Here is a 121896-nt window from a genome sequence, read left to right on the forward strand (position 1 = left end):
AAATTCGATAAAAATCAAAAAAATCTGATTTAAATAAAAGAATCCGATTTAAATCAAAAAAATCCGATTTTTTTGATTTTTTTAAAAAAAATCATTGATTTTTATCCACCCTGGTATAGGTCAAGGCTATGGTTTTCCCAGTTGCAATGTATGGCTGTGAAAGTTGGACCATAAGAAAGGCTAAGCGCCAAAGAATGGAGGCCTTTGAACTATGTTGCTGGAGAAGACTCCTGCCAGTTCCCTTGGACTGCAAGCCATCAAACCGGTCAGTCCTAGAGGAGATCAACCCTGAATGCTCTTTAGAAGGCCAGATCGGGTGAAATGCTCCTGGTTCGGACCGGATCGCCCGATCCGGTAGCGATGGAGGCGTTGGTTTGGAGAACCGGTAGCAAAAATCCCTGCTCCCCCCCCCACCATGCCCAGTTGAGCCGCACAATCATCAGAGGCTTTTTTTTTACTTTTAAAAGCATTTTTTCTACAACCACTTCGGCCGAAAAAATGGTTTTAAACGTAAAAAAAAAAGGCTCTGATGATCGCGCGGCTCAGCTGGGATCATCAAAGGCTTTTAAAAGAAAAAAACCCTTTTTTTTCTTTTAAATGCCTCTGACGATCCAAGCTGAGTTGCCTGATCGTCAGAGGCATTTAAAAGAAAAAAAGTATCTGCCGATCAGGCAACTCAGTTTGGATTGTCAGAGCCTTTTGAAAGCATTTTTTTTACAACCTCTTCTCTGAAGAGGTTGTAGAAAAAATGGTTTTAAAAGTTAAAAAAAAATTGGCCATGCCCACCCAGTCACATTACCCCCCCACCAAGCCACGCCCACAGAACCGGTAGTAACAAATTTTAGATTTCACCCCTGGACCAGATACTGAAGATGAAACTCAAATACTTTGGCCACCTAATGAGAAGGAAGAGCCTAATGCTGGGAAAGATTGAGGGCAAAAGAAGAAGGGGACGACTGAGAATGAGGTGGCTGGATGGAGTCACTGAAGCAGTCATAGTGAGCTTAAATGGACTCCAGAGGATGGTAGAGGACAGGAAGGCCTGGAGGACCGTTGTCCATGGGGTCGCGATGGGTCAGACACGACTTTACAACTAACAACAACAAAAGGAACCGGGGACTTTGCAGCGTGTACTCACCGTTCGCAGGGATGCAGCAGGATAGGTAGTCCTCGACTTGCAGCAGTTCATTCAGTGACGTTCGTTTGGCAGTTGCAAGGGCACTGAAAAAAAAGTGACTTGAGACCGGTTTGTTTTCACGCTTAACAACTGTTGCGGCATCCCCGTGATCACATGATCAAAAGTCAACTGGGTTTGTATTTATGACGGTTGCGGTGTCCCAGGGTGACGTTATCCGCTTTTGCGACCTTCTGACTAACAAAGTCAATGGGGAAGCCAGATTCACTTAGCGACGATGTTACTAGTTTAACAAATGCTACGATTCGCTTAGCAAGTGTGGCAAGAAAAGTCGTAACGTGGGGGGGCAAAACTCGCTTAAGACATGTTGCACTTAGCAACAGAAATGTTGGGCTCAGTTGTGGTCGTAAGTAGAGGTCATAACTATCTGTACTCTCTTCTATAGATGATCCTCAATTTACAACCACAATTGGGAGCAAAGGGGTCGTAATTCGAGAAGCACCTTCTACCTTCGGAATAAGCGAGGCTGCTTTCTCATCCCAGCAAGGAGTTGCAACAATGGGTCTCCATTCCCCAGTGCCCTCTGATGATCAGTAGAAGCGGGTCGGGAGAGAGGCTCCCAGAGGGGTAAGGAAGGGTTAACAAAGCAAATCCTCCCCCCTTCCTTGCAATGTTGGGCCCTGTATCTGCTAGGTCTATGGAACAGGTAGAGGTTCAACAGGTGTGATCACTTCAACACGTGTGAAGTGACCTCTTCAGTTTCCTAGTGAAATAGGACACTTTCAATGTCAACTTCGTCTGATACACCAGTTGCGCCCCTTTCTGGATCGGGACTCCCTACGCACGGTCACTCAAGCACTCGTCACCTCCCACCTGGACTACTGCAATGCTCTCTACATGGGGCTCCCCCTGGGGTGCACCCGGAGGCTCCAGCTGGTTCAGAATGCAGCCACACGGGGGATTATGGGAGCGACGGGGCGCTCCCATGTGACACCTCTCCTGCGCGAGCTGCACTGGCTCCCGATGGTCTTCCGGGTGCGCTTCAAGGTGTTGGTGACCACCTTTAAAGCGCTCCATGGCTAAGGGCCGGGGTATCTACGAGACTGCCTTCTGCCACCAATAGCCTCCCACTGGCCAGTACGCTCGCACAGAGAGGGCCTCCTCAGGGTGCCGTCCGCCAGACAATGTCAGCTGGCGACCCCCAGGGGGAGAGCCTACTCTGTGGCAGCGCCCACCCTCTGAAACAACCTCCCCCCAGAGATACGCACAATACCAGACCTCCGGACTTTTTGTCGGGCCCTGAAAACTTATTTATTTCACCTAGCCAGGCTGGCTTGATCCCACTGTTTCGGTTAAATTGAATTGATTTTAATTGGGTTGTTTTAAATTGTGGCCAAAAATATTTAATTATTTTTTAAACTGTTTTTAAATTTTGTATGTTCTGTTTTATTCTGGCTGTTCACTGCCCTGAATCCTGCTGGAGAAGGGCGGTATACAAATTAAAACAAACAAATAAATAAATAAACTTACTGTGTTTTATTATATTATACATTATATTGTAAGCTGCCCAATTCATTCTAGGATACAGTCAGTTATTATATACATATAGTGTCAGTGCATTTGTCTAGAAGGTGCCACAGAAGGTTACTTTTCTTACATAATATTATCAAGACACTATAGACACTATTCTGTACAGGATCTCATGGTGGTCTTCCATCCCAGTACTAACAACGTCCAATACACAAGTGATCTGCCACTGATGTTCTCTTTGACTTCCCAACATAGTCTATCCTACACAGTAGCCCTAGGTGATCTATTTAAGTACTGTAGCTAGGGTTGATGATATATAGCTTTTCAAGAGCAGCCGAGGCTGCTATGAAAAATAAACTAAGTGCCACCAGTTTTAGTGCGATTTACTCCTAAGTAAGCAGTGTAAGATTGCAGCCTGATTCTAAGCAACAATCGTCTTCTCAGGATAGAAGGCCACGATTTGCAACAAGGTTGGCATGCGGCACTCTGGCGGGATAGTAAGTAAATGGTTTACTCCGCACTACATAAGGAATATTCTAATTCGGAGTTGGGAGAAGCTTAGTAAAAAATATTATACTCAAGTACCCTGTTGGATATCACCTCTAGAAGCATTGACCTATCCTATACTATTTAACATTGTGAAAAAGTCAACAAAAGTCCTCCAGGGGGAGGGCCTTCTCTGTGGGGGCACCCACTATCTGGAACGAGCTCCCACCAGAGATACGGAGGATCCCGGATCTGGGCACTTTCCGCCGTGCTCTTAAGACTCACCTATTCCAGCAAGCCGGCCTGGCCTAATTTTCTCCCCTGTTTTAAAATTCTTTTAAATCGAAATTTTAATCTGTTTTAAATTATTGGGATTTTTAATTGTCTCGGGCTAAATTATTTAATCTGGTTTTAATTATGTTCTTAACTTTTGTATCTATGTATTTTATTTTGTGCCTGTTCACCGCCCTGAGTCCTTCAGGAGTAGGGCGGTATATAAATCTAATAAAGCAAACAAACATAAAACAAACATAAAGATCTGTTGAATGAGTGAGGAGAGCTAAAATCAAGACAGGAGCTAAATTCTCAGGGATCTCAAATTAGATTGGTGGACTTATCTGCAGGTCCAATCAAAATATAAAAGTGATCAAGATGGAAGTGGCATAAATATTGACCTGCAGGAGCTAGATAAAATTTTGATGGGTCAGGAAAAGGGTATGATCTCTAAATGTTAAAATTGTTGATGAGGATAGAGATTGGCGAAGAAGTAGTAAAGGACACGATGATTGCCTGGGGGAAAAATTTTGGCTACCCAATCTACCTTGAAAAATGGCAAGAGATTTGGTGAGGAAACATGAAATTGGTAGTATCTACTACATACAAGCAAAATATTTATAAGATGCTATATAGATGGCATCTCCCGCCAGACAGACTGGCAAAAATGTTTGCTGGACAGTCCTCCAAATGTTGGAAATGTGGATTTGAACGTGGTACTTATTATCATCAATGGTGGACGTGTCCAGAGGCAATTAAATTTTGGGAGAAAATTAAAAAATGGCTAAAAGAAATTTTAAATCAGGAGTTTGAATTGTGACCAGAGACATGCTTGCTCGGCTCTAGATTGGAAAACATTAAAAAAGATTCGTGGTACCTTGCATTACATATCATTACTGCAGTGAGAATAACATTTGCTCAGTTCTGGAAAGACAAGTATATCCCACCAGATGAAGCAATAATAAAAAAGATACTAGATTGTGCGGAAGCAGATAGACTGACGAAAAAATTAAAAGACAGAGACCAAACATCAATATGTCTCTCTTGGGAAAAATGGTATCTTTGGCTATAGAAAAGAAGACAATAATCAGATTAATACAAACAGCTGTTGTATATATTGAAAATACTTTACTGTATATATAGAGTGAGGTTGGATAGATTTGATTGGTTTATAAGTTTAAAATAGGTTGTTCTGTCTCCCCCGGACTGTATTATGAATCTATTGTATAGGTTTATGCTACATATTAGTTTATTAATGTATTGTTTATATTCATTTATGTTTTTCGTTTTGTTCTGTCTTGTTCTTTCTTCTGTTCTTTTTTGTCTTCTTTTTAATTATAAATGTAAATAAAGACTATTTAAAAAAAAAAGATTGCAGCCTGATGATAATGAAACAATTAATACCTGGACAATTTCAGTCATTAGATAAATAGCTGGAATACTGGACTAGAGTCAGTAGCCTTAAAGTCCTGGGCAGGAAGCACAGAATAATAATAACAATAATTGCCCTTCATCCACCCTGCAATGTTGACCGACTCTACTTACCGAGGGAAATAGGTGGGTGTGGAATATTGCAAGTTCACCAGACGGTTGAAAGGTGGGGGGGGGGGGGAAAGGGGAATTGGAAGAATATCTGAAGGACAGATGTACAAAACAGAGGTTGAGACTTTGGGGAAAAAGTGCAAAGAAGAGCAGCTAAGATGATTCAAGGCCTGGAGACTAAAACATATGAAAAAGAGTTTGCAGGTTTTGGGTATGGCCAGTCTAGAGAAAAGGAGAATAGTGTCTAGAGCCGTGATGGCAAACCTATGGCACGGGTGCCACAGGTGGCACATGGAGCCATATTGGTGGGCACGCGAGTGTTGCCCTAGCTCAGCTCCAGCGTGCATGCGCGCACCGGCCAACTGATTTTCAGGCCTTCTGGTCCCACCAGAAGTCGGGAAACTGGCTGTTTCCGGCCTCCGGAAGGCCTCCAGAGGGATGAGGAAGGCTGTTTTTATTTATTTATTTTATTTATTTGTTCCTATTTCTATACCGCCCTTCTCCAAATAGGACTCAGGGCGGTGAACAGCCAAAGTAAAAAACAGAAGATACAAAATTTAAAAGCAGTTTAAAATAATTAAATAATTAAATATTTTGGCCGTAAATTAAAACAACCCAATTTAAAATCAATTTAAAATTTAACTCAAGCCAGCCCAGCTAGTTGAAATAAATGGGTTTTCAGGGCCCGACAAAAAATCCGGAGGTCTGTTATTGTACATATCTCTGGGGGGAGGTTGTTCCAGAGGGTGGGCGCCGCCACAGAGAAGGCTCTCCCCCTGGGAGTCGCCAGCCGACATTGTCTGGCGGACGGCACCCTGAGGAGGCCCACTCTGTGCGAGCGTACTGGCCGGTGGGAGGTTATTGGTGGCAGAAGGCGGTCTCGCCCTAAGCCATGGAGCGCTTTAAAGGTGGTCACCAACACCTTGAAGTGCACCCGAAGACCACAGGAAGCCAGGTTTTACATAAATGTTAAACAGAAGGGGCGAGAGGACCGAACCTTGTGGCACCCCACAAGCAAGGTGTCTCGGGGTCGACCGCTGCCCCCGTCAACACAGATTGCGACCGGTCAGAGAGGTAGGAGGAGAACCACCGCAGAACGGTGCCCCCCACCCCCAACCCCGCCAACCGGTGCAACCGGTGTCCTCCCCAGGCTCCTAGAAAGCCTCTGGGGCCTGGGGAGGGGGGGAAAACGGGCCTACCAGGCCCACCATGCCATCGCGTGCCAAAAGCAGGTTGAAGTGTGGGGGGGTTACATGCGCATGCGTGGGAGGGTGGGGCGCATTGAATTATGGATGTGGGCACACGCACTCGCGACCCCCCACGCTCCCCCCCACTTTTGGCACGGGACGGCAAAAAGGTTAGCCATCACTGGTCTAGAGAATACAGTATTCTAGTATTTTGAGGGGCTGCCAAAAAGAAGAGGGGGGGTCAATCTAGTCTCTAAAGCCCCAAAAGGCAGGAGAAGAAACAATGGATGGAAACTAATGAAGGAGAGAAGCAATCTGGAATTAAGGAGAAACTTCCTAATAGTGGGAACAATTAACCAGTGGAACAGCTTTGCCTTCAGACGTTGTGGGTGCTTCATCACTGGAGGTTTTTAAGAAAAGATTGGGCAACCACCTATCTGAAATGGTATGTGTCTCCTGTTTGAGCAGGGGGTTGGACTAGAAGACCTCCAAGGTCCCTTCCAACTCTATTCTAATTGATTGATTGATTGACAGTGAAGAAGATGCACTGAAGCTAGTATACCAGGAAGCCTTACTGAGTATTGCAGAGACCAAACTGGCCTACAAGGAAAACCAAAAGAACAGAAAGGAGGCATGGAAAGAGAAAAGTGCATTAAAAAAAAAATAGACGTTATTACGGCCTAGCAATAGCCAAGAGCAGGAAAGTTACGGAAAGAGACAGAGGGACTAGTTCTAGCTGCACAAGACCAGGCCTTCGGAACAAATGCATACAAAACCAGAATCGAGAAGACGGCGACGGATAGCAAATGCCGCCTCTGCGAAGGAGCTGAAGAAACAACGGACCTGTGAATGTAATGATGCAACCTATTATCATATATGGTGGACTTGCAAGAAAATCAAGGCATTTTGGATAAAAATTTGGTGGGTGATGCAGAACATTTTGAAAAGAAGGTTGAAATTTACTCCTCAATTGTTTCTATTGGGTATAACTACAGACTGTACAGTTTCAGAGACTAAATTGATTTTGAACTTAATAGCAGCAGCTAGGCTGCTGGTAGCTCAATATTGGAAGAAAGACTCTTTGCCTACTATTGAAGAGTGGACATTGAAAGTAACAAACCTAGCAGAAATGGCGAAAATCTCGGCCTACATGAAGGACCACATGCAAGAAAGATACATATTGGAATGGAGAAGATGGATTGATTATATTCAAAATAAGTACCAGACAAGAAAATATCAAATAGCTTATGAATGACTGTTAGTATTAGAAGTATTTGGTTATCGATAGTGGAGTTAAGGTTTCAGTGGGGGAGATAGTACTTTGAGGATAAGAAGATTAATCTAGTTTATGTTTGACTAAATGAAATACCTTGTATTTTGCTCTGGGAAGTCGGGGGGGGGGAGGGTGGGAGTAAGGGGGGTAAAGGGTAGGGGGAACGGGGGGAATTTTTTTTTCTTTTTTGTAAAACTTTTCAATAAAAAAAAAAAGAAGAAACAACGGACCAACTAGCTAGGTGCTGGTGCAAGAAGATTGCACAGAACGACCACAAACCACGATATGACGAAGTAGCAAGAATGGTGCATCAGAAGATCGATACCGTTGGCCTGCAAAGCAAGAACCAGTGGGACCACAAAATAAAGAAACGGGAAATGAAGCAGCTCTGGGATTTCAGAATTCCTACAGAGAAGCACCTACCACCTCAACACCCCAAATTGAACAACTGTTGATAAGAACCACAAGGAAGTCTGGACAGTGGGCATGGTGGTATCTGGAGGCAGCAGAATAGAAGGGAAAGAACTGGGGCTGGGGGGGTTGGAAATAGCAAAGTGCAAAGACCCGTAAATAGAAGTAGAACGACGGTGGCAAAGGAAAGCAAAAATAGTACTCCACGGTAATAAGTGGGATGGCAGAGAAATTCACGGTTGGATGGAGAGGGGGAGATCTTGAAAAAGAATGGAGATGTTTAAAGCAAAAAAGGCAACATGGATGGACGTGCTGAGAACAGGACACGTTTGGAAGGACTGAAAGACAGGAAGAGGAGAAAGCGAGCGAAGGATGCTGGAGTCGACGATATTGAAGTGGTGTAGGGTTTCCTGCCTAAGCAGGGGGTTGGACTAGAAGACCTCCAAGGTCCCTTCGAACTCGGCCATTCCATTCCGTTCCGTCCCATCCCATCCCATCCCATCCCATCCCATCCCATCCCTTCCCTTCCCTTCCCTTCCCTTCTTTCCTTTCCTTTCCTTTCCTTATTTCATTTCATTTCATTTCATTTCATTTATTAAATTTTTATACCGCCCCTCTCCCGAAGGACTCGGGGCGGTGAACAGCCAGGATTAAAAAACATACAATATAAACATTAAAATACTTTAAAACATAATTAAATCTATATTGGCTTCCCCCAATTTAAAACCCCTTACCCATAAAATTAACCAATTAAAAAAATTTTAAGCCAGCCCGGCTTGCTGAAATAAAAAAGTCTTCAGAGCCCAGCGAAAGGTCTGGAGGTCCGGGATCAGTCGTATCCCTGGGGGTAGCTCATTCCAGAGGGCGGGTGCCCCCACAGAGAAGGCTCTTCCCCTGGGGGTCACCAGCCGACATTGCCTGAGCGACGGCACCCTGAGGAGACCCTCTCTGTGGGAGCAGATTGGCCGGTGGGAGGTTATCGGTGGCAGAAGGTGGTCTCGTAAATAACCGGGCCCTAAGCCATGGAGCGCTTTGAAGATAAGAACCAATACCTTGAAGTGCACCCGGAAGACCACCGGAAGCCAATGCAGCTCGCGCAGGAGAAATGTTACGTGGGAGCGCCATGTCGCCCCCACTCCACTCCATTCCACTCCACTCTATTCTGTTTTTCCTCATTTTCCTCTTGCCTTTGATATTTTTTGCTTATTCTCACATACTCTTTGATTCAGAATCAAAATAGAACTGGAAGGGACCTTGGAGGTCTTCTAGTCTAGCCCCCTGCTCAAGCAAAACCATGTTGTTCCGCCAGGCTGGGCTATCAATATAAAGATTTTAATTGGTTTTAAATTGGGTTTTTAAATTCGGGGTTTTATAAATTGGGCCTACTATTTAATAATTTTAATTATTTTTAAATATTGTCTGTCTTTGTGTTTTTAATTAGGCTGTACACCGCCCTGAGTCCTTCGGGAGAAGGGCGGTATAGAAATAAAATTAATAATAATAAAATAATAAACCAGGAGCCCCTATACCATTTCAGACCAGTCAGTCACACGTCACTTTTTTTCAGTGCCGTCATAACTTTGAATGGTTGCTAAACAAATGGCCATAATTCGAGGACTCCATGTACTGGAATTTAGAGAATGGCTATTTATTATTGAAATCTTTTCCGCACCACAAGGGAAGGATTTTTTCCAGGGGAGGGGAGAATATGGGAACTACAGATAATCCTGAATTTACAACCTTTCTAAAATTATGACGACACTGGAAAAAAGGGACTTATGCACATTTTTCACGCTTATGCCCGTTGTAGCATCCCCATGGTCACGTGATCCAAATTCAAACACTTGGCAACTGACTCATATTTATGACCGTTGCTTTGTCCCGGGGTCATATGATCCCCTTTTGCAACCTCCTGATAAGCCAATTCCACGGGGGAAAGCCAGATTCACTCAGCTAACTTAACTAAGCGTTAACCAAGTTAAAAATAAATAAGTGAATCACTGCAGTTGTGATTTTATTTATTAAATTTATTTGCCACCCATCTTTTATTTTTTTTTAAAAAAAATAATTTTTATTGAGTATAAATATTAAAAAAGACATAACATAACATATACACAACAAACATTTATACAACATATACACAAAAAGATTATGATTTCTTCTTAAGCATTTTTTCAAAAATGGTTGGAACAAATAACAGAAACACAGATAGAAAAAGAACCAGAAACATTTTTATTAGGAATCTAACAAATCATACCCTAAAGATATTAAATATCTCATAATTCACATATTAACTGCTGCAAGAATAACTTACGCAAAAAATTGGAAGCAAGAAAAAACACCAAACGAAACAGAATAGAAAAAATCTTAGAATGTGCTGAAATGGATAGGTTAACCAAGGAAATGCAAGAAAGAGAAGAATCAGAATATTATAAAATATGGAATAATTGGTATAATTGGTTAAAAATGAGAAATAAACAAAAAAATATAGGGGGAAATATTACCGATTTAAATATATATATATATAAATGTTATTAGATTAAGGAGAGGTGAAGGAATATATTATAAGTAGAATTGTAGAATGTCACTTTGAAAAAATTTGCCACCCATCTTTTAACAAAACAACCAGGCGGTTTAACCCTTAACAACCACAAGAAAAGTCATAAAATGGGGCAAAAGTCACTTAATGACTGTCTTGCTTAGCAACAGCAATTTGAGGAATTCGATAGCGGTTGTAAGCTCCCCCCGCATTCACTTCCAAGTCTCACAAAACATTACTGAAGTTTCTCCCTGGGTGAATTTGGTGATGCTGCCACAGCGTCTCTCTCGGTCCAAAATCTTCCTCACCGATTAAACACTGATAAGGTTTCTCTCCCGTGTGGATCCTTCGGTGCTTCAGCAACGTCTCTCTTTGACTGAAACTTTTCGGGCAAGCGGGACAGGCGTACGGTTTCTCCCCGGTGTGGACCCTCTCGTGTCGAATCAGCTTGGCTTTCTCGCTGAAGCTTTTCCCACACTGCAAACAACCATACGGCCTTTCCCCCGTGTGGGTCTTCTGGTGCGCCGTGAGATTACGTTTTCTCCGGAATTCCTTCCGACATAAAGAACACTCGTAAACCTTGTCTCCGTCTCGCCTCGCGGGATGCTGGCTTGGCTGAATCCACTCGCGGAAGCGTCTCCCGAACCCGGTGGGTGCGCCTGGCCTCTCCTGCACAAAGAAGCCTTTTTCGCAGCCGGGACAGCTAAAAAAGGTCTCCTTTGCGTGGACATTATGCTGTTCCGTCGGTTTGACGTCAGTGTGGGTCATACGACGCTTTATCATCAGCGGCTGAGGGTAGAATTGTTCCCCGCATTCGGGACATTGCTCACTTATGTGGGTCAGATGCTGGTTAAGGGTCTGGCCATCTTCCCAAAGCCACTTCCTTGGCAGCGTTGTCCCCTCTGTGTTTTCTAAATTGGCGTCTCCTTTCTGGAGAAGGGGCTTCACAAATCCTTCCTCACAGGAGCTTTCTGTTTGGTGGTCTCCCTTCATTTCAGGACTGCCCGGCTGGAGCGTTTCTTCCTTGATCTCGGTTGCCGTGAGTTGATCTGAGAGAACAGGGAAGAAATTGAAAGCAAGCAGAGAAGGAAAGAAGAGAAAATACAGCTAGGCCTCGACTGAATTAATACAGGCGGTCCTCAGCTTACGATCACAATTGGGCCCAAATTTCTGCCGCTACGAGAGAACAGTTACATGAATTTTGCCCCGTTTTATGACCTTTCTTGCCACAGTTGTTAAGTGAATCATTGCTGTTAAATTCGTAAACCAGTTGTTAAGTGAATCCGGCAACTAAACTTTCTGGTTTTTTTTTCTTCGAAGACAATTTGCTTCTCATCAAGAAGCTTCTTCAGCTCTGTTGAAGTTGTTGTTAAGGCCAGTTGGAGGTTTATCTGTGCCCTCAGGTTATCATGCCCTCGTCACCTCCCGCCTGGACTATTGTAATGCTCTCTACATGGGGCTCCCCTTGAGGAGCACGCGGAGGCTCCAACTGGCGCAGAGTGCGGCCGCGCGGGTGGTTATGGGAGCAACATGGCTCTCCTGCGCGAGCTGCACTGGCTCCCGGTGGTCTTCCATGTGCGCTTCAAGGTTTTGGTTACCACCTTTAAAGCGCTCCATGGCTTAGGACCTGGTTATTTACGGGACTGCCTACTACCACAAATAGCCTCCCACCAGCCGGTACGCTCTCATAGAGAGGGTCTCCTCTGGGTGCCGTCAGCCAAGCAGTGTTGACTGGCGGCCCCCAGGGGGAGGGCCTTCTCTGTGGGGGCACCCACTATCTGGAACGAGCTCCCCCCGGAGATACGGAGGATCCTGGATCTGCGCACCTTCCGCCGTGCTCTTAAGACCCTCTTATTCCAGCAAGCCGGCCTGGCCTAATTTTTCTCCCCTTTCTTTTAAATTTTAAATTGAAATTTTAATTTGTTTTAAATTTATTGGGATTTTAATTGTCGTGGGCCAATATTATTTAATTTGGTTTTAAATTGTTTTTAACTTTTGTATTTCTGTATTTTATCTTGTGCCTGTTCACCGCCCTGAGTCCTTCAGGAGTAGGGCGGTATACAAATTTAATAAAACTAAACTAAACTAACCTGAGTTGTGCAAATGGGTGCGGAGCCTTTTTGGGACTGCTGGAAGGACTGCGTTGTAGACTGGAGAGAGATGATGTCGTCTCCCTCCCCCTCTGTGATTCTGAGGACACAGATAAACCTCTAAGTGGCCTCAATGACTCTCTAAAGAGCATGCAAATGACCAGCTGTCTGCAAGGAGTATAAATCCTTCTATTCCCCACTGTCCAATCAGAGCTGAAGAAGCTTCTTGGATGAGAAGTGAAACGTCTTCAAAGAAAAACAAATAAGCTCTTGAAAAAGAACCTTTGGGACAAATGGTTATAAATTGAGGACTACCCATATATGAAAATTAGAGAAACTGTAGAGAGCAGGGTGGATAAAAATCAATGATTTTTTTTAAATCAAAAAAATTGGATTTTTTTTATTTAAATTGGATTTTTTTTATTTAAATTGGATTTTTTTGATTTTTATCGAATTTATTTTAATAAAAAACTTTTGGGGTAAAAATCTATCGTAAGACAGTTTTCTATTTAAGATACAGAAATAATTTAGTTTATTCAGCATGAAATGGAGCTTAGTTATGTAGCAGGAGGCTGTATATTCTGCAACACTGGGACTATCGGTGAGTCAACAGTGGGTCAAAGGAGTAGCAGAGATGACAGTTGCTCTTTAAAAATTATGATTTAAATCGAGTTGATTTAAATCAAGCCTTTTTACTAGTGACTTAAATCATGATTTAAACTGTGATTTAAATCAACTCGATTTAAATCAAATCCACCCTGGTAGAGAGTAAAGAAGACGACCTTGATAGAGATAGGCAGCGAGGGAAAAACATACCTTAAGTCCAAAACAACCAGAAAATATGCACAAAGAATTTCAGAGAGGCAGGTCCCTAATGCATATGAGTATAAGAAGGAGGAGGAATATTGCACAATTGGGCTTAAAAGATTATAACCACAACTGAGCTAAAAATTTCCATTGCTAAGCAAGGCAGCGAGTATGACCTTATTTTGCTATAGAGTGCAGAAAAGAGCAACAAAGATGATCAGGGGACTGGAGGCTAAAACATTCAAGAAGCCTGGTGGTGCAGCAGACTAATAGCATTGTGATTAACACCAGCTGCCTACAATTACTGCAAGTTCGAATTTCACCAGGCTCGAGGTTGACTCAGCTTTCCATCCTTTCTAAGGTAGGTAAATTGAGGACCCAGTTTGTGGGGGCTTTACAAAATACATTATACATTATATATTTTTACAAAATATACTGACTTTGTATAAATATACAAAAGTATGAAGGCTATTGCTTAGCGCATTGTAAGCCACCCTGAGTCTCCGGAGAAGGGTGGCATATAAATCAAATTAAAAAAAAAAAAAAAAGAACGATTGCAGGCATTAGGGAATGTCTAGTTTAATGAAAAGAAGGACTAGGAGTGACATGATAGCAGTGTCCCAATAGCTCAGGGGTTGCCACAAGAAGGAGGAGGCCAACCTATTTTCCAAAGCACCTGAAGGCAGGACAAAAATCAATGGGTGGAAACTAATCAAGGAGAGAAGCAACCTAGAACTTAAGGAGAAACTTCCTGACAGTGAGAGCAATTAATCAGTGGAACAACCTGCCTCCAGAACTTGTGAATGCTCCAACATTGGAAGTTTTAAGAAGAGATTGGACAACCATTTGTCTGAAATGGTATAGGATTTCCTGCCTAAGCAAGGGGTTGGACTAGAAGACCTCCAAGGTCCCTTCCAACTCTGTTATTCTGATTCTGGCTTCCCGCATTGATTTTCCTTGTCAGAAACCTGCTGGGAAGGTGACAACTGGTGAATGTATTACCCCAGATCCATCATAAATGTACATGCCAGTTGCCAAATGCCTAAATTTTTATTACGTGGCCATGGGGATGCTGCAACAGTGCAGGTAGTCCTCGACTTACGACCACAACAGAGCCCAAAATTAATGTTGCTAAGCGAGACATTTGTTAAGTGAGTTTTGTCCCATTTTGTGACTTTTCCTTCCACTGTTGTTAAGTAAATCATCGCAATTGTAAAAGTCAGTAACTCCCATTGTTAAGCGAATCGGGCTTCTCCATTGACTCTGCTTGTCAGAAAGTCGCAAAAGCTGATCACATGACTCCGGAATACTGCAACCGTCATAAATAGGAACCAGTTGCCAAGCATCTGAATTTTGGTGAGGTGATCATGGAGATGCTGCAATGGTCGTTAAGTGTGAAAAAGTCCCTTTTTTTCAATGCCGTTATGACTTTGAACGGGCACTAAATGAACTGTCATAAGTCGAGGACTACCTGTAGTTAAGTGCGCCAGCTGGTCACAAGTCACTATTCTCTGTGCCATTCTAGTTTTGAACGGTCACTAAACAAGTGGTTGTAAATCAAGGACTTCCTCTATGTTGTTATAGCTACTAACTAGTTTTAGCTTCTGGATTCTCAGTCTGGTCTACTTGGTGGGGCTGACGACAATTTGCAGATTGCATGCAGGTAGTCCTCGGTTTACAACAGTTCATTTAGTGACCGTTCAAACTTACAACGGGACTTGAAAAAAGGGACTTATGACCGTTTTTCACAGTTATGACCTTTGCAGCATCCCCCATGATCCTGTGATCAAGATTTAGATGGTTCGTATTTATGACCGTTGCTGTGTCCCAAGATCACGTCATCCCCTTTTGCGACCTTCTCCCTCAATTGAGGTCAGATTCACTTAACAACCGGGTTGTTAAGTTATCAACTGCAGCGATTCACTTAGCAACCGTGCCAAGGAAGGCCATAGAAAGGGGCAAAACTCAACCAACGTCTCACTTAACAACAGGAATCTTGGGCTCAATTGTGGCGGTAAGCCGAGGCCTACCTGTCCAGTCTTTTAAGAGTGGTTGAACGCTTCACCTTTGTTACTGGCGAGGGCCTCTGGTCCTCGGGCTGTGCCACAAAAACCCTCGCTGCAGCACTGTTGCAACGTCTGCAACAGGTGGATGTAACAAACAACCCCCTTTTCAAAATGCCACAGTGCAACTGCCCCAACGGTTGAGACAGGATTTACACAGCAGCCAGCAGCACATGCATGGTTACTGCGTTCTTAGCGTGTCTGCCAGAGAAGGCGATGAACTTGCTCCAAGAAGGGAAGGGATAGCCAAATGGACGATACCAGCAACCCAGCGGTGAAATCTAAAATTTTTCCCTACCGATTCTGTGGGCGTGGCTTGGTGGTGGTGGTGGTCCTGTGACTGAGTGGGTGTGGCCAACTCGATGTCACTCACAGCCACGCCCACTCAGTCATGAGATCCCCTCCCATCAAGCCACGCCCACAGAACCAGTAGGGAAAAAAAATTTAAATTTCTATTCTGCCGGCATGTCCTTACCTTTCTCCGGCGGCTCCACCCACCCGCCCCATTCCCTGGAGTAGGGGAATGCACCATTCCCTGACTCCGGCCTTGCCGCGGAGCTGCTGCCTGATCGCCCTTCGCCACGTGGCTCCGCCCACCCGCCCCATTCCCTGGAGTCGGGGAATGCACTATTCCCCGACTCCTACTGCTCACCTTTCTTCCACGGCTGGCTGTCAGGGAAGGCAAGTGCCCAAAAGATACCGGAGTCGCTCACTCACCTTCTTGAATGAGGCGCTCTGGTCCATGCGCCGGCTGCGCAAGTGCACACCCAACCTGCCGCTGAATTAAATAAACGGTGTGCGCTTGCGCAGCCGGCGCATGGACCAGAGTGGCTCATTCAAGAAGGAGAGTGAGAGACTCCGGTAACTTTTGGGCGCTTGCCTTCCCTGACAGCCAGCCGCGGGAGAAAGGTGAGCAGTAGGATACAACGCGTGGCGAAGGGCGAGCAGGCAGCGGCTCCGCGGCAAGGCCGGAGTGCATTCCCCGTCTCCGGGGAATGGGGCGGGTAGGGCGGCCCTTTGACACCCCGTGGCAAGAGGTTTTTTTTTTTTAATTTGATTTATATGCCGCCCTTCTCTGGAGACTCAGGGCCGTTTACAATGCGTTAAGCAATAGCCTTCATACTTTTGTATATTTTATACAAAGTCAGCTTATTGCCCCCACAATCTGGGTCCTCATTTTACCTACCTTAAGAAAGGATGGAAGGCTGAGTCAACCTTGAGCCTTGGAGAGATTCGAACCAGCAGAAATTGCAGGCAGCTGTGTTAATAACAGGGTGCGTAGACCACTGTACTATCAAGGCTATCAAGTTTAAACAGTTTTTTTCCCTCTAGCCATCAGCTGGGACTCAGGAGGCAGCAATAGATTGGGAATGGGGCCAAAGAAAAGGTAAGAATAACGCGGCGGGTGGGTGGGAGGGGTGTGGGGGGGCAGAACCAGTTCAGTGACGTCATATCGTCACCGCTACCGGCACGGGAGAACTGGGCCAAACCGGGAGGAACCCACCACTGGTCTAAGTGCTATTGCTATTTTTTCCCCTCTTTTCTTCCAGGTAATAACGGAAAGGGGTTCCTGACTTACCCAAGGATGTTCCCTGTTCACGACCGTCTTGCAGGATCTGTTTGTAAAAAGCTTTCGGGGCTGGGTCCAATGAGGGGCATTCTCCCTCGGTGAAATGCACAGCCAGTTCAAAGTCCACCGATCCCTGAAGCAAGAAGAAGCTCAAATTGTGATTTCTATTTTATTTATTTATTTGCATTCCTCTCCCCCACCGTACTATTTTTTACAACTAATTTAAGGCATATCCGACACACCTCCTTTCTCCTCTTATTTTCCCCACAACAACTCTTGGAGGTGAGTTGGGCTTAAAAGAATATGACTGGCCCAAGGTCACTCAGCTGGCTTTTTATGGCTAAAAGGCAAGACTTGAACTCATGGGCCTCCTGCTTTCTAGCCTGGTGTCTTAACCACTAGGCCAAACTGGCTGTCTGAATTCGGCCATAAAACACTGAACCTCATTAAGGATTGCAAGTTGACCTCCAGAAACACAGTTGGCTTTTGCTGCTTCAGCTGGCAATCCAGAAGGTAGGAAGCCTCCCAGGAGAAAAACAGGGCAGAAGGACCAGCACACAAAGTGTGTACTTCCTGAAGAATTCTAGAGTTGGAAATTATCTCTAAGATCATCTAGTCCAACCCCTGCTCAATGCAGGAGCTTCTAAATCTTTTGGACCGGTAGATATCTGGCTTCTGTTGAAAACGCTCCAGAACTTAATTGAGCATGTAATCCTTCTCTATACAGATAGCACTGTAATTTAACACCAGCTGTCTGCAATTAAAGTAAGTTCGAATCTCGCCAGGCTCAAGGTTGACTCAGCCTTCCATCCTTTCTAAGGTAGGTAAATTGAGGACCCAGTTTGTGGGGGCAATAAGCTGACTTTGTATAAATATACAAAAGTATGAAGGCTATTGCTTAACGCACTGTAAGCCGCCCTGAGTCTCCGGAGAAGGGCGGCATATAAATCAAATTTAAAAAAAAAAAAGTCCTCAATTTACAATCACTTGTTTAGCGACTGTTCAAAGTTACTGAAGCCACTGAAAACAGTGACTTATGACAAGTCTTTGCACTTGTGACTGTTGCAGCATCTGGGCAGTCACATAATCAAAATTACTACCATATACAGTATTGTAGTAACATTCGGAAAACAAATATAATAAGCATTGTTACTCCTTTACTGACTGTTCTATATTAAAATACCTGAGAGCCAATGTCAGTTAATCTATTTTTAGAATACAGACAATCCTCAATTTACGATTGGTTACTTAGCAACCATTCAAAGTTACGACGCACCCACAAAATAGATAGGACCTGGATTCGAAGTTATGATGGCAGCCCCATCCCCACGTGATCGCAGTTTGGGAATTTGGCCATCAGGCCGCATTTACAGCTGTTTGCTATGCCTCAGGGTAATCCGACCACAATTTACAATATTTTTGTCAGGAACCGGCATTTATTCCCAGTTTCTGGCAAAAAACACCCATCGCAATTAATGGGTTCAATTAATGACCATGGCATTCACTTAATGACTGCGATGTTCGCTTTACGACCGCTGCATTGACTTAACCACCATTGCAAAAAGGTCATAAAATCATCAGGTGCAGTCACACTATGACCCGCTTAATGACTGTCATGACTTAAAACCTTAATGAATAGAATGGAAATTAGGAATAGGAATAGGAATAGGAATAGGAATAGGATAGGATAGGATAGGATAGGATAGGATAGGATAGGATAGAATAGAATAGAATAGAATAGAATAGAATAGAATAGAATAGAATAGAATAGAATAGAATAGAATAGAATAGAATAGAATAGAATAGAATTCTTTATTGGCCAAGTGTGATTGGACACACAAGGAATTTGTCTTTGGTACATAAGCTCTCAGTGTACATAAATATATATATATATATTCGTCAAGAATCATAAGATACAACATTTAGTGATAGTCATAGGATACTAATAAGCAATCAAATCATACTAGGAAACAATAAAAACAATATAAGTTGTAAAGATACAAGCAACATGGATATAGCCATAAGTGGGAAGAGATAGGTACTAGTAAGGATGAGAAGAAGAATAGTAATACAGTCTTAGTAGTTAATTTGACAGTGTTGAGGGAATTATTTGTTTAGCAGAGTGATGGCATTCGGGAAAAACTGTTCTTGTGTCTAGTTGTTTTGGTGTGCAGTGCTCTATAGCATTGTTTTGAGGGTAGAAGTCGAAACAATTTATGTCCAGGATGTGAGGGGTCTGTAGATATTTTCTCAGCCCTCTTTTTGACTCGTGCAGTATACAGGTCCTCAATGGAAGGCGGGTTGGTAGCAATTGTTTTTTTCTGCAGTTCTAATTATCCATTGAAGTCTGTGTTTGTCTTGTTTGATTGCAGAGCCAAACCAGACAGTTATGGAGGTGCAGATGACAGACTCAATAATTCCTCTGTAGAACTGGATCAGCAGCTCCTTGGGCAGTTTGAGCTTTCTGAGTTGCCGCAGAAAGAACATTCTTTGTTGTGCTTTTTTGATGATGTTTTTGATGTTAGGCGTCCATTTTAAGTCTCAAGATAGGATAGAACCTAGAAACTTGAAGGACTCTACTGTTGATACTGCGTTGTCTGGTATTGTAAGAGGTGGTAGTATAGGAAGGTTTCTCCTAAAATCTACCACCATTTCTACGGTTTTGAGTGTATTTAGTTCAAGATTTTTCCGGTTGCACCACAAGGCTAGTTGTTCAACCTCCCGTCTGTATGCAGATTCATCATTGTCTCGAATGAGACCAATCACTGTTGTTAATGTTAACTGTTAACTGTTAATGGTGGGTTCAATTACAGTTGTAAATTGAGGATTACCTATCCAAGATTGTTGCTCTTTCAAAAAGCTGGTCACAAGGCCTCCCCCTCCCGCCAGATGTTTACAAACCTCATTTGGACCTGTTTCAACGAAGTCTTGTCCCTCAGGCGGAGGAAAAGATACTGGATGGCTATAAGGGCTGTTTTTATCATCTGTAGAAGACAAGATTGATTTCTTAAACTTTTCTATGAAATATGCCCAAAAGGGCTGACTGCAATAAAATACAATAAAAGATGCGTCTTTCACATGACCTAAGAAAACGTAATAAAACTATAACATTAGATTAAAAATAAATGCATGCTAACTATAACTATCAAGGTGAAGCTAAAGTGTTTTCTTCCTTTTAACCATGGACTCCCCATGACTTAGGGTTTTTATTTATTTATTTATTTATTTTTATTTATTGGTTCAATTTATTTGCCGCCCTTCTCCGGAAATTCAGGGCGGCTTACAATGCGTTAAGCAATAGCCTTCATACTTTTGTATATACCTGCTTAGTAGGGCTTTTGGCCCCTCCTAAGCGGTGTTCTTTTTTTATACAAAGTCAGCTTATTGCCCCCACAATCCAGGTCCTCATTTTACCTACCTCAGAAGGATGGAAGGCTGAGTCAACCTTGTGCCTGGTGAGATTTGAATTTGCAGTAATTGCAGGCAACTGGCAGCTAAGTGCTACTTTAACAGCACTTTAGTCCGCTGCGCCACCAAGGCTCTTATTTTGATTTATTATGTGTCATCAAATCAATTGTAGCATAAGGACTTACTTATGATAATAAACTGTCTCTAATTCTAGTTTTTTTCCCCTAAATCTTATTTATGACAATAAACTGGCTCTAATTCTAGTTTTTTTTAAAAGACTTATTTATAGCAACAAACTGGTTCTAATTGTAGGTTTTCTTCTAAGGCTTATTTATGACAATAAACTGGCTCTAATTCTAGTTTTTTTTAAAAGACTTATTTATAGCAACAAACTGGTTCTAATTGTAGGTTTTCTTCTAAGGCTTATTTATGACAATAAACTGGCTCTAATTCTAATTGTTGTTCTAAGATTTATTTATGGCAATAAACTGGGCTCTAATTCTAGTTTTTGCCTGCTTTTGTTATATGGTGATGATGCAGCCGTCCTTTTCATTACAACTGTGCAGGTAGTCCTCGACTTATAACTAGTTGCTTAGCAACCAAAGTTATGAACTACTTGGAACAAGAGAGTTATAATCTGGTTTGGAAGCTCCAATGGTCGCTCCCCTCCCCGACCCCTGCAATCACATAACCGCATTTCTGGTGCCTGACAAACACAGCCATTTGTAAAATCTTGCAGTCACATGACCACTTTTTCCAACGGTTTTGCCAAAAACTGCAGGTTACTTCCAGTTTTCAGAAAAAAGCACTCCATAGCAAACAATGGCTTTGCTTAATAATTGCCAGTGCGCATGCTGGCTACAGAAATTTCTGGAAGCTGAAGTCCACCCCATCTTAAAGTTGCACAATTTGAAAAATTCTGAGATAAATGTTTAAAAAGTGTCATTGTGCTTGCAGATTCTAACATGGATGTTATTGTCGATGTTGCCAAAATTCTGTTTTAGCCCCTACACTGCAACAAGTTATGAAATCTGGCTTGTTTCGTTTGTCAAGGACAGCACATAGTTTTCTGCTGGGAATTGATTGTGTGTTGCTTAATGTGCTGCTTGTTCTCATAAACCATAATAAAAGTATCAGTGCTAAACTATATGTCAGGGTTCCAAGTAACACCCCCAACCAATGAAGACTTCAAGGCCAGCAGTTCCTCAAAGAAAAGATGGCCTCCAGGGCTGACACTATAATGTAGTCCAAAGGTGGGCAACTGTGGCCCTTTTACAACCTGTGGACTTCAACTCCCAGAATTCCTGAGGATTCTGCTTGGCTGTCTCAGGAATTCTGGGAGTTGAAGTCCACAGGTTGTAAAAGGGCCACAGTTGTCCACCCCTGATGTAGTCCTTACACACAAACCCACTCATGAGCTCCCATGTTCATTCTCTGGAGGACACGTGATGAGCACTTTAAACAAAATACCCAAACAATTCCATCTGGTCATCTCACTCCTGAGACCAAAAGTGCTTTTCCAAGAGGCAACTAGGACTTTCTTGTTTTTCTTTGAAGTCTTATTCAGAGAAAAACCAGAAAGTCCAGCTGCCCCTTGAAAAAGCACCTTTGGGACAACCATGACCTGGATGACTGAGAATCTCCATAGACCCTCATACCTAAGAGTTTCAAAGGGTAGGATTTGGCACACTATTTATTTATTTATTTTTATTTATTTTATTAGATTTTTATACCGCCCTTCTCCTACTGGACTCAGGGCAGTGAACAGCCAAGAATAAAAACATCACATGCAAAATTTAAGATTAATTTTAAAAGAATTAAACAAGTTTTGGCCCAATATAAAATTTAAAACACCCCAATTAAAATCAATTTATAATTAAAAATATCTAAAAATATCTAAGGGGGGGGGTCAAGCCAGCCCAGCTTGATGAAATAAAAAAGTTTTAAGGGCACGGCGAAAAGCACGGAGGTCTGGGATCCTACATATCTCCGGGGGCAGGTTGTTCCAAAGGACAGGTGCTGCCAGAGAAGGCTCTCCCCCTGGGGGTCGCCAGCTGACATTGCCTGGCCGACGGCACCCTGAGGAGTCCCTCTCTGTGGGAGCGTACTGGCCGGTGGGAGGCTATTGGTGGCAGAAGGCGGTCCCATAAGTACCCAGGCCCTAAGCCATGGAGCGCTTTAAAGGTGGTAACCAACACCTTGAAGCGCACCCGGAAGACCACCGGGAGCCAATGTAGCTCGCGCAGGAGAGGTGTCACATGGGAGCATCTCATCGTTCCCATAATCCCTTGCGCGGCCGCATTCTGCACCAGTTGGAGCCTCCGGGTGCTCCTCAAGGGGAGCCCCATGTAGAGAGCATTACAGTAGTCCAGGCGAAATGACGAGTGCCTGAGTGACCGTGCGTAAGGAGTCCCGATCCAGAAAGGGACGCAACTGGCGAATCAGGCGAACCTGATAAAAAGCCCTCCTGGCCACAGCCGTCATATGCTCTTCTAAAGACAGCCGTGCGTCCAGGAGGACGCCCAAGTTGCGAGCCCTCTCCGTGGGGGCCAGTAACTTGCCCCCAATAGCCAGTGATGGCACCAGCTGGCTATATCGGGACGCCGGAAGCCACAGCCACTCGGTCTTGGAAGGGTTGAGTCGGAGCCTATTTCTCCCGATCCAGACCCGCACGGCCTCCAGGCATCGGGACACTAAACACTAAATGTTTTCCTTCCATCAGGCATCAAGTCAACCGTGTTAAATCCACAAACCTGGATGTGTTGATCTCCGATCCCTAAAAATATGCTCTTCATTTTCCACAAACAGCACTTCCTTTACAGGATTGCGTGTATCTCCAATCCTGTCTTTGGAAGATACTGGCACCTGAAACAGACCAGAAAAATCCCAGTGAGTTTTGAAAACTGTTTTACAAAAACTATATTTTCACCCAGGCTTTTGCATGTTCTGCACTGGCTTAAAATGCTTTATTTTCACTGCCTTGGAAATCTCACAATAGGCATTCACAGAGAATGCTCTAATCTCCCAACAATTCTGCGTGGTCTGTTTCACTGAGGAAAATAAAAATATCAGGAAAAGGTTACCTGGCACTTTTCATGCCCAAGTGAGGATTTGAACTCGGATCTTATAATTCTTATCTAACAAAGTCGCTCTGTGAGATGGGCGGTCTCCAAAATTAATTTAAATAAGAATATACAGGTAGTCCTCAATTTACGACCCCAAGGGAGCCAAAAATTTCTGTTGGTAAGCGAGACCATTGTTAAGGGAGTTTTGCCCCATTTTACAACTTTTCTTGCCACAGTGGTTAAGTGAATCACCACAGCTGTCAATTTATTAACATGGCTGTTAAGTGAATCTTTGCTTGTCAGAAGGTTGTGAAAGGGGAATCACATGATCCCGGGACACTGCAACCGTCATAAATATCAACATAAATGCTAAGCCTCAGAATTTTAATCATGTGACCATGGGGATGTTGTTAACAGTCGTAAGTGTGAAAAATGGTCATTGTAACTTCGAATGGTGAATAGAACAGAACAGAACAGAACAGAACTGGAATAAAATAAGAGTTGGAAGGGACCTTGGAGGCCTCCAGTCCAACCCCCTGATCAAGCAGGAAACCTTATACCATTTTTTTTAAAAATTTGATTTATATGCCGCCCTTCTCTGGAGACTCAGGGCGGCTTACAATGCGTTAAACAATAGCCTTCATACTTTTGTATATTTATACAAAGTCAGCTTATTGCCCCTACAATCTGGGTCCTCATTTTACCTACCTTAGAAAGGATGGAAGGCTGAGTCAACCTTGAGCCTGGGGAGATTTGAACTTGCAGTAATTGCAGGCAGCTGATGTTAATAACAGTGCTTTAGTCTGCTGTGCCACCAGGGCTCTTACTTCAGACAAGTGACTGTCCAGTCTCTTCTTAAAAACTTCCAGTGTTGGAGCACTCACAACTTCTGGAGGCAAGTTGTTCCAGTGATTAATTGTTCTAACTGTCAGGAAATTTCTCTAAAACTTCTTAGTTTTAGGTTGCTTCTCTCCTTGATTAGTTTCCACCCATTGCTTCTTGTTCTACACTCAGGTGCTTTGGAGAATAACTTGACTCCCTCTTCTTTGGGGCAACCCCTGAGATCGGAACACTGCTATCATGTCACCCCTGGTCCTTCTTTTCGTTAAACTAGACATACCCAGTTCCTGCAACCGTTCTTTATACGTTTTAGCCTCCAGTCCCCTAATCATCTTTGTTGCTCTTCTCTGTGTTTTTTCCAGAGTCTCCACATCTTTTTGTACATTGTGGTGACCAAAACTGGATGCAGTATTCGAAGTGTGGCCTTACCAAGGCATTATAAAGTGGTATTAACACTTCACGTGATCTTGATTCTATCCCTCTGTTTATGCAGCCTAGAACTGTGTTGGCTTTTTGGGCAGCTAAAGTAAATGAATTGTTGTTAAGTTGGGGGCTTTAACAGCTGTAATAGCTGTTCTTTAGTAACATTCCTTCCATGACTCTCCCAGCCTCCCGGTTATCTCCCACGGAGCTCTTTTTAAAGCAGGAATATAGTAGAAATGTAACATACAAGGTTGACTCAGCCTTCCATCCTTCTGAGGTCGGTAAAATGAGGAGTCAGATTTTTGTGAGAGGCAAGATGCTGATTCTGTAAACCACTTAGAGGGCCATAAAGCACGGAGAAACGGTATATAAGTCTAAGGGCTATTGTTATAAGGGTTTTATAAAGGACTGATGAACTCACCCTTCTCCCATATCTCCAAACCTCACCTGCCGTTTCCATGTCTCTGCCTCCTGTTGGCTCATCAGGAAATCCCCTCTCAGGTCTGTAGTCTGGACCCAATTCTCTGGATCACATTCCCGGACCCAGCTCTGGATCTCTGGGGGCAGGATGGCCAGGAACTGCTCCAGGATCAGCAGCTCCAGGATCTGCTCCTTGGTGTGTCTCTCTGGCTTCAGCCACCGGTGGCAAAGCTCCCGGAGACGTCGGTAAACTCTCTGTGGGTCGTCAATCTCCTGGTAACGGAACCGTCGAAAATGCTGGCGCTGGGCTTCCATTTTGAAGGCTGCCCATCGTAAGATGGCAGCCTTGACTTTCCCATAATCCTCTTGGTCTCTGGTTTCTAGGCCGTTAAAGGCCTCTCTGGCTGATCCGGTCAGTGCCGGCAGAAGCCGGGTCATCCATTCAGCTTTAGGCCACTGGCAAGCTTCAGCCACTTGCTCGAAGGAAATCAGAAACGTCTTGGCATCGTCCCAGGGGTCAGAATTCCTCTGCCCCCCCACTGAATGAGGGAGACGCCTTGCCTTTAAGGATTCCTGTCCCTGGCCTTCCCAATCCTTGGCTTGTCCTCCTTCAGGATCCGGTTTGATCTGTTTCGATGCCAGGCAGCCTGGAAACTCTCCAGGAACAAAAGTCTCATCGGGGCCCTTCTCCAAATTCAGATCCACCAGTGGGTCTAATTGTTTCATCTTTGCATCCAGCCCACAGCCTCCCTTTTCATGTGTCTTCCCTTCCTTGCTTAGAAATCTTTATTTATTTAAAGGATTTATTTATTTAGAGAATTTATATGGCTACCTGCTCACTTTCAGTGACTCTAGAGTCTAGGCAGCTTACAAACGATTTTTTAAAAATCCAATATAAAAAGAGTAAAACAATATAACCTCACCCCCCACCCCCACCCCCACTCCACCGGTGACAAGAAGCGGTCAAATCAATTTTTGCTCTAGGTTCAGACTGTTCTGCAACCCAGCAAGAAAATCCACTTCTTTGCTAAGTCAGCTGAAGTGATTGATTTGAGGAAAGCAGTCGCTCTTTCACTGATGGTGCATTTCATGCAGTACATAGGACAAACTGCAGCACATTCCGGAAATCTCCCAAACAGATTTCACATCTAGTCATGGAGGTATCCTGTAGAGAAAAGAGAAGGATTATTTTTATCTCCTTTGGGTGGATTCCAGGTCCCATTATCCCCTGCTACTATAAATAAGTGCTCAAAGATAATGGGGGGAGGAAGTGTCACTCTACAACACTTGGAGGATCCCATGTTCCTTTCTCCTGGTACAGGTTATTTATTTTTTATTATTTTATTTTTATTATTTATTTTTATATGCCGCCCTTCTCCGGAGACTCAGGGCGGCTTACAATGCGTTAAGCAATAGCCTTCATACTTTTGTATATTTATACAAAGTCAGCTTATTGCCCCCACAAACTGGGTCCTCATTTTACCCACCTTAGAAAGGATGGGTACTTCCTCAACCTTAGGAAGGCTGAGTCGATCTTGAGCCTGGTGAGAATTGAACTCGCAGAAATTGCAGGCAGCTGCATTAGCCTCCTACGCCACTCAGGCTCAATGTTATCACTCAACTCCATCACTAAGCAACGTAGTTGTTAAGCAAACCATCACGTGACTGCGACAGGCTTATGACTTCACTTCTACGCCATTTCAACACGGACAGCTTTCAAGGCCAATACATTTCTGAATTTCTCCCCTGAATTTTAAAGAGTTAATTTTCCAGTGAAGGCAGTACATTAGAAGCTCTGTCATCTCTGAAGGCCCTGAGGAAATTATCTCTGAAACAATCACGGCCACAGGTTGTCTAGCAAATAAATAAACGGCCGGAGCACACTGAAATAAATCAATCAATACCTGCCGCATTATTAAAAAAATAAATCGGATATTTAAAAAATGGCAAATGGCACCAGTGTGTTGGTCCCATCAAAATTAGAATTGGAATTATTAGAATTAATTAGAGCTGGAAGGGACCTTGGAGGTCTTCTAGTCCAACCCCCTGCTCAAGCAGGAGATCCTAGATACCATTTCAGACAAGGGACTGTCCAGTCTCTTCTTCAAAAGCCTCCAGTGATGGAGCAGCCACAACTTCTGAAGGCAAACTCTTCCACTGGTTAATTGTCCTCACTGTTAGGAAGTTTCTCCTTAATTCCAGGTTGCTTCTCTCCTTTTTTTTTTTTAATTGAAAAGTTTTTTAAAGAAAAACAACAATTTTCCCCAACCCCTTTTCCCACCCACCCGCCCCCAACCAACCCCCCCTCCCCCCACTTCCCAGAGCAAAATACAAGGTATTTCAATTAACAATTAAACTAACAAACCCCCCCCCCCTTAACCCTTAACTCCACCATAAGTAACATAACTTTAAGATTTAACATTCACTCATAAGCTATTTGATATTTTCTAGTCTGATACTTATTTTGAATATAATCAATCCATCTGCTCCATTCCAACATATATCTTTCTTGAGTATAGGTTGCTTCTCTCCTTGATTACTTTCCATCCATTGTTTCTTCTCCTGCTTTCAGATACTTTGGAGAATAAGTTGACCTCCTCCTCTTTGCGGCAGCCCCTCAAATATTGGAATACTACTATTATGTTCCCCCCAATAGTCCTTATTTTCTCTCTAGACCAGTGTTTCTCAACCTTGGAAGCTTGAAGATGGGTGGACTTCAACTCCCAGAAACCCCCAGCCAGCGTTGCTGGCTGGGGGATTCTGGGAGTTGAAGTCCACCCATCTTCAAGCTACCAAGGTTGAGAAACACTGCTCTAGACTAACCATACCCAAACCCTGCAACCGTTCATCCTTCAATTAGCCTGGATGGCCTTCAAAACACGCATCGCTTCGCAGAGGGTAAAAAAAAATCTTTGAATACCTGTTTCACCATCGGGTGATGACGAAAGCCTCCTTGGATAGAAGAAGTCTATCTGACCCGCAGCAGAGCCAGGGGAAGGATCTAGCTGCAGCTCCTCTACCCTTTGGAGGAGTAGCAGTAGCGGGTTAAGCTTTTGCTTTTTGCAGGACGCCACCCAGGAATCCCCCCCCCAGGACGACCGACCCCAAAAATAAAAGCCGCTTTCCCTCCGAGATCAGGATGAGCAGGAAATAGCTTTGCCGGCAGATCGAAGAACGGAGCTCAGTGGTTTTAACTCCTTCGTACCGCCCTGTAGCTTGCAAAACAGCGGGGAAGCACGGAGGAGCGTTCAGCCTTTCTGGCTTCTTAAGTGTGTTTAGAAGAAAAGAATGGAATGGAATGGAATGATAAGAGTAGAATACTTGGAAACCCTATAATACCCAGGGCCGGATTTTCCTATAGGCTAACTAGGCTTCAGCCTAGGGCCTCAAGATCAAGAGGGGCCTACATTCAAATTGTTAGCAAAATTAAAATTACACTTTCACTATAGGTGAAAGGGCCTCATAAGTGGAATAGCCTAGGGCCTCTTTCCATCTAAATCCGGCCCTGATAATATCATTCCAGACAAGTGACTGCCCAGTCTTCTCTTCAAAGCTCCAGTGATGAAGCATCCTGATGATGCTGATGGTTTAATTTATTTTTAGTTTTTTTCTTAACTTTTGTACTATATATGTGTTTTAAGTTTGGCTGTTCACCGCCCTGAGTCCCCTTGGGGAGAAGGGCGGTATACAAGTTGAATTGATATTTATTTATTTATTTATTTTTAAATCTGTATCCCGCCCTTCTCTCTGAGGACTCAGGGCGGTGAACAGTGAACAAGTAAAAGCATCAGCTACAAACATTAAAATACAATTAAAAGATATATATATATAAATTTGGCCCCATGATTAAAAACTTGGCTTTTCAAATCCCTTGACCTGGACTGATGATGGGGTTTTAATCGGTTTTAAGGGTTAATTTTAATTTTTTTAGATTTTGGTCTTTATTTTATATTGTGGCTTGTGTTTTATTGTTGTCCATTGTGAGATAGGGCGGCATATAAGCCGAATAAATAAATAAATAAATAAAAACAATAACAAACAATAAATAAATAAATAAATCCTCAACTGCTGAAGGCAAGCCATTCCACAGGTTAGGTTAGGTTAGGTTAGGTTAGGTTAGGTTAGGTTAGGTTAGGTTAGGTTAGGTTAGGTTAGTTAGGAGAGTGGAGTGGAGTGGAGTGGAGTGGAGTGGAGTGGAGTGGAGTGGAGTGGAGTGGAGTGGAGTAGAGTAGAGTAGAGTAGAGTAGAGTAGAGTAGAGTAGAGTAGAGTAGAGTAGAGTAGAATAGAATAGAATAGAATAGAATAGAATAGAATAGAACAGAACAGAACAGAACAGAACAGAACAGAACAGAACAGAATAGTTGTGGCCAGCCAGCGGCCTGCGCGGATCGTGGCTGATCCCGACGAGGAGGAGGCTGGTGTGTCGCGCCAGCAGACGGCGCAGACGGCGCTCGCGTTAGACAGCGAGGAGGCCGAAGAGGATGTGATGCCAGAGGCAGAGACTCAGCCAGGGCCTTCCGAACCTCCAGAGGCTCCTTCCAGTGGAGAGAACGAAGTGGAGGAGCCTCTCCTCAATGCTCGGGCACGCAGGGCTGCCAAAAGGCAGGAGTGGCTACTCAGGAGGAGGTCTACTCGAGAGTAGGGCTTGAGGATAATTGGCCGCTCCCTTAGCCTATTTAAGTCTAGTGCTTTCTTGCTAGAAACAACGTCTCATTACTACAGAGCATCTTGGAGAGAGAGCGACTTCTCATATCTGGTTTTCTGGGCTGATTGCCAACCTTTGTCGGACTTTGTTCTTAATAACTTTGATAAGGACCCTTTGCACAGGAAGCCTGCATTCTTGAAAGGGGTTTGTTTGGAATTAAACAGTGTTTGCGAAGTTTGGTGTGTGTCACATTCTCTGGGAATCCGAAGCTGGGGCAGAACAAGAAAAGAATAACAGAGTTGCAAGGGACCTTGGAGGCAGGGGTGAAATCTACTTACCTTCCTTTTACCGATTCGCGCCATGCGAGCGTGCTTGCTTTGCTTGCATGCGTGTGTGCATCACATGCGCGCACAGACCTTCCGTGCATACGCAAAATGTTCTGCGCATGCACAGAAGGTAAAAAACACGTAACTTCCAGGCTTCGCTCCACCATTGCTACCAGATCGTCAAACCACCGGCTAAGATTGCTACCGGATCGGGTGATCCGGTCTGATCCGGGAGCATTTCATCCCTGCTTGGAGTTCTTCCAGTCCAACCCCCTGCTCAGACCGCAAACCCTATACCGTTTCAGACAAATGGTTGTCTAATCTCGTCTTAAAAACTTCCAGTGTTGGAGCATTCACAGCTTCTGTTTGCTTCCATCCTCCTCCCTCAGGCCTTCTTCATTAACTTTGGTCTGCTCCTCTATTATCAGAAAAACCTGGCTGCTTAAGCCTGAGTGGCGTAGGAGGCTAATGCCTCTGACTAAGGCAGCATTTAACATCCAGCTGCCTGCAATTACTGCGAGTTCAATTCTCACCAGGCTCAAGGTCGACTCAGCCTTCCATCCTTTCTAAGGTGGGTAAAATGAGGACCTGGTTTGTGGGGGCAATAAGCTGACTTTGTATAAAATATACAAAAGTATGAAGGCTATTGCTTAATGCATTGTAAGCTGCCCTGAGTCTCCGGAGAAGGGCGGCATATAAAAATAAATAAAATAAATAAAAAAATAAAAAAATTTCTGTCTGCCCATCTGCCTGAATTGGCCCAAAGTGTATGGGGGTGGTGTGGTGGGAAAGCTATATGTGCCATTAGAAAGTTAAACATGGTTGTTTAAAAATGGATGGGGGGATCCCACATTGTACCTCTACACACACACACACACACACACACACACACACACACACACACAGGAATCTCCCTCCAGAAAACCCTTGTTCTTTTTATGACTTGGCACTGCCCATCCCTACCAGTGGCACTCAGTCTCAAAAAATCCCAACGATGCCCCCATTGGATAGCTAAAGTGTTCCAGCCCAGCCACTGGGTGAGATCATCTGGAGATTCTGCCATCATTCTAAGTCTAAGAAGATTCCCATTTCTCTTCCACCTTGGCACTGAAGCGAGAGAAAAGTCCGTGCTGGATAAGCGACTGGAAGGATTTATAAACTGGATGAGGGCCAAAAACTGATTCCGCTCAAGGAATTCTTAATTCTCAATCAGAATAGAGCTGGAAGGGACCTTGGAGGTCGTCTAGTCCAACCCCCTGCTCAAGCAGGAGTCCCTATACCCATGATGGCGAACCTATGGCACGCGTGCCACAGATGGCACGCGGAGCCATATCGGTGGGCACGCGAGTTCAGCTCCGGTGCACATGTGTGTCATGGCCAGCTGATTTTCGGGCCTTCTGGGCCCACCAGAAGTCTGGAAACACCCTGTTTCCAGCCTCTGGAGGCACTCTGGGCGTGTGGGGAAGGCTGTTTTCGCCCTCCCCAGGCTCCTAGAAAGGCTCTGGAGCCTGGGGAGAGCAAAAAATGGGCCTTCCGGTTCTACTGGAAGTCGGCAAACCAAAAACAGGGGGAGTATGGGGGGGTCATGCATGCAAGTGGGAGGGCGGGGCGCATAGAATTATGGGTGTGGGCACGTGCGCTCATGACCCCCCCTGCTTCCCCCGCTTTTGGCATGTGTTGGCAAAAAGGTTAGCCATCACTGCCCTATCCCATTTCAGATAGGTGCCTGTCCAGTTTTTTCTTCAAAAGCTCCAGTGATGGAGCACCCACAACTTCTGAAGGCAAAGCTGTTCCACTGGTTCATTGTTCTCACTGTTAGGAAGTTTCTCCTTAATTCCAAGTTGCTTCTCTCCTCGATTACTTTCCATCTATTGTTTCTCGTCTTGTCTTCTGGTGCTCTGGAAAATAGGTTGACCCCTTCTTCTTTGTGAATTGAGTGACCTGATAGCAGTGTTCCCATATCCGAGGGGCTGCCACAAAAGAAGAGGGAGTCAAGCTATTCAAGATTTTATTTAAATATATGACCACCCATCTGAAGTAACTTTGGGTATCTGACAATAAATAAATAAATAAAATAAAGTGGAAAATTTGTTAAGTTTTGCTCCATTTTAAAACCTTTCTTGCCACAGTTGTTAATTGAATCTGGCATCGCCCCATTGACTTTGCTTGTCAGAAGTTTGCAAAAGGGATCACATGACCCTGGGAAACAGCAACGGTTTTATGAACCAGTTGCCAAGCATCTGAATTTTGGTCACATGATTGTGGTGATGCTACCAAGGTGGTAACTGAAAAATGATCATAAGACACATTTTTCAGGGCCACTGCAACTTGGAACGGTCACTAAATGAACCGTTGTAAATTGAGGATTACAGGTAGTCCTCAATCTCCGAGAATTGACCCAAAATTTATGTTGCTAAGTGAGAAATTTGTTAAGTGAGTTTTGCCCCATTTTATGACTTTTCTTGCCAGATTTGTTAAGGGAATCAGTGCAGTTGTTAAATTAATAATATGGTTGTTAAGTGAATCAGCTTTCCCCATTGACTTGGCTTGTTAAAATGTCACAAAAAGGTGATCACATGACCCCAGGACACTGCACATCATGTCATTTATTTATTAATTAATAAGTTCAATTTATATGCCGCCCTTCTCCGAAGACTCAGGGTGGCTTACAATGCACTTATAGCAATAGCCTTCATTCTTTTGTATATACCTGCTTATTAGGGCTTTTGGCCCCCTATAAGCGGTGTTTCTACAAAGTCAGCTTATTGCCCCCACAATCCGGGTCCTCAGTTTACCTACCTCGGAAAGATGGAAGGCTGAGTCAACCTTGAGCCTGGTGAGATTTGAACTCGCACTAATTGCAGGCAGCTGGCAGCTAAGTGCTACATAACAGCACTTTAGTCCGCTGCACCACCAAGGCTCTTCATAAATGTGAGTCAGTTGTCAAGTGTCTGAATGTAAGCCATGTGACCAGGGGATGCTGCCACAGTCATTAAGTGTGAAAAATGGTCATTTTTTTAATTGCCGTTGTAACCTTGAACGGTCACTAAGCGAAGTTGAGGACTACCTGTACCTGTACTGTTCTATATGACGGCCTGAAGCCAAGCTGAGAAGCCTGAACCACAGTTTTCTATCCTCCTTAAACTTCCAGTATCAGCTTCCTTACAGACCAGGGGTCTCCAACCTTGGTAACGTTAAGACTTGTGGACTTCAACTCCCAGAATTCCTCAGCCAGCTTTGCCAAGGTTGGAGAGACCCCCTGCTACAGACTACCAAGGAGAAGAGCGGTCATGCAGGAGACGACCGCTAGGGGCGATCGCGCGCTCGAGAACTACCCCATTGGGAAAGGACCAATGAAAAAGCAAGAGTTGGGCCTTCCGGAAATGCCTCTCACTTCCTGTTGTTTGCCTGAGCGGATACTTTCTAGCCGGGAAGGAAATCGCCAAGACAAGTCAGGATTCCCGGCCGTTCTCTCCATCTCCTGTGGGCGTTGTTGAGCAGCCGACAAGAGAGAAAGGCAGCGGCCTAGACTTCCGCCGGCCTTCTGGTTACTTCCGGTACGGTTGGTGGTGGGATGGGGAGGGTGGGTGGGTGCGATGACGACTCCCTTGTCGCCCTGGGTCCCTTCATGGAGCACCTGGTTAGGTAGCTCAGGTGCTTAGACAGTGGCTGAACTTGTTGATCAGAAAGGTCGGCAGTTCAGCGGTTCGAATCCCTAGTATAGGTCTCCTGCGTGAGCGGGGGGGTTGGACTAGATGACCTCTGAGGTCCCTTCCAACTCTGTTAACGTAACTCTGAAGGCGCTGTGCGAAAAAGGGGCGAGGGCCTTTCCTTGGAGACTGAAGGGGTCTCTTTGACAGGCTTGAGAGCCACGCTGGGCGGGTCTGATTCAGCTGAGGTGGGATGGAGCCGGAGGCGTTTTTTCCCCCCGGCTCGTTTAGTGACGGTTCACTAAGTGACGACATGGCTGAAAAAAGTGGCTCGTGACAATTTTTCACACTTAACGACCGTTGTTAGAAAGAGGCGCCTTTCCTTATGCGGGACGTGCGGAGCAGCCACTCAGGGCTTTGAGGGAAATGATTAGGAGAGCCGGACGTCTCCTGGTCCTCCATGGAATACAGGAACTCCTCGACTTACAACAGTTCGTTTAGTGACCGTTCAACGTTATACAACGGCATTGAAAAAAAGTGACTTGTGACCGTTTTTTCCACACTTGCGACCTTGATCACGTGGATCAAAATTCAGCCGCTCGGCAACTGACTCATATTTATGACGGTTGCCATGCCCTGGGAGTCATTTGCGACCTTCTGGCCGGCAAAATCAATGGAGAAGCCAGGGTTGCGTAAAAACAGCTTTTACAACTTTTACGGCCATAGTTGAGCCCCAAATTTCTGTTGCTAAGTGAGACATTCGTTAAGCGAGTTTTGCCCCCATTTTACAACCTTTCTTGCCTCAGTCGTTAAGTGAATCATTGCAGTTGTTAAGTTAGTAACGTGTTGGTGAAGTGAACCTGGCTTCCCCGTTGACTTTGCTTCTCAAAAGGTCTCAAAAGATGATCACATGATCCTGGGACGCTGCAACAGTCGTAAGTATGAATCGGTTGACAAACATCTGAATTTTGATCACGTGACCGTGGGTGATGCTACAGTGGTCGTACGTGTGAAAAATGGTCACAAGTCACTTTTTTCAGTGATGATGTAACTTTAAACGGTCACTAAATGAACTGTTGTAAGTCGAGGACTGCCTGAACTAACTTATCAAGTTGCCCTGTCGGAATCCTGCATACATAATGCTGCAATGGCACCTCACCCATTTTTAAATACATGAGATACAAAAAATGAAAGAGGAGCGGGAATAAAATGGGTACATGTGATAGGACCGGCTGTTAAAAGGATTTAGTGATGACTTCGTTGCTCTGGATTAAATTGTATTGTATCTTCTTTTATGTTTTGGAGAACAAAACATAAGCTTCTATTTACATTTGTGGGAAGATTTTTTCCAGAATCTTCCATGGTTAAGGGTGATTCTTTTAAATCTTTTCTTTCTTTGGATATGCATCATGCAATAAAATGTAATTATTTCCTGATTGGAAAAATGAAAAAAAAAAGTCAAATAAATGACTTTATTTAAACATGAACAATTTTTTTAAAATTTCACAATCATCCCTTTGGAATGAACTGCCCCGAGATACGAAATATCCTTGATCTCCGTGCTTTCCGCCGTGCCCTCAAAACCCTGATGTTCCAACAAGCGGGGCTAAACATATGAACATGTGAATGTTTTTAAAATGTTATCTAATTTTAGGTTCTATTTAATTGGGCCAAACTATGTTATAATAATAATTTTAATTAGCAATTTTATGATGTTTGTGTATCTATATTTTTCTTGACTGTACACCGCCTTGAGTCCTATGGGAGAAAGGCGATATAGAAATATAATAAATAAATAAATAAATAATAGATAGCTTACTAATTGGTACTGCGATCAAAAAGATTGCTGCATTTTATAATTGTATTTATCAATTCCCTCAGATATCTACTTTAAATACGATGTATTGAAAGACAAACCATTGCTGAGGAAGCAATGAATGACCCAAGACCTGCTGGGACAGATTGGCAGCCGGGAGGAACAGAAAAAAACGCTAGTGGAATTCACCGCCAGCATAAGAAGGAGCGCCTGGGATGGGGAGCGTCACAACATTGCCGATGGGAGACCTGTCACGGGATGCAGGAGCGCTGGGAAGCCCAGCTGCAGCAGTTCTTGAAATCTCTGCAGCCCATTTTAGCAGGACGGGGAAGCTCTGGGACGTCCGAGGCTTCTCCCTGGGAGGACACTAAGGAGTTTCTGGTCTCCTTTGAGCAAGTGGCCAAAGCTTGCCGATGGCCTCGGGACCAGTGGGCGGCCCATCTCCTGCCGGCCCTGAGCGGAGAAGCGGAAGAGGCCTTCCGAGGTCTGGAAGCCAGAGACCAGGAAAACTATGAGAAAGTGAAGGCTGCCATCTTACGGGGGGAAGCCCTGAGAACGGAGAGGCAGCGGCAGCACTTTCGGCAATTCTGCTGCCAAGTGGTAGAGGATCCCCGGAGGATCCACAGCCAACTCCAGGAGCTTTGCCGCCAGTGGTTGAAGCCAGAGAGACGCACCAAGGAGCAGATCCTGGAGCTGCTGATCCTGGAGCAGTTCCTGGCCAGCCTCCCACCGGAGCTCCGGAGTTGGATCCAAGCCAGGAGGCCGGAGTCGTGTTCCCAGGCGGTGGCCCTGGTGGAGGACTTCTTGATGAGTCAACAGGAGGCCAAAACCAGGACATCTCAGGTGGGTTTTACTATCCAGATCCTCAGGTTTCTAACAGGTTGAATCACCTTCAGTTATTAATTGAAACCTGAATAATTTGAGATGTTATTTTTTTAAAAGATTATTCTAAATAAAAATATGTCTGCAATGTCTCTTCATACTCATCAGTATGGCGATGATTAGTTACAGCCTGCTCAATTCCATAATATTTTGAATAATGTTGTATGTAAACAATTCATTTCAAGAATGGTTCAGTTACCCTATGAGGAAAAAAATACAGGTATTCCTCGACTTACATCACTTCGCTTAGTGACTGTTCAAAGTTACAACTGTGTTACTAACTGGCTTAACAACTGCAGTGATTCACAACTAATGTGGCAAGAAAAGTCGTAAAATGGGGCAAAATTCACAACAAATTTATCACTTAGCGACATAAATTTGGGGCTCAATTCTGCTTGTAACATACACATACACATGTACATACACACACACACACACTTTTACTATTTTTTGTGTGCCAAAGGCATCGAGGCTTAAATGCTCCCAGGGCTATGCAATGCAGTTCAAGGTTGCCTTTTTTGAATACTGAACAGAGATTGTGGGCAGAAATGGCCAGGGGTATAGCTTTCGTCATTTATATAACCACAGTTTGTGAACAAGCCAAAATTAGTCACGTATCATCCTAAGACCCGGATTTTTCAACTATAGAGGCTGAATTCTTACAGCACAGGTAGTCCTTGATTTACAACCAAAATGGGGAGCAGACCATCCATTGCTAAGAAGTGCAGTTGTTATGTGACTTGCACACAATTTTATGGCTATCTTTGCCTCCACCGTTAAATGACTTACGGTCGATAAGTGAATCTGGCGTCCCCCATTGACTTTATTAGACAGAACTCTCCCCCTGGAAAAGTTGCAAATGGCAATCACATGACCCTGGGACCATCCCAAATACATGGTGGTCGCCAAGCGCCCAGATTTTGATCACATGACTAATAGAACTGCAACGGCTGTAGGTGTAAGGACCAATCGGAGGTCACTGTTTATAACACTGTTGTAGTTTTGAGCAGTCATTAAATGAGTGCTTGTAAATCGAGGACTACCTGTAAACCAGTGAAGCAGAGTAGCTGTGGTGTCTTCCCTGGGACGATTCCTCAGATACCTATTTTAAAGATTTCAGCTGGGGGGTGGATGAACCAGTTCTCCAGGAGCTGAGCTGGAGGATGAACCTGTTCTTCAGGAGCTGAGCTGGAGGATGAACCTGTTCTTCAGGAGCTGAGTTCATTGATGGCTCTGAGCAGCCCTCTGGAAGGGATTTGCCTGAGGCTCCAGCTAGGGAAAGCATGCAGTTGCAGACTTCAATCAATCAATCAATCAATCAGTCTGTCAGCACTTCAAGCTGCATTTACTCTAGTGCTGACATAAGAAGGAGAAGCGGAGGCATCTGGAAAGGGACATTTGACTTTTCACCTACTTATTTTCCCTGGAGATAATATCCCCTAGGAGATGGGATGGGAGGGGGGAAATTCCTTTGAGCTGGAGCAGTAGATTAGGGGTAGAGTGACTTGGAAGATGGCCAATGAGTGCAGAGGAGTGGGGAAAGGAAAGGGAGGGTTTTGGGTCAGGAAGTCAGTGTTGGCTACGATGGAGTCGGAGTTAGAATGTCGTGCTTAATAAATGGGAGTTTTTCATCAAAGACTTTGTTTGAAATGCAATTTATTTGAGACGACCTCGAAACCTGACACAATCAATCAATCAATCAATCAGACTAGAGCTGGAAGGGACCTTGGAGGTTTTCTAGCCCAGCCCCCTGCTCAAGCAGGAGATCCTATATACCAGTGATGGCTAACCTTTTTGCCGTCACGTGCCAAAAACAGGGATACCATGGGGAAGTCATGCGTGCACGTGCCCACACCCATAATTCAATGCGCCCCACCCCCCGCGAATGCTCATATGACCCCCCCACTCCCCCCACTTTTGGCATGTGATGACACGGTGCACAAGGTAGGCCTGTTTTTTCGCCCTCCCCAGGTTCCAGAGGCTTTCTTGGTGTCTGGGGAGGGCGAAAATGGCCTTCCCCACCCCCGTGGTCGCCTTCCGGAGGCCAGAAATGGCCCGTTTCCTGACTTCCGGTGGGACAGAAGGCCTGAAAATCAGCTGGCTGGTGCGCACATGTGCACTGGAGCTGAGCTAGGGCAATGCTCGCGTGCCCACAGATACGGCTCCGTGCGTCACCTGTGGCATGTGTGCCATAGGTTCGCCATCACAGCTATATACCGTTTCAGACAAGTGACTGTCCAGTCTCGTCTTAAAAACCTCCAGTGATGAAGCCCCCACAACGTCTGAAGGCAAAGCTGTTCCACTGGTGAATTGTCTTCAGGGTGGATTTGATTTAAATCGAGTTGATTTAAATCACAATTTAAATCATGATTTAAATCACTAGTAAAAAGGCTTGATTTAAATCAACTCGATTTAAATCATAATTTTTAAAGAGCAACTGCCATCTCTGCTACTCCTTTGACCCACTGTTGACTCACCGATAGTCCCAGTGTTGCAGAATATACAGCCTCGTGCTACATAACTAAGCTCCATTTCATGCTGAATAAACTAAATTATTTATGTATCTTAAATAGAAAACCATCTTACGACAGATTTTTACCCCAAAAGTTTTTTATTAAAATAAATTCGATAAAAAAACAAAAAAATCCGATTTAAATAAAAAAAAATCCGATTTAAATCAAAAAAATCTGATTTTTTTTTTGATTTTTTAAAAAAAATCATTGATTTTTATCCACCCTGATTGTCTTCACTGTTAGGACGTTTCTCTTTCATTCCAGGTTGCTTCCCTCCTGGATTAATTTAATTAATTACATTGTAATTTAATCTGCCTCTTGATTAAACTTGATTAGTTTAATGACCCCCATCACTGTCAGGGAGGGGGAAGAGAAACTGCCTTTTCCACACCTGATCTGAGAACACATAGGACAGAAAAAAGGCAGGAGCAGAGAAGGTCATCCAGACTACTCTTCTTGATTAAAAGCTGTGCTGGCTATTTAGCACCGCAGACAGAGGGAGGTGTTGCTGGAAACAACGTGTTTGTTTCCTAGCTGTGTGTTTTCCGATTGTCGTGATTCCTGCCTCGCTTTGGATTGAAACCATGCCTTAACTTTGATTTGTCTTGGAAACTCCGGACTTTTCTTGACTGGTTGTGGATTTAAATTTGCCTGGTGGATTAATTCTGTTTGAGGAACTTTCAAGGACTCTCTTGCCACTCCTCTGGAGGCTAACGTTGCTCTGCTCGTGGCTGGACTTAATTGGGACAGTTCTGGTTTTTTTCGTGAAGGGAATTGCTGGGGAGTATTAATAAATTCACTACGCCACCGTTATGTGTGTGAGTGAGCAGGGCAGCACAGCAGCTAATAATCACATATTGAATTGGCAAAATTCAGCTGAGGATGTTTTTAAGTTACCCAGGGTTATGGTACATAAGGTGGCTACAACAACCTTCGTTTTATTGCGAAGGTTGTTGAGAGAGTGGTGGCGCGGCAGCTTCCACAGTACATGGATGAAGCTGTCTATCTAGATCCGCTCCAGTCCGGCTTCAGGCCTGGGTACAGCACGGAAACGGCATTGGTCGCGTTGGTGGATGATCTCTGGAGGGCTCGGGATAGGGGATGCTCCTCTATCCTGGTCCTGTTAGATCTCTCAGCGGCTTTTGATACCATCGACCATGGTATGTTGCACCGGTTGGAGGGGTTGGGGGTGGGGGGCACCGTTTTGCGGTGGTTCTCCTCCTACCTCTCTGACCGGTCGCAATCTGTGTTGGCAGGGGGGCAGCGGTCGACCCCGAGGCGCCTTGTTTGTGGGGTGCCGCAAGGGTCGGTCCTCTCACCCCTTCTGTTCTGTTCAACATTTATGTAAAGCCGCTGGGTGAGATCATCCGTGGCTTTGGGGTGGAGTTCCATCAGTACGCTGATGACACTCAACTGTACATCTCCACCCCAGGCCACCCCAACGATGCCCTTGAAGTGATGTCCCGGTGCCTGGAGGCTGTGTGGGCCTGGATGGGGAGAAACAGGCTCCGACTCAACCCTTCCAAGACCGAGTGGCTGTGGCTTCCAGCGTCCCGATATAGCCAGCTGGTGCCATCGCTGGGGGTGAATCATTGGCCCCCATGGAAAGGGCTCGCAACTTGGGCGTCCTCCTGGATACACTGCTGCACTTTGTCCCAAATATATCCTGGCACTGGTTAAAAAGGACTTGGCAATCTTATCCTTATAATGAGACAGCTAATTGACTTTCAAAGAGCCTGGTTTTTTTTTTGTTTTTTTTTTTAAAGCTGCTGTGATCTCCTTTTTTGCTAAAAAATTAGAAACCATGTTACCTTCTGAACTTCTCTCTCCCATTGTACCATTCTGTTTCCTGTTCCAAAGGTGCTTTTTCAGGAGGCAACTGGATTTTCTGGTTTTTCTTTGAAGACGTTTCGCTTCCCATCCGAGAAGCTTCTTCAGCTCTGACTGGATGGTGGGGAACGGAAGGATTGATACTCCTTGCAGAGAGCTGGTCATTTGCATCCTTTTTAGAGAATCACTGAGGCCACGTGGAGGTTTGTCGGTGTCCTCAGGGTCACCTGAGTAGTGCAGATGGGTGTGTTGTGGCTCCGTTACCTGAGTCTGTGTCATCGGCAGGAGAGGACTCCGAGACTGAAGGAGAGGAGTTGGCAAGGCCTCCCTCTCCAGGACCCTCCTCTCTGGCAATGCCTTTGGTGTCCGCCGAAGGGCAAGAGATAGGGCCGGGGCCAAGCACATCCACGCAGCCACAGATGGACAGTGATGAGGGTAATGAGTCTTGGCTGGATCCATGCCAGCGTCACAGAAATAAGCGTGCGCAACAGAAGAAAAGGCGTGCCCGAGATTAGGCTGAGTCACTGGACCACACCCCACAGGATATAAAAGGGAGCGTGGTGGCCAGTCAAACCTTGTGACGAACAAAGCTGAAAGCTTCCACGCCATTCTGCATTGCCGGACTTTTGTTATAGACTTTGCTGGATTATCTTTGGACTTGATTGACTCTGTAATTATTGAGCTGTTTCTTTTGATGTACCAGAAGCGGGGAGACGTTATCTCTCCTCTTCGTAAGTAATAAACTCTTGGCAGGCAGCCACTAGGTTGTTGCCAAGTTCCATTATCATAAGGAAAAGGATTTTGCCGGCTGATTTGGTCTTTAACTCTTGAACGTCTGTTGGTGTGTGTGCGTGTGTGACGGGGACAGAACAGGGTGTGGAGCCTCCATGGAACTGCTGAAAGGACTGTTCCAAAGCTGTGGTTTGTGCAGGATGTTTTCCGCCCTAGGCTTCTTCACTGTTGAAGACAGGCGTAGGCTGTTGGGGATGAGTTTGTATTATTTGCATCTCAAACTGAAGCGCAAATGGTTCCTGGAGTCTGCAATTTTTCTCTGTAAATCCTTACTCCAGCTCCATTTGAGTGCCACCAAGTGGCCTCAACGACTCTCTAAAAGGATGCAAGTGACCAGCTGCCTGCAAGGAATATAAATTCTTCCATACCCCACCATCCAGTTAGAGCTGAAGAAGCTCTTCTTGGATGAGAAGCAAAACATCCTCAAAAGGATGTTTTATCAGGTTTGCCTGATATGCCAGTTGCGCCCCTTTCTGGATCGGGACTCCCTACGCACGGTCACTCAAGCACTCGTCACTTCCCGCCTGAACTACTGCAATGCTCTCTACATGGGGCTCCCCTTGGGGTGCACCCGGAGACTGCAGTTAGTCCAGAATGCGGCCGCGCGGGGGATTATGGGAGCGACGGGGCGCTCACATATGACACCTCTCCTACGCGAGCTGCACTGGCTTCCGGTGGTCTTCCGGGTACGCTTCAAGGTGTTGGTGACCACCTTTAAAGCGCTCCATGGCTTAGGGCCGGGGTATCTGCGAAACCGCCTTCTGCCGCCAATAGCCTCCCACCGACCGGTTCGCTCGCACAGAGAGAGCCTCCTCAGGGTGCCGTCGGCCAGACAGTGCTGGCTGGTGACCCCCAGGGGGAGAGCCTTCTTTGTGGCAGCACCTGCCCTCTGGAATGAGCTACCCCCTGAGATACGCACGATACCAGACCTCCAGACTTTTCGTCGGGCCCTGAAAACACACTTATTCCATCTAGCCAGGCTGGCTTGATCCCATCCTCTCGGTTTTAATTGAATTCGGTTTTAATTGGGTTGTTTTAAATCTTGGGCCGAAATTATTTAACTGTTTTTTAAACTGCTTTTAAATTTTATATGCAATGTTTTATCTTGGCTGTACACCGCCCTGAGTCCCGCAGGAGAAGGGCGGTATAGAAATAAAATAAAATAAAAATAAATAAATAAATAAAAGAAAAACCAGAAAGTCCAATTGCCTCTTGAAAAAAAAGCACCTTTGGGACAGCCCTGACCTGGGATGACTAAGAATCTCCGTGGACATTCTGTTTCCTGTTTCAGGGTCCATTAAAAGAAGAGCCGGTGGACTTCCTAGTAGCCGAGAACGAGCCCCCGAATGCCGCAAAGGGAGCAGTCTGTGATGAACCTGAGCCAGATGTGGATGCCAAATTGCTGGGTCAGAAATCAGAAGCTCTTAACTTTTCTTCTACTTTTCCTTTTGTGAGTTTTTATGGGTGACCCAATTTGGGGTGGGGGGTGGGGGGGGAGGAGCCAGGGGCAAAATTCCTTCAACCTCTTCAGCCTTGTGGGGGAGATAATTTGGGAAATGCTAGTCGAGAGTCGAGGATCAGAAAAGTTGCACCAGCTGAGTTCTACAAGAACTGAATGCCCCCTATGTTCTATCCTCGCATCCGGTCAGACCTGTAAAACTTTGGTAATGAGGTATGTACCGTATTTTTTGGACTATAAGACGCACTTTTTTGTCTGAATATTGCCGAAGCCCCGCCCGCCCACCCGCCAGCCATTTTTTGGCCTTCGCACGCCCTGTTTCCGGGCCTTTTTTGGGGGGGGCCATTTTGGGGGCTTTTTTGGCCCGTTTTCAGGGCTTTTTTCAGCCTGTTTTTGAGGCATTTACGGCCCGTTTTTGAGGTGTTTTTCACCCCATATTTTAGGCTTTTTTTGGCCTGTTTTTGAGGCTTTCTTTGGCCTGTTTTTGAGGCTTTTTTTGGCCTGTTTTTTTTTGGAAAAAAACAGGCCAAAAAAAGCCTCAAAAGTGGGCTGAAAAAAGCCCCAAAACGATCCCAAAAAACCCTTGAAAACGCCCTCAAAAAATGGGCCAAAAAAGACTGGAAAAGGCCCAAAAAAAGGCCCAAAAAAGGGAGGCCAAAAACTTTTTTTTTGTTATTTTCCTCTTCTAAATTTAGGTACGTCTTATAGTCAGGTGCGTCTTATAGTCCGAAAAATACTGTTATGTATTTATCAATCAAATTTTTTAACCTCCCATTTCCTTCATAGAGGGGCTCTCTGTGAAATTTAACAATAGCCAACTCTGTATCTAAGCATGCCTTCATGATCAGAATCTTTCTCAATATTTAATTCTTAGCTGGCCCGGTTCATTTTTCTGAAGGAATTTTTTCAGAGCAATAATCCATGCAAGGCCATTGCTGCAAAGAGGGCAGGATCTAAGTTGATCGGTTAATCTTTGGTATACACATGTGGTCCTCGGATTAACGACCACAGTTGAGCCCAAAATTTCCATTGCTAAGCAAGACAGTTGTTAAGCGAGCTCTGCCCCATTCTACGATCTTCCTTGCCACTATTGTTAAATGAATCACTGCAGTCGTTAGGTTAGCAGCACAGTTGTTAAGTGAATCCGGCGTTCCCCGTTGACTTTGCTTGACAGAAGGTCACAAACGGGAATCACATGACCCCAGGACGCTGCAAAGGTCATAAATATGAACCGGTTGCCAAGCGCCTGGATTTTGATGATGTGAACATGGGGATGCTGCAATGGTGGTGTGAAAATGGTCGTAAGTCACTTTTTCCAGTGCTGTTGTAACTTCGAACGGTCACTAAATGAATAGTTGTAAAATTGAGGATTACCTGTATACTAATGGTACAGGCCAACTGCCCACTGCCATGAGTTCAATCCTAATCAACTCAAGGTTGACTCAAGTCTTCCATCCTTCGACCCATATCGTTGGGGGCAACAGGCTGACTCTCTAAACCAGTGGTCCCCAACCCCCGGTCCGCGGACCGGTGCCGGGCCGTGGAGTACCTGGCACCGGGCCGCGCAGCGGCCGGGGGACATGAACGCTGCAGCGCAAAGGCTCCTGGGCCGTGCGCAATGGGCCGTGCGCAAAAGCTCCTGGGCCGTGCCCCTACCCCTGCGCGCGCTCAGCGGGCCGCGGTGATAAAAAGGTTGGGGACCACTGCTCTAAACCACTTAGGGCTATAAAGCACTGTGAAGTGGTATATAAGTCTAAATGCTATGGCTACCTCACTACAAAGGGGGTTAATTGGTTAATTGGTCAGCTAGTTAAAAGGCTAGTTAAGACTAGAGTGAGGGAAGGTGGGGAGAAGAGAGGAAAGGAGAGAGAGGGATAGAAGAGAGGGAAAAGGAGAAGAAGAAAAGGGAGGGGAAAGAAGAGTAGGAGAGCGGGATAGAAAGGGAGGAAGAAGAGAGGAGTGGGGGAAGGGGAGGGGAAGTAGAAGGGGAGGAGAGGAGGAATGAATAAAGGAGAAAGGGACAGAAGAAGGAAGAGGAGGAAAGAAGAAGAAGAAGAAGAAGAAGAGGAGGGAAGGTTGTGGTAAAACAAAGAAGAGGAAATGGTAAAAGAGTAGCCCCGAACAGATAAAAATGAAAGTTAAAGGATAGGATGAATGATCAATGATTAATGATGGATAAGAGACTGTACACTTAAATATGTTTATGAGAAATAAAAATAAAAAATTTATCAAGGAAAAAAAAAAGGCTAGTTAGGAACAAGAAAAACTAACCAACAAAAGATGGTTTTCGCAAGATTCGTTTTTCTCGCCATGTACATGTATATATCCGAACTGGACTGTGTTGTTTCTCTGTGTCATATAATATATGTGGGTATGGACATAATTTTGTATTTATTTATTATTTATTTTGTCATGTTTAATGTAGTGTATATAGGAGGTGGTAACCCTTTGAGAGCTGTAGGCAATGAAATTTCATTTTAATTTTTGCAGATTAGTGTATGTTCAAAGTGACAATAAAATTATTCTAAATTCTAAGTCTAATAAGTCATATTAATAATAAAATCCTCCTTCAAAAGGGGTCTGTTCTCCCTGCAAGGTAGTCCAGATAAGAAGCAGATAACCATGAGCATCAGCTCTGTCTTTATTGTAAGGTTACGTTAACAAAATATTGCAAAAAGAAAAATATTTCTTCCCTCCTTTCCTTTTGCTCTCTGGAAAACAAGGGAGGGTAGCTTCTGAAATGTTTCTCACCCCCCTTCTCCTTCTGTGGGCCGAGATAATCTTTTACCCATGGCTCTGCGGTTTTTTCTTCTTTCTCCCAAGGCCATTCACACATATAGTAGTGGCCAAAATTGTGGAAACCTTTTGGGAAAAGTGTATTTTCTAAAACTAGCTAATAACACCACTTTTTTTTGCAGTAGTACCATAAAATTATATATCGGTGGAAAGATAATTTAATCAAGAATGTAATGCAATAACTTTTAGGAAGGATTTGCTATTAGAATAGCAGTTAAAAAAAGAAAAGTGAAACGAGATATACAAAAATTATCACCATAGAAAAAACGAGATATACAAAAATTATCACCATATCAGTTAATACTTAGTTGGGTAACCTTTAGCGTGAATTATGGCCTTACAACATCTTCCCATGGAGTGAACCAAGTCTTCTAGTTCTGCAGCTGTTATAATGTGAAACCAAGATTGAATGATGGCTTCTATTAACAGAGTTTTATTACTGGGTTGCTTCTGACTAACAAGTTTCTTTAGTCGGCTGCATAGATTTTCAATTGGGTTAAGGTCTGGGCTATTCCCAGGCCATTCCAGCAGTGGAATAGGATTATCTTGAAACTCCAAAAAAAAAAAAAAAAAAAAAAAAGTGGTGTTATTAGCCATCAAACCTCAAAAATATACTTTTCCCAGAAAGTTTCCACAATTTTGGCCACTACTGTACCTTTATGATTCCTCCTGAATCCTGAGCAACTAGAAGCTCTTCAGCAGAAACGCCTTCTACTGTCACTGATTTAGAAGCTCCTTCTCCTTAGAACTTTCCCCCTATCCTCTTTTATAACATTAAAAAAAATAATAAACAAATAAAAGACTTCCTATTTTGAAATTCTCTATTAAAAAAATCTCTTTTTTCGTTCTGCCTAGTCAATGGATTCAAACCTCCAGGTGTCTCTCTCTTGCTAACTCCTAAAGAAGTGAGCCAGACTGATGGGAAAGAGGTATGTGCCGTGTTTATGGTGTACAGATAGTCCTTGACTTACGACCACATTTGAATCCGAAATTACTGTCTCTAAGCGAGTTAAATGAGTTTTGTCCCATTTTACAACATTTTTGCCGCTATTGTTGAGTAACAAGTGCAGTTGTTAAGTTTGTAACATGGTTAGTAAGTTAGTAATACGGTTGTTAAGTGAATCTGGCTTCCCCTATTGACTTTGCTTGTCAAGAGAGTTGCAAAAGGAGATCACGTGACCCAGGGACACTGCAATCGTCATAAATATGAGTCAGTTAGTAATACGGTTGTTAAGTGAATCTGGCTTCCCCTATTGACTTTGCTTGTCAAGAGAGTCGCAAAAGGAGATCACGTGACCCAGGGACACTGCAACTGTCATAAATATGAGTCAGTTGCCAAGCGGCAACTGTAAGTGTGAAAAATAGTGAAGTCACTTTTTTCAGTGCCCTTGTAATGTCAAACTGTCACTAAATGAACTGTTGCTAAGTCAAGGACTAGCAGTAGCATTTAGACATATTCACTGCTTCCCAGTGCTTTTACAGCCCTCTCTAAGCGGTTTTCAGAGTCAACCTCTTGCCCCCAACAATCTGGCTCCTCATTTTACCAACTTCGGAAGGATGGAAGACTGAGTCAACCTTGAGCCTGGTGAGATTCGAACTGCCAAACTGCAGGCAGCCGGCAGGCAGCAGAAGTAGCCTGCAGTACTGCACTCTAACCACTGTGCCACCGCGGCTCATATATATAGACTACCTACCGTGTTTTGTTTTTTTTAACCCTGAAATAAGCACTTGGCCTTATTGCCATGCGCTCAAAAGCCTGATTGGGCTTATTATCAGGGGATGTCTTATTTTGGGGGAAACAGGACAATTGTTTGTAGACATCACGGCAATTGTATAGAGTAGGGGTATCAAACACAAGATGCTTAGATCTGGCCCGCGAGACTGTCCTGGAAACAGCAAAGGACCGGCCCGCAGTGCCTCTGCCAGCAAAAACAGAGCTTGGGAGCCCGTTTTCGCTGGCAGAGCGCTTGGGCCACCACAGGCGCCCCCGACACGAGTGACATTGAGCTGGCCATGCCCATCCCGGCTCCCCCGACATCAAACATAACCCTGATGCAGCCCTCAATGAAATCGAGTTTGACACCCCTGGTCCAGAGGGAAACAACATGTTCTGAGTAAGCCTGAAGCTTTGCCTTAACGCCATTTTTTTCAGCGGAATCGTAACAGGATGATTAGTTTGTTAGATCCACCATTGGCCTCAGGGAAGCCTGCGCGTTGTTGCTGACAGTCAAAATGAAAAGTATTAAAGGTTTTTTTTTTTGTCTCTGTTGGTGTTTGCAGGACTCCAGGGATTTCAAGGAAACTGGAGGGTCTCTGCAAATCGTCAAGCAGGGCCTGACCCAACCAGGCCTACAACAGACGATGCTCTGGCAAGTCCTGCAGGAGGCCGACGACACCACAAACAGAGATAATTTGGGTAAGACAGTCTTCTTCTTGGATGCAGTGCCCCCACCAACACCACAGGTATTCCTTGACTTGCAACAGATTTGGAAGTGTTGACGAATAAACCTCGGCACCATATTTGTCCTTTAGCACAGTGTTCCCCAAGCTTAGCAGACCGGGGTGGGGTGGGGGAGGGGGAATGGTCCTCCACGAGTGATGGGTGCGCGTGCGCAGCTGCATTTGCACAAGCAGTGGGCATGCACGCTTGTGCAAGTGAAGCTGCGCACGCACACACACATTTTCACCCCCATCCCCACCTCACTTCTGCAGCCCTCTTCCAAACAGGTTGCGGCCTGATACTGTGCTGCGGCCCAGGGGTTGGGGACCTCCTGCTCTAGCAGCATGATTAACATGCCTCTTTGTTTCCCCAGGGAATGAAATGGGAAATTACATCAAAGTTGAGATTTCTCAGGATGGAGAAACTGAAAGAGAAGATGCTTGCAGGATGGAGCCGCAGACCAGCTACAGCCACGTGCCTGTAAAAGGCAAGAGGCTGGGAGGAAGATCTGTGCCACAAGGAGCATCGCCACAAGGAGGAGCAGGAAAGGGATGTAATGAGCTGGCAGAAGTTCATCGGAAGAGATACCAGAGAACTCCCCTTCCGCATTCCTTCCCTAGGGAGGGCAGCCATGGGGTCCCGAAACCTCCCTCGAGCAAACCCCCCTCCCTAAAGAGACCCCGCACCAGTCCGGAGCACAGCGTGGTGTGGAATCACTTTGAGTTGGATTCAGAGGACCCCTGTTACGGCATCTGCACTCACTGCAAGAGACGGATCAGCCGAGGCAAGAACTCAAAACGTTTTTCAACGTCGGGGCTGTTGAAACATCTGCAGCGGCATCACGCCAACTTTGTCCCGGCTGTCATTACCGCACCACGAACTGCGTTGCCGATTAGCAGAAAGGCGAAGGGACCTGTCCTGCCGCAGTGTTGGACGAAGAAGAAGTCAGCTGGGAAAAGGCAGGCTGGTCCAAAGCCTTCGGAAGTGACCCGTGCTGTTGATCAGATGGTGGCTTTGGACGACCAGCCTTTCCGCATGGTGGAGGATGCAGGTTTCCAGCACCTCCTGAAGTTGCTTGCCCCCAAATATAAAATCCCGTCCTGTGCCACCTTCAGCAGACCGATCGTGCCCTCCCTGTATCAGGCCTGCAGGGAGGAGGCCTTGGGGATGCTTCAAACCCCAGGACCCCCTGCCAGTGTGAACGTGAGCTCCGATGAATGAATGAGTGCCAGTTTTCTTCCTTCCTTTGATATACAGTTGCTCCTGTGAGCACCTGTCGGGGACCGGTGTTGGTTGGCGGTAGGGTAAATGATTTTAATTCACGATTTTAATTCACTGATGAAATCCATCACACCCCCAAAATTGAAGTAATAGGCAAACGTGTCAGCAAAATGTAGAAAAGCAATGGAAAATGTGAAATAAATTATGCCTTGTATATATATATGTGTGTGTGTGTGTGTGTGTGTGTGTGTGTTTGTGTGTGTACAGTTAATATCTCGGGTTTCTTCCCATGTAATTGTAAACATATCCTTAAAAGGGTAGTAGCGACGTTTCAACGAAATCGCATTCGTCATCTTCTGGCTGTTCCAGCATAATTTATCCATTGACCCACAACCTAGGAACAGCGCTTCCACCTAATCAAAATACAGCTACGTCATCAGCCAATGAGAATACAACAACACTGTCGACCAATCAGAATACACCTTTGCCTCTTTTCATAGAAAAACGTCGGTTACAATCACACAGTTTGCCCATAAGCACCAAACCGAAAACATCAGCCAGAAAATGACGAATGCGATTTCGTCGAAACGTTGCTACTACCCTTTTAAGGATATGTTTACAACTACACGGGAAGAAACCCGAGATATTAACTGTACACACATATATACCCGTGAAAACTTACATACATACATACATACATATATATATATATATAAAGATTAGACCATAAAAAATGAATCAATTGCAGTGTCAGGACAGAAGAGTATTATTAATAAAAGAGCCGTGGTGGCACGGTGACTAGAATGCAGTATTGCAGGCAAACTCTGCCCACTGCCAGGAGTTCGATCCTGTCTGGCTCAAGGTGGACTCAGCCTTCCGTCCTTCCGAGGTTGGTAAAATGAGGCCCCAGATTGTTGGGGGCGATAGGCTGACTCTGTAAACCCCTTAGAGTGGGTTGTAAAAGCACTGTGAAGCAGTATATAAGTCTAATTGCTATTGTTATTGCTAATATGAATTAACCAATCAGTGGCAAACATAGAAGAAGCTTACAAATCCCTAACTTTCTCCCATTGTTTAACTTCAACATTCCGGGCAAACGGGTAACTAATCCCATTTGCCACTCCAATGGATAGTGCAAGATTTTTACCTCCTGTTTAGCAGAAGGGGGGAAAAAAAGCTGGCATACGTATTAGAGATTCCCACATCACAGTTCAAAGGTAGAAAGGTTTAGCAAATATGGAAAACAGCAAAGCTACAGAAGAAATCACTTCTATAAAGTGGCCAGAAAAGAACAATTGTTGTCCATTTTATTTAAGAGGAAGGAAATGTATGAAATGCAGTAATCTGGTGCCATCAGCTTCCAGCTATCTTAACAATATTTTGCACATCTGCGTTTTCTCACACATAGATCCTTTCTAGAGGTCTCCAAAATACCTGTGTGATGATATTATGAGGTAAACAAATAAAATACATTTGTCCCAATTTATACACATTTTATATTAATTCCGAGATGGGGGAGGTGCAATGGCTCAGCAGTTAAGATGCTTGGTGGCCTTGAAATGAGTACTGCCCCATATAGTCAGCTACGAGTAGCAGAGTAAAATCCGCAAGGAGTCCTTTCCTTACTAGATGAAAAAGTTAATTTCTTGATCTCCCTTCTTAATTATCGCCTCCTTCTCTTGCCTTGAGATTTCTTCCTAGAAAGCGAAGAGTCATGTTCTTGGATCCCCCTCCTCTTCTTGGCTGAGAAGGAAGTGACCTCTCAGCCCCTCGAGAGTTGACATTCAAGCCTTAACCAGAACTTGGAAGTGGCAAGAATGAAAATTAAGATAGTAATATAATCCTGAAGTGTAATATTGCACTAATTAAAAGCATAACACGGATGCTGGTTGAACGGATTGACTAGTAAAATGAATGTTCATTCCCAAAGATATAAAACAAAACATTTATACATCTCTATTTACCCACTATCAAGATAAAAATTTCAGAACAGTTTGGTAAAGAAAGTCCAAGTAACAACTGCCTACTTAAACACAAACTGCTTAAAATCTTTTCTCAACTTTTGTCTACTTGTCTTTTTTTCACACTCCGCACTGTTTCGTAAAGATCAGGACAGGTTAGTGTTCTGTCCCCGTCTCACACACGCACACAAACAGATAGTCAGGGGTTAAATAAAACTGGCAGACAACAAATTCTTTGGATAAGAGGATTGGCAGCAACCCAGTAGCTGCTTGCCAAGAACTTTACTCGGAGGGGTTGTTCCTCCGACAGATAAACCCAAACAAGATACACACAGTTCAAGAATTGTCAAGTCCAGTCCATATTAAATCCAAGGCAGATAACGTTGTTTCAAAGATACAATGTGACTCGCTAGTAGTTTGTTTTGTCCGTCGCAGAGTCTGAATGGCCACCTCACCCCCTTTTATCCCCTGTGGGGTGTGGTCCAGTGACTCAGCTTAATCTCTGGCACGCCTCCTTTTCTGCTGCGTGCGCTTGTCTCTCCGACACTGGCATGGATCCAGGCAAGACTTATCTCCGTCACTGTCCTACTGCGAGGAGATACCTGGCTCCTGGCCAATCTCTTCTCCGGGAGACACCTGAGGCTTTGCCAGAGAGGAGGGTCCTGGAGAGGGAGGCCTGGCCAACTCCTTCATGTTCGGAGCCTTCTCCCTCCGATAAGTCAGCCTCGGGGGTCGGAGTCACAACAGTTAGCTAAACTCTGTTTTCTTTTTAAGTGCTTGCTTTAATTTAATTCCTCCTCCTAAACTTTGATTTATGGGTTCAAGCAGCTCTTAATGAATCCTTCCTGGAGTACGATTGTGAGATTGGTGGGTAAGCACATCTTAACCTTCAGCAATGATCTCTCTTCTGGTCTGCATCTTTAAGATGAAAGGGGGGGGGGAAAGGAACCAACCCCAAATCTTTAAAACAGGAGTTTGGTTCTGGCTTCAACAACCCTTGATTCTTGTATCTTTGTTTTATTTCAATTTGTTTAGATTTTCCTAACGTAAAACAACTTGTAATTGCACACTTGCCAACCTGTTCAAACATGAAGCAAGTACGGTATGTACTGGTATGAAAGTCATCAATATCTCAGAATTTGACTTGCAGGATTTTAAGAGGCATATAAATAAATCAAGGCGTAATACAAATATGCCGATGTCCCTGCATAGAAGAAAAAACAGTGCAATGCTGTAAATTAAGATAGGAAAAAAGGCAATTAAACAGCAGAGTTAGGGCTACAGATAGGAAAAACATTGGAAAATATTGTTTATACACACAGTTGACCCGAAGACCAGCTGGCTGGTGGGAGGAGCGCACGCATGCGCAGCAGAGCTGAAATGGGGCGACTGCTCTGCATGCCATCAGAGAGGGCTGTGCATGCCACCGCTGGCACGCGTGCCATGGGTTCGCCATCACAGACCTAGATCACAAGGGTTTGCAGGGCCCTCTTTTTTGCAGATTCCGATTCATGGATCACTCCAGTTTCATAGCTTGCCATTTTAATCTGGTTGTATTCCCACATATTTTAATTCAGATAAAGACTTTGGATTTGCATAAACATTCAATGGCATTTGTCTGTGGAGATTCTCAGTCATCTCGGTCATGCTTGCCCGAAGGGTGCTTTTTTCAAGAGGCAACTGGACTTTCTTGTTATTCTTTGAAGATGTTTTGCTTCCCATCCAAGAAGCTTCTTCAGCTCTGGCTGGCTGGTGGGGAGTGGAAGGATTTATACTCCTTTGCGGACAACTGGTCATTTCAATCCTTTTAGAGCAGGGGGTCCCAATCGGGGGTGGGAGACGATATTCTAAAGGGTGCGAAAACTTGGGTTTAGAAGTTTCAAAATTATAGTGTATACGCATAATTATATGCATATAATTATTTACTTTTGTAAGAGGTGCTAGAATATATCAGAAGCATTCTAGGGGTGCAGGGCATAGAAAAGATGGGAACCCCTGTTTTAGAGTCATTGAGGCCACCTGGAGGCACTCGAATCGTGCAGGAGTATGAATGATTTTACAGAGAAAAATTGCAGACTACAGGAACCATTTGCGCTTCAGTTTGAGATGCAGACAACACAGACTCATCCTACACCCGTGTTCAACAGTGAAGGTACACAGGGTGGAAACCTCTTGCAAAAGCACAGCTCCACAACACTGTCCTTCCAGCAGTTCCAAGGAAGCTCCACACCCATTTGCACTAAGGTGACCGCGAGGACACAGACAAACCTCCAAGTGGCCTCAATGACACTCTAAAAAGAATGCAAATGACCAGCTGTCCGCAAGGAATAGAAATAAATCCAGTTTGGTTGGATCCGAAGCTGTGCAGAGAGAGTTCATAATAACTGGACTTATGGACACAACTGAGCCAAAATTTTTGTATTGCTAAACGAGGCAGTTGTTGAGAGTTTTGCCCTTTTATGGCCATTCTTGTTAAGTGAATCACTGCAGTTGTTTTAGTCACACGGTTAAGTGAATCTGGCTTCTCTATTGACTTGGCTTGTCAGAAGGTCGCAAAAGGAGATCACATGACCCTGGGACACTGCAACCGTCGTAAATAGAGGAGTGTTGCCAAGCGTCTGAATTTTGACCATGTGACCATGGGGATGCTGCGAGAGTTGTGTGACGTTGGCCAAGTCGCTTTTTTCAGTGCTGCCGTAACTTTGATCAGTCACTAATGAAACTTTGTGGTAAGTCAAGGACTACCTGTAGAGTGCAGATAGGAACTTTGATATGCGAAGTTGAGGCAGGTAAACCGGATTAAAACATCAAGGCCGTAACAGTTACAGTAATAGATTTTTAATAAAATAGCAGAGTTGGAAGGGACCTTGTACGTCATCTAGTCCAACCCTCCTCCACCGCCCAAGCAGGAGACCCTACACCATTTCTGACAGATGGCAGTCCAGTCTCTTCTTGAAAGCCTCCGGTGATGAAGCTCCCACAACTTCTGAAGGCAAAAGCTGTTCCATCGGTTGATTGTTCTCACTGTCACAAAATTTCTCCTTATTTCCAGGTTGAATCTCTCCTTGATCTGTTTCCATCCATTATTCACCAGATCAACGGATCAAATCTCACCGGCTCAAGGTTGACTCAGCCTTCCATCCTTCCGAGGTGGGTAAAATGAGGACCCAGATTGTCGGGGGCAATATGCTATTTAGTATACTGCAGGGTGGATAAAAATCAATGATTTTTTAAAAAAAATCAAAAAAATCAGATTTTTTTGATTTAAATCGGATTTTTTAATTTAAATCGGATTTTTTTGATTTTTATCGAATTTATTTTAATAAAAAACTTTTGGGGTAAAAATCTTATCGTAAGATAGTTTTCTATTTAAGATACATAAATAATTTAGTTTATTCAGCATGAAATGGAGCTTAGTTATGTAGCATGAGGCTGTATATTCTGCAACACTGGGACTATCGGTGAGTCAACAGTGGGTCAAAGGAGGAGCAGAGATGACAGTTGCTCTTTAAAAAATGATGATTTAAATGGAGTTGATTTAAATCAAGTCTTTTTACTAGTGATTTAAATCATGATTTAAATCAAATCCACCCTGGTATACTGTCTTTGCCGCCCAGAGTCCTCGGAGAGTGAGCGGCATAGAAGTAATAGTAATAGTATTATTATTATTATTATTATTATTATTATTATTATTATTATTATTATTATTATTATTATTATTATTCCTTGTCTGGCCTTCAGGTGCTTTGGAAAATAGCTTGACCCCCCTCCTCTCTGTGGCAGCCCCTCAAATACTGGAAGACTGCTACTATGTCTCCCCTGCTCCTTCTCTTCAATAGACCAGCCATGCCCAGTTCCTGCAACCGTCCATCGCATGATTTAGCCTCCAGCCCTCCTTGGGCCGAAAGACGCAAGCAGGGGTCAGGCCCGGTTCAAAGCGGCCGCCGCACAAAGCCGACCCTGCGATTTCCGCGTGGCCTCCCATCCCTCCGCGTGGCCTCCCCGGCTTCTCCTCGGCAAGGGCGGAGCTGCCACGAAGGCGGCGGCGGCGGCAGCGGCCGCGCGAGGCCTCCTCCTCCTCCTCCTCCCTCGTCGCCGCTCCGCCCCTCCGGCCCCCGCAGGGACGAAAGAGGCGGAGGAGGAGGCCGCGGGAAAGCCGCCACGCACGGCCAGAAGCGGCGGCGGCAGCAGCCAGAAGAAGCAGCGACGGGAAAGGCCTCTTCCCTCCTTCCTTCCCTCCCTCCCTCTGAGGCCGGAGGGTCCCCGCGGCCTCGAGGCGTTTCCGGTACGGGGGAGGGGGGGGGTCGCGCGGCAGGAGCGTCACGTGACGCGCGTGGCTGGCGGGCGGGGAGGTGGGCCATGGCCGTTGGTCGGCCTCGCGCGCGGGGAGGAGGAGGAGGAGGGGGGGGAGGAGAAGGAAGGGTGGAGGTGGCGGCGGGACCCCCTTCGCCTCGCTTCTCCTCAGGGTGACTAAAAGCCTGGCGGGAAGCCGGATGGGGAGTCCCCTTGGAGGAGGGCCGCTTCCAATCCCTGGGCGGAGGGGACTTCCCCGAAGTCTCGGCGCAGCTGTCACTGGGTGGGGGGGGGCGGTGGGGGAAGACCCGCGATGCCCGCCTTCGCTGCGACTCTCGGGGCAGAGGCGGATGTGTGTGTGTGGGGGAGGTGGGGAGAGTGATGATGTCCCGACCCGCCTACGGGGCTTTGGCTGGCGGCCTCTCCCAGGCCTTGAGCTGCTGCTCCATGCGGTCCTCGGCTTAGGACCGTTCATTTACTGACGCTTCCAAAGCTAGCATTGAAAAAAAGGAACCTATGAGCTGCTGCTACATGCAGTCCTCAGCTTACGACTGTTCATTTACTGACCTGTCCAAGTTAACTTTGAAAAAAGAGACTTAGGAGCTGCTGCTACATGCAGTTCTCGGCTTAGGACCGTTCATTTACTGACGCTTCCAAAGCTAGCATTGAAAAAAAGGAACCTATGAGCTGCTGCTACATGCAGTCCTCAGCTTACGACTGTTCATTTACTGTCCTCTCCAAGTTAACATTGAAAAAAGAGACTTAGGAGCTGCTGCTACATGCAGTCCTCGCCTTAGGACTGTTCATTTACCGACCCTTCCAAAGCTAGCATTGAAAAAAGGGACCTATGAGCTGCTGCTACATGCAGTCCTTGGCTTATGACCGATCATTTACTGACCCTTCCAAAGCTAGCATTGAAAAAAAGGGACCTATGAGCTGCTGCTACATGCAGTCCTCGGTTTACGACCGTTCATTTACTGACCTCTCCAAGTTAACATTGAAAAAAGTGACTTAGGAGCTGCTGCTACATGCAGTCCTCGGCTTAGGACCGTTCATTTACTGACCCTTCCAAGCTAGCATTGACAAAAGAGACTTAGGAGCTGCTGCTACATGCAGTCCTCGGCTTAGGACTGTTCCTTTACTGACCTCTCCAAGTTAACATTGAAAAAAGAGACTTAGGAGCTGCTGCTACATGCAATTCTCGGTTTAGGACTATTCATTTATTAACCCTTCCAAGCTAGCATTGAAAAAAGAGACTTGGGAGCTGCTGCTGCATGAGTCCTCAGCTTATGACCATTTATTTAGTGACCCTTCCAAGCTAGCATTGAAAAAAGGGACTTGGGACTGTTTTTCGCACTCGCAACCTTTGCAGCATTGCCCACGATCACGTGATCAAAATGCGGACACTTGCCAACTGCTTCACATTTATGACCAGTTGCTATGTCCCAAAGGTCCTTGTGGGACCTCCTGATGAGCAAAGCCAATGGGGAAGTCATATTCACTTAACAACCAGGTTACTAACTTAACAACTGTGGTGATTCACTTAATAACGGGGACAAGGAAAGTGGTAAAACGGGTTAAAATTCACTGTTTGCAATGTCCCGGAGGTCACGTGATCCCCTTGTGCATCCTTCTGACGAGCAAAATCAAGGGGAAAACCAGATTTGCTTAACAAGCGTGTTACTAATTTAACAACTGCAGAGAATCCCTTAAAAATTGAGGCAAGAGAGGTCGTAAAAATGGGGCAAAACTCGCTTAGCAAAGGTCTCACTTAACAACAGGAATGTTGGGCTCGATTGTTGTCATAAGTCAAGGACTATTTATAGTGCCTGAATTGCCTCAGGACAGGGAGCTGTTCCACAGGCAGCTCTTTTCCCTTGGGGTGGCCAGTCCGGTCCTGCCTGGCAAGGGGCTGCAGGGGGGACGGTCCTTCTCTATGAGCCCCCATATCCAGGTTGGCCAGTGAAAAAAGCCTCTGAGGGGATGGATCAACCTCTGGCTGAATGAAATTGAATGTTGTTTCTGCATTTTCTGTGCCTGGAATTCCTGGGGTGAGATGGGCACAGATTTGGCCACTGAAATAAGCAAATAAAAGCATCAGTAAATACAGGTAGTCCTCAACTTACAACAATTCATTTAGTGACCATTTGAAGTTACAACAGCACTGGAAAAAGTGACCTATGCCCATTTTTCACACTTAACGACCGATGCAGCATCCCCCACGGTCGTGCGATTTACGTTCAGATGCTCGACAATTGACTCAACGTTTATGACTGTGGCAGTGTCCCCGGGATCATGCGATCAACTTTTTGCAATCTTCCGACTTAAACAAAATCAATAGGGAAAAAGATTCGCTTAACAATCGTGTTACTAATTTAACAACCACAGTGATTCACTTAATAAATGTGGCGGGCAAAGTTATAAATGGGGCAAAATGGACTTAACAAATTTCTCACTTAGCAACATAAATTTTGGGCTCAGTTGTGGTCATAAGGTGAGGACTACCTGTATATTTGTTCTTTGCTTTTGCAGAGATGGTTTGATTGAAGACTCCTGCCTCAGTTGTGCAAAGATTCGACCCAGAACTTTTTCCGTCAAGGGTGAGTCTTAACAGCCTCCCTTTTTTTGGACCCATATAGAGACCCACAAAAATAGCCATTGAATGGTATGATTGAAAAGCTTTTTTTAAACCTATTTTTAAAAGAATTCCCTTTTTCTGCCTTCACATCTTTAAAAAAAGGTTGTAATATCTGAATAGAAAATGTCATGAATATTTTCTGTTGAAAACCTTTTTAGGCCTTTTACCTATAATGTGATGTGAAAGTCTTAATTCTGAATTTGGAAGGGTACGATCAGCTGTGAAAGCAATGAATGAGCCAAGAGCTGCTGGGACAGATCGGGAGCCAAAAGGAAAAGAAAAAAACCCGGGTGCAATTCATCGCCAGCATAAGAAGGAGCGCCTGGGATGGGGAGCGTCACAACATTGCCGATGGGAGACCTGTCATGGGATGCAGGAGCGCTGGGAAGCCCAGCTGCAGCAGTTCTTGAAATCTCTGCAGCCCATTTTAGCAGGTCGGGGAAGCTCTGGGACGTCCGACGCTTCTCCCTGGGAGGACACTAAGGAGTTTCTGGTCTCCTTTGAGCAAGTGGCCAAAGCTTGCCGATGGCCTCGGGACCAGTGGGCGGCCCACCTCCTGCCAGCCCTGAGCGGAGAAGCGGAAGAGGCCTTCCGAGGTCTGGAAGCCAGAGACCAGGAAAACTATGAGAAAGTGAAGGCTGCCATCTTACGGGGGGAAGCCCTGAGAACGGAGAGGCAGCGGCAGCACTTTCGGCAATTCTGCTGCCAAGTGGTAGAGGATCCCCGGAGGATCCACAGCCAACTCCAGGAGCTTTGCCGCCAGTGGTTGAAGCCAGAGAGACGCACCAAGGAGCAGATCCTGGAGCTGCTGATCCTGGAGCAGTTCTTGGCCAGCCTCCCACCAGAGCTTCGGAGTTGGATCCAAGCCAGGAGGCCGGAGTCGTGTTCCCAGGCGGTGGCCCTGGTGGAGGACTTCTTGATGAGTCAACAAGAGGCCAAAGCCAGGACATCTCAGGTGGGTTTTACTATCCAGATCCTCAAGTTTATTTATTTAGCCAGTGTGATGTAGTGATTAAGGCACTGGCCTAGAAACCAAGAGACTCCTGCCTTAGGCACAAAAGCCAGCTGGATGATATTTGGGCCAGTTACTCTCTCAGCCCAACCCACTTCACAGGGATGTTTTTATGGAGAAAATAAGAGAAAGGAATTGTCTTTAAATTCGCCACCTTGACTTACTTGTAAAGTAACAAAGGTGGGATAAAAATCAAATCAAGTATCAAATTTTTGCACCGCCCATCTCATCTAAGTGGCCAATTTATAAATGGTAATATTATAAAACATGACTGAAAGCAACATGAAAAGCAAGGTTAAAATTTACAAGTGAAAAGTGGCAATCAAGAGTTGAAAAATTCAGAAAGCTCAAAGGTTAATAAGGCAGAGTGCTCTCAAGCCACCAACCATCCCCAGGATTGTGTAACATTTTTAGACACCCCCCCCCCCCACTAGTTGGCAGAGCCAGCTCTTAACACTTCTCCAGAATACCAAAAATGGGGTATCGTCTCTTCTCTGAAGTTTAGATGTTCCAGAGAGCAGAGCAAACTGCAGAGAAAACTGTCTTCCTAGATCCTGGTAGTCAAAATTCGTTACACAACGGGATTTGCAACACACCCTCCCTGATTGCCTGGGTGGGAGGGGTCCTTAGAGACCCTCTTCCTGTGCCCTGAATGGCTTTAAAGGTGATAACCAACACCTTGAATTGGACCTGGAAGCAACCTGGCACAAGTTCCTAACAGGTCACACAGAGCTGGTATTGAATCACCCTCAGCTATTAATTGAAAACCAATGTACAGTGATGAAATGCAGATTTTCTTTTTAAGTTCATGGCCCACTAGAATTTATTCACAGTGTCTGGAGAACCAGATGCTGGTCTAGGGGCAAGAGACCCTGATTTCTAGGCCTGCTTTTAGTATGTGAAAGGGACAGGGTGACTTTAGGCCAGTCACTGTCGCGTAGCCCTCCCAACCTCACAAGGTTTTTGTTGTGGGGAAAATAGGAGGCAGGAGTATTAGGTATGTTCACAGACTTGAGCTGCATATTAAAAAGAGATAAATATAATAATATTCAACTATGCAACCACATGGTTACTATTAGCAGTAGTAAATTGTCTTTTTATATTTAAACTGTTAATTGTTACAAAGCTGATTACTTACTGGAATGCTTTGCACCTTTAATTTCTGCCCAAGGTTTAGATCTGGTAGAGTTTAAATGCTCTAGATCTCAGCAGTAAAGGATTGACATTTGATGAGTCTTCACAAATGTGTTCCCCTTGTAGCTGGGTCAGCCCTACGCAACAGCATTCTTTGTCTGGTCCAGAGAGTCCCGATCCTGCTGAGCCTTGGCAAAACATTAAAACGTAGTTCTTTTAGCATGCCTTGGGGTAAGAGGCAGTGATTCGTTTCATTTAAATGATTCATGTGGCTCCCCATCTAGCAGCAATGACTCCAGGCTGTGTACAAGGATTAAAACCAACCACAAGGAAAATCAACAATCCACATGTCTGAGGTCAAAGAAATCATTCCAATTATAGGGGGAAAAAACCCAAAAACAATTAACCAGCAGAGTTTGCTCCATGGCCCCAACACCGGAGGTGGGTGGGAACAGCCTGGTCCTTCAAGCCTACTAGCAGGGCCATCTGAGCAGTGTTACTCAACCTTGGCAGCTTTAAGACGTGTGGGCTTCAACTCCCAGAAATGTTGCCAAGGCCAGCTGGGGAAGTCTGGGAGTTGAAGTCCACCTGACTTAAAGCTGCCAAGTTAGGAAAAAAACTACTCTACAGAGATGATGATGATGATGATGATGATGATGATGATGATGATGATTTATTAGATTTGTATACCTCCCTACTCCCGAAGGACTCAGGGCGGTGAACAGGCACAAAATAAAACACATAAATACAAAAGTTAAAAAACTTAATTAAAACCAAATTGAATAATTTCACCCGAGACAATTAAAATTCCCAATAATTTAAAAACAAATTAAAATTTCAGTTTAAAAAATTTAAAAGAAAGGGGAGAAAATTAGGCCAGGCCAGCCTGCTGGAATAGGAGGGTCTTAAGAGCATGGCGGAAAGTGCGCAGATCCGGGATCCTCCGTATCTCCGGGGGGAGCTCGTTCCAGATAGTAGGTGCCCCCACAGAGAAGGCCCTCCCCCTGGGGTCTGCCAGTCGACATTGGCTGACGGCACCTGGAGGAGCCTCTCTCTATGAGAGCGTACCGGCCGGTGGGAGGCTGTTTGTGGTAGTAGGCGGTCCCGTAAGTAACCAGGTCCTAAGCCATGGAGCGCTCTAAAGGTGGTAACCAAAACCTTGAAGCTATTTCACAAAGCAGACAGTGGTTCAGTGAAGGGATGTCATTCTTTCAGTTCTATATTAGTCTTTTCAGTTTTTTTATACTGAGATAAAGATGCTATCTTTTCCCAAATAGGTTGATTGTATAGGTAGTCCTTGGCTTATGACCACAATTGAGCCCAAAATTTCTATTGCTAAGTGAGACAGTTGTTAAATTGTCCCATTTTACAACCTTTCTTGCCATGGTGGTTAAGTAGATACTGCATTCAGTTTTGGTTGCCACGATGTAAAAAAGCTGTTGAGACTCTAGAAAGAGTGCAGAGAAGAGCAACAAAGATGATTAGGGGGCTGGAGGCTAAAACATATGAAGAATGGTTGCAGGAACTGGGTTTGTCTAGTTTAATGAAAAGAAGGGCTAGGGGAGACATGATAGCAGTCTTCCAATATCTGAGGGGTTCCCACAAAGAAGAGGGAGTCAAGCTATTCTCCAAAGCACCTGAGGAAGAAGCATTGGGTGGAAGCTAATCAAGGAGAGAAGCAATTTAGAACTAAGGAGAAATTTCCTGACAGTTAGAACAATTAATAAGGGGAATAACTTGCCTGCAGAAGTTGTGAATGCTCCAACACTGGAAGTTTTTAAGATGATGTTGGATAACCATTTGTCAGAAGTGGTGTAGGGTTTCCTGCCTAAGCAGGGGGTTGGACTAGAAGACCTCCAAGGTCCCTTCCAACTCTGTTATTCTAAAAGACTTCTAAAAATATTGCTGCAATTGTTAAATTAGTAACCCGGTTGTTCAGTAGGTCCGCTTCCCCATTGACTTTGCTTGTCAGAATGGGGCCAAAAGGGATCCCATGACCCTGGGACACTGCACTCCTCAGAAATATGAATCAGTTGCCAAGCATCCAAATTTTAATCACATGACTGTGAGGTTGCTGTAACAGTCATCAGTGTGAAAAACAATCACAAGTCACTTTTTCAGTGCTGTTGTAACTTCAAACAATCACTAAACGAGCTATTGTACGTCGAGGACTAGCTGTATTGTTCTTTGATTTTTCTTTCCTGTATTTTTTAATTTTTTGCTGCTTTTTAAAAATCCTAACATACAAACACCTGAAATTACTGTGCCATTTGATGCATCAGACAAACTGATAATGAAGTAAAAATATCGTGTTCTTTTACACGTTTCCCCAATTCGTGACGAAAAGAGCCAGCTAATGCCATTTCTTCCCAAGGCAGCCTATATAATGATGACCTTTATTAAATATATTCTTAGCAGCCATTTTTAAACTGTAAGTCTTCAATCATTTTCTCTCTAGACGTTTTCAGTGTATTAAATGCTTTGAAAGAAAGAACCTCTGCAGTGTAGGTTAAGGCTGCCCCTTTGAATTTTGAGCAGAGCTGGTGGGTCCAAATGGTTAAGTGTAGCTTTTGTCAGTTGCGTAACTGGTTTGTTGAACAGGTCTAATTCACTGGTTCCAAACAACCTGGTACTATTATAATCTTCCAAAGCAAAGTGGCTGAGATCGTTTACCTGAAACCACATTTTCAGTTATTACCGGTACTATGTATAACTCCAGGCCAAGGGCAACATTTTTTATTTATTTATTAAATTTATATGCAGAGATGGTGAGTGTGCTGCAGATCACAGGAAACATTTCTAAGAAATGTGTTAATGCCGGGGTTGGCCTCTCTACTGAGTTTCGCTAACTGATTTTGGAAGAACTTCAAGAAAACAAAGAACTGCTGGGGGCTTTTGGTAGAAAAATCAGAAAAAATTTACCTGCCAAGTCTTTTCCTCTCATTTTGAGATCAAAATTCCTCTCATTTTGAGATTATATTTCCCTGCTACAGGGGCGTTTAAAGGAAAAACCTGTGGATTTCCTACCGGTAGTTGCAGAGAAAGAGCCTCTGAATGCCACGAAGGGACCTGTCTACGGTGAAACTGATCCAAATGTGGAGGCCAATTTGCTGGGTAAGAATTCATGGAATATTTAAATTTTCTTCTACGTTTCCTTCTGTGGGGTTTGGTTTGGTTTGGTTTGGTTTGGTTTGGCTTGGCTTGGCTTGGCTTGGCTTGGCTTGGCTTGGCTTGGCTTGGCTTGGCTTGGCTTGGCTTGGCTTGGCATGAGCCTTGTGGAGGAGATAATTTGGGAAACATAGGTTGATGGTCAAGGATCAGGAAAGCTATAACTGAGTTCTGGAAGAACTATATGCTATTTTTGCATCTGTGTAAAATTGGTTTTTGGTATATCTTAATCACAGCCATCTTTGTATCTCTGTGAAGGAGATGGGTGGTTTCTAAATTTGATGAATACAGGTAGTCCTCAACTTACAACAGTTTGTTTAGTGACCGTTCGAAGTTACAACGGCCCTGAAAAAAGTGACTTACGACCATTTTTCATGCTTATGACCGTTGCAGCATCCCCATGGTGACGTGATTCATATTTGGATGCTTGACAACTGACTCACATTTATGAGTGGTTGCAGTGTCCCAGAGTCATGCGATCCTATTTTGCGACCTTCTTACAAGAAAAGTCAATAGGGAAACCAGATTCACTTAACAACCGTGTTACTAATTTAACAACTGCAGTGATTCACTTAACAAATTTCGCACTCAACAACATAAATTTTGGGCTCAGTTGTGGTCATAAGCTGAGGACTACCTGTAAATAGAAAATCTAAGCATGCCTTTATGATCCGAATCTTTGTGATCATAATCAACGGGGCCCAGCAAAGACTATTAACAAAACGCCTTCTTAGAAATAGGAGAGACAAAATTTCCTATTTTGAAATTCCATACTGAAATCTTTTATGTTCTTTGTAGGCAGTGGACCGAAATACCCAAGTCTCTCTCCTTTGCCATTTCCTCCTGAAGGAGAAGAAGTGGGCCAGGCTGGAGGGAAAGAGGTATGGGTCAAGTTATGTTTAGGGTGTACATGGATGGCTCGTCAAGTCTACTGGTTAAAGAGAAGCAATATGTAAGATCCAATCAGTCCGTCACCGAAACCAGAAGTTTATTCTGAGCTTTCAGACTCGTGTTGGAGCCCATCCTCTGGGAACTCCTCTCTACTGGAATATGTGCTTTGGGCCAACCTTTGTTGCCAACCTTGGCAACTTTTAAGACTTGTGGACTTCAACTCCCAGAATTCCTCAGCCAGCATAGTCCACAAGTCTTAAAGTTGCCAAGGTTGGAGACCCTGCTTTGGAGTATGAGTTGTATTTATGTGGTGCCTTCCTATTGGTTGATTGATGTGTTGATGGCTGGCGATTGGCTGTTGTTTCCTTATACTGCCAGGCCCTAGGCTCCGAAGTATTTGGTAAGCTGGTGGTAAATCAGCACTCCTGTTGACTGACAAGGGGGCCATTTCCCAGGCTTCAATCATTTCCCTGGCTGTTTTTGTACCTGCTCGGCCAACAATCTTAGTAGCTGTAAAATTGAATGCACTTTCCTTGTTCATTGCAATGTGAGGCTACTAATGAAGTTGGGTCTCCTCGTCTGACGGCTCCCTTGTGTTCTTGCAATCTAGTGGTTAATTTCCTCCCTGACTGTCTTATATAGTCAGAGTGCAGTCCATGCAGGAATCCGGTAGATTACATTATAAGTGTCTCCCACCTCCAAGCGATCTTTGAAATGCCTGATTTGTCCTCGTCTAGTAGCCTGTGGGCAGTGTGCCATGCCCACATTGCAAGGCAATGTGCTTTAAGGAAGTTTGCAGTTTTGCTTTAACACCGTTTCTTCTATAGAATCTGATAGGAGAAGAGTTGTTAATTTTGTTTGGTGTTCACTGGACCCAGGGGTGGGCTTCAAAAATTTTAACAAGGGGTTCTCTGCCCGGTTCCTGGGTGGGCGTGGCCATGGTGGCTGTGGCCTAGTTGGCCTCCTGCACCACCGGGGGGGGCGTCTTTGCCCTCCCCAGGCTCCAGAGGCTTTTGTCGAGCCTCCAGGAGGGCAAAAAACGGCCTCCCCAGGCTCCAGGGCCCTCTGAAGGCCGGAAACGGGCCCGTTTCCAGCCTTCCTGAACTTCCGGTAGGCCCGTTATACATCCTCCCCGAGCCCCAGCGCACGCCCTGCACTTATCTGCATCCAAAACGGGCCGCCTGGGGACTCTTGGGAGGGGAGGGGTGGGGTGGGCGGGGCCAGCCACTCCGAACTGCACAGAATCTTAGCTAGAGGTTCTCCCGAACCCCCAGAAGCCCACCCCTGAGTGGATCTCAAGGAAAAGTAAACTATTCCCACAAAATTTACTGAAGGAGTATCAAGGTCTCTTTCTCTTTGCAGGGATCCAAGGATCTCAAGGAACCTGGAGGGTCTTTGCAGATTGTGAAGCAGAACATTACCCAGCCAGGCCAGCAGACTATGCTGTGGCACGTCCTGCAGGAGGACGATGACGCAAATACGGACATTTTGGGTGAGGAAATTGTCTTCCTGGCTCCAGAAACACGAGTTCATCCAAGCTGCTATTTTTAGAATGGAAAGAGTTAATAGAAAATTGGGGTTTACTTTCTAGTGAGAACATTAAAACTGGCAAGATCAAAAGCAAAGGCCCTGATGTTGTTGCTAGTTGTGAAGTCGTGTCCGACCCATCGTGACCCCATTGACAGCTGATGAGACCCTGATGAGATCAAACTAATCTCTTATAGAAGGGGGGGGTGTCAACTCAAGGCCTGCGGGCCAGATCTGGGCCATGGGGCCGGCCTGGAAACAGCAAAGGACCAGCCTGCGGTGCCTCTGCCAGCAGAAATGGAGCTTAGGGGGCCGCATGTGGCCCTCCCGGGCTCAGTTCTCAGCCATGATGGCTTCCTGCAGCTCTCTGCCAGCAAAAACGGAGCTCAGTGCAACCCCCCCCTGGCAGAGGGCTAGCAAAACAAACTAAAAACAAAACAAAAGGAGAAGTGTTTCCCTTTTCCATTTGAGCATGCAAGAAGGGACAGGAAAGGAGAAAGGGAAAGAGGTAAGATGAAGAAAAAGAAGGGAAGATGGGAAGAGAGCAAGGAAGGAAAAATAAGGAAAAAGGGGAAGGAAGAAGAAAGGAGAATGAAGAGGGAAGGAAAAAGAAGGAAGGGAAGGAAGGAAGGAAGGAACATTGAGAGGTGTCGGCTGGTCTTCACAAAATAAATGCCCCCCCCCCCCCCCCCAGTCCATTAAAACACAGATGGGAGAAAAAGATGCCAGATGGCTCGAATCTTGCAGGTTGCCATTGCTGGTTTTCTTCCTTCATATGAATTGCCTTTCTAATGTTTGTATTGCTACCTTATCAAGAAAGTGAATTTTGCCTGCCTAACCTCCTTGTTCCATTACAGGTCAGGATGAAACCTGACACAATAGTGGATTGCCATTCTATCCCAATTTTTCTGTCTGATTTACATATTTCTCTGCTATTCAGCTTGGTAAAACTCTTCACAGCTTAAAAGAATATAAAATGTGAGCAGAGTAACTTTCACTCACTCTCAGAATAGAATAGAATTAGAATTAGAATTAGACTAGACTAGACTAGACTAGACTAGAATAGAATAGAATAGAATAGAATAGAATAGAATAGAATAGAATAGAATAGAATAGAATAGAATAGAATAGAATAGAATAGAATAGAATAGAATAGAATTTTTTTTATTGGCCAAGTGTGATTGTACACACAAGGTATTTATCTTGGTGCATATGCTCCACTTTATGTACACTTACATAAAAGACAAGATACCTTCATCAAGAATCATAAGGTACAACACTTAATGATAGTCATAGGGTACAAATAAGCAATCAGGAAACAATATCAATATAAATCGTAAGGATACAAGCAACATACCTTCTTATCAAAAAGTTGGTGTTGGGAAAATAAGAGGCAGGAACATTATTAGTATGCCACCTTGAGTTGTACAAAATAAAGCAGATTATAAATCTAATGGTGTAATAAATAATTTTTAAAAAGGTACCAATTGGGAGAATAATCAAATGAGTTGGTGCCTAAATTTTGAAGCCCCATCCAAATAACCCTGCCTTGATCACCTTATGGAAAGATAATAGGAAAGCTATGGGATATATAGATAGTCCTCAACTTATGACCCCAATTGAGCCCAAAATTTCTGTTGTTAAGTGAGAAATTTGTTAAGTGAGTTTTGCTCCATTTTATGACTTTTCTTGCCTCAGCTGTTAAGTGAATCACTGCAGTTAGTAATGCAGCTGTTAAGTGAATCTGGTTTCCCCACTGACTTTGCTTGTCAGAAGATCACAAAAGGAGATCACATGACCCCAGGACACTGCAACGGTCATAAATATGAACCAGTTACCAAGATTCAGAATTTTGATCACATGATCATGGGGCTGTTGTAATGGTTGTAACTGGGGAAAACGGTCATACGTCATTTTTTTCAGTTTCGTTGTAACTTTGAAAGGTCACTAAATGAACTGTTGTAAGTTGAGTTCTACCTGTACCTCCAAAAGAGGCATGTGGTGGACGTGAGAGAGAACTTCTACCTTGGCGTCCATGTCTCCTTCACTTATTATTATGGTGGGATTTTTGTGCTTTGAGGAAAAGTGTCCAGTTGAGAGAGTGGCACTGCCTCCTCCAGATTTTCAGAATGTTTCTGGAGGACAGAGGGGTTCAGGAAATGTAGCTTTTGGTGCTCAAATCTTCGTATAGTACTGGAGAAGGTTGGACATTCCCTCATGCATATGATTGGAAAGCTCAGTTCTTGTAGGAGAAGGAGTGGCAGAATGCTGGGTGGAGTCAAAAGAGGAATCAGCCTAGAGTCTGTACGTAGCCACAAGTGACTAAATCCAACCCCTCTTAACTTCCGTTGACCCTATCTAACCCCAAGATGGTGCTAATTGTTAGTTGAGTAGATTCCTATGCATAGGCATGATTAGTAATAAGTCGGTGTAATCAGAATTACTGGCCTTTCACCGGGGTGAAATGCTACTGGTTCGGACCGGTTCGCTTGAACCGGTAGTAAAAAAAAATGTTACTGTTTCAGGTGAACAAGTATTTCTGATGATTAGCTGTTCCGCGCGATTTATATTCGCTAGAAAGCAGGAAATCCTGCTTTTTAGTGAATCTAAATCGCACGGCACAGCTGTTCCCCCCCTTCTCCATGCTGTCCTACTTGCCTTTGCAGACTCAGAAAAGGCTTCTTAATCCTCATTTTTCAGCGCTATGTGGTAGCGCCTGCAGTGCGCGTGCTTGCGAAGCACATTCTTGGCATGCACTGTGCATGTACGCACGAACTGAACCAGTAGCAGACTTCAGAGCATTTCACCCCTGCCCTTCACACCTGACAGTTCTCTTATTATTGATGGCTCGGAGTTTCTCCTTGAATCCTATAGAGCAGTGATGGTAACCTTTTGCCATCGCGTGCCAGGAGAGGCGGGGGGGGGGTTCATGCACATGAGTGCCCACACCCATAATTCTATGTGCCCCGCCCCACGCATGCGCATGCAACCCCCCTACCCCCCCCTACCCACTCCTGGCACGTGATGGCCTGGTAGGCCCGTTTTTCTTTCCCACCTGGCTCCAGATCTCTACGAGTCTCTGGAGGCTGGGGACAGCAAAAAACATCACTTCCAGTCCAACCGGAAGTTGGGAAATGGGTGGTTTCAGGCCTCTGGAGGGCATCCGAGGGGGTGGGGAAGGCTGTTTTCGCCCTCCCCAGATGCATAGAGAGGATCTGGAGCCAGGTGAGAAAGAAAAACGGGTCTCCCCCCTACACAAGGGGCCTGTTTCCCTACTTCTGGTGGGCCCAAAAATCAGCTGGCCAGCACATGCATGCACACTGGAGCTGAGCTGGCGTGCCCACTGATACGGCTACGCGTGCCACCTGTGGCATCCGTGCCATAGGTTCACCATCACGGCTATAGAGAGATTATTGTGCATAGTCAATGGACGTCTGGATCCGAAGGCTCCACTGTTTCTCCTGTCCAAGAATGGCTGCTCCTTCACCCACTATTTTTTCCTCTCTGCTGTATTCCTAATTCCAGTGTTGAGGAACTTGGAGGGCGAGAGCCATCACCCTTTGCAGTTTCTTCCACAAATAGATATGGACATGATCCAAAGGGTGTCTGGATTTCTATTGTCCTCTCCCCGGGCTCAACCAGCTGGCTCCTGTCATCCGGTAGAGCATTTGGTCTGGCCAAGAGCTGGTCCATGGAGGTTTGGTGGGAACCTCAGCGTCATTTACCAAATGCCTTCAGATGTTACATTCTTGACTGAGGAGCTGAGGGGGAGTGTTGGCAGAGATGTTGAATAGTCCTCGGCGGCCCAGAGGATCATCCAGTTTTCTTCCCAGGGTGGATTCCTCTGTCCTCGTTTGGAAAGGCCATATTGTTCTTGGCGCAAAGGAGGCGATTGCAGGAGTGCCATATGTCTCTCAGATCGAGCTGTTTTTGCCACGGTACATCAAGTAATCGTTACTGGTGCCAGGTTCCTCTTTCTTGGAGGGAGACATGGCAGGGAGCTGCGGAGGCATTCAGAGCTCTTTTCCTGCCTCAAAACCAAGGAGAATTGAGCCATTTGATGGAGAAAATAAAAAAAATCCAGATGTCTTCCTACACAATGCTGTATTCCTAATCTTCCCCTAATGTGGGTTAATGAGGGTCTCGAGAAGAGACAAGGAAATTTTCCGCTGAGACATTTGAAGAAATTTGGTCTCCACAATGTAAAAAAGATGTTGAGACTCTAGAAAGAGTGCAGAGAAGAGCAACAAAGATGATGAGGGAACTGGAGGCTAAAACATATGAAGAAAAGTTGCAGGAACTGGGTATGTCTAGTTGAATGAAAAGAAGGTCTAGGGGAGACAGGATAGCAGTGTTCTAATATCTCAGGGGCGGCCACGAAGAAGAGGGAGTCAAGCTATTCTCCAAAGCACCTGCAGGCTAGACAAGGAATAATGGATGGAAACTAATCAAGGAGAGAAGCAACTTAGAACTAAGGAGAAATTTCCTGACAGTTAGAACAATTAATCAGTGGAACAACTTATCTCCTCCAAGAAGTTGTGAATGGTCCAACACTGGAAGTTTTTAAGAAGAGATTGGACAACAATCTGTCTGAAATGGTACAGGATTTCCTGCTTGAGCAGGGGGTTGGACTAGAAGACCTCCAAGGTCCCTTCCAACTCTATTCTATTCTATTCTGAACAGACAGAGCAATTTCTTTTTCCTTCCTCTCTTCCTCCATCGTTCTTCTTTTCGCCTTCTGTTCTTTTCCTTTAGTTTCTAGTCTGGCCCACTCCAAACAACTTGATACGGTTTCACAAAATGAAAGAAAAAAAGAAACGCAGTGAGAGCCAGTTTGATGTAGCTGTGAAATCATCAGGTTAGCAACCAGGTGACTGTGAGTTCTAGTCCCACCTTAGGCACGAAGCCAGCTGGGTGACCTGGGCCAGTCATTCTCGCTGAGCCCTATGAAGGAGGAGCCAATGGCAAACCACTTCTGAAATCTTGCCAAGAAAACTGCAGGGACTTATCCAGGCAGTCACCAGAAGTCAACACTGATTCAAAGACACACACACACCCTCACACACAAAACCCCACAGACGACACCCAACCCAGTCCCTCACCAACTCAAGGTGCCCATCCAGCAAAAAGTGCTAACTTCACTTAACAAATTGAGATGGCCATTTCCGCCTCTGCCTCTTTGCTTGTTTTCCGGGGTCCTCCTTTCTTTTCCTCAGATGTGAGCGAAACTTCGCAATTCACATGTAATTTCAAGAAACATCTTGCTGAGTTTCTAAAAAACAAAACAAACCCCAATTCATTAACTGACCACAGCAAAATAAAAATGGAACACTCGGAGGCCTACAGTTTTTAAAACGTAGTCTGCATAAAAGTCTTGAGAGTATGTGTATGTGTGAGAGAGAGAAAGATGGACAGGGCAGGGAGAGAAATCACCTAGAACAGCTGCCCCCAACCTTTTGGACACCAGGGACCAGTTCCGTGGAGAGAGGTTTTTCCATGGACTGGACGGGACAGGATTTCACATGCTGCCTGCATCCTGTGGGTGGGGCTTTGCCGGTTTGCACGGCCTGGTTTCTGGCATGCTGCAGCCCAGTTCCGATCCACAAATGAGGAGTTGGGGATCCCTGACCTAGAAGGGTTATGTTCTGACCTAGGCTTCCTTAAAAAGGATGAAGCAGAGTCTTGGTCCTGGCAAAACCCCTTTTATTTACACAACTGTGAATTCCTTTCATTCACAGTCACAAAGGCTTGGCAAACAGTCTTTCAGAGGAATATTTATCAACACAAACCTTATCTTGCTTGGAAAGCTGCCAGATAACTAGTTTCCAAACGCAGGGCAAGGCAAAACTTGGCACAGAGTCTCTTATAGTCACGAACAGAACTTTCCACTCTTGAAACGAACGAACAGTTTCCTGCAAAAGCCCACTCCCCATTCGTTCTTCTTTTGTTTCCTATGGGAGGGGCCAATCACCTCCAAGGTGTGGCTTTACTCCCGTCGACCCTGCTTTCTTAGTTGTTCTTGTCTTCTGGCAGCTCTGTGCATGCGCACACTAGGAATAGGCTCCAGCTGTTCCTCTGCCTCACTACTGTCTAACTCCCTCATCTGAGCCTTCCCCAGCCCAAGTTCCTCCCCAACCTCCTCACTGTCTGACTGCTGCCAGCTCTGCTGGCCGCCGGCAGGCCACAACATGTTAATAGGTTTATGTCCATGGAGATTCTCCAAGTCATGGTTGTCCCAAAGGTGCTTTTTTTCAAGAGGCAACTGGACTTGCATGAGAAGTGAAATATCTTCAAAGAAAAACAAGAATGTCCAGTTGCCTCTTGCAAAAATCACCTTTGGGTTAATAGGTTTGTTACTTCCTGTGAAAAATGATTACCTCTTTCTTTCCTTAGGGGACGAAATGGGAAATTACATCAAGGTGGAGATTCCTCAGTGTGGAGAAGCTGAAACAGAGGATAACTCCAGGATGGGGCCACAGATCGGCTACGACCAGGTGCCCGTCAAACATGAGAGGCTGGAAGGACAATCTGAATCACGAGAGACTCAGGATGGATCGCCCATCGGGGCAGGAAAGGACTCTTTTGAGCTGGGAGAAGTTCATTGGAAGAGATACCAGAGAATGTCCCTTCCGAATTCCTCCTACTTTCCTAGAGAGGTTGGTCATGAGATCCCAGAAGTCTTCCCAAGCCACCCACCTCCCACAAAGAAACCCCGGAGTGGTCCTGAGCATAGCGTGGTGTGGGACCACTTTGAGTTGGATTCGGAGGACCCCTGCTATGGCATCTGCACGCACTGCAAGAGACGGGTTAGCCGAGGCAAGAACTCAAAACATTTTTCAACATCTGGGTTGCTGAAACATCTGCAGAGGCATCATGGCAACATCGTTCTGGCTGCCATCGCCACAACGCAAGCCATGTTGCCAACTAGCAGTAAGTCGAACGGACCTGTTCTGATGCCAAGTGCTTTGCCCCAGTGCTGGACGAAGCAGAAGTCACCCGGTAAAAGGCAGCCTGGTCCAAAGCCATCGGAAGTGACCCGTGCTATTGCCCAGATGATGGCTCTGGACGATCAGCCCTTCAGCATGGTGGAAGAGGCAGGTTTCCAGCACCTGCTGAAGTTGCTTGCCCCCAACTATAAAATCCCATCCGGTACCACCTTCAGCCGGCAGATTGTGCCCTCCCTGTATCAGGCCTGCAGGGAGGAGGCCTTGGGGATGCTTCAAACCTCAGGACCCTCTGCCAGTATGAACTTGAGCTCCGATGAATGAATTAGAGCCAATTTTCTTCCTTCCTTTGATATACGGTTGGTCCTGTGAGCATCTGTAGGGGGCCAGTGCTGATCAGTGGTAGCGTAACCCATTTTAATTCACTGATTAAATCCATCCTACCCAGAAAACCGAAATAATTGACACGCATGTCAGCAAAACTTAAAAAAAACCAATGAAAACACAATGTGAAATAAACCGTACAAAAAAGGTTAAACCGTTAGAAATGAATCCGTTACAGTGCCAGAAATGAAGTCATGTTGACCATCCAGTGGCAAACACAGTAGAAGCATACCAAATCCTAACCACCTCCTGTTGCCCATATTCTGGGCAAACGGGGATAACAAATCCCATCTGCTACTCCAATGGACAAATCAAGAGTCTTCTATTCATTTGAGGCAAAAGCTCCCATCTGTTTTAAGAAGCTTCCTTACGGCAGAGTTCAAAAGCATAAAGAAAAATTGAGAATATTAGGGAAATAGTGCCGAACTTAACACCTAAAACAGACGTCTCCAATTTCTCAGGCACCTTCTAGCACCTTCTGAGATGCCTTTCTTATATATCTTCAGTCAGAAACAGTTGTCCAAATTAAATTACTCATCAGACTGAAATGCCAAATCATTTCTTTGATTTCCATTCTCCTTCATTGTCTTCTCTCATTGAGATTTCCAGACAGTATTCAGAACTGGGTGTCATAAATGTAGTCATCGCATTTTGTCGTCTTCAAGATAACTTCATGCATTCCCGTGTTTGGCTTTCAAGCCTTACCTAAAACTTGGGAAGGTCTTAAGAATTAAAATGGAACATGAAAATAATTCTGAAGCATAATGTTTTACTAAAAACATTAGTAGATGTTTTTCAGACTGGGTAAATGGATTGGCTGTAGCAAAGTAAATATCTTTTTAAATGTTACAAACATTTTAAAATTGAAAGTTTATGTTTCTCATTAAAGGAGGGTTCCAAAGTGTTAACATTCAGAAAAATTAAGTAAAGAAAGTCAGAATCGTATAACTTGTTTGAAGTTTAGTAGATTTAATCTAAAACAATTGGAAATCTTTTCCTAACTTTTTCTAATTATCCTTTTTACTAGAAAAATATTCTTAGAACATCTGCATTTTCTCATACACGAACCAGCTAATTTTCGCACCTTTTAATTAAGTTACTTATTTTAATTTTTCTGTACAATACTTATGATTTAAGCTTTAGGAAGTCCTTAATTAAATCTCTCTACATTTCAGATTTTAGCATGGATTCTATTTTAACTCTTCATCTTTGAGGTGGAAAAAGAGAAATTCATAATGAATCCTTAATGTAAGAGTTCTGGCTATAGTAGGCTTGTTCCTCTTATATTTAAAAAATATATATTTATATCTGTTAAGAGATTTATAATATAAAATAGAATTTGTAATTGTTCGATTTCATGATTTACAGGTTTGCCAACCTGCGCAGAAAACAATACAAATGTATGAAATATATAAACACGTCAGGTATCAGGTATTAACAATACAAATAAGCATAAGTCTTTACACCTTGCGTAAAAAGAATTATAATTTAATGCTTTAAGTTAAAATATAAAACAACCACAATTTAACACGCACTATGATTTTATGAGCCAAAATATAAAGAAGAAATTGGGAACTTGTAATGGCTTAGGTTTTGTTGAAAACTGTAAATGAAACAATATTGCTAATGGGAATTTTTTGGATAGTTTTAAGTGGATTGCTGTAAATCTTTGTTTCTGAAACTTAGCAATTTGAAGATGTGTGGACTTCAACTCCCAGAATTCCCCAGACAGCAGTGCTGTCTGGGGAATTCTGGGAGATGACGTTGCTACATCTTAAAGTTGCCTGAGAAACAGTGGTGTAAAAGTTATGTTGTGATAGCTTTATACTATTACTATTACAATAGTACAAACAGCTTTACACTTTGTCCCAAGAACCAACCTCCATGTTGCTAGAAAGAGTTCCCTACGAAGTCAATGCAGGAATACTTCAAGCTCTCCTTCTGAAATTTTGCTTGGAAAGTTGGTGGACTGTACCAGTGCATCTCATATTTCTGTATTAAATAAAGAAGTATGGTACCATGTACTGGAGTAAAAGACCGTTGGTTTCAGCCCTTAGTTTGTTAATTCATGCTGTGTGTGGTATTCTCCCAAATCTTTTCTCACTGGGCGAGATTCCTCATGGATTCCCAATGCTTTGCAGTCTCCGCACTTGCAGCTGCTTCCATTTGGAAATGTGCCAGATCCCTCCATTAAGAATGATAATACAAATAATGCTGCGGTTCACTGCATTTTCTGATCTTTTTTCCCTGAGGTGAAAAAAAATCACTCCTTAGTTTTCAGTTTGCTGTGTGTTCAGGGCCACCGTATAAGCAAGCGTGAATTATTTTGTCTTTCACACCCTTCCAGAAGGCGAAAGAAACGTACAATGAAGCCACCCAGAGTCATCTTGTAAGGGAAATGGGTGGCATAAAAAATTAATAAATAATAAACAAAAGTGAAGGCCTTTTCATGACAAAATGTCAACTCGGCCACCCTTCACAATATGTAAGTTGTGTACACATAAGTTGAGAACTACCTGTATGGAATGCCTATACAGGTAGTTCTCAACTTATGATCACAAAGGCGAAATATACATGTCCCAGGATAATGATGTGAGATCAAATTTTGGTCAATCACTGGGACCAGAGATTTATTCTGAGCTTTTGGACTCATGCCTGGAACCCATCTTCAGGGAATTTCTCTCTCTAGGAAGGCACCACATAGACACAACTCATAGAACAGTCCAAAGCTCATATTTAAGTACCGAGAAATTCCTTGAAGGTCGGCTCCAGCTTGAGTCCAAAAGCTCAGAAGAATAAATCTCTGGTCCCAGTGACCGACCAAAATTTGATCTTGAAAGCTTTTTTGTACCGACTGAACGTACACAGTTCTTCAACTCTTCCCAGTTCAAAAATGAGGCAATAGGGCTAATACAGAGGTGTCAAACTCAAGGCCTAGGAGCCAGATCCAGCCTGCGGGGTACATAGATATGGCCCATGGGGCCGGCCTGGAGACAGCGAAGGGCCCGCCCATGTTGCTTCTGCCAATGAAAACAGAGCTTGGGAGGGCCACATGTGGCAGAGCACTCGGCCACCACAGGTGCCCCCGACACAAGTGATGTTGAGCTGGCCACGCCCACCCTGGCCACGCCCACCCTGCCCCTCCCCCAAGGTCAAACAACCCTGATGCAGCCCTCAATGAAATTGAGTTTGACACCCCTGAGCTAATAGGAAAGTACAGAATCAAGATTAATAAACATAATGTATATGTTTAAAACAAATCTTCAGGAGACCAAGCAAAAAATAGACAAAAGTTGGAGAAAAAGTTGGTTTTTCACTTTAAGTCTGAAAAGTGAACGTGGGATGAGACTCGGTTACTAAGACCTCACCTATTCTGGATCAGTGTTCCTCAACCTTGGCAGCTTGAAGATGTGTGGACTTCAGCTCCCAGAATTCCTCAGCTAGCAGCATAGTCCATGCATCTTAAAAGTTACAGAGATTGAGAAAAGCTGCTCTTGGGAATACCATTCAAAGAGGGAAGACCAACGCTCAACTGGCCCTGAAACAGGAAGAGGTCCCAGCATTCCCTGGATGGAGCTCAGAGAGGAATTCTGGGAAGAGGACTATCGTATCAAGTAGTTGGTTGTGGTCTACTTTGTCAAATGCCATTCTAGCATGGCGTTGGCTCTGCTCCGTTTCAACTAGATTACTTGAGAAACCCAGAATTCATTAGCAACAGGGTTAATTCAGTAAATCATGGTTCGGCTCAATACAAGGTTGTATTGTGTGAACAAAACAATCTTAAAAAGAGCCGAGGTGGCGCAGTGGTTAGGGTGCAGTACTGCAGCTACTTCAGCTGACTGCTAGTTCAGCAGATCAGCGGATCAAATCTTACCGGCTCAAGGCTGACTCAGCCTTCCATCCTTCCGAGGTGGGTAAAATGAGGACCCAGATAGTTAGGGGGCAATATGCTATTTAGTATACTGTCTTTGGTGTAAGCCGCCCAGAGTCCCCGGAGAGTGGGCGGCATAGAAATATGACTAATAAAATAAAATAAAATAAAATAAAAATAAAAATCACAGCCTTAAATCACCTCAAAGGTTTTTTTCTAATTTCTTAGGGGGCTAAGGCATAGTCAAGGCAATGCTTAGATAACAGGAAACATCTTTTTGGTGTCCAGTCTAATTTCTTAGCTAGTCTTCTGGGATATCTTGCTGTAGTTCTGTGGAAACAAGATTCAGACCCAACATTTGGCAAACTCAGATCCTCACACAAGAGATTTGTCCTTGTTGACTCGCCAAGATCTTGCAACACCCATTTTTGTTAATTGTGTAGCACAAAACGTTCCGATCTCTCCCAGTTTTTGAACAGGGACTGGCTATTTCCGTGTTTTCAAATTATGGAAAATCATCATTATTCTGCTTGGCTGAGATGCTGCCCAGCTCCTTCACAGACTGGCTGTTTCTCACTCTGAGCTTCAGCTCTGAAGAAAGATTTAGATCAGAACGTTTTGTGCTACTCGGCGCACAAAATGGGTGTTGCAACGACTTGGCACTCGTTTCACAACCTTGGAATTTAAAAGAAGTGTGGACTTCAATTCCCAGAATTCCCTAGCCAGCATGGTTGTTGAAGACTGGGAATTCTGGGAGTTGAAGTCCACAAGTCTTAAAGCTGCCAAATTTGGGGACCCCTGATTTAGACAGACTGGAACAATTCAGAGCACGGTAACATGGGTGACAGAAGAACTGGAAACGAATTCCCATGAGGACTCAGAGTGGTGAGATGGCTTATATATTACAGGTTGTGTTTCCAGGTTTCCAGGTAAGTTTGAAAAATGTTCGTACGTCACTTTTTTCCCGTGCTGTTGTAACTTTGAACGGTCGCTAAGCAATGTTGTAAATCGAGGATTACCTGTACAGTTCCAGACAAGTGGCTATTCAATCTCTTCTTAAAAACCCGCCAGTGATGGAGCACCCACAATGTCTAGAGCAGTGGTACCCAATATGGGGCCCACCCCCCAAAGGGGGGCAATATGATTTTTAATGGGGGCAATTGGAACCTTGTTGAAACCAAATTAATGGCCTTTTAGGCTTCCTCCATGTGAGTAGGAATCACTTTTTGAATAGTGAGAAATATATGTCACGGTGGGGGGGACGCATCAGGATTTTTAAGATGCTTAGGTGGGGCATGGCCAAAAAAAAGGTTGGGAAACACTGTTCTAGGGGCAAGTCGTTTCACTAGTTGACTCTTCTTATTGTCAGGAAATTTCTCCTAATTTGTAGATTGGATTCTCCCCTTGATTAGTTTCCATCCGTTGCTTCTTGTCCTGCCTTCAGGGGCTTTGGGGAATGGCTTGACTCCCTCTTCTTTGTGGCAGCCCCTGAGATACTAGAACAATGCTATCATGTCACCCCTAGTCCAGAGGTGGATTTCAGCAGGTTCTAACCAGTTCTGGAGAACCGATAGTGGAAATTTTGAGCAGTTCAGAGAATGGTAGTAAAATTCTGATGGCCCCACCTCCATCTATTCTCTGCCTTCCAAGTCCCAGCTGATAGGGAGGAAATGGGAATTTTACAGTATCCTTCCCCTGGAGTGGGGTGGAAATAGGGATTTTACAGTATCCTTCCCTTGGAGTGGGGTGAAAATGGGGATTTTACAGTATCCTTCCCCTGGAGTGGGGTGGGTGGGAATGGGGATTTTACAATATCCTTCCTCTGGAGTGAGGAGGGAATGGGGATTTTACAGTATTCTTCTTCTGGAGTGGGGTGGAAATGGGGATTTTACAGTGACCTTCCCCTGGAGTAGGGTTGGGTGGGAATGGAGATTTTACAGTATCCTTCCCCTGGAGTGGGGTGGAAATGGAGATTATAAAGTATCCTTCCCCTGGAGTGGGGTGGGAATGGAGATTTTACAGTATCCTTCCCCTGGAGTGGGGTGGGTAGGAATGGAGATTTTACAGTATTCTTCCTCTGGAATGAGGAGGGAATGGAGATTTTACAGTATCCTTCCCCTGGAGTGGGGAGGGAATGGGGATTTTGCAGTGACCTTCCCCTGGAGTGGGGTGGGTAGGAATGGAGATTCTACAGTATCCTTCCTCTGGAGTGAGGAAGGAATGGGGATTTTACAGTATCCTTCCCCTGAAGTGGGGTGGGAATGGAGATTTTACAGTATCCTTCCTCTGGAGTGACGAAGAAATGGGGATTTTACAGTATCCTTCCCCTGGAGTAGGGTGGATTGGAATGGAGATTTTACAGTATCCTTCCTCTGGAGTGGAGAGGGAATGGGGATTTTGCAGTGACCTTCCCCTGGAGTGGAGAGGGAAATTGAGATTTTACAGTATCCTTCCCCTGGAGCAGGGAGGGAATGGGGATTTTGCAGTGACCTTCCCCTGGAGTGCAGCGGGAATGGAGATTTTACAGTATCCTTCCCCTGCCACGCCCACCAAGCCACGCCCACAGAACCTGTAGTGAAAAAAATTGAAACCTACCACTGCCCTAGTCCTTCTTTTTATCAGACTAGACTAGACCTACTCCATTCTTGCATACCCTTCTTTATATATCTAAAGGACACGGAAGGTTTTGCTCCTCCCACTGAACACGGATCAACTCCCGAGTGCAACGCGCGGCCCCAGCAACCTGCGGGAATCGCCCGATCCAAACTCGATCTCATCCGGCCGCTCTTCCTCGGCTCCTCCGGTTCGCCAGGGGCCGGCGCGGAGGGGGCGGGCCAGCCCCGGAACCCGAGGAAAACAAGGGCGAACCGAAGCGTCGCGATCCGCCCGAGAGAAGCCGAGCAGCGGATGCCTCCCGCAGCCTTTCCCCTTGCAGGAGACTGCCGAGGCGGCCGGCGATCGTCCTCCCCGCCCAGCCCTGAACCTCCGCCCGGCAGTCCGGAGGGCCAAGCCGGCTCCTTCATCGTTGCGGCTGGAGAAGGAGGCGCTTCCCAGAGCCCTCTTGACCCGGTGCCCGCGGGCCACTGCTGGGCACCAGACAGGTGCTTTCCAATCCCCTGCCAGGTTCGGGTTGGAGACTTGGGGCGGGTTTGCCCATAAGCCACGGCCGATCGCCTACGGGGATGATGGGTTCGGGAGTGGTTGGAGCCTCTCTGAGCTCCTCTCCCAATATGGGAGATGGGGTGGGGGGGGGGCATTTACAATCCTGCCCAGGTTGTCCCTTGGGGTCTTTCCGGGGTTGAGAGTGGAGGTTGGGTGGTTCTGTTGAAAAGCTAAGCAGGACCAAGGTGGGTTTGGACTTGGATGGGAGGCCTGAGTTATAGGCCGGGAAGTTGAGAGACCTCTTGGAAGAATGTTTCCAGGACAGATGGTTCATTTCCGTGCAATTATAGATTTTTTTGGATTTGTTTGGAAATGGACAAACTGACATTTGAAATGAAGGATAAGGTAGACTCAAAATGTTATATAGCGTGGAATAGGTGGTATTTATTTATTTATTTATTTAATCTCTTTTAATTGATTTAATCTCTTTTAATTATCTTAACTTTTGTATTGTATGTATTTTAATTTTGGCTGTTCACCGCCCTGAGTCCCTTTTGGGAGAAGGGCGGTATACAAATTAAATTAAAATTAAAATAAATAAATAAAATATTTATTGGTTCGATTTATATGCAACCCTTCTCCACAGACTCAGGGCGGTTTACAATGCGTTAAGCAATAGCCTTCATACTTTAGTATATACCTGCTTAGTAGGGCTTTCAGGACCCCCCCCCCCCAAGCGGTGTTCTTTTTTATACAAAGTCAGCTTATTGCCCCCACAATCCGGGTCCTCATTTTACCTACCTCGGAAGGATGGAAGGCTGAGTCAACCTTGAGCCTGGTGAGATTTGAACTTGCAGTAATTGCAGGCAGCTGGCAGCTAAGTACTATTTAACAGCACTTTAGTCCTCTGCACCACCAAGGCTCCTTTATGTATGTATGTATGATTGGATAACTCGTAGAAATGAGAGTAAATGGAAAATTTTGTACGATAATAATAATTAACAAATATGCACCGTTAATAAGATAATGGACGTGTGACCAAAGTCACTTTTTCTTTTTATGTATTGTCGTTTGTATTAATATATATGTACCTTGTATATAAATGGTATAATATTTTACTTTTATATGTTTAATAAAGTTTTGTTTTTAAAACCAAAAAAAAAAAAGGACAGATAGTCCTCGACTTACAACAGTTCGTTTAGTGACCGGTTCCAAAGTTACAACAAAAGTGACTTATGGCCGTTTTCCATAGGTATGACTTTTGCAGCCTCCCCATGATCATTTGATCAAAATTCAGATGCACAGCAATTCGTATTTATGAACCAGCTGAGTGCCAGGTTTCTTAAGGGATCTTCAGTGATCGAGTAGGGATCAGAATCTGGATCTCTGTGGTGCCTGTCTAACACTGTCACCCCTAGAACTAGAGATGGCCCTCGACTTACAACAGTTCACTTAGTGACCGTCCGAAGTCACAACAGCACTGAAAAACATGACTCGTGACCGTTTTTCACTCTTATGACCATTTCAGGCATCCCTGTGGTCATGTGATGTACAGTCAGACGTTTGACAACTGACTCTTGTTTATGACGGTTGCAGTGTCCCAGGGACATGTGATCCCCTTTTACGACCTGGTGACAAGCCAAGTCGAGGGGGAAACCAGATTCATTTAACAACCCTGTGGCTAATTTAACAATTGTAGTGATTCACTTAACAAATGTGGGAATAAAAGTCGCAAAAACGGGGGGGGGGGGGCAAAACTCACTTCGCAAATTTCTCGCTTAGCTACATAAATTTTGGGCTCAATTGTGCGGTCGTAAAACGAGGACTACCTATACAATGACTACTTGGGCTGAGAGACTAAAATCCCACGAAATTGCAAATGGACAACTGTGCATATTCTGTTTTTTCTTAGGTCTGCCCTGAAGTCTTCCCTTGGGCATGAAAGCAATGAAGGACGGCGTTTTGATAGAGCCCAGATTGGAAGTGGGACCAGAAGAATCTGGAAAAGCCACCACCCCTCTTACGTCAGAAGGCAGGATGAAGCAGCCAGGATGGGGAGCATCACGCGAGAACAAAGGGGAATCTTGCAAAGCGAGACAACAGTGCTGGGAGGCCCAGTGGCAGGAGTTCCTCAAGACCAGAAGAGGACGAAACCCCCTGATGATGTCAGAGGCTTCCCCCTGGGAAGACCCCAAGGCCTTCCTGGCCTCCTTCGAACAGGTGGCCACAGCTTGCCGCTGGCCCAGAGGAGAATGGACAGCTTGTCTCCGGCCAGCTCTGAGCGGAGGAGTGGAAGAGGCCTTCCGGACCCTGGACGCCAAAGACCAAGAGGATTATGGGAAGGTCAAGGCGGCCATCTTGCGAGGAGAAGCCCTGAGGACGGAAATGCAACGCCGGCATTTTCGACAGTTCTGCTGCCAGGAGGTGGGAGATCCCAGGAGGCTTTACGGCCAGCTCCACCAGCTGTGTCTTCAGTGGTTGAGGCCAGAGAGACGCACCAAGGAGCAGATCCTGGAGCTCCTCATCTTGGAGCAGTTCCTGGCCAGCCTCCCACCTGACCTCCGGAGCTGGATCCAAGCCAGGAGGCCGGACACGTGTCCCCAGGCGGTGGCCCTGGTGGAGGACTTCCTTCGGAGTCAGGAACAGACCAGATCAGGGTCGTGGCAGGTGAAGTTTTAAGAATTAATTCGGAGGGTTTCTATCATGGAATGTTGTGGAAGTGGCTACTGTATAGCCATGCCCCATTTTCAGTTGTCAGCTTACTGCATTTATACTATATACAGGTAGTCCTCGGCTTACAACAGTTCGTTTAGTTCATTTAGTGACCGTTCGAAGTTACAAGGGCACTGAAAAAAGTGACTTATTTTTCACCCTTATGACTGTTGCTGTGTTCCTACTTCCTTCCTTGTGGGAGGAAAAATCAGATGTAGCTTCTCCTGGTGTGAGAATCAGCTCTTTGATTCTCAGACCTCGGTGCCTTCCGCCGTGCCCTTAAAACCTTCTTTTTCCAGCAAGCCGGGCTGGCCTAACACTTTTTAAAATGTTTTTAATTGTTTGTTATTGTTTTTAATCATGGGGCCAAATTTATATATATCTTTTTAAATTGTATTTTAATGTTTGTAGTTGATGCTTTTACTTGGCTGTTCACCGCCCTGAGTCCTCAGGGAGAAGGGCGGTATACAAATTTAAAAATAAATAAATAAATAAATAAATAAATAAATAAATAAATTTTACTTTTTCCTCAGTTGGCCGTATCTAGGAATTATGAAGCACAGTGCAAAACCCCACATTACTGATAGTTGTAATATTTTTAGGAGTGTTTCTGAATCTTGGCAATTTTAAGTTCCCAGAATTCCCCAGTCAGCCATGCTTGGATTCGGGTAGGTAGGCTATAAATCAGTGTTTCTCAGCAGCTCTAAGAGCGCCGGACTTCAGCTCCCAGAATGCCCCTCTTAGAGCTGCTGAGAAACACTGATTTATAGCCTTCCCCAGTCCAAGCAGATTTTTCAAAATGCCTGCAGAAAAAATCACTGTTTATACCTTCAGGATGACATGGTTGGACCCCACCACAGTTATGTAACTTAATTGTTATTGGGCTTGTGTAATAGAGAACGGCTGAGATTTTTTATTTTATGTGTGTATAAAATCAGTCCTTTCACTCTGAATTACAGCATCCTCATTTTTTTTCAGGGTTCCATAAAGGAAGAGCGGATGGATTCCTTACACGTGGAGGAAAAACCTCTGGAAGCTATGAAGACAGAAAATGGTGAGATAGAGAAAGGTAACATTCTTCTGAAAGAGCCATTCCTTTCCTTCCCTTCCCTTCCCTTCCCTTCCCTTCCCTTCCCTTCCCTTCCCTTCCCTTCCCTTCCCTTCCCTTTCCTTTCCTTTCCTTTCCTTTCCTTTCCTTTCCTCTCCTCTCCTCTCCTCTCCTCTCCTCTCCTCTCCTCTCCTCTTCTCTCCTCTCCCCTCTCCTCTCCTCTCCTTTCCTGTCCTTCTTTCCTTTCCTTTCCTTTTTTCCTCTCCTCTCCTCTCCTCTCCTCTCCTCTCCTCTCCTCTCCTCTCCTCTCCTCTCCTCTCCTCTCCTCTCCTCTCCTCTCCCCTTTTTCTTTTTGTCTTTTTGTATTTGTGACATAACTTAGGCTGGTGGAATCGAATGACTTGGGTCAGCTTTCTAGAAAAAAGCATTTGGAGTAAATGCAGTTTAGCCTGCAGGGCATCAAAATGGATGCCTCAATTCTGTCCTTCTGCTTGCTCCGTCTTTGTTAGAAACTTGACAGCTTTAAAATATGTGGACTTCAACTCCCAGAGTTCTGCAGACAGTAATAAGTTTATACTTCTCAAAGTTGCCAAGTTGTAGATCAAGAGCTTGCTGCAGATCCCGGAATCTCATTCTTATTGGAAGCTACTCTGCTTCTCATGAAAGTGCTGAATGAGGAAATGCTGAATGAGGATTTGCCTTTTGACAATTTTCCTCTTATACAAGCAACTCTAAAAATGAAACCCTTCCACCCTTCTTTTCTTCTGCCCCTGCAAATCAGAAGGGATGGACCTTGTCTCTCCCCCCCTCACCCCTCCCTCCCCTTGCCTCTCCCCACCATCCCCCACCCCGCATCATGGGGATTCAGTTCTCAAATCTTCTCCATTCGTAGATCTAAGAGAGGCAGTGTTATTTATTTATTTATGTAGTTTGTCAAACATGTACAAGATAACAGGTATAAGGTAACTGTTATGTTACTATTCCTCAATCCTTTCTTCTTTTCTTTGCAGACCACAAAGTGGGGACTGAGCCAGCCTTCCCAACAGACCAGGAGCAGGGTGGAAACCCAGATTTTTCGGGTAAGGAAGGTTCTTCAAGTCCTACGTATAAAGATCAGCCAATGTGATTGGCTACCTGCAGAATAAGAAAAGCTGATTTTCAGAGTTCACATCCACCATGCACATCTCTGGCAAAGCAAGATGTTTGAGTTTGAATCCATTTGAAACCAGTTTTAATCCATTCCTAGCAACTGAAATAGCAATAGCACTGACTACCCTTAAACTTATATAACCACTTCACAGTGCTTTACAGCTCCTTCTAAGCGGTTTACAGAGTCGGCCTATTGCTCCCAACAGTCCTCATTTTACCCACCTTGGAAGGGACGGAAGGCTGAGTCAACTTTGAGCCGGTAGCTGCTTGCCAAGAACTTTACTCATAAAACAAAATACACACAGTCAAGAATTGTCCAGTTCGTAAAATAAATCCAAGGCCGATAATGTTGTTTCCAAAGATGCAATGTGACTCGATAGTAGTTAGTTTTGTCCGTCACAGAGTCTGAATGGCCACCTCACCCCCTTTTATACCCTGTGGGGTGTGGTCCAGTGACTCAGCCTAATCTCTGGCATGCCTTTTCTTCTGTTGCGCGCGCTTATCTCTACGACGCTGCCGAGGATCCAGCCAAGACTCATTACCCTCATCACTGTCCACCTGTGGCTGCGTGGATGTGCTTGGCCCTGGCCCTATCTCTTGCCCTTCGGCGGACACCGAAGGCATTGCCAGAGAGGAGGGTCCTGGAGAGGGAGGCCTTGCCAACTCCTCTCCTTCACTCTCGGAGTCCTCTCCTGCCGATGACACAGGCTCAGGTAACGGAGCCACAACATACTGCATTCTAACCACTGCACTACCTGGAAATAAGGAACAAATGCTGAGCAAACATTAAGAAAGAAGCTACATCAACCGTAGGTCAGAATGCTGATTTCCAATTACTCGTGAAGTTACCCCTTCCTTACTCCTCCCTCCTGCCTCTTCTTATAGTCAAGTTTAAGCTGCCCCTCCTGACCCTGAAGGGCCCACGAAGGTCAGTCTTTATTGTAATACAGGAAGTCCTCAACGTACAACCACAGTCGGGATCAGAATTTCTGTTTCGAAGCAAGGCGGTTGTTAAGTGTGTCATGCCAGATTTTACAATCATTTTTTTGCCGCTGTTGGAAAGCAAATTACTGCAGCTGTTAAGTGAATGATACATTTGTTAAATGAATCTGGTGGCTCAGCAGACTAAAGCACTGTTATTAACGTCCACTTACATCTGCTGCCTGCAACTACTGCAAGTTCAAATCTCACCAGGCTCAAAGTTGACTCAGCCTTCCATCCTTTCTAAGGTAGGTAAAAATGAGGACCCAGATTATGGGGGCAATAAGCTGACTTTGTATAAATATACAAAAGTATGAAGGCTATTGCTTAACGCATTGTAAGCCGCCCTGAGTCTCCGGAGAAGGGCGGCATATAAATCAAATAAAAAAAAGAAGAAGAAGAAAAAGAATCTGGCTTCCCTGTTGACTTTGCTTGTCAGCTGGGAAGGTTGCAAATGATGATCACATGACCGTAGGATGCTGCAACCCTTGTAAACACACATTGCCAAACATCCGAATTTTGATTGTGTGACTGTGAGATGGTGGTGAGTGTGAGGACAGTTGTAAGTCGCTTTGTTTAGTGACTTTGTAACTTTAAATGGTCACCAAGAGAATGGTTATAAGCGGAGGGCTGCCCGAAATGCATTTTTGGAATGCCATGGTAAGGTTTCTAGCCTTTATTATCTGGATTTTTATTCTTGGCAGCATTCTCTGGGTGCTTTACAAGGTAGAAGCATTATTTCCATATTGCCCCCAACAATCTGGCTCCTCATTTTACAGACTTCGGAAGGATGCGGAAGGCCAAGTCGACCTTGAACCCCATCAGGATTGACTGAGGACCCTTCCCCCCCACATTGTAACATCCCCGTAGTCGTGCGCGATCAGAATTTGGAAGCTTGGCATCTGACTTGTATTTATGACAGTTGAAAGGGTCTCATGGTCATGTGATTACCTTTGGCGACCTTCTGATAAGCAAACTTTATGAGGGAGGCAGATTCACTTAACAATTGTTAACATATTTTTTAACATATTTTTTATTTTTAATTGGTTCGTTATCTTAAACTGGGGCCAAATTAATATATATCCTTTTAATTGTTTTTTAATGTTTGTATTGTATGTTTTTATCTGGCTGTACACCGCCCTGAGTCTTTCAAGAGAAGGTGTGGTATATAAATTTGAAATAAAATAAAATAAATAAATAAATTGTGTTACTAACTTAACAACTGCAGTCAGGGGTGGACTCCTGGGGGTTCAGCAGGGTTCGGGCGATCCTCTAGCCAAGGATCGCCGGGGTTCAGCGAACTCCCAAATCAGGGGCGGGTTCTACTTACTTTTACTACCGGTTCGCAATGGGGTTGCGCACTTCTGCGCATGTGCAGAAGCGTTTTCATGACGTCAGGGTCAGGGGGCGGGGCCTCCCGCCGGTTTTACTACCGGTTTTATAGAACCGGTGCGAACCGGGGGTAACCCACCACTGCCCCAATGCCACCCCTGGCTGACCACGCCCACCCCGCCCCTCCCCTCCCAGGAGTCTCCATGCGGCCCGTTCATCATTCCAGGGAAGTCCAGGGGCTGCGCGGAGAATCTGGGAGGGCAAAAAACGGACCTACCAAAGATTCCAGAAGTCTGGAAACGGGCCTGTTTCTGGCCTCCGGAGGGCCTCTGGACCCCAGGGGAAGCTGTTTTTGCCCTCCTGGAGGCTCAAGGAAAGCCTCCGGAGCCTGGGGAGGGTGAAAAATGCCCCATCCCCCGCCGTGATGTAGGTGGCCGACTAGGCCACCATGGTCACGTCCACTCAGCAACGGGGCAGCGAACCTGTTGCTAAAGGATCTGAAGCCCACCCCTGACTGCAGTGATTCACTTAACAACTGCAGCAAGGAAGGTCATAAAATGGGGCAAAACTCACTTAACCAATGTTTCACTCAGCAACAGAACTGTTGGGCTCAATTAGGGTCGTAGGCTGAGGCCTACCTATCCTGCACTTCAACCATTGTGCTACCCGAGCTCATGGATGTTGTAGGAGAAACCAGACACTGAAAGAAAAGGTAAAGGAATGAGGACTGGTTAAAATGCCTCTTTGTTTCTCTGCAGATGATGTAAGAGAGTGTGAGGTAAATGAAAAGAATTCATATTATGGACAAAATGCCTTGGAAGAAAAATACAGAATAACCCCACAGATAAACTACAGGAATAAGGAAGAGATCGCAGAAATGCAGGGGGAAGGAGCCAAGTCTGAAAACCAGGAGAGAACAGAAAGAGAGAAGGGAAAGAACGAATGTTTAGAATCCCTTATCCAAAATACCAGTAAGTCCAGTAAGGAAGAAATGCCCGTGTTCTCCAAATACGGTAGAAGGTGCCGCTATAGAGTAGAACATGATGTGATCCATTCCAGTGAGGATTATGAAGAATGTCCCAATTCTGAAGAGAACCTCCAGCCTAATTCCTCAACTAGACTGCCGGAGAAAACGAAAATAAGTGAGAAAATGCACTCATTCTTTGAACGTGGGAAACAAAGTTACTCTCAGAATGAAGAACCTCGCCAGTCTTCCGAATATGAGGAAAACGTGACTCACGCAGACTCGCTGAGGAGAATTCCAACATGTCCGACAGAAAATAGACAGTACGAATGCTCTCAGTGTGGGAAACGCTTAAGTACAAGGAGAAACCTGAAATTACACCAGAGAAGTCACACCGGAGAAAAGCCGTACAAATGTTTTCAGTGCGGGAAATGCTTCAGCCAGGCCGGATGTCTGAAGACCCACCAAAGATTTCATACTGGAGAAAAACCTTACAAATGTTCTCAGTGCGGAAAATATTTCAGGCAGGCGGGATACCTGAAGACCCACCAAAGGTTTCACACCGGAGAGAAACCTTACAAATGTTCTCACTGCGATAAATACTTCAGTCAGTCAGGATATCTGAAGACCCACCAAAGATTTCACACCGGAGAGAAACCCTACGAATGTTCACAGTGCGGGAAGTGCTTCAGCACGGGAATTAACTTGAAGAGGCATCAGATGATTCACACCGGAGAAAAACCCTACGAATGTTCACAGTGCGGGAAGTGTTTTAGGCAAGCAGGGAATCTGAAGAGCCATCAAAGAACTCATACCGGAGAGAGACCTTATCAATGTTCTTAGTATGAGAGGTAACTCAGTTGACAACATAGTCTATCATAGTCCTTTCCATACTGATTTGAACTATTCAGGTGACCCTGAAGGCACAGATAAACCTCCAAGTGGCATCGGTAACTCTCAGAAAGAGCGCTAATGACCAGATGACTGCAAGGAATATAAATCCTTCCATCGTCCACCATTCGGTCAGAACTGAAGAAGCTTCTTGGATGAGAAGCGAAACGTCTTCAAGGAAAAATTTGCCTTTTGAAAATTTACCTTTGGGACAACGATGAGCTGGATGATTGACATTCTGCCCAGATAAACTCAACTGACATGTATAATTAAGAAAATATGAGAAACTTCATTGTGAACATATGGAAATATCTGGAAGTAACCGAAACTAGAGAACAATTATCAGAGATTCCATACAAGATTTGACGAACTGTAGGTAGTCTACTTACAGTAATTTGAAATTAAAAGAATGTTATCAGTATTGTATACATTCCAACATCAATCAGGCAGGGTTTCTTCAAAACTTCAAAAAAGAAAAAAAATAGTTTGGGAAGGTGATTCAGGATTTAAACTTGATCATTTGCTTAAGACATTTCCTGGAACAGAATTCCTTTTTAATTCGGGAGTTTAAATTTAATTGATTCAGAAAATTATTGCTTATTAAGATACATTGTCTAGGATCTAGACAGCCTTGGAAACGTTAAATTTTTAAAATGTTAATATCACTTTATAATGCCTTGGTAAGGCCACACTTGGAATACTGCATTCAGTTTTGGTCGCCATGATGTAAAAAAGATGTGGAGACTCTAGAAAGAGTGCAGAGAAGAGCAACAAAGATGATTAGGGGACTGGAGGATAAAACATATGAAGAACGGTTGTTGGAACTGGGTATGTCTAGTTTAATGAAAAGAAGGACTACGGGAGACAGGATAGCAGTGTTCCAATATCTCAGGGGCTGCCCCAAAGAAGAGGGAGTCAAGCTATTCTCCAAAGCACCTGAAGGCAGGACAAGAAGCAATGGGTGGAAACTAATCAAGGAGGGAAGCAACTTAGAACTAAGGAGAAATTTCCTGACAGTTAGAACAATTAATCAGTGGAACAACTTGCCTGCAGAAGTTGTAAATGCTCCAACAGTGGAAGTTTTAAAGAAGAGATTAGATAATCATTTGTCTGAAGTGGTGTAGGGTTTCCTGCCTAAGCAGAAGGTTGGACTAGAAGACTTCCAGAAGGTCCCTTCCAACTGTGTTATTCTAAATTGGGGGGGGGGGGGAATTCTACAGTTTTCTGTAATTAATCCAACTATTTGGTTTATATTTTATTTTCCCTAACTTAAACATTGGTGCAAAGTGTCTGTTATTGTTAGATATGTTATCACAAAAGTTTGGAAATCAAAGGCTTTAGGTTTTAAAGGGTGGTGGATGGAATTGGCAATATTTAGAAGATTGGGAAATTGCCACAGCTGAATGAACGCAACAGTAAAGAGTTTTGAAGATCTCTATATCTGTTTATTCAGAATTTTTAGCTATATTAACATTTTTTTCTAATAAGTAAATAACCTTTGAATATAGAAATATCTTTTGGCTAAAAATATTGACTATGCGTGTTTAAAATTTTTGTATTTATATTTTATCCTTTAGATAGTCACAAATAGATGTTTTTATATCTTAAAAGGGTATCCATTTATCTGTTAAGTATTAGCTTTGGTTTTCAGTTGCATTTATTTCCTATTTTTTGGTCAATTCAGTGCCTCTGTGTGTGCATATTTTAATTTTTGTTAGTTGTTTCAATAAAAAAAAAAGGCAGAAAGAATTATTCCAAAGAGGACAAGTTTCAAATGTGCAGAAATAAATCCCCACATCACCCCACTCCATCCTGAACTGATCCAAAAGACATTGACAAATGTATCTTTTCTTTTATGTACACCGAGAGCGTATGCACCAAGACAAATTCCTTGTGTGTCCAATCACACTTGGCCAATAAAGAATTCTATCTATCTATTCTATCTGTCTTACGAATCTCCCCAGGATAGGAATTTTTTTGCTCATTAAAATGTGATATTGGAGAACCTTCCAATGAATACAGATAGTCCTCAAGTTACAACTGTTCATTTATTGACTGAAGATACGACAGACTCAGAAAAAAGTGACTTATGTAACCTGTTCTTGCACTTTGGATTATCGCACCACCTTTTTTTTTTAAAAAATTTGATTTATATGCCGCCCTTCTCCGGAGACTCAGGGCGGCTTACAGTGCGTTAAGCAATAGCACCAGACAGTGACACATGCAATTAAGACACTTGGCAACCTGCCCATATTTACAACTGGTTGCAGGGTGCTGTGACCATGTGATATAAGAAGAGTAGAGTAGAGTAGAGTAGAGTAGAGTAGAGTAGAGTAGAATAGAGTAGAATAGAATAGAATAGAATAGAATAGAATAGAATAGAATAGAATAGAATAGAATAGAATAGAATAGAATAGAATAGAATAGAATAGAATAGAATAGGAACAGGAACAGGAACAGGAACAGGAACAGGAAGGGACCTTGGAGGTCTTCCTGTCCAGCCCCCTGCTCAAGTAGGAGATCCTATACCCGTGATGGCGAACCTATGGCAGGTGTGCCACAGGTGGCACACAGAGCCCTCTCTGCAGGCACGCGAGCCATTGCTCCAGCTCCGCCCCACTGTGCATGCGCACACACTTCCCGCCAGCCAGCTGGTTTTCGGGTCTCTGCTGCGCATGCACGTAAGGGGTGAGGGGAGCACAGAACAGGTAGAGAAGAGCAACTGTCTGATACACTTGGTTATGTGATATGGTTGAGAGGCACTTTTGCTGCCGTGGCCAATTTTAAGATGTAGTAGTGGCTACCAGCTCAGCAGGCTTCAGAAAATTGTTAGGCTAATTTCTGGAAGTCCTGAAGATCAATGGCTATTAGCTTTGATGGCAGTGGGGCAGCCTTTGAAGGCCATCTCCTGGGAGATGAAAGGTCTCTCTTGAGCAGTTGGTGGGCCACTGTGAAAACAAACTGCATGGCTTATATTCTTGAGATGTCTGTGGGGAAATGAGACGGATCAAAGCAACGTATTAGCAATTAGCAAGAAAGAGCTTGCTAATTCTGGAAAAACTGGCAAAACAGAGTGAGTGGACAAGAACATCCAACGTGGAGCTTCATATGGTAAACCAAAGTACCCCTGAGAGATAACAGGGATGCGACACCATATTCTGTGGGAAAGGTTCTTACCATGACAGAATAAATTGGAATAATGACTTCCCAACCAGCTGAAGCTACTTTTTGAGCTGTAAACCTCCCGTAGTCATTTGGTTGAGATTAGGGGTGAAATCTAAAATTTCTTACTACCGGTTCTGTGGGCATGGGTTGGTGGTGGTGGGGTAATGTGACTGGGTGGGCGTGGCCAACTTTTTTTTTTTTTTTTGCTTTTAAAAGCATTTTTTCTGCAACCTTAAGAGGTTGCAGAAAAAAATGCTTTTAAAAGCCTCTGACGATCAGGCAACTCAGCTGGGATCGTCAGAGGCTTTTAAAGGCATTTTCTTTTCTACAACCTCTTCGGCCGAAGAGGTTGTAGACGATCCCAGCTGAGCCGCGCGATTATCAGAGGCTTTTTTTTTGTTTTACTTTTATAAGCATTTTTTCTGCCAAAGAGGTTGTAGAAAAAATGCTTTTAAAAGTTAAAAAAAAAAAGCCTCTGATGGTTGCGCAGCTCAGCTGGGCATGGGGGGGGGCGCAGGGATTTTTGCTACCAGTTCTCCGAACCACCCGCCGCCATTGCTACTAGATCGGGCGATGCGGTCCGAACCGGGAGCATTTCACCCCTGGTTGAGATGAGAAATTAAATCAATCAGTTAATCCATCAAAGTGGCTGCTGAAGACACTATGGACCAACAGTGCAGATTCAACTAAGTCTCCCAGCCCCAATGCCTGAGAAAATAGCCAGGTCTTCAAAAGGTGAGCAAAATTAGGTCTGTCCTAACCTTGGGTGGCAAGTATCTATGGAGATTCTCAGTCATCCAGGCCATGGTGGTCCCGAAGGTGCCTTTTTTTCAAGAGGCAACTGGACTTCCTTGTTTTTCTTTGAAGCCGTTTCACTTCTCATCCAAGAAGCTTCTTCAGCTCTGATTGGATGGTGGGGAATGGAAGGATTCAGACAGCTGGTCATTTGCTTCCTTTTTATTTTTTTATTTTTTAAAAATAATATTTATTAAATTTCCAAAGATTAAAATACACAGTACCAAAAGAAACATAACACACACAAAAAAGCAAGAAAAAACCACACATACACACACACAACAACAAAAAATATAAGCAACCAAAAACAAACATATCAAAATTTCAATACTAATAACAACTTTTCTGCATCAGTATCTCTAGCCTATTTAACCTCTTTACACAAATTCTACTTCTAAATATCTGTATCTTAAACTTACATCTTTATCTAAATTATATTGGAGTTGAAGTCCACAAGTCTAGGCAGGCAGGCAGAAAGAGCTGCTCACCGATGAGCTTGATTGCAGGCAGGGAGATTCAGTTGCTTGCTGATGCGTGGATTGCGATCGTCATGCGATCAGCAGCTAAGGTAAGCAAGCTGGAGGCTGGGGGGGTGGGGGAGAAAAAAAGAAACTTTTTTTCTTTTACATGGCTCTGGCAATCCAAGCTGAGTTGCCTGATTAGCAGGCAACTCAGCTGGGATGTCAGAGCTTGGCTGGTCAGAGCCATTTAAAAGGAAAAAAAGGCTCTGATGATCGCGCGGCTCAGCTGGGCATGGGGGGCGGGGGCAGGGATTTTTGCTACCGGTTCTCCGAACTGCCCGCCACCATCGCTACCTACTCGCCCGAGCCCGTCCGAACCGGGAGCATTTCACCCGTTTCATAGACAATAGCCAGCACTTTCAATTCCACCTAAAACTTGTACTTAACTGCTCATTAATGGTTTTGGATTCAATGGAATTTTTTTTGGGATGTAACAAAGATTCAGTCCTGCAGTCTATAATTTTTGATTTTTTAAAATTAATGACTTTGATGAAGAAGAGGATGAAGTGCTCATCAAATTTGCAGATGACATAAAACAGTTGGAAGGTGCCTTAAAGTAGAAGTAAAAATTCAGAGCACTTATATGTAAGTTAAAGAAATGAGCAGGAAATAATAGAACAAAATGTACAATTTATGAGTTTGGTTCCTATGCAAGTTATCAGCCTATTTTTTTTTAAAATTTATTTATTTATATTTTTAATTTGATTTATATGCCGCCCTTCTCCGGAGACTCAGGGCGGCTTACAATGCGTTAAGCAATAGCCTTCATACTTTTGTATATTTATACAAAGTCAGCTTATTGCCCCCACAAACTGGGTCCTCATTTCACCTACCTTAGAAAAGATGGAAGGGTGAGTCAACCTTGAGCCTTGGAGAGATTCGAACCAGCAGTAATTGCAGGCAGCTGTGTTAAGAACAGGGTGTTTAGACCACTGTACTATCAAGGCCTATTCCCTAAGAAAGTTTAATCAAGAAACAGAAATGGGCACATGAAAGAACGGAGAATATCTGGTTTGCTAATTTAACTTCTAAAATATATCTCAGAATAGCACTGACTGTAAATAAGTCAACAATGTAGAATGGCTACACAATAGGAAAATGTAACTTTAGGCTCCATCAACAGAAGCAGAGTTTCTAAATTATGGGAAGTAATTGTTGCATTTTATTTCATTTAGCTCAAACCACAGATGAAGTATTGTGTCCGGTTGTGGGTGCTACGATTTAAGAAGGATTCAACAAAAGAGGAAGCCTTCCTGTTCTTCCACACATTTTCTTAAATTGCTGAGTAGAGAAGCTATTTTGAAATATTTCTAGGGCTGGAGATGAGAGGCAACTGACAGTTTTGTACGCAAATGATGTTGTTCTGCAGGAATGCTATCTGATAGTAGCCATACTCACGGTTACTAGTAACAAATGCATTTATCATGAACCGGTAACTAAATCAACAGTTAAATATAATGATTTAATATGATAGATAGATAGATAGATAGATAGATAGATAGATAGATAGATGATAGATAGATAGATAGATAGATGGATGGATGGATGGATGGATGGATGGAGGGAGGGAGGGAGGGAGGGAGGGAGGGATGGGTAGGTGGATGGATGGATGAAGGAAAAGGAGAGAGGAAAGGAGGAAAAATGAGAGGAGGGAAGGAGGGAGGAAAGGAAAGAAAGGGGAGAGGAAGAAGGAAGGAAATGGAGAGAGGAAAGGAAGAAACGGAGGGAGGCAGGAAAGAAGGAAGGAAATGGAGAGAGGAAAGGAGGAAAAGGAGGGAGAGAGGGAGGCGGGAAAGAAGGAAGGAAATAGAGAGAGGAAAGGAGGAAAAGGAGAGAGGGAGATAGGAAAGAAGGAAGGAAATGGAGAGAGGAAAGGAGGAAAAGGGAGGGAGGGAGGGAGGCAGGAAAGAAGGAAGGAAATGGAGAGAGGAAAGGAAGAAAAGGAGGGAGAGAGGAAAGAAGGAAGGAAATGGAGAGAAGAAAGGAAAAGGAGGGAGAGAGGAAAGAAGGAAGGAAATGGAGAGAGGAAAGGAGGAAAAGCGAGGGAGAGAGGGAGGCAGAAGAAATGGAGAGAGGAAAGGAGGAAAAGGGAGGGAGAGAGGGAGGCAGGAAAGAAGGAAGGAAATGGAGAGAGGAAAGGAGGAAAAGGGAGGGAGAGAGGGAGGCAGGAAAGAAGGAAGGAAATGGAGAGAGGAAAGGAGGAAAAGGAGAGAGGGAGATAGGAAAGAAGGAAGGAAATGGAGAGAGGAAAGGAGGAAAAGGGAGGGAGGGAGAAAGAAAGAAAGAAAGAAAGAAAGAAAGAAAGAAAGAAAGAAAGAAAGAAAGAAAGAAAGAAAGAAAGAAAGAAAGAAAGAAAGAAAGAAAGAAAGAAAGAAAAAGCCTTTAGATTTGCACTTGAGGCTCATCCGGGAGATCCTCCATGAAGCCCCTCAGAAGCCGAAGGGAGCCCAGCGGGGCGGGGGGAGCGTCGGGAAACCTCCTTCCTGCCGAACTCAAAGCGCTGCCCGGCGCGACTCCCTTCCGCCTCGATCCGCCGGCCGGTCCGGGCTCCCCTCAGCTCCGTCCCGCCGGCCAGGAGAGGGCGGCCGCGCATCGCCTCTTCTCTGCTGCCTCTGCCGCCGCCGCCATTGAAGCGCTGAGGGAGCGGAGCCGCGGGGCCTGGCGCCCTGGAGAGAGCCGCCGACCTCCGTCCCGCCGCCCCACTCGGGAGGGAGGCGGCCGCCGCGCGGGTCCAACCCCCACCCAGCCGCTTCTTCCCCCGCAGAGCAGCCGGGGAGCCTCCTCCGCGCCCGCCGGCCTCCCCTCCGACGCTTCCGGTACGGTCGGTGGGCTCCCCGGGGCTGATCGGGGCCATCCGTCGCCGGTCCTCCTCCGGCCGCCTCTCCCGGGCGTTGCGGCGGACGGGAGCGGCGCACGGAGGAGCCCGGCCGAGGCAGAGGCGCTGGCCAAACTTTACGCCCAGTTGTTGTTGTTGCTGCTGCGTTGTTGACTTCTCTGCAGTTCTTCCGTTTTGTGCAGTGGCCCCAAAATCCACGGGAGTTTTGGCTGGCCAAAGACCTGAATGACTGAGCCAATCAATAAATAAGGCATTGAACAGTAAGATGATGATGATGATGATGATGATGAAAGATAGAGAGAGAGAGAGATGATGAAGATAGATACCGGTAGGTAGGTAGGTAGAAAGATAGAGAGAGAGAGAGACAGACGGACAGACGGACAGACAGATGATGAAGATACATACCCGTAGGTAGGTAGGTAGAAAGAGAGACAGACAGATAGAGATGATGAAGATAGATACCTGTACATAGGTAGGTAGTTAGGTAGAAAGAGAGAGGGAGGGGGGAGGGAGGGGGGATGGACGGACAGACAGATGATGAAGATACATACCCGTAGGTAGGTAGGTAGGTAGGTAGGTAGGTAGGTAGAAAGAGAGACAGACAGATAGAGATGATGAAGATAGATACCTGTACATAGGTAGGTAGTTAGGTAGAAAGAGAGAGGGAGGGAGGGAGGGAGGGAGGGGGGATGGACGGACAGACAGATGATGAAGATAGATACCCATAAGTAGGTAGGTAGGTAGGTAGGTAGGTAGGTAGGTAGAAAGAGAGACAGACAGATAGAGATGATGAAGATAGATACCTGTACATAGGTAGGTAGTTAGGTAGAAAGAGAGAGGGAGGGAGGGAGGGAGGGAGGGGGGATGGACGGACAGACAGATGATGAAGATAGATACCCATAAGTAGGTAGGTAGGTAGGTAGGTAGGTAGGTAGAAAGAGAGACAGACAGACAGAGATGATGAAGATAGATACCCGTAAATAGGTAGGTAGGTAAGTAGAAAGAGAGAGAGAGAGAGAGATACCCGTAAGTAGGTAGGTAGTTAGGTAGAAAGAGAGAGAGAGGGAGGGAGGGTGGGAGGGGGGATGGACGGACAGACAGATGATGAAGATAGATACCCGTAAGTAGGTAGGTAGGTAGAAAGACAGACAGACAGATAGACAGAGATGATGAAGATAGATACCAGTAAGTATAGGGAGGGAGGGAGAGAGAGAGAGAGGTAGTAAAGGAGGAAGGAAGGAAGGAAAGAAGGAAGGAAGGAAGGAAAGGGAGAAGAAAGAAGCAAAAAGGAGAGAAGGAAGGAAGAGAAAGAAAGAAAAAGGAAGGAAGAAAAGAAAGAGGAAGGAAGGAAGGAAGGAAAGAAAGGGGTCCGATGAACGTGCTGCATACCTTTCGGCCAACCATGGTTTGCAGACTGCGATGGCAAAGCCAAAGCCAGATGGTGTTGCATCTTAGTTGTTTGAAGTGCGCTATAATGGAACCAAACCATAAAGGGTTGTGTATAGCAAGTATTGCGGGCCCAACTGGCAAAAGAAAGGTCAGGACCGTATAGATTGGAAACATGCAGAAGAGGCCTTCATCCTGCAATGGATAGACCGTGGTTAAGATGATGATGATGATATAGGTTAGCATAGCGTGTTTCTGGCCACTGTGGCCATATAAACCAGACTTTGTGGCTTAGTATCAGCCATGTATAAATCATGATTTAACAGGGTTTGCTATACAAGTAGTCCTCAACCTACGACCACCATTGAACCCAAAATTTATGTTGCTAAGTGAGATGTGTTAAGTGAGTTTTTGCCCCATTTTACGACTTTTCCTGCCACCGTTGTTAAGTGAATCATTGCAGTTGTTAAGTTAGCCACACGGTTGTTAAGTGAATCTGGCTTCCCCAATGATTTTGCTTGTCAGAAGGTCACAAAAGGGGATCGCATGACCCCCGAGACACCGCTACCGTCATAAATATGAGTCAGTTGCCACGCGTTCCGAATTTTGATCATTTGATCATTGCAGGATGGTTAATGGTGATAAGTATGAAAAGCGGTCATAAGTCCCTTTTCTCAGTGCAGATGTAACTTTGCACCGTCCTTAAACAAATGAACTACCTGTTTGTGCCATCAGGTTTGCAAAGAAGGTGTCCTCAACTTATAACAGTTTGTTTAGTGACTGTTGCAGCCTCCCCATGGTCACATGATTAAGATTGTAAAATGGGAGCAAAACTCACTTAACAACCGGCTTGCCTAGCAATGGAAACTTTGAGCTCGATTGTGGTCGAAAGTCGAGGACGACCTCTAGGGAGTGGTGGTATTGAGCCGGTTCTATCCGGTTCGGGCGAATTGGTAGCGGCGGCTGCGGGAGGCTCTGCCCACCCGCCCGGATGTCATCATGTCCTATTTTTGACGCTCTGCATGGAAGGGCATGCCTGTTTTCTGGGCCGATTTCAGGCCGTTTTTTGGGCCATTTCAGCCCATTTTTCAGGCCTGAAAAAAATGGCCCTGAAAATGGCCTGAAAACAGCCCAAAAATTGCCCAACAAAGGCCTTTTTTTGGCTGTTTTCAGGCCATTTTCCAGTGCTCCGGCGCCTGCGAATATCAGCTGGACAGTGCGTGCCCACAGAAGAGCAGCTGGCGATGGTGCGCGTGCCCACAGAGAGGGCTCTGCGTGCCACCTTTGGCACGCGTGCCATAGGTTCACCATCATGGCTTAAGGCCTGTGATGGCAAACCTATGGCATGCGTGCCACAGGTGACACGCAGAGCCATATTAGTGGGCACGCCAGCTCAGCTCTGGGGCACATGCGCATGCCAGCCAGCTGATTTTCGGGCCTTCTGGCACCACCAGAAGTAGGGAAACAGGCTGTTTCCTGCCTCTGGAGGTCCTGGGGGGGGGGGGAAGGCCCGTTTTTCTTTCTTACCTGGCTCCAGATCCTCTCTGTGTATCTGGGAACAGCGAAAACAGCCTTTCCCACCCCCTTGGAGGCCCTACGGAGGCTGAAAGGGCTCATTTCCCGACTCCCAGTGGGACAGGAAGTGATGTTTTTTTCCTGTCCCCAGCCTCCAGAGACTCCTAGAGAGGCTCCTACAGACTCCTACAGAGGCTCCTACAGACTCCTACAGAGGTTCTGGAGGCTGAGGACAGCAAAAAATGTCACTTCCTGTCCCACCGAGAGTTGGGAAATGGGCCCTTTCAGCCTCCATAGGGCCTCCAAGGGAGTGGGAAAGGCTGTTTTCGCCCTTCCTAGATACACAGAGAGGATCTGGAACCAGGTAAGAAAGAAAAACGGGCCTACCAGGCCATCATGTGCCAGGAGCGGGGGGGAGGGGGTTGCGCACGCATGCGCGTGGGTACGTGTGCACGCGACCCTCCCCCCCCCTTTCCTGGCACGCGATGGCAAAAAGGTTAGCCATCACTGCTCTAGGCCTAGCTAGATCTCCGGCACCATTCGGAAGATCAAAAGTGAACCCATCTGCCTACCATCTTGTTTTCCAGAAGACCTGTGGCTAAATCTCGGTTGGCCAGGATTGAGCAAAGCAGAAAAGAGATGAAACAAGGAAGGCAAAGAACCGCCAGGTCCCATCACGAAGGACCAGAAGATGTCGAAAACATGAGCTGTGCTGTTCGGCTGGAATATACGGCAGACGGTTTACAAGGGGCCGGATCTCAAGAGGGCCAAAGGGAGACTTGCAAGACGATGCAACAGCGCTGGGAAACCCAGTGGCAAGAGTTCCTCAGGACACTTCAACCCAGTCAACCCGGGGCAGGAAATCCTATTCCCTCAGAGGCCTCCCCCTGGGAAGACCCCAAGGCCTTCTTGGCTTCCTTTGAGCAGGTGGGCCAAGCCTGCCGTTGGCCCAGAGGAGAGTGGGTGGCCCGTCTCCTTCCCGCTTTGAGCGGAGAAGCTGAGGAGGCTTTCCAAAGCTTGGAACCCAGAGACCGGGAAGACTACGCCAAAGTGAAGGCCGCCATCTTGAGAGAGGAAGCCATCAAAATGGAGGCGCAACGCCAATACTTTAGGCAGTTCTGCTGCCGGGAGGTGGAAGATCCCCGAAGGATCCACAGCCAACTCCAGGAGCTTTGCCACCAGTGGTTGAGGCCGGAGAGACGCACCAAGGAGCAGATTCTGGAGCTGCTGATCCTGGAGCAGTTCCTGGCCAGCCTCCCATCGGATCTCCAGAGCTGGATCCGAGCTGGAGGACCGGACACGTGTTCCCAGGCGGTGGCTCTGGTGGAGGACTTCCTGTTGAACCAGCAGGAGGACGAAACCAGGAAATGGCAGGTCAGTTTTCATTTCTGGAGTTATTTTTTACGACGCGGAGTTGGATTCATAATCAGTCCTCGACTTATGACTGCAACTGAGCCCAAATTTTCCATTGCTGAACAAATTTTCCATTGCTACACAAACATATCATTACAGTAACTAAGTCGTGTTCCATTTTACAGCCTTTTTTGACATGGTTGCTTGTTGTAAATCAGAGGTCCGGGCTTTTGCTCTGGTCAAAGATGTGTCTCCTGCTCTCGCCGAGAGCTTTATTTTTTATACAGTTTTACACAGGCAGATAAAAGGCAGGACAGCAACAGTGTTGGACAAACTATTCACCCCCCTCTCAAGATGCCATCTAGATGAGATGAGATAATACAGATCAGAGCCAAAATGAGATCATAGGTATGAGCTAAGGCAGTGTGCTGCTCTTAGTCTGACCTTTGATCTACCTCTACAGTTGCTAAGTGAATCATTACAGTTGTTAAGAGAAGCCTGCAGCTGTTAAGCCAATCCGGCTTCTCCCATGGACTTTGCTTGTCAGAAGCTCCCTAGGAACATTGCAAATGGCGATCACTTGAACCCAGGGGGCTGTAACCATTGTAAAATACATGCCGATTGCCCAGGATCCGAAGTTTGCTTGCATGATTGGGGAATGCTGCAATGGTCATAAGTATGGGAACTTGTCATTAGTCACTTTTTTTCTGTGCCGTAAGGTTGAACGCTCATTAAACAAATGACTGTAACAGTGGTGGGTTCCTCCTGGTTCAGCCCGGTTCGGCGAAGCCGGTAGTGGTGACGATATGACATCACCGAACTGGTTCTCTTTGTTTGGGAGATGCCCCCCCCGCCCCCCAGTTATTCTTACCTTTTATTTGGCCCCGCCCCCAATCTATTCGCTGCCTCCCGAGTCCCAGCTGATCGGCTAGAAGGGAAAAAAACTGTTTAAAATCTTGCCGCGGGGTTTCAAAGGGCCGCCCTACAGCTGATCAGTGTTAAAAGGCAGTGTGGTGGTAGACCAGTGCACTCCAAAAACAAATGGGTAGACCGGTGCCTCCAAAAACAAATGGGTAGACCGGTGCCTCCAAAAACAAATGGGTAGACCGGTGCCTCCAAAAACAAATGAGTAGACCAGTGCCTCCAAAAACAAATGGGTAGACCGGTGCCTCCAAAAACAAATGGGTAGACCGGTGCCTCCAAAAACAAGTGGGTAGACAGGTGCTTCCAAAAACAAATGGGTAGACCGGTGCCTCCAAAAACAAATGAGTAGACAGGTGCCTCCAAAAACAAATGGGTAGACAGGTGCCTCCAAAAACAAATGGGTAGACCGGTGCCTCCAAAAACAAATGAGTAGACCGGTGCCTCCAAAAACAAATGGGTAGACCGGTGCCTCCAAAAACAAATGGGTAGACCGGTGCCTCCAAAAACAAATGGGTAGACCGGTGCCTCCAAAAACAAATGAGTAGACCAGTGCCTCCAAAAACAAATGGGTAGACCGGTGCCTCCAAAAACAAATGGGTAGACCGGTGCCTCCAAAAACAAGTGGGTAGACAGGTGCTTCCAAAAACAAATGGGTAGACCGGTGCCTCCAAAAACAAATGAGTAGACAGGTGCCTCCAAAAACAAATGGGTAGACAGGTGCCTCCAAAAACAAATGGGTAGACCGGTGCCTCCAAAAACAAATGAGTAGACCGGTGCCTCCAAAAACAAATGGGTAGACCGGTGCCTCCAAAAACAAATGGGTAGACCGGTGCCTCCAAAAACAAATGGGTAGACCGGTGCCTCCAAAAACAAATGGGTAGACCGGTGCCTCCAAAAACAAATGGGTAGACCGGTGCCTCCAAAAACAAATGGGTAGACCGGTGCCTCCAAAAACAAATGGGTAGACCGGTGCCTCCAAAAACAAATGGGTAGACCGGTGCCTCCAAAAACAAATGAGTAGACTGGTACAGCTCTGCAAGCAGTTAAAAGCCTAGTAGACCAGTACCTCCGCTAAATCCTAAAGAATTGTCACATGACCATCAAACCACACCCACAAAATAAGCCACATCCACAGAACCGGTAGTAAAAAATTTTAGAACCCACCTCTGGACTGTAAGTCAAGGATTACTTGTACACGTAACTTCCCAAAGGTGCTTTTTCAACAGGCAACTGGACTTTCTTTGTTTTGCATGAAGACATTTGAAACCATGGTTTGAGAGAGGGCTCAAAGTGGCCATCTAGAGCCGTAGCTGTGCAGTGATTAAGAGTGCAGTACTGCAGGCATCTTCTGCTGCCTGCCGGCTGCCTGCACAATTTGGCAGTTCGAATCTCACCTGGTTCAAGGTTGACTCAGCCTTCCATCCTTCCGAGGTCGGTAAAGTGAGGACCCAGGTTGTTGGGGGCAATAGGCTGACTCTGTAAACCGCTTAGAGAGAGTTGTAAAAGCACTGCAAAGTGGTATACAAGTCTAAGTGCTATTCGGGGGTGGGATTCAGCCGGTTCGGACAAACCGGATGCTAATTTCACATCTGGTTCGCCGAACCGGTAGTTGCAAGGACTGGCTGGCCCCGCCTCTCCCCTCCCAGGAGTCTCCATTCAGCCCATTTTGTATGCCAGGTCAGTGCAGCATCCGGGCGGAGGCTCTGGGAAGGCGAAAAACGGGCCTCCCGTAAGTTAAGGAAGTCCAGAAACGGACTCTGGAAGGCCTCTGAAGCCCAGGGAAGGCCGTTTTCGCCCTCCTGGAGGCTCGAGGAAAGTCTCCAGAGCTTGGAGAGGGTGAAAATACCCCCACACACACCATGGTGCAGTAGGCTGAGTAGGCCGTGCCCACCATGGCCACGCCCACCCAGCAACCGAGCAGAGAACCCCTTGCTAAAATTTTTGAATCCCACCCTTGGTGCTATTGCTATGTCAAAATTGAGCAGCCCTCTCTCAATGGAAGGGGAAGGATATGACAACATCTATCTACAACCGTCCTTACAGCAGTTCCAAGAAGCTTCCACGCCCATTTGCACTATTTATTGTGACCTTGAGGATGCAGATAAATGTCCAAGTGGCCTCAACGACTCTCTATCTGTGAGACCGCCTTGGTCTCCTCCAGGTCCCGTCAGTTAAACAATGCCGGCTGGCGGGCCCGCGGGGGAGGGCCTTCTCTGTGGCTGCCCCAGCTCTCTGGAACCAGTTACCTCCTGAGGTCCGGACCACCCCCACCCTATTGGCCTTCCGAAAAGCGGTGAAGACCTGGCTTTTCCGGCAGGCCTGGGGCCGTTGATCTCCCTCTTGCGATCTTATGAGATCCAGCCATGAATGGTGTGAATGGGTTTTAATGTTTTAATTTTTAAATGTTTTTATAATGGTTTTTTAAGAGCCTGGTGGCGCAGCAGACTAATAGCCTGTTATTAACATTCAGCTGCCTGCAATTAAAGTAAGATCGAATCTCACCAGGCTCAAGGTTGACTCAGCCTTCCATGCTTTCTAAGGTAGGTAAATTGAGGATCCAGTTTGTGGGGGCAATAAGCTGACTTTGTATAAATATACAAAAGTATGAAGGCTATTGCTTCACGCATTGTAAACTGCCCTGAGTCTCCGGAGAAGGGCGACATATAAATCAAATTTAAAAAAAAAAAAAATTTGCATTGTAAGCCGCCCTGAGTCTCCGGAGAAAGGCGGCATATAAATTGAACTAATAAATAATAAGTAATAAAATAAAAGAATGGAAACGACCAGCTGCCTGCAAGGCGTATAAATCCTCTCTGCCATTCAGTCAGAACTGAAGATGCTTCTTGGATGAGAAATGAAACTTCTTCAAGGAAAACCTCGCCTTTTGAAAAAAGCACCTTTGGGAAAACCATGACCTAGATCAGCAATGGCTAATCTTTTTGGTGCCGAGTGCCGAAAGCGTGTGCGCACACCTATAATGCAATGCGTGCACAACAGGTGGGTTCTAAATTTTTTTACTACCGGTTCTGTGGGCGTGGCTTATTTTGTGGGTGTGGCTTGGAGGTCATGTGACTAGGTGGGCATGGCTAGCTGGTCAGTCATTTCTGGAAGGTCCTCGCACTTCCGACCAGTCCTCACACTTACAACCCAACTCATTTGTTTGCTTTTAACACTGATCAGCTGTAGGACGGCCCTTTGAAGCCCCGCGGCAAGAGTTTAAACAGTTTTTTTCCCTCTAGTCATCAGCTGGGACTCAGGAGGCAGCAATAGATTGGGGGTGGGACCAAATAAAAGGTAAGAATAACGTGGGGGGGTGGGAGGGCGGGGGGGAAGAACCGGTTCGGTGACGTCATATCGTCACCGCTACTGGCTCGGCCGAACCGGACGGAACCCACCACTGGTGCACAACCCCTGCCCACTCATGCACGACTAATCCCCCCGTGTACACTCCCTGCGCATGCACGGCAACCCCCGCCCATGTGGGGGCCCCCGTGCATGTCCGCGCGTCTCCCGCAAGTGCCCCGTGTGTCAAGTTTCGTGGCCGTCTCGAATAAAATGCATTTCAAACAAAATCTTTGAAGAAAAAACTCCTTTTTATTGAGCACGACATCCTAACCTGATTCCAAACGAAGCCAACTCTGATGTCCAGCCCCCAAACCCTCCCTTTCCGTTCCCCACTCCCTTGCACTCATTGGCCATCTTCCAAGTCATTCTACCCCTAATCTACTCCAACTCAAAGGAATTCCCCCCTCCCATCTCACCTCCTCGGAAACATTATCTCCAGGGAAAATAAGTAGGTGAAAAGTCAGCCGTCCCTTTTCAGATGCCTTCGCTTCTCCTTCTTATGTCAGCACTAGAGTAAATGCAGTTTGAAGTGCTGACATCACGCATGTGTGGCAGAGACTCAATAACCAGCTGGCCGGCGGGAGTTGCGTGCGCATGCGCAGTGGAGCTGAGCTGCGGCGATGGCTTGCTTGCCTGCAGAGAGGGCTATGCATGCCATAGGTTCGCCATCACGGACCTAGGTGATTGAGAATTTCCGTAGACAATTGGCAAAGGATTGTGAGAATCTGGCCAGTGTGTTTTATGACTAACCTTTTTGCCATTGCATGCCAGGAAGGCAGGGGGGGGGAGGTTGGGGGAGGTTCACGTGTGCGCACACCCATAATTCTATGCACCCCCCCTGCGCATGCGCACGCAACCCTCTCCCCCCCCCCGCTCCTGGCACGCAATGGCCTGGTAGGCCCATTTTTCTTTCTTACCTGGCTCCAGATCCTCTCTATGCATTTGGGAAGGGCGAAAACAGCCTTTCCCACTCCCTCGGAGGCCCTCCAGAGGCCTGAAAGGGCCCATTTCCCAACTCCCAGTGTTATGGAATGATGGGACCAAACAACATTCCTGGGTCAGCCAGAGACAGTTTTATTGCGCAATTTCAGAATCAGATTTGTATCTGCAATTCTGAACAAAGGAAGAGTTCTGATACAACTGCTTTTATACATATCCAAGACAAAGGATTCTGCTGGCACAGCAGTTTTCCATTTATGGTTAACATACATTCGTTACATGATAATTGACACTTTTTAATTACTAAATTCCTACATTAATTTATAGTATATGAGATAATCTTAGCTAAACATCCTCCTCTTCTGTAATCACTGATGCATAGATTAATGGCTGGCCTTGGATTAATAAGTAACTTTTTGTTTCTTATGGATGTCCTTGTATCCTTGACAGCTAGGCCCCCTCAGAAGATATATATTACCAAGAATGGAATTTAGCTGACTTAGTGTAATTTCTAAACAAGCACATTTATTTCTTATAATAATGTGAATAGAGAGGGTCCTCCAGTGTTCATATAGCTGACCCTGTACTATTCCTACACCATTCACATTACCAGTGGGACAGGAAGTGATGTTTTTTGCTGTCCCCAGCCTCCAGAGCCTCTCTAGGAGCCAGGTAAGAAAGAAAAACGGGCCTCCCCATCACCCAGGCCCTCCGGAGACAGGAAACAATCTGTTTCCCTACTTCTGGTGGGCCCAGAAGGCCCGAAAATCAGCTGGCTGGCACACGCATGCGCCCCAGAGCTGAGCTGGCGTGCCCACTGATATGGCTAAGCGTGCCACAGGTTCGCCATCACAGACTTAATGGCTTCCATGATCATCCAATAATAATTTACTGAACCAAGCATGGTGTTCTCTGCAAACCCAGCCAGAAGTTAGGGGTTTTTTTTTGGCATTATATTTTAGGGATGGATGGACTCTGTAAAATCCCTGCTGAAACTCTCCAACCCAGTCCTGGAAGTGCCAAATGCAACTTCTCCACCCTCCAGATGTGATGGGACAATTTCTCTCAAGCTTCCTTGCCAACGTAACATTCCTCTTTGTCTCACAGCAGCTATGCAAACTGAGCTTTGTGTTTACAGTTACTCCCCCCACCCAAAAAGAAAAGAAAAATAAGAAAGTAGTCTGCTCTTTTTAAAAAGAAATCCTAATACGTAGCAGATGTAAAAGGAAAGGCAGCCACTGGATCTTGGTTGTATATTTCTATCCAGGCAGCCCTACTTCTAAATCTGGCAGAAGTTTCCAGCTTTTGACTTTGGATGAGGCGGATGTGTCTTAACACCTTCAGGATAGTTAAGAAATGCATAGGATACGGTGATGAGGCATGGTTAGAATGCAGTATTGCAGGCTGACTCTGCCCACTGACAGCAGTTCAGTTCTGACCGGCTCAAGGTTGACTCAGCCTTTCATCCAGTAAAATGAGGGCCCAGATTGTTGTTGGGGGCAATAGGCTGACTCTGTAAACCACTTAGAGGGGGCTGTAAAGCATTGTGAAGCGGTATACAGGTAGTCCTTGACTTATGACAACAATTTAGCCCAAAATTTCTGTTGTTAAGTGAGAAATTTGTTAAGTGCGTTTTGTTTTTTGTTTTTTTGCTTTAATTTACATGCCGCCCTTCTCCGGAGACTCAGGGCGGCTTACAATGCATTAAGCCAGTGGTCCCCAACCTTTTTATCGCCGCGGCCCGCTGAGCGCGCGCAGGGGTGGGGGCACGACCCAGGAGCTTTTGCGCACGGCCCATTGCGCACGGCCCAGGAGCTTTTGCGCACAGCCCAGGAGCCTTTGCGCTGCAGCGTTCATGTCCCCCGGCCGCTGCGCGGCCCGGTGCCAGGTACTCCACGGCCCGGCACCGGTCCGCGGACCGGGGGTTGGGGACCACTGCATTAAGCAATAGCTTTCATACTTTTTTATATTTATACAAAGTCAGTTTATTGCCCCCATAATCTGGGTCCTCATTTCACCTACTTTTGAAAGGATGGAAGGCTGAGTCAACCATGAGCCTGGTGAGATTCGAACTTGCAGTAATTGCAGGCAGCAGATGTTAATCTGTTAATAACAGTGCTTTAGTCCACTGTACTACAGGCTCCTAAGTTTTGCACCATTTTATATGACTTTTTTTGACACATCTGTTAAGTGAATCTGCAGTTGTAAAATTAGTAACACGGTTGTTAAGTGAATCTGGTTTCCCCATTGACTTTGCTCGTTGGAAGGTCCCAAAAGGGGGTCACATGACTCTGGGACACTGCAACCGTCATAAATGTGAATTGGTTGTCAAGCATCTGAATGTAAATCACGTGACTATGGTCGTAAGTCACTTTTTCCAGTGCTGTTGTAACTTTGAACGGTCACTAAGCAAACTCTTGTAAGTCGAGGACTACCTGTATAGCTTGTTTGGCATCATAGAATATATATATTTTTTTATTAATTTTATTTCTATACCGCCCTTCTCCTGAAGGACTCAGGGCGGTGTACAGCCTAATTAAAAACACAGACAGACAAAATTTAAAAATAATTAAAATTATTAAATAATAGGTCCAATTTATAAAACCCCAAATTTAAAATCCCATTTAAAACCAATTAAAATCTTTACATTGATAGGCCAGCCTGGCGGAACAACAAGGTTTTGAGGGCACAGCGAAATACATGGAGATCAGAGATTTTACGAATTTCTGGGGGCAGCTCATTCCACAGGGCAGGGGCTCCCACAGAGAAGGCCCTCCCCCTGGGTGTCGCCAGCCGACATACCTTGGCTGATGGCACCCTGAGGAGACCCTCTCTGTGGGAGCGAACTGGCCGGTGGGAGGCTACTGGTGGCAGAAGACGGTCTCGAAGGTACCCAGGTCCTATGCCATGGAGCGCTTTAAAGGTGGTAACCAACACCTTGAATCGCACCCGGAAGACCACTGGGAGCCAGTGCAGCTCGCACAGGAGGGGTGTCACGTGGACACAACAAGTTGTGCCCATAACCACCCGCGCGGCCGCATTCTGGACCAGTTGGAGCCTCCGGGTGCTTTTCAAGGGGAGCCCCATGTAGAGAGCATTGCAGTAGTCCAGTCAGGAGGTGACAAGGGCATGAGTGACTGTGCGCAGGGCGTCGCGATCCAGAAAGGGCGGATCAGGCGAACCTGATAAAAAGCTCCCCTGGCCACGGCCGTCATATGTTCTTCTAAAGACAGCTGTGCGTCCAGGAGGATGCCCAGATTGCCGGCCCTCTCTGTGGGGGGTAAAGACTTACCCCCAATAGTCAGCGATGGCACCAGCTGACTATATTGCGGCGCCGGAAACCACAGCCACTCCGTCTTGGAGGGGTTGAGTCTGAGCCTATTTCTCCCCATCCAGACCCACACGGCCTCCAGGCAGTGAGACATCACATCAAGGCCATCATTGGGGTGGTCATGAGGACTAGTGAGATACTCAGCATTTTTGTAAAAAGGAATACTAGAAATAACGGTATGAGGATAGACCACTGATTCTAGAGTCTAGAGTCCTCTGGTGGTGGGTGAAGGTACTGCTATTTACAGGTAGCCTTGTCTTAACAACGGTAGGACTGGGAAATCGTCGTTAAGCCACATGGTCATAAAGCGGAAAATCATGTGACCATGCTGACTTACAACAGCAGGTCTGGCAATTCCGGTTGCTGTTGTTAAGTCAATTCCTTGCAGTCAGTAAGTGAGAACCATTGCAACTGTGATTTACGAATTCCTGTCATTGACTTTGCACGTGGGAAATAGAACAGAATAGAATAGAATTCTTTATTGTCAAAGTGTGATTGGACACACAAGGAATTTGCCTTCTGTGCATAAGATCCCAGTTTACACAAAAGCTATAAGTGATAAATCATGATCATAGTCATAAAAATACATAAATCATAAATCGTAAGATACAACACTTAGTGATAGTCATAGGATACTAAATAAGCAATCAACATAAATCATACTTGGAAACTAAATAAAACAATATAAATCGTAAAGATACAAGCAACAAAGTTATAGTCATAAGTAGAAAAGGAGACAGATAATAGGAAGGATGAGAAGAATAATAGTAATACAGCCTTACTAAATGGTTTTGACAGTGTTGTGGGAATAAGTTGTTTAGCAGTGATGGCATAGGGGAAAAACTGTCCTTGTGTCTAGTTGTTCTGACATGCAGTGCCCTATAGTAGGGGTCTCCAACCTTGGCAACTTTAAGCCTGGTGGACCAACTCCCAGAATTCCTCAGCCAGCGGCTGGCTAAGGAATTCTGGGAGTTGAGTGTTCTGTCCCCGTCCCACACGCACACACACCAACAGACGTTCAAGAGTTAAAGACCAAACCAGCCGGCAAAATCCTTTTCCTTAAGATAACGGAACTTGGCAACAACCTAGTGGCTGCCTGCCAAGAGTTTATTATTTACGAAGAGGAGAGATAACTTCTCCCCACTTCTGATACATCAAAAGAAACAGCTCAATAATTACGGAGTTAATCAAGTCCAGAGATAATCCAGCTAAGTTTTATAGCAAAAGTCCGGCAATGCAGAATGACGTGGAAGCTTTCAGCTTTGTTCGTCACAAGGTTTGACTGGCCACCACACTCCCTTTTATATCCTGTGGGGTGTGGTCCAGTGACTCAGCCTAATCTTGGGCACGCCTTTTCTTCTGTTGTGCGCGCTTATCTCTGACGCTGGCGTGGATCCAGCCAAGACTCATTACCCTCATCACTGTCCACCTGTGGCTGCGTGGACGTGCTTGGCCCCGGCCCTATCTCTTGCCCTTCGGCGGACACCGAAGGCATTGCCAGAGAGGAGGGTCCTGGAGAGGGAGGCCTTGCCAACTCCTCTTCTTCGCTCTTGGAGTCCTCTCCTGCTGATGACACGGGCTCAGGTGACAGAGCCACAACATTGAGGTCCACCAGGCTTAAAGTTGCCAAGGTTGGAGACCCCTGCCCTATAGCGTCGTTTTGAGGGTAGAAGTTGAAACTGTTTATGTCCAGGATGCAAGGGGTCTGTAGATATTTTCACAGCCCTCTTTTTGACTCTGCAAATGGCAATCGCATGAATGTGGGGATGGTGCAATGGCCAGAACTTCGAGAACCAATCATAGGTTCCATAAATTCGTTCAGCTCTATCACAACTTCAAAGCGTCGTTGAACAAGTGGTCATTAACCGAGGACTACTTGTAAAATTAACTTGTTCAAAACAGCCTAAATCTCGTCACATCCCCAAAACGTCAACAGATTTAAGGGACGCTCAAAACCGGTGAGATTTGATGATAGTTGGAGATCAGCCATTTTTTTTTTTTTTTAAAGTGTGAATAATATTGGGGTTCCATGAACAGCTGCAGAAGTTCTGCAAAAGCCAAGTTGCAGGGCGCATTTGCTAGAGCAGCGGGCCTTAACTTTTGGGGCGCCAGGAACTGGTTCTGTGGAGAGAGGTTTTTCCGCGGACCAGAGGGGGCGTGATTTCACATGTTGCTGCTGTCAGGTTTCGATGTCATCTCAAATAAATTGCACTCCCAAACAATTAATCTTTGCTGAAATATTCCATTTATTGAGTACAACAGATCTGGCCCCGACTTTGTCGTAGCTGATACTAGCCCTCTGACCCCCAAACCCTTCCCTTTCCGTTCCCCAATTTTCATCTTCTCATTGGCCATCTTCCAAGTCAGTCTCCCCAGCTTCTGACCTCACCCCACAGGACTGTTCCCCCCCTCCCCTCCCATCTCCTAGGGGATATTATCTACAGAGAAAATAAGTAGGTGAAAAGTCAAGCCTCGTCTTTTTATGGCAGCATCAGAATGCTGACAGCTGCATCCCGCGGATGGGACTTTCGCTTGTTTCCGCAGCCCTGTTTCTGGCATGCCGCGGCCTGGTGCCTGTCCATGGACCGGGTGTTGGGGACCCCTGTGCTAGGAGACCCACAGATCCTGGTCATTCCTGGCTTTTCTAACGGGCCTCAATAGTTTTCAATAAAGTAGTGATTTCATTAAAATGGGAGTGTCAAACTCAAGACCCGGTGGTCAGATCCAGCCCACAGGGTGCTTAAATGGGGAACTCATCAAATTTGCAGATGACGCCAAGCTAGCAGGAATAGCCAACAGTCCAGAAGATAGGATTACGATACAGAAGGATCTTGACAGACCTGGACATTGGGCACTATCCAGGGTGGATTTGATTTAAATCGAGTTGATTTAAATCACAATTTAAATCATGATTTAAATCACTAGTAAAAAGGCTTGATTTAAATCAACTCGATTTAAATCATAATTTTTAAAGAGCAACTGTCATCTCTGCTACTCCTTTGACCCACTGTTGACTCACCGATAGTCCCAGTGTTGCAGAATATACAGCCTCGTGCTACATAACTAAGCTCCATTTCATGCTGAATAAACTAAATTATTTCTGTATCTTAAATAGAAAACTATCTTACGATAGATTTTTACCCCAAAAGTTTTTTATTAAAATAAATTCAATAAAAATAAAAAAAAATCCGATTTAAATCAAAGAAATCCGATTTAAATCAAAAAAATCTGATTTTTTTTTGATTTTTTAAAAAAAAATCATTGATTTTTATCCACCCTGGCGCTCTCTAACAAAATGAAATTCAATGGTGAAAAAAGAAAAGTTCTACATTTGGGCAAGAAAAACAAAATGCACAGGTACAGTCTATGTGGTACCTTGCTCAATAGTCGTAACTGTGAGAGGGATCTTGGAATCCTAGTGGACAACCATTTAAAGATGAGCCAGCAATGTGCAGCAGCTGCCAAAAAAGCCAATACAGTCCTAGGCTGCATAAACAGAGGGATAGAATCAAGATCATATTAATACCACTTTATAATGCCTTGGTAAGGCCACACTTGGAATATTGCATCCAGTTTTGGTCGCCACAATGTAAAAAAGATGTGGAGACTCTAGAAAGAGTGCAGAGAAGAGCATCATAGAGGAGTAGGGGACTGGAGGCTAAAACATACGAAGAACGATTGCAGGAACTGGGTATGTCTAGTTTAATGAAAAGAAGGACTAGGGGAGACATGATAGCAGCGTTCCAATATCTCAGGGGCTGCCACAAAGAAGAGGGAGTCAAGCTATTCTCCAAAGCACCTGAAGGCAGGACAAGAAGCAATGGGTGGAAACTAATCAAGGAGAACTAAGGAGAAATTTCCTAGCAGTTAGAACAATTAATCAGTAGAACAACTTGCCTCCAGAAGCTGTGAATGCTCCAACACTGGAAGTTTTTAAGAAGATGTTGGATAACCATTTGTCTGAAGTAGTATAGGGTTTCCTGCCTAAGTGGGGTTGGACTAGAACAGGGGTCAGCAACCTGTGGCTCTGGAGCTGCATGTGGCTCTTTCACTCCTGCTGCGGCTTCCCGTCAGTCAAATTATGCCTCACAACTGCCAATGTGCGACACCTGCCAGCACACAATTTATTGAGCTTTTCAACCTCTGGTAGGACAAGCGTAGATAAATCCAGGAAAAGAAAAGTTTCAGAAGAAAACAGAACGTTTAATTCAACTACATAGGCTAGTTTTGTGGCTGCTCAAGAAATAGTCAGGCACGGGACGGATTATGTGGCTCCCGGTGTTTTCTTTTCTGTGGGAAATGGGTCCAAATGGCTCTTTGAGTGTTTAAGGTTGCAGACCCTTGGATTAGAAGACCTCTAAGGTCCCTTCCAACTCTGTTATTCTATTCTATCTGGCCCGCAGGGCCACCCTGGAAACAGCGAAGGACCGACCCGTAGTGCTTGGGAGGGCTGCACACGGCCCTCCCAAGCTCCGTTTTTGCTGGCAGAGGGTTGCAGGAGGGTCGCAGCTGAAAACGGAGCTTGGGAGCCTGCTTTCTCTGGCAGAGTCCTCAGGCCACCATAGGCGCCTCCAACAGGAGTGACGTTGAGCTGGCCACACCCACTTTGTCCCCCCCCGAGGTCAAACACAACCTTGATGTGGCCCTCAATGGGTATTTGCGGGACCGCCTTCTGCCGCTGATAGCCTCCCGACCAGTACGCTCCCACAGAGAGGGACTCCTCAGGGTGCCGTCGGCCAGGCAATGTCGGCTGGCGACCTCCAGGGGGAGGGCCTTCTCTGTGGCAGCTCCTGCCCTCTGGAACGATTTGCCCCCGGAGATACGAAGGATATCGGATCTCCGGGTCTTTCGCCGTGCCCTGAAAACTTTTCTTTTCCATCAAGCAGGGCTGGCGTGAACCCCCCGCCCCCTTCTTTAGTCTTTTTTAGTTTTGTAGCTTTTTAAATTGTCAATGGGTTTTAATTTGAATTTTTTAAAATTTGGGCCAAAGTTATGTAATTTTTTTAATAATTTTAAATTTTGTATTGGTATGTGTTTTAGTTCTGGCTGTGCACCGCCCTGAGTCCACTAGGAGAAGGGCGGGATACAAACTGAATAAAATAATAAATAATAATAAATAAATAATGAAATCAAGTTTGACACCCCTGCCTTAAAAGGTTGGGAGCCAAGAAATTTAGGGCTCAGTGGTACAGAAACCTCAAATCCGTTGCCTTTTCCTTCTTTGTTTTTAATGTGTTTTTTTCTTTTTGCCACTTGTTTCTCCGGATCGCTGCAGGAGGTGTGCCTGGGTTCTCTGGAAGTGGTGGAGGAGGAGGAGGAGAATCTGGACCCTGGAAATGGGCCGATCTACAAAGAAGGCGAGCTGAACAGCATTCAAACTGGGGAGACCAGCTTGCTAGGTAAAGATCCCTAAGTGGAGGTCTGTGGATGAGTGTTTCTCAATCTCGGCAACTTGAAAATGGGTGGACTTCAACTCCCAGAATTCCCCAGACAAATGCTCAGGGGCATATAGAGATGGCCAGTTGCATATGCATATACATATTCTTGGTCGTGCACAGCTATGTACAGCTGTACAGGCTGCGTGCAGCTCAAGTAGTAGTGCTGCCTATCTAGTCAACCAAGGAATGAATAGAATGTCTGATTTTGCTTTCTAAAATCCCCTCCCACCCTTTGCAGACAGTGGAATTAAATGCCCAAGTCATGCTAGTTCGTTGCTTTCTCTGGAAGGACCAGAAATGAGTGAAGCTGAACAAAATGAGGTAGGTGATATTTTTCTGCCTGCCTGCCTGCCTTTCTCTCTTTCACTTTCTCTCTCGGTCTATCTCTACCTACCTGTCTATATTTATCTAACATCTATCTCTTTATGTTTCTCTCTCTGTGTGTATCTATCTATCTATCTATCTATCTATCTATCTATCTATCTATCTATCTATCTATCTATCTTTCTATCATTTATCAATATTTATCTGTTTATCTCTATCAATCTTTTTGTTTATCTCTCTCTGTGTATCTCTCTCAAGCTTTATATATATTTCTCTGTCTATATTTGTCTATCATCTATCAATCTCTTTCTCTCTCTCTCTCTCATCTATCTGTCTATCCATCCATCTTCTATAACTTTATCTTTCTCTATTTGTCTATCATCTATCAATCTCTCTCTCTATCATCTATCTATCTATCTATCTGTCTATCTGTCTGTCTGTCTGTCTGTCTGTTTATCTGCCTATCCATCCATCTATCCATCTTCTATAACTTTATCTGTCTCTATTTGTCTATCATCTATCAGTCTCTTTTTTTGTCTCTGTCTCTCTTTCTCTCAGAAAGGGACGCAACTGGTGAATCAGTGGCCCCCACGGAGAGGGCTCGCAACTTGGGCGTCCTCCTGGATTCACGGCTGTCTTTAGAAGAGCATTTGACATCCGTGACCGGGAGGATTTTTCATCAGGTTCGCCTGATTCGCCAGTTGCGTCCTTTTCTGGATCGGGACTCCTTACGCACGGTCACTCATGCCTTCGTCACTTCCCGCCTGGACTATTGTAACGCTCTCTACATGGGGCTCCCCTTGAGGATTTTGTATTTATGTATTTTACTGTTTGGCTGTTCACCGCCCTGAGTCCTTCGGGAGTAGGGCGATATACAAATCAAATAAAGATAAAGATAAAGATTGGCTGCCTCTCTTACCACAGGATAACTTTGAACGGCTTCCATATTTTGTTACATTACTTGCTTAATGACCATGTCATTCACTTAACAACTGTGATGATTTGCTTAACAACCGTGGCAAAAAAAGATAAAAAGGGAACATGACACGTGACTCATTTAACAACCACCTTGCTTAGCAATGGAAATGCTGGTCTCCATGGCAGCCGTAAATTGAGGACTTCCTGTAGTCCTTTCACAACATAAGAGCCGTGGTGGCGCAGTGGCCAGATTGCAGTACTGCAGCCTACTTAAGGGGACTGCCGGCTGCCAGCAGTTTGGCAGTTCGATTCCTGACCGGCTCAAAGTTGATTCAGCCCTCCATCCTTCCGAGGTCAGTAAAATGAGGACCCAGATCATTGGGGAAAATATGCTGACTCTGTAAACCGCTTAGAGAGGGCTGTAAATCACTGTAAAGCAGTATATACAGTAAGCAGTATATTAGCAGTAAGTCTAATAGCTATTGCTATTGCTATTGCTATTGCTATCCCATTTTGATGGCTCACTCATACCTTCCCCATTCTCAAGGTTAGCATGACATCCCTTCACCGATTTCATCAAGTTAAGTGATGGCTGTATCCTTGTTTGTAGGGATCAATGAGCCTCCAAGAGACAGGAGCTCCTCTGCAGACAATGGAGCAGGGTCTGATCCAGCCGGGTCAACGGACCATATTTTGGCAAGTCCTGCAGGAGGAGAACGGCAACACGGATTGTTTCGGTAGGGTGCTTGTGAGCGCACTGAACGTCAGCAAAAGTGGCTCGTTCTTGTAACCAGGGAAGATACAAGTGCTGTTCTGACCTAGGCTTCCTTAGAAAGTATAAAGCACAATCTTAGTTCCGCAAAACCTCTTTTATTTATACGACTGTAAATTACTTCCATTTATCAGTCCACAAGGCTTGATAAACAGTCTTTCAAAGGAAGGTTATCAACACCCACCTATCTCACGTGGAACGCTGCCAGAGAGCTAATTTCCAGACGCGGGGCAAGGCCAAACTTGGCACAGAGTCACAAACAGAATTTTCAAATCTTGAATCGGCCACATGAACTAATTGCTTCCTGCAAAAACTCACGTCCTGTTCGCTCTTCTTTTATATTTTATGGGAAGAGCCAATCATTTCCAAGCCTTACTCCTAAGTCGACCCTGTTTTCTTAACTGTTCTTGTCATCTGGCAGCTCTGCGCATGTGCACACTGGGAACAGGCTCCTGCTGTTCTTCTGCCTCCCTTCTGTCAGACTCCGGAGGCTGCACATAAATATCAGATGGCCTTGGCCCCCTCTCTGCCCCCAATGCAGAGCCTCGTCCGAGCTTTCCCCAGCCCCCAGGATTGGCCCATGTTCTTCCCCAACCTCCTCACTGTCCAACTCTGCTGCCAGCTCTGCTGGCCGCTGGCGGGCCACAACAAGTGCAAACAAAGCGATGGAACTCACAAAAGTGATCCAGAGCCTGGATAGCTCTGCAGACAAAGGCACTGTAATTTAACACCAGCTGTCTGCAATTAAAAAGTAAGTTCGAATCTCTCCAAGGCTCAAGGTTGACTCAGCCTTCCATCCTTTCTAAGGTAGGTAAAATGAGGACCCAGTTTGTGGGGGCAATAAGCTGACTTTGTATAAAATATACAAAAGAATGAAGGCTATTGCTTAACGCACTGTAAGACGCCCTGAGTCTCCGGAGAAGGGCGGCATATAAATCAAATTTAAAACAAAAAACAAAAAACGGAAGACTTAAAAATATCTCTTTTTTTTGTTCCTTCAGGTGTCAAGAACAGAAACTGGATCAAAATGGAAACTTCTTTGTATGGCAGAAACGATCCAGAGGAGACAACGGTCCAGATAAACACAGGGAATGTGTCAATGGAGGATGACATGCAGAAGGAGGGATGTGAGTCAAACAGCGGGTAGGGCCGGGAAATTCTAGAAATTCAGGATAAATCCCAAAAACCTTCAGAAAACCTTGCAGCTGTTTGTACAGGTAGTCCTCAACTTACAACAGACCTTCAATAGAATAGAATAATTATAATCAGAATCAGATTATACAGAATTTCTTGTCCCAAAGGTGCTTTTCAAAAGAAAACTGGACTTTCAAGTTGTTGTTTTTTAACCTTGAAAACATTTTCAAACATTTTCAAAGAAAAATAAAACCAAGGAAGTCCATATGCCTTTGGGAAAAAGCACCTTTAGGATAGTGGTGGAATTCAATTTTTTTTACTACCGGTTCTGTGGGCGTGGCTTGGTGGGTGTGGTGTGGCTTGGTGGGCGTGGCAGGGGAAGGATACTGCAAAATCCCCATTCCCACCCCATTCCTGGGGAAGGCTACTGCAAAATCCCCATTCCCACCCCACTCCAGGGAGAAAGATATTGCAAAATCTCCATTCCCACCCCACTCTGGGGCCAGCCAGAGGTGGTATTTGCCAGTTCTCCGAACTGCTCAAAATTTCCGCTACCAGTTCTCCAGAACCTGTCAGAACCTGCTGGATTTCACCCCTGCTTTGGGACAACCATGACCTGGACGGTTGAGAATCTCTATAGACATTCCTTTCTTCTTTCTTCAGGTGACAGCCAAGGTTGGATCAAGATGGAAAATTCTCAGCGGGGAGAGATTGTGCTGGAAGAAACACCCAGGACTTCAGCAGACAATGCCCAGTGGACGTTTCCTGCCCCCTCTAATATTCACGGACTGAGGTGGGAATTCCAAGTGGATAAGACGTCAACAAAGGGGAAGAATGAATGGTGTGACCTCTCAGATGATCTTACAACAGCCCCCGAGAAGAACCCCACCGCACAGACAGAAGGCGGAAAGGGCCTGCCGCCGAAGCAGGGACGAAAATGTTGTTACAAATCAGGATTTGTGGAACTGCAAGGGAAACCCTGCCCACGTCCCTCTTTGAAGGAAACGATCCAGCAGGAATGTTACTTGGATAAACATCATTCAGCTGAGCAAGAAGCTGAACCCTCGGAGGGGAGGAAAGACTTCCACCTGGGAGATGATTTGACGGGGTACCCGAAAAGACACCCAGAGGAGGAACCTCGCGAATGCCCGAAGGATGAGAAAGACGGTAAAAACCGGAAGGCTGTGAAGAGAGATCAAGGCATTCAGACGGAAGGGAGGCGGTATCGGTGTGCCCAGTGTGGGAAATCCTTCCGACACAGACAGACGTTGACCAAACACCAGAAGATCCACACGGGCGAGAAGCTGCACGAATGCCTGGCTTGCGGGAAGAGCTTCACGTCGCGGGAACCTCTGTTGAGGCATCAGCGGATTCACACGGGAGAGAAACCCTACGAATGTCCCCAGTGCGGGAAATGTTTTCGGCAGAGAGTCCACTTAATGGGTCATCAAAAAACTCACACGGGAGAAAAACCCTTCAAGTGTCCCGAATGTGGGAGAAATTTCTCTCGGAGGGATAAATTGACCAGGCACCAGAGCATCCACCGAGGCCAGCGGTCTTACGCGCTTACCGAACATGGGAAGAGTTTTGATCCCATCATCCTCAGCCAGCCTTTCCCGCGTTGGACGTTGGGATCCAGCCCCCTCTGAAGGATGAGGGAGGGCTGAAGGAAAGGAGAATAATAAAAGCCATTTTAATTCTATAAATTACAACAGAGCCTTTCTCCCATCTCTTCGGTAGGAGGGATGGGGTTAAAGACGTGGAGTGTGCCCAGGAAAAGCTCATGCAAGACAGGGAGAAGCGCAAAAATGAAATGTTGCAAAAATCCAATCCAGAAAGCACACACAGGTAGACTGATGCAGCAGGATTCGTTAACTTCTTTATATACACAATAATACATGAAGTAAATGTACAATACCAACAGCAGATTCACAGGCAGAGGAGAGATTGCTTTCAGTTCCAGCAGCTGACTAGTTTCAGTTTCAATTCTCAGCACAGACTCAGAAGCTGCAGACTAAGACACACCCTGGCTCCCGTCTGTCTCGGCTCTCAATTGGCTGACTTAGCTGCTATGCCTATTCATTGGCTGACCTTGTTACCATGTCTCTGCCAGTTCATGAATAATTTGACATGAAAGGGGTTTGACGGGGCCGAGGGCACGCTCTTTTCAGAAGGCGTGCCAAGATTGAAGACACGGGTGAAGGCAGAATTTAGCAAAAATCAAAAGGGGGCAAAAATAAAGCATACCCTTGGAAAATGAACAATTTCAACCAGATGGTTGCAGTGGTGGGACCTGAATAACTTAACAACTGGTTCTTTGGCTGGGTAGGCGTAGCTGGTTGGTCATGTGACTGGGTGGATGACATCACTCATTACACCCAGTCCCACCTCCCGGCCACTCACCTCAGAGGCCGAGGTAGGATTCAGCCGGTTGGGGCTAATCCAACCACTGGCTGCCCCGCCTCCACCCGTTTTTCGGTCTGTTTTTTGGAAAACAGCCCAAAATGATCCAAAAAACGGCAGAAAAACGGCCTGAAAAACAGGCCAAAAAATAAGCAGGGGCGGGGCCAGTGGTAGGATTTGCCAGTTTGCCAAACTGCGCAGAATCTTAACTACAGGTTCGCCCGAACCTGCAGCAGCCCACCTCTGGATGGTTGGTAAACCCTTGTCTGCTAAGTGATGCTTTTGAAAGTCAACCAGTGAAAAGATTATTTTATCTAGTTTCTTAACTTTGACAACTTTGAGATACGTGGGGGTTCAATTCCCGGATTCTGGGAGTTGAAGTCCACATATTTTAAAGTTGCCAAACTTGAGAAATACCGCTCCAATCCCTTGATAAAATGAGCCAATTTAATCCTTTGTGCTATACTACTATATTTTCCTTGTTGCAATAGGATAGAAGTGCTTTGCTTTGTATTGCCTGGATGGGAAGTGGGGTTTGACTTCGCAGCCTGGCTTAAGAACTCTAGGATTTCCTTTTGGTCTCCCATCCAAATGCTCACCACCAGGGTGGATTTGATTTAAATCGAGTTGATTTAAATCACAATTTAAATCATGATTTAAATCACTAGTAAAAAGGCTTGATTTAAATCAACTGGATTTAAATCATCATTTTTCAAGAGCAACTGTCATCTCTGCTCCTCCTTTGACCCACTGTTGACTCACCGATAGTCCCAGTGTTGCAGAATATACAGCCTCGTGCTACATAACTAAGCTCCATTTCATGCTGAATAAACTAAATTATTTATGTATCTTAAATAGAACTATCTTACGATAGATTTTTACCCCAAAAGTTTTTTATTAAAATAAATTCAATAAAAATAAAAAAAATCCGATTTAAATCAAAAAAATCTGATTTTTTTTATTTAAAAAAAAAATCATTGATTTTTATCCACCCTGCTCACCACGATTGACCGAGAGGGGAGAATACTTCAAAGAAATAAAAGGGACACTCCTAGCAAGATTTTGGTTTTTAATCTATCTTTAAGGTAGTGTTTTTTGAAAATTGGTGTCTATGGAGACGGGCGGACTCCAGTTCCCAGAATTCTCCAGTCAACCATGCTCTAAGGCAGGGGCCCCAACCTGTGAGCCACAGTCCACTAGTGGGCCGTGAGGAGTTTGCAAGTGGGCTGGCGCTCCATTCGTGTGAGTGGCACACGCGTGCACGCCGCTCGCGCAAATGGAGCTGCGTGTGCGCACACTTGCTGGCCACTTGTGCGAACCATCCCCTCCCCCACCATTCCCCGGGTCCACAAAGCCCGAAAC

At 45.2% G+C, this 121896-nt stretch overlaps 5 protein-coding genes across 7 annotated transcripts; 4 read left to right on the top strand and 1 right to left on the bottom strand.

Moving 5' to 3' along the window:
• Positions 1–10502: 10502 nt before the first annotated feature.
• On the bottom strand, positions 10503–25788 carry LOC139311860 (zinc finger and SCAN domain-containing protein 31-like). Its single transcript, XM_070936384.1, has 5 exons — positions 25090–25788; positions 23068–23179; positions 19808–19890; positions 16916–17039; positions 10503–11425 (listed from the first exon to the last, which is right to left on the bottom strand). Exons 1-5 carry the CDS (start codon positions 25786–25788, stop codon positions 10602–10604), a joined length of 1842 nt encoding a protein of 613 aa, XP_070792485.1. The 3' UTR covers positions 10503–10601.
• Positions 25789–33472: 7684 nt separating this feature from the next.
• Positions 33473–49645, top strand: LOC139311852 (uncharacterized). Of its 2 annotated transcripts, XM_070936376.1 has the most exons (6): positions 33473–33591; positions 35566–36343; positions 42809–42923; positions 46628–46701; positions 48053–48188; positions 48586–49645. In XM_070936376.1, the coding sequence occupies exons 2-6, from the start codon at positions 35618–35620 to the stop codon at positions 49431–49433; spliced, it is 1899 nt and encodes a 632-aa protein (XP_070792477.1). In that variant the 5' UTR covers positions 33473–33591; positions 35566–35617; the 3' UTR covers positions 49434–49645. The 2 variants fall into 2 exon arrangements, with proteins under 2 accessions (XP_070792477.1, XP_070792478.1); XM_070936377.1 differs by lacking the exon at positions 46628–46701 and having other exon boundaries at positions 42809–42967.
• A 5862-nt stretch (positions 49646–55507) lies between these two features.
• Positions 55508–74443, top strand: LOC139311849 (uncharacterized). Of its 2 annotated transcripts, none has more exons than XM_070936370.1 (7): positions 55508–55679; positions 58220–58287; positions 58484–59280; positions 63465–63585; positions 64438–64520; positions 65893–66022; positions 72451–74443. In XM_070936370.1, the coding sequence occupies exons 3-7, from the start codon at positions 58555–58557 to the stop codon at positions 73323–73325; spliced, it is 1935 nt and encodes a 644-aa protein (XP_070792471.1). In that variant the 5' UTR covers positions 55508–55679; positions 58220–58287; positions 58484–58554; the 3' UTR covers positions 73326–74443. The 2 variants fall into 2 exon arrangements, with proteins under 2 accessions (XP_070792471.1, XP_070792472.1); XM_070936371.1 differs by having other exon boundaries at positions 58533–59280.
• A 7923-nt stretch (positions 74444–82366) lies between these two features.
• LOC139310010 (zinc finger and SCAN domain-containing protein 22-like) lies at positions 82367–89513 on the top strand. Its single transcript, XM_070934188.1, has 4 exons — positions 82367–83025; positions 84049–84124; positions 85129–85197; positions 88339–89513. Exons 1-4 carry the CDS (start codon positions 82396–82398, stop codon positions 89385–89387), a joined length of 1824 nt encoding a protein of 607 aa, XP_070790289.1. The 5' UTR covers positions 82367–82395; the 3' UTR covers positions 89388–89513.
• A 7030-nt stretch (positions 89514–96543) lies between these two features.
• Positions 96544–119812, top strand: LOC139311838 (zinc finger and SCAN domain-containing protein 30-like). Its single transcript, XM_070936360.1, has 7 exons — positions 96544–96732; positions 100241–101027; positions 114821–114944; positions 115222–115304; positions 116836–116962; positions 117999–118124; positions 118795–119812. The coding sequence occupies exons 2-7, from the start codon at positions 100293–100295 to the stop codon at positions 119778–119780; spliced, it is 2181 nt and encodes a 726-aa protein (XP_070792461.1). The 5' UTR covers positions 96544–96732; positions 100241–100292; the 3' UTR covers positions 119781–119812.
• Positions 119813–121896: the final 2084 nt, after the last annotated feature.

This window comes from Pituophis catenifer, unplaced genomic scaffold, assembly GCF_029215685.1.
Source record: "Pituophis catenifer annectens isolate HBS135680 unplaced genomic scaffold, rPitCat1.0.hap2 SCAF_2, whole genome shotgun sequence".
In the NCBI taxonomy this organism is placed as follows: Eukaryota; Metazoa; Chordata; class Lepidosauria; order Squamata; family Colubridae; genus Pituophis; species Pituophis catenifer.

What these genes read in the sequence shown, in the direction of transcription:
- LOC139311860 (XM_070936384.1), bottom strand. Translation starts at nt 25,788, where the DNA reads ATGAAACAATTAGACCCACTGGTGGATCTGAATTTGGAGAAGGGCCCC. An exon ending in TTGAAACAGGTCCAAATGAG is followed by an intron (nt 17,040 to 19,807) that starts GTTTGTAAACAT and finishes TTCTTGCTTCAG; the next exon opens with GGATCGGTGGACTTTGAACT. An exon ending in TGAACAGGGAACATCCTTGG is followed by an intron (nt 11,426 to 16,915) that starts GTAAGTCAGGAA and finishes CTGTTCTCTCAG; the next exon opens with ATCAACTCACGGCAACCGAG.
- LOC139311852 (XM_070936376.1), top strand. Translation starts at nt 35,618, where the DNA reads ATGAATGACCCAAGACCTGCTGGGACAGATTGGCAGCCGGGAGGAACA. An exon ending in CCAAAACCAGGACATCTCAG is followed by an intron (nt 36,344 to 42,808) that starts GTGGGTTTTACT and finishes TTCCTGTTTCAG; the next exon opens with GGTCCATTAAAAGAAGAGCC. An exon ending in TGTGGATGCCAAATTGCTGG is followed by an intron (nt 42,924 to 46,627) that starts GTCAGAAATCAG and finishes CGTTCTGCCTAG; the next exon opens with TCAATGGATTCAAACCTCCA.
- LOC139311849 (XM_070936370.1), top strand. Translation starts at nt 58,555, where the DNA reads ATGAATGAGCCAAGAGCTGCTGGGACAGATCGGGAGCCAAAAGGAAAA. An exon ending in CCAAAGCCAGGACATCTCAG is followed by an intron (nt 59,281 to 63,464) that starts GTGGGTTTTACT and finishes TCCCTGCTACAG; the next exon opens with GGGCGTTTAAAGGAAAAACC. An exon ending in CGCAAATACGGACATTTTGG is followed by an intron (nt 66,023 to 72,450) that starts GTGAGGAAATTG and finishes TTCTTTCCTTAG; the next exon opens with GGGACGAAATGGGAAATTAC.
- LOC139310010 (XM_070934188.1), top strand. Translation starts at nt 82,396, where the DNA reads ATGAAGCAGCCAGGATGGGGAGCATCACGCGAGAACAAAGGGGAATCT. An exon ending in AGCTATGAAGACAGAAAATG is followed by an intron (nt 84,125 to 85,128) that starts GTGAGATAGAGA and finishes TTTTCTTTGCAG; the next exon opens with ACCACAAAGTGGGGACTGAG. An exon ending in TGGAAACCCAGATTTTTCGG is followed by an intron (nt 85,198 to 88,338) that starts GTAAGGAAGGTT and finishes GTTTCTCTGCAG; the next exon opens with ATGATGTAAGAGAGTGTGAG.
- LOC139311838 (XM_070936360.1), top strand. Translation starts at nt 100,293, where the DNA reads ATGAAACAAGGAAGGCAAAGAACCGCCAGGTCCCATCACGAAGGACCA. An exon ending in GTGAAGCTGAACAAAATGAG is followed by an intron (nt 115,305 to 116,835) that starts GTAGGTGATATT and finishes CCTTGTTTGTAG; the next exon opens with GGATCAATGAGCCTCCAAGA. An exon ending in CGGCAACACGGATTGTTTCG is followed by an intron (nt 116,963 to 117,998) that starts GTAGGGTGCTTG and finishes TTGTTCCTTCAG; the next exon opens with GTGTCAAGAACAGAAACTGG.